This window comes from Peromyscus eremicus, chromosome 14 (assembly GCF_949786415.1).
Source record: "Peromyscus eremicus chromosome 14, PerEre_H2_v1, whole genome shotgun sequence".
In the NCBI taxonomy this organism is placed as follows: Eukaryota; Metazoa; Chordata; class Mammalia; order Rodentia; family Cricetidae; genus Peromyscus; species Peromyscus eremicus.
This window is the reverse complement of record NC_081430.1, coordinates 80,345,775-80,489,953: the sequence shown is the minus strand read 5'-3', so window position 1 is coordinate 80,489,953 and position 144,179 is coordinate 80,345,775. Positions and strand designations below refer to the sequence as shown.

At 45.6% G+C, this 144,179-nt stretch overlaps 1 protein-coding gene and 1 pseudogene across 3 annotated transcripts; one reads left to right on the top strand and one right to left on the bottom strand.

The window, feature by feature from the left end:
- Positions 1 to 26,552: 26,552 nt before the first annotated feature.
- On the bottom strand, positions 26,553 to 138,512 carry Sipa1l1 (signal induced proliferation associated 1 like 1). 3 transcript variants are annotated; one of them, XM_059279675.1, is made up of 20 exons: positions 136,722 to 138,512; positions 120,071 to 120,201; positions 116,760 to 116,948; positions 105,571 to 105,745; positions 95,975 to 96,078; positions 93,073 to 93,230; positions 84,688 to 85,261; positions 83,839 to 84,113; positions 77,903 to 78,172; positions 63,436 to 63,582; positions 58,488 to 58,612; positions 55,461 to 55,579; positions 53,227 to 53,669; positions 40,402 to 40,641; positions 39,538 to 39,703; positions 33,632 to 33,878; positions 30,988 to 31,134; positions 29,884 to 29,998; positions 27,259 to 27,343; positions 26,553 to 26,696 (listed from the first exon to the last, which is right to left on the bottom strand). In XM_059279675.1, the coding sequence occupies exons 1-20, from the start codon at positions 138,217 to 138,219 to the stop codon at positions 26,553 to 26,555; spliced, it is 5,352 nt and encodes a 1,783-aa protein (XP_059135658.1). In that variant the 5' UTR covers positions 138,220 to 138,512. The 3 variants fall into 3 exon arrangements, with proteins under 3 accessions (XP_059135658.1, XP_059135659.1, XP_059135660.1); XM_059279676.1 differs by having other exon boundaries at positions 27,259 to 27,340; XM_059279677.1 differs by lacking the exon at positions 27,259 to 27,343 and having other exon boundaries at positions 26,556 to 26,723; positions 29,872 to 29,998.
- On the top strand, positions 88,122 to 88,727 carry LOC131924545 (large ribosomal subunit protein eL29-like; annotated as a pseudogene).
- Positions 138,513 to 144,179: the final 5,667 nt, after the last annotated feature.

Here is a 144,179-nt window from a genome sequence, read left to right as displayed (position 1 = left end):
TAAAATATTCCTATATCTAAACACTATATTTTTTCCTAATTTAATAGGTAGAAATTGAGAGAGGGGGAAAGAGAGAAATCTAGACAGAGAGAGATACTTGCTGCAGCCTAACTTTTCTATATACAGTTTTTGCTCCCAAAGAATAAAATACCACCACCTTAACCTTAATACAAAACTGGACATGTCCAACTCTTTCCCACAGTACTTCCCTACTCTCACTGATTTCCTCTGCACCCAAGTCCCTAGTTCTGGCATCATCTGTGAGAATCCAGCTTTCACCCTTTAAAGGGTTCCTATGAGGAGGAGAGAGGGATAAGAAACTTTTAGATAGAAAGATAATGAAGAAGAGAAAGACAGAAACACAGGATAGCTTCAGGAGGATCTGGATCAAAACCCAATGGTCCCTTCTGCCTCTTCAAAAGGGCTTCTTATAACAATGCCCAAGGGCAGGGCAAAAGATTCCCCCCTTGCTAGATCAAAGCACATTACACAGCCAAGTGCAGACCCTTCTAAACACCTGGTAACCACACCCATGGTCAAATCATCCCATTATGCAGCCCTGCTGGGTAAAGCAAACTCAGATTCTTGGACTCTGAGTAAGTTTTCTCCTTAGGAAACCTCTGTAGGTCTCTACGCTTGGGAGCTGTTGTTCCCAAGCCCTCTCCCTCTCATACCTCTTTTCCTTGATCCCTTAAAACTTGAGCAGGATGCCAGGCAGTGGTGGCACATGCCTTTAATCCCAGCACACAGGAGGCAGAGGCAGGCAAATCTCTGTGAGTTTGAGGCCAGCCTGGGCTACAGAGTGAGTTCCAGGAAAGACACCAAAGCTACACAGAGAAGCCCTGTCAAAAACAAACAAACAAACAAACAAACAAACCTTGAGCCCTTGAGCAGGATCAGCTTCCAGACAGCTAACTGTGGATGAAGACTGCACTCAAACCTCCTCCAACTAACCACTTCTTCCTCCTTGAGAGTAAAAATGATCAGGAGACTTAGGATACGAACCAGAAGAAATTCAAATATGGTCTACTTCGCTGCAAAGATACTATGTGGTCTCTGGTTTTTCCTTAGGTAGACAAGAAGCTGTGTCCTTAACCACACCATCTATCCTCAGGACTTAGTTCAAAGATAGGATCTTGGAGAGAAACAGGTAGGGTGTCTAATGTTGGCTACAGAGAACTTGAGATGGCTTCATTATGTAAGAGTCTTTACATTTATTTGGTTCTCTGAAATATGTGAACACAGGAAGGTGAGTGTAGACAAACACTGACAGTTACACACCAAATGTCTGACTCTGGACACCCTAAACATCATGTGACAATTCTTGTATTATAAGCCATTATTCAGTGTCAAATAACTATGAGTTAGAGGAACCATTTTAACTCATTCATTTGACTTCTTTCTATCCAACTGAAACCTAGAGGACCTCGGCCTATTTTGACAAAAATTTTCCCACTCTGGAGGGCACATGAGATAGGAATTCCTTCCCAAGACAATCACTAATTCCATAATTCTATCTGAAAATAGTTTTCGTTCAGAGTTCTACAGTGCCCAGGTTACCAGTGATTTGGTTGGGGCTTGGTTGGTTTCATGCATCTAAATGATTGACATCAACCTACTGTCTCCTAGCAACAGGAGAATCATCCCCAACAGACAAAGGGGAAGTCAACTCTAAGAGCACAGCTGGGGTTCCCAGCCTGCTGTGAAAAGCAGCTCTCTGGTTCTAAGAGCTATAGATGTGTGTGTGTGCATTGTGCTCCCTCTATAACTAAAGATTATTAATGAGTAGAAAATTTGCTTGTAAATGACTAAAAGTGTGAGCTAGGGCAAGAGGTGTAACCTCTTGGGTATCTTGGGACAGAATTGGCCCAATGGAAGGCTCTTCCTCACATTGGCCAAGGACAAAAAAAAAAAAAAAAAAAAAAAAAAAAAAATTAATGATTGCATATAAATTACTTGTAATTAATCCAAAACCGAGTCTCTGTGTTAATTCACCTGGCAGACTCTAAGTCAAGGGCATGTTACTGGAACGTCCTCACAATCCTCAGAATTATATAACAGTATTAAAATTTCAACGTGTCTCAAATGGCCATAGCATCAGCAGAATTCCACATTATGTTGAAGGTCTCGGAGAGGTCTCTTTTGTGCAGACATGCAATCACAAGGCCTCTGACACACAATGCAGGAATTGCAGAAGCTTCCATTCAGCAGCACAGGAGCTTGCATGCACTTCCCGTCCCAGTCCTTATGTCTGGTTTTGAGACAGATGAGGAGGTCTCAATGCTCCCTAAGTATTTGGCTGGAATCAAGTGTTGTTACACAAAATTCACTGAAGAAGGTAAATATCATGTTAGATCAAAGATGCATTCTTTATTGTTGTTTTTCTTTTTCCTTAGGGGACTGGGTTGGTGGGTGGGTGAGTGGTGAGTGTATGTGCATGCAGAGGTCAGAAGTTGACATTGTGTTTCTTCCTCCACCATCCTTCACTTTCTTTTTCAAGTCTCCCACTGAACCTGCAGCTCACTGACTGACTGGACTGCAGCAAGTCCCGAGGATCCACCTGTCTACATCCCCACCCCAGCCCCACCTGGGGTTACGGATGCACACCACTGTACCAGCTTTTATGTGGACACTGGGGATCCTAACTCAGGCCCTCCTGCTTGGCATAGCATGCTCTTTACCCTCTGAGCCATCTCCCCAATCCTGTTTTGTTTCCTTTTCCTTTAAATGACAGAGCATGAGCATCTCTGCTCTTTGATGGACATCTCTCAGACCCCTCCCCACCTCCAGTCTCCAGCCCCACAGCAGCTGGTTGCTTGGGAATCGAAGCTACAGCTTCGATTGAGAATCAGTACTTGTTTCCATGGATCCTGAGTCCAACACAGGCAACCACTTCCAAGGTTTCATCAGAGAAGGTGGCAACTGTAATTTCTGCTCTCCCTCTATCCCTAAAACTATGATTCTGTCACTCAACCAGCTCTTAGTAAGCTGAAGGGTTATCATGGTACCAGCTGGGGTTGCTCCAAATACCTCATGGTTGGCTACTTGGGGAACTTAGTTCTGACCATGGCTTCAGTTCCAGAGGCTCTCGCTATAACAGCCGCCACTCAGGGAACTCTGCTTCAGCCAGGACTCTCTGCCACCAACCTGCAAGACCCGGCCCACAGACTTCAAGATGTTTTCAATCGGACCAGAGAGGAACCCTGAAATAGGTAGGCCCGGTGGACCTGTGCAAGCTGGCACAATCAAACACAGAAAGTGCGGTTAGCTGAGATGAGGCTGTGCACGTATACAGCTGGCTGGATAAGCTACCTTCCTCCCATCCTCAGTGGGTCAGTCAGAGATGTCCCTCCGGTGCACTGCCATGCCTGCCTCACAGTGTGACTGCCTCCCACTGTGATCTAGGCCTGGTTAAAGCTTCTCCAGATGGCAGCATTGCTTTAATGGGGTACCCTGGGCTCAGCTACCAACACGAAGAACAGATGACGCACAGGGCTGCCAGGACCAGCAGCAAGACAACAGCTAAAGAGTTCCAGGGAAGCTGGGAAATGACTCAGCAGGTCAAAGCACTTGATGCTCAAGCCTGACAACCCAAGTTCAACCCCCAAAACCCACCTTAGAAGACAGAACAGACTTCATACCAAAAGACGCCCTCTGCTCCGCACGCACACCATGATGCACTGGGTGTTTCTGTCTCTCTGTCTCTCTCCAGTAATAGTAGTAAATAAATTAATACTTATTTTAAAAGAGCTGCAGAGAGCTTCCAGAATCAGAGAGTGTAGGACATTAAAACAGCGAAGGACTGAGGATGTGCTGAGAAGGTGAGAGGGTCTACAGAAAGCCAAGAGGTGGTGGAAAATGATAAACTGGAGAGAGCTGAGAGACTGCAGAAAGCAAAGAGCCGGTGAGGCAGAGAAGGACTTTGGAGGAGGTGGGAAGGACAGCCAGCCCTCGGCACTGGCAAACTTCCACAGAGTCGCTGACAGGTGCGGGGCTGCTGGCACTTAATGCCCCAAGCTGTCACACTAACAGCCAAGAGCCACTGGCACTTAAAGCTCAGAATATGCGACTAAGAGAGCTGCCCTTTGCAACCAGAGAGCCCTGCCAGTCACCTGCGAAGGCGGAGTTCCCTAATGCAGCACGTTCCTGGGCTATAAACGTGCACACTTGTCAGAAACCCTCTCACTCGTGGTGATAATGCTAACAGTCTGCTCACATCTCTGCCTGTTGCCGGTTTTCCACAAAATGATTCCACATTGTGTATGAATAGATCTTAGGTCTAAAAGGTCAGAATGGATCGGCCACATGGATAGTTTAAGAAAGACCTCAATTGTCTTCATATCCTTTGAGACTGAAAGAGTTCTCAGACACAAAGGAGTACAGTTGAGCTCTGTAAGCTTAGTATTGGGCTTGGAGCACCATTTCCTATGGCTTCCTCAGTCCAGATGTGATGATACACACAGAACTCAGCAGCAGAGACCATCCCTGTGACTCAGTGATGTCTACAACCTAAAGCAGGGCACTTGATTGGTGATGCCTACAACCTAAAGCAGGGCACTTGATTGGTGATGTCTACACCCTGAAGCAGGCCACATGATTGGTGATGTCTACACCCTGAAGCAGGGCATTTGATTGGTGATGTCTAAACTCTGTAGGGTACTTGGTCAGTGGTATCTATACCCTGAAGCAAGACACTATCTTCTTCAAAAGAGCTGCCCACTCAGAGTCTTTCTCCTCTGATTAAACATATCTGCACCACTCCCCTAGCAACCTGGGCTCCCAGCCAGTGTAGGACTAGAGCTAATAGGTTGTTGGAGACTAGACCTACTAGACTAGGAGGTTTTGGAGGTAAGTTCCTGTTGTATATGATGAGTATCAGGTAACAGGAAAGGACACAGACAACCCTGCACGTTGTCAACACAAAGGCAAAGACACAGGTCTCAGCAGCCACTCGGGGGTTGGCAGTTACGTAGAAACAGAACTGTAGAAATGGTCCTGACATTTTGACTCTTCAAAAAGATGTATTCATTTCTATTTTAGGTGTATGAGTGTTTGTCTACATGTGTGTACCATGTGCATACCTGGTGCCCAAGGAGGCCTGAAGAGGACATCACATGCCCTGGAACAGGAGTTACAGAAGTTCTGAGCCACCATCTGGGTGTTGGGAACCAGGATCCTCTGCAAGAGCAGCCAGTGCTCTTACTAGCTGAGCCAACCCTCCAGCCCTAGGCTTGAAATTTTAAAAGATGGCATTATGTTCAAGGTATTCCATTTAAAAAAGCAAGTATATTCATACATAAAATTTTAGAGGAGCCAGGGCCATGGCTCAGTAGTAGAGTATTTGTTTTGTATGTACAAGGCTCTGAGTTCTATTCCCAGTATGATATGTGAGTGTGTGTGTGTGTGTGTGTGTGTGTGTGTGTGTGTGTGTGAGAGAGAGAGAGAGAGAGAGAGAGTGTGTGTGTGTGTGTGTGTGTGTGTGTGTGTGTGTGTGTGTGTGTGTGTAAGAAAATGTAGGGTGCTAGAAAGGTGGCCCAGTGTGGTTAAGAACACTTGCTGTTCTTGCAGAGGAACCCATTTGGTTCCCAGCACCCATGTGGGGTGGTTCACAACTGCCTATAACTCCAGCTCCAGGGGACCTGAAGGCACCTGGACTCATCTGCACATATCACACACATATACATAATTTCAAATAAAATAAATCTTAAAAAATAAATTACAGTCTTCAAAATATAATAAAGTTACTTACATGTAAATGAAAATTTGTCTTTCAGACAGGTAAAAAAAATATTAACACTTCCAGGGGAAATTTTTGTCATGTTAAACTCTTCAAACAGCCTATTCCTTGTGGTTCCAAATTAGCAAACATGAACCAGTACAGGAAAAGGCTGAAGAGCCCAGAGCTATTTATGAGCATCTGTGCCTTGGGTAGTGGAATTCTTGAGTTTCCTCCTTAAAGATTTGGGGCTAGGTGGTGGCAGCGCATGCCTCTAATTCCAGCACTTGGGAGGCAGAGACAGGCAGATCTCTGTGAGTTCAAGGCCAGCCTGGTCTACAGAGGGAGTTCCTGGACAGCCAGGACTACACGGAGAAATCCTATCTTGAAAAACAAAACAAACAAAACAATTAGTACCTAGGATGTGCTGAATGCTTTGTTAGCTGGTGTGAGGAAACAAAACCAAACCAGACATGTCCTCAAGAGCCTGGGCCTGGTGAGTGACCTCTAGATTATGAAATCATAAAAGCCACACAGCATGGTGCTACAGTAAAGTCCTTCAGAGCAGTAAGAGAGCAGTTTATCCATGGAAGGAACTAGGGGGAGTCTGAAAAGATGTGTTTTGGGGATGTATCTTAGTGGGGTGACGGGAGATGCACTACCCTCTATTCAGTCTGTTCCAGCAGCTACACCTTGGTCCCCTCCACTGGGAAACTGTCAAACATCAGTCCTGTAGGCTGGGAAGCCCAGCAGACCCACTTGTCTGGTAAAAGGCTGTCCCACATGGGTGACACTTTCTGTGTGTACACAGTAGCGGGGAGGGTACTAACTCCATCTCATGACTGGGGAATCCTTGTGATCTCATGACACCACCACCCCACCCACCCCCCACCCCCTGCCCCAAGGACCCACTTCACAGGACTACCGCATTAGGTTTCAACATACAAATTTGGGAGAAATACAAATTTAAAACACAGCGTCCCTGTAGTCTGAACCAATTCAGGAGATTATGGGATTAAAATTATGTACGTAAAACTGGGGCCTTGATGAGGGTGGGACCTAGAGGTGAGACCTGTCACATTTCTCTCATCTAAGCCTTATGGACAGCTCAGGAAGGGAGTTCATGAGAACAGTGGTGTAGAGGATGGTCACTCCCTCAGCCAGCAGCAAGGGGACTGTGGACTGTGGACTGCCTACCACAGACAGAGCCCAAGGACAGAAGAGACATTTTAATATGCGAGCTTCAGTTAACGGAAATGCAGAGGCTTCCTGCTAAGAGCCGTGCTGCAAATTTTGGCCCTCATATCTCTGATAAAAGGTTTTCAAAATTAACTGGGGGATTTGTACATTTTATTATCTGTTTTTGCATATTTATTAAGGCCGTCTCAAGTATCCTAGGCTGGTCTCAAACTCAAGGCAAAGATGACCTTGAACTTCTGATCCTCCTGCCTCTACCTCCCAAGTGCTGGGATTACAAGCATGTGCCGCCATGCCTATTTCTTGTATAACTGGGAATCGAACCCAGTGCTTTGTGCATGCTAGGCAAGCACTCTATCCAATGAGTTACCTGAGGCAGAGGGAACTGAATAGGAGGCCATAGCTCTCTACAGCCTCTCAAATACCTCTTCACACTTGTAACCCACACCTGCCAGTGGTCCCCAGTGCCTGGCAGACCTCCCTCCCTCCCTCATTCATGCATCCTGCTTGGCCCCTGTGGACACTGAGGATGCTAAGTGAGCAACCCAGGAGCCAGCAATCCAGGACACCCACACAGGTACCCGAGGTCACACCAGCAGGTATGGTAGCTCAGTGACTCATTCTGGAAATCCTCCTTCATTGCTTAGTGTTAACATTAACTAATATTAACATTGATTAATTAGCTTTAAAAAAAAACAGTCTGGTCAGGCGTGGTGGCACGTGCCTTTAATCCCAGCACTTGGAAGGCAGAGGCAGGCAGATCTCTGTGAGTTCGAGTTTGAGGCCAGCCTGGTTCCAGGACAGCCAGGGCTGTTACACAGAGAAACCCTGTCTCAAACAACAACAAAACCCAGTCTGACTATCTAGCTCAGAGTGACACAAAACTTGTGATCCTCCTGCCTCAACCTTCAGAGTGACACTACTTGAATCCACTAGAAAGTAGATCTAGAAAGAAAAAAAAAAAAAAGGCGGCCATGTCCCCCTCCACTGCGCACCCAGTCCTAGCACCAATCAGCCATGTCTGGAGCAAGAGAAACCTGCATGCAGACTTCTGCATTTTCTCTCAGAAGTCATTTAGCCAAACCTAGCCCAGGCCATCCATCGGTACACACACAGAAAGGAAAATGGAAAAGAGTCCTCACACTCTGTAACTTAAAAGAAGACTTTATACCTGTTACTTAAAAAGTAGAAAAAAAACAACAACAAACAAAGACTTAAGGTTTTGAACATATAATAAAGTTCCTACTTTTTTTTTTTTTATTTTACTGTCCTTTGAAAGGCCGCTATCTGTTTTCCTCAGCATGCTAACATGTGCTGGCTCAAAAGCTCTGTGAACCTGGGAAGACTTTTTTCTTTTTCGTTTCATGTTCTTTCTTTGAGAAATAGGAAGGTGATAGGTTGGACCACAAATTGAAACCTAAAAGATACAAGGACCAGAAAATGTTTCTATACTGAATTGACAATGTAAAAATTGACCTAGTTGGTCTATAGCTCTGGATTGGGATTCCAATTAAATGATAAATATTCACAAAGAAAATATACACCATCAAGAAAAGCTTAAATTCCATGTGCCTCAGGCATGTCTGATTTGGAACTTCAAGCAGTGGGATGTTGAGAAATGAAGATCTGGGTCTCTGGGTCCACAGAAGCCCCTTTGGGGCCCATTTGTAAACAGGAAGCCAGCCTGCGTTGTGGGCTGGGGACCCTGTGATACATTCCATCATGTCCTCAGGCTTAACCTAGGGCCTTGCCTCTCCTTATGGCTGGAATGCTAGCCACATAAAGGCAGAGCCTCCAGCCCAGCTAGTGCAATTGGAGGCCTGGAAAAATTAAATGTCTCCCATAAAAACATCTGCTGGGCTGGAGAGATGGCTCAGAGGTTAAGAGCACTGGTTGTTCTGCCAGAGGTCCTGAGTTCATTTCCCAGCAACAACATGGTGGCTCACAACCACTTGTAATGAGATCTGGTGCCCTCTTCTGGAGTGCAGGCATACAATGTAGGCAGAATACTGTATACATAATAAATAAATCTAAAAAAAACCATCTGCTTTAAATTAATGCCTAAAATTGAGAATTATTTTTAGTTATTCACTTAAAAACATTGTTCTCAGTGTTTGTAAAGTGAATTAAAACACCCAGTTCATCCTCACTTATCTGTATTCCTCTGACCGTCAAGGATGTAGATGACAATCAGTATCTGTTATGCAATAGGTCTCTTGTCCTGTGTAGCTAGTTAATTTGGATATATTATCTGTATTATTGTTTTTACTCCGTTAGACATAAGCCAATAATCTTATTCTGAATTTCTCACCCTAGAGAGAGAATATGTCTTTAGTGTTTATACAAGTTTCCTATTTTGGTTGTATTAGTATGAAACTCCAAAATCATTTCTATCAAAGCGTTCAATGACCTATTGCTTCTATAACCATTATGCCGTGACTATGACTGGAGGTCACATTACTCTTGACTGACTAGCGGGCACACAGTGCTCCCTCCCACTGTCTAATCTATTTCCTTATCCTTGCTGGGCACAGTGCATTGCCTGGATCCAGTCTCCCTTTGTCAGCATTAATGACAGCATGAATGCTTTGGGACATGCAAGGCTGCTCGCTTTTAGTGTGTCCAGCTGTTAAAAATGTACACAGTCCATTTCTTTGAATGTTTCCTATTTCTTTGTTCCATCTCTGCTCTTCAGGCCTTCACTGCCACGTTTTCTATGTTTAATCATCATCTTGACTTGGTCTCATATTTCTACGGTTGTAAAAGGAAAATCCTGTGGTTGTATTTATTCCTGTGCATACCTTTCCAATAAATGTAAATTATCCAAAAGAATGTAAATTGTCATAACACAAAAAGAGAAATATCCAAATGGACTGCGTTTTCCACAAAGCTTTCCCCCCATCTGAAACAGACGCTAGCAAGCATTTCTATCGTGTTTTAAAAGGTAAATTTCACAGTAAGTAGCTGGACATAAACTAGGACTATTTACATTTTTTGGAAGAGGAAGGGGACCCGAAGGCACGGAGTGACAAAGAGGGGGGTGAGTGATTAAAATGTACTGTATACACACGCAAAGTTGTCACAGAGTATGTAGCTGGGCCAGCCAACACAGGGAAGTTTGGAAAACTACTAAGAATTTGATGTCTTCCTTGATAGTTCTGACATCTAGAGCCAATCTTCCTAACACTTACATAAAGACTGGACCATGTACCCATTGTCCCTGTAGCTGCCAGGTAGAAGAATCAGCATCCTCACTTCAAACAGTACCTCTAGAGCAATGGTTCTCAACCTGTGGGTCACGATTCCTTTGGGTTCGAATGACCCTTTCACAGGGGTCAAATAAGACCATCAGAAAACACAGATCTTTGCATTATGACTCATAACAGTAGCCAAATTACTGTTATGAAATAGCAACAAAAATAATTTTATGGTTGGGGGTCACCACACATGAAGAACTGTATTAAAGGGTCGCAGCCTGAGGAAGGTTGAAAACCACTGGCCTAGGCCTTTACATATACACATTTAAGAATAATATGATTGCTCAGAATTACAGAAATGTCCCTCAGCCACCGCATACACCTGCTGTAAATGTCCCAGAATCAAAACTGTGACCCGGAGACAGAGAGAGCAAGCCAATGTCACTTCGCGCGCGAGTGGGAAGTAACATTCTATTCTGCACAAAGCCAGCACTTGGATGCTGAGAGGTACTTCACAGGTTAATTTGTCTCGTCCCAGCCTTGGGCACTCACTCCTCACACTCAGATCCTTCTTACCTTCAGAGTGATGGCTGTTTCTGACATGAGCAGCTCACACAGCCATCATCTCTGAAGACACCGTCAAGCCCCCTTTTTTTGTGAAGACAGAGAGCCGCGTTAGTGCAAAGCCTGGCCAGTGTTAGTGAAGAGGTTATCTGTTAGTGTGTGTGGACACTGGGGCCACACGCTGGGTTTCAGAGACACCTGGTGTGTCCTCTCATGTATTGTGACCATGAGTGATCCTTGGGTGGGCCCTGGGAAGCATGCTATCCCTCCTGCCCGGGCTTGGTGGCTGCCACGAGCCTGTGTGTGAGGCCAGGCATGGAGAAGTAACAAGGCCAGAATGAGGTATGAGAGTGTTCCAATCTCAAGAGGGAACTGGCCTTTTCAGGTTCCTGCAGTGGTCCCAGCACTTGGAGGTGGGGGTGGGGGGTATGGTGGTCCCTAGAATAGATCTGGAGAACTGGGCAGTGACTTCATATCTGGAGAACTGGGCACTGACTTTCACGGCCAGGAAAAGAGCAGGGGACTTCTGACTGGGCATCTCCTTCCAGACCCCCTACTTCCTTTGTAGGAGCAGGAAGGCAGGAAACAGCTTCAGTAGCTACCAAATGTTCATCTTAGCTGGACTGGGCTGGCTCTTCAGTGTGACGAAATGGGAGGAAATACGGAGGAAAGTACGGGACATTTCTTAAGACTCATTTTACTCAATACCACGATGATCTACTACATAAACGTAATGAATGCTGGCACTGACCCCTTTCCTCTCCCCCATCATTGGTTTTCGCTGATGTTTGATTTGTTTTGAAATCTAAACCCGGCGTCCTTATGTAGCCCAGGCTGGACTCAAGTCCTAACCTCCTGCCGCAGGCTCCTGAGTGCTGGGATTGTAAGTATGCACCATCATCCCTGCTTCCCTTCAATTCTGGAGTACAGTGAGCTGGAGGGGTCGGCACCAGCTGTTGATGCTTCTGGAACGCCCTCCAAGGAAGGGACGGCATGTGTTTCTGCATCTCAGAGCCTAGCAGTCTCTCAGAGATCACTCCCAGGATTCCTGGTACAGAGTATCTGCCTCCCTCGGCTTGCAGCATCCCAGCGGCCACCTTCAGCAAAGGTGTGGAGAGGTTTACTAGCTGGAAGAGCCTCTGGAGAGAAAAAAAATGGAATCTCTGGGACCCTCTCCACAGAGGTTCTTTCCTTCTTGTCCCACCCCCACCCCGCGCGCAACAAGACCTCTTCCTTGGCTCTGTCCTCTAGTCTTTCAGCCTCCAGAAAACAATCCTTGAAAGGCACTGTACTCAAGGGGTCAGCTGGGTCAGTCCCACTCACTGACATAGACTCTAAAGAGGCTATGGTCCCTCTCGGTTCGAAATACAGTCAGATCCCCAGTGAGGCATGGGCTGGTAGCCATGGCTTTTTTGCGGGTGGCGTGGCCCCGGTATCTGGAGCGTGGGAAGCAGCCCTCCTGGCTTGGATGCCAGTCCAGACGCAGACAGCAGAGGGCGCCCGCAGCCTGCTGTTGAACCTGTGCGCGTGCAAGCAAGGGCACCGTGTCCTGGGACCTACTGGCTCCGCCCACATCGATCCGCCTCTGGGAAATTCAGATTTACTAAAGCGAATGCCCACTCCCACACCCATGGCATCACCTCTTCTTGGCCCCACTGTGATTTTTCTCCCAAACTCACGACCTGTGTCGCTCTCAGATGTCATGCTCTGTGTTTCTGATAAGCAGCCAGGAAGCCAGTTTCAGTGGATCAAAATCCATTTTTCCTGGGTAGATGCAGGAAAATCAAGGAGACTGAACTTCGTTTCTAATTCTGTAGAGTTCTTCTCTCCTACGAAACTTCGCTGCCTCCTCCCTCTGAACTTCTTTGAACTGTTAAGCTGTGGACACAAAGGAGCGTGTTAGCAGGCTGGCTTTCGGGTCGGAAGTCAACGTCTCTAAGCAGCAGCTTTTGAACTATCTAAAGATACCTGATTTTGTTTTTGTTTCTTTCAAACAGGGTCATCCTATGTAGTTCAGGCTGGCCTCAGACTTGAAATCCTCCTGCCTCAGGCTACCACAGAGATGCTGAGTGAGTGGGGGTGGGGAGAGTCATGTAGATATATCTAAAATCAATGCCCAGCTTTGAGTGTCTCCCTGCCCCTCTACCCCTCTCCAAGTGATGTTTAGAGGTTCAGGTGCAAACAGAGCAATGTCTGGGATAAAATGCCTCTTGTAAGATGTGAAGGAAAGGGAGAAGCAGGTGGTCCCGACTCATGTGATGTGAGACACCCAGCTCCCTGCTGGTTCAGCCCACACAGAGGAACTGTTGGTATCTTGTGTTCACTTGACTCCACAGCTTCCCAGGCAGGAGCTTGGGAACTTCTTGGGATCAGCAGTCATGGTTCTTCTCCCTGGGACTTTGAAGAACCCTGCTGTGCTCTTGTTACATGGGTGGGCATCGGTTCTGCCATGGGTCCCCCCCACCCCCACCCCCGACGCTCAGCACATCCACCCTCTTACAGCATCACCATCTCGGCCCCAGGTTTACCATGATGCCACGAACCTCAGTAGCTTGCTGAGGTGGAGGACAGACCTCACCTGGATGATGCTCATCAAGGGAGTCCAGGTGTGTCTCTGCCACTCCCCTCCCAACAGGAAGTCTGGGCTAAAGGAATGGAATGGGGGAAGGAAGTAGTTTTGAAGGGGGAGGGGCGCAAAGAAATGAGAGTGGTCTGGACTAAGTAGATGTCTCGGAACCAGCTGACTGACACTTCCGGAGCCAGGGCATCCTGTTTGACAACAGACTAGTGTCACACCTGGGCGGACCTGTTGTGTAGCCACGGGTCCTGTCCTCGCCTTGTCACATCATATGGTTCTTACTGAGACCTATGGCAGGCCTGGAGAGATGGTGGCTATTTTGCTAGCTAACCTGACGTGAAACCTCTTCCACAGATGAAAACCGTTAGTGAAATCTGAAAACATGAAACTTACCGGGGACAGATGGCGAGTCTCCTTCCAACTCCAAGACACATGTCTCGGGCTTTGGGTGTCTGTGAACTCGGGCCAACACAGCACAGGAGCTGTGCCAGGCAGGTCACAAATAACACCGCAGCCTTAGGCCAGGATGTGGATCCCGCCAAGCCCGTCTCCAAGCCGCCACATCGAGTTCATTTTTGCCTTTGGCCCTTTGAACAGAATCCAGGCAAAAGTAACCGGGAAGCTGAGGGGACAAGAAGCCAAGGGGGGGAGCTCCAGTGAGAAGCTGGAACATGCTTAGTGCTGGAGGAAACATGAAGGAGAAAGAAGCCACCTCTAAAGAGGAAGGGAAGGGTTTTTCCTCGGAGTCTCTGTGGACAGGGTCTGGCTCACTGGTCTGGAGGCCCTATGAGTGCAGAGATTTAGAATACAACTGAACTGGGTATGAACTCAGCGGAGTGAGAGACCGTATCCTTGGCTTCTGAGTTCTGGCTTCCCCGGGCAGGGAAAGCAAGGATGTGCCCTGTGTGAGCTCCCAGAGGGTGGCATTTAGCAGAGCGCTGGCACCATAAGGCCTCTGAGTATGCCCCTGGTACTTCTGGATGGAAGCTGGGGAGAGGCGGAGTTTGGGTTAGTGTAGAACTTCACAACACTCAGGAAGAGAGTGCACTTGGGGCTGGTTGTGACTATGACACTGGGGTGTCTGTAATGCTGAAAAAGTCTCTTCCGAGTACTTCGCTGTGCTGGCTAGATGGATTGCGGGCATTGCCTTGGCCTCTGGGGAGAGTTTAGGGTTCAGCTCTCCCTACCTTTGAGAAAAGGAGAGCTGTGCCTCATGGGATAAGAATCCTCCCACCACTTTACCACAGGATAGTCCAAAGGAGGGACTGAAGTGCCAGGGTAGGCCAAGGTGAGATTGTCCCTGACTTGACACAGCGGTCACCCCTTGACCTTTAAGTGAAGCTCAGCCTTCAACAGCGCAGAAGCTATGGAGACAGAGTGGCTAGACACAGTTAGGCGTTGATAAGCATTCACACAGGAAGGTGCTGTCCCTTCGGCCTTTGAACAACATGTTTCTCAGAGGGTCACAGTGACGCCAGGAGGCACTCACCAAGGCCACCCCGATCTCACTGTCTTTTGTCCTAGCTGAGATTGTTTTCTCAGTTTTATTTCTGGTTGCTCCTCATGACTAGGCTAGTCCTCTGGCAAGCTAAGGATTTGGGTGCAGCTGGAGCGGGATACTCAGGGGAGCTGGAGATGGTTACAGTGACAGATCTCCCACGCTGAGCAGTGCATGCGCGCGCGCGCGCGCGCACACACACACACACACACACACACAGGGTTTCAGGCACAGCCAGGCTGCTCCTCAGTACCACCAGGCTGCAGGTGCAGAGGGTGTCACAGATCTGCCAACTTGAACTCTGCTGCATCACTTCCCCGGCCACAGAAGTGTGGCTGTCACCGATGCTGCAAAGGAGTTCAGGAGTGTAACTTCCCAGTGCCACCTTCTACCTCTGCTAGCCCTTAGGTGGCCTCATGGAGGACATAAGGTATCCTAACTTGGTTTCTTCTTTGTTGCTGTGATAAGAAACACTGACCCAAAGCAACTTGGAGTGGAAAGGGTTTGTTTGGCTTACACTTCCACAGCATAGTCCACCACTGAGGGAAGCTGAGGCAGGAAGTCAAGGCGGGAACTGAAGCTGAGATCACAGAGGAGAGCAGCTTTCTGGCTTGCTTCCCAAGGCTTCCTCAGCCTGCCTGCCTTTTTTTTTTTTTTCGGAGACAGAGTTTCTCTGTGTAACAGCCCTGGCTGTCCTGGAACTTGCTTTGTACACCAAGCTAACCTTGAACTCACAGAAATCCACCTCTGCCTCCTGAGTGCTGGGATCGAAGGCTTGCACCACCACGCCCAGCTCTCAATTAGTTTTCTTATATAACCCTGACTCACCTGTCCAGGAGCAGCACTGCCCACAGTGGGCTGGGTCCTTCCCACATCAATCATTAATCAAGAAAATGGTCCACAGACATGCCTACAGGCCAATCTGATGGAAGCAGTTCCTCAATTGAGGTTCCCTTTTCCCAGGTGTCTCAGTTGGGGTTTCTATTGCTGAGATGAAACACCATGACCAAAAAGCAAGTTGGGGAGGAAAGGGTTTATTTGGCTTACCCTTCCAGTCACTATTCATCACCAAAGGAAGTCAGGAAAGGAACTCAAACAGGGCAGGAACCTGGAGGCAGGAGCTGATGCAGAGGCCATGGAGGGGTGCTGCTTACTGGCTTGCTCCTCATGGCTTGCTCAGTCTGCTTTCTTATAGAACCCAGGACCACCAGTCCTAGAACCACAATGGGCTGTGTCTTCCCCCACCAATCACTAAGTAAAAAAAAAAAAAAAAAAAAATGCTTTAATGCTGGATCCTATGGAGACATTTTCTCAATTGAGGTTCCCTCCTTTCAGATGATCCTAGCTTGTGTCAAGTTCACATAAGATTAGCCAGCACACCAGGAGACTCTAGCTTGTGTCAAGCTGACCAAAGCTAAGCTGCACATAAGGGTCCTCCAAATTCTAGCAAATTGCATTTTTACAAGTGAGGTGAAGGTATTAAGAGCTGATTTTCTTAGTCCCTGGCCTTGGCTGGGCAAGGCCAACCTAGAGATTGCATATCAGGCCTTCTTGGGGTTTGCAATAATAAGCAACCATTGAGATTCCTGGCCTTAGTGGGAAAGGAGACTTGGGCTGAACGTCAACGGCCTTGCCCTCTGTTGGTCTCTCGTGATGGTAAACTAGTGTGGGGACCAGGCTGGTGAGAAGTCTAAGGCATGGCATCTGCCCTTTACTTGACAAGGTATAGGACAATGGCACTCCTACAGTTCCATACCCACTTGTCAAGGGCATGTATCACTTGAGGAGCTATAGACCACTGACCTCCATGAGAAGAGGTAGCAACAGGCCCCACTGGCCAGGCCTGACACTCTGAAAGGCCTTGCCTTGTTCTCATGCCAGCACAGGGATGGGAATAACGGCCCTCCAGTGAAACTACCATTTGCTGTGCTCCTTACGGCTCCAGCCATAATGTCTGCTACTCTTACCCTGATGGGCCATTTAGACTCAGTGAGAGAATGAAGCTGACTCCAGTAGGGGCCTGAGGAGAACGGCAGGGCTGTTCTAAGGCATGGCATCTGTTTCTCCTTTGCTTGACAAGGTACAGCAAAATCGCACTCTTGAAAGTTCAATACCCACTCGTCAAGAAGGCTAGCATTTTCCTCCTAGCCTGTGGGAGCCTTGAGGACTATGTGAAAACCCCGGCGACCCTGCTAGAAAGAGCCCAGGGAAGAGCTTCAAGATTATGCAGTGGGTGAAGGGGCAGTTGAGCCCAGACTTCCACTGCTCCCACCAAAGTGTCAGGAACGGCATGGATGCCATCTTGAACTTTCCAAACCAGCCTGGTTGCATGCCAGTGATGGACAGACCCTGAGTAAGCCTGCATGGAGTAGAAGAATCACCCATCTGAGCCCTGCCCAAATCTCTGACCAGCAGAATGGTCGGTAAAATGGAGGTGGTTTTTTTTTTTTTTTTAACGTGATTAATTATGAAATAGTTTACACTGTCCTAGGTATCCAGAGCACTGGCTAGAGGAAGAGGTCCCCAGGGGAGCCCTGGCTCCCGGTGCCCTTCTGTGGAGTGTTGGCAGGCAGGTAGAAACATCTGGGCTCGTGCTGAGGTTTACTCTTGAGAGCCGGGCTTGCTGTGCTTGCCTTGCTTTGTTGCTTTAGCAAGCAGACTGCAAGGACCCTGGGCATGGTGTTCTGACAGATGGGCTGAGACGTGGAAAGTAGAAACTCTCTTCTTTGTATTTAAAATTGCCGAGAACTGGGACTCACGTTGAAATCGTGGTTCCCACCTGTTCACTGATGATGCAGCAGTGCCAGTAGCGGGATGCTGCAGTTCCACAGATGATGAGACGCGATGAAATCCAAAAATAAAGTTTACACTGTTGTAGTTTGTTCTAAGGACAGAGTATTGTGCACAATAGTCAAAGCTGGGCTGGAAACAAAGATTTTGGTTGGCTCCCACCAAGCATATCTTCCTGGTTAAGAAAAGGGAACGCTGGGCATAGTTTAGGTAGGTGAGGCCGAGAATTACCAGGCACTGAGCAAATGACTGTTCAGGATAGCCCTCTGTCTCATGAGCTAATGGCCAACCATACAGATATCTCAAACCCCACGACACATCACTTCCACCCTTGCCTTAGCATGCTACTGAGTTCGATAGCTTTAAGTCAACTTGACACACAAGAGAGTCGTCAGAGAGGAGGGAGCCTCCAGTAAGAAAATGCTTCTGTAAGATTGAAAGGCAAGCCTGCAGGGCATTTTCTTTATCAGTGATTGATGGGAGAGGGCCCAGCCCATTGTGGGTGATGCTATCCCTAGACTGGTGGTGGTTCTGGGTTTTATAAGAAAGCAGGCTGAGCAAGCCGTGAGGAGCAAGCCAATAAGCAGCACTCCTCCATGGCCTCTGCATCAGCTCCTGCCTCCAGGTTCCTGCCCTGTTTGAGTTCCTGTCCTGGTTTCCTTCAATGATGAACTACAATGTAGAAGTGTAAGCTGGATAAACCCTTTCCTCCTCAAGTTGTTTTGGTTCATGGTGCTTCATATAGCCCTGACTGGAGCTGATCAAAAGCTGGTGAGCTCAGGGCAGACTTCCCAGAACAGAGAGGCTCAGGAGCCACATGTGGCCTTCATTCTGGGGTTTCTGGTTAAAGTGGAGACCTGTGGCTCCAGGCTGGGCCTGTTAATACTGAATCTGAGCCTGGAGTCCAGGAGCAAGAACATGAACAGCCTGTCTGTCACTGTACTCTGGAGTCAGGACTCCTAGGTCACGGGCCTACCTCTTTAAGAGACTGGTCACTGTGAGCAACCAAGTCCCACAGCCTGAAGAAATCAGGCCACACTTCTCCTGTCTCTCTCTCTCTGTCTCTCTCTCTCTCTGTCTCTGTCTGTCTCTCTCTCTCTGAGACAGAGAATTAAGAGACCTCATTGGAATGTGGCTTTACAGCCTCTAATTTATGGCCTCCCTAGACCCTGGCTCTCCTGTCCTCTTTGACACAGGCTACTTTATGTTGAACTAAATCACGTGGTATAGAACTTCCTGCCACGCCCTGAGAGGATCTAAAAGCCAGACATTTGTCTTCATTTGGGTGATCTTTCTCAACACTCTCCTCTGGGCCTCTCCCATCATCTTGTCCAGGCTGGTTCTCTCCTTTACTTTATGGTTCCTCTTAATGAAGCTCCCCCAGACAGGGTTTCTCTGTGTATCTCCAGCTATCCTGGGACTCTCTGTAGACCAGGCTGACCTTAAACTCAGAGATCTTCCTGCCTCGGCCTCCTGAGTGCTGGGATTAAAGATGTGCACCACTGCCGCCTCCCGGCCATCTGCTCCCCCAGGTTTTGAAGAGGAAAGCCTCTCCTTCCCTTTATGGCCCCATCATGTTATCTCTAATATAATGCTCTGCCACTTAGGCCCCAGCATGGCGAGGCCCTTCCTCTCTCCTAATAGAGCTCATTTCTGAACGGTGGTTGTGCGTGGGGGCCTCTCCAAAGCCAACCACCACTCCCTCATTTCTAGCAAGAACCCAAGCCTCCGTGACCTCCAGATTTGTCCTGAAATTGCACAGAAAGGTCTTTCTCTGAAAAGAAATGCATGTGTGGAACACCTGGATGAGAGAGAGTGTGGCAGTACTGTAAATCTCCCACAAGAGGTCACCCCCACCCCCTGATATTTAGGGACATTGTCAACTGTCATCTGTCTCTCCCCCATCACCACCACCACCGTGATCATCCAATGGCACTGATAATGTCTGTTGAGGTTCCCCCACAGGCAGGCTGTGCAGGCGAGCTTTACAGGGAGAACATGGGTTGGCATTGATTCTAGTATCACGCCCCTGGCTTTCTATCTCAGTTCCACATTTATTAGTTATTTTGCTATAAATGATTTGACCTCTCGAGGCCTTGGCTTCTATAAATGAGGACCATTCGCAGACCTCATCCTGTCCAGGACTGCTGTGAGAACTCAATGGAATAATACATGTAAGTGGTTTTATCAGCAATACATGTTTTATAGGATGATTTCAGGACGGGGGAGAACTCAGAAACCACAACGCTCCAGCACGAGTTGGGAAAATTGAGACTTTTTGTTGTGGTGAATAAACAACATTTGGAAGCTCTGCTATTTCCCAGCCTTTGGATGACTGTTGCCTGGGAAGATAAAGTTGGCTTTATGGGTATAACTCGAAGGAATGGACTCACAAAAATGAAAGGGAAGTGGTTTTTTTTTCTTCTCTAAATCAAAAGGACTCAACAAATTAAATTAGAGGCTGTGGAAATGGCCTCTATTTCAATCCCCAGCGTCCATATAAAAAGGCGTGGAGCAGTGAATGTGCCCATAATCCCAGCCTGGGGAGGGGGAGACAAGTCGATTCCAGGGGTGTTTACAGCTTACTTTGTGAGCTCTGAGCCAGTAAGAGACTTGTATCAAAAATGAATGAATGGCCGGGCGGTGGTGGCGCACGCCTTTAATCCCAGCACTCGGGAGGCAGAGCCAGGCGGATCTCTGTAAGTTCGAGGCCAGCCTGGGCTACCAAGTGAGTTCCAGGAAAGGCGCAAAACTACACAGAGAAACCCTGTCTCGAAAAACCAAAAAAAAAAAAAAAAAAATGAATGAATGAATGCATGAATGAATAAATGCATGCATGAATGAATGAATGAACAGATAGATAAATAAATAAAGTGGTGGTCAGCACCCGAGGAATGACACCCAAGGTTAACCTCTGGCCTTCACATTGATGCACAAAGACATGGGCACACACCCACACACACAGTTGAACCTGAACATACATGAATGTGCACACACACACACACACACACACACACACAGTTGAACCTGAACATACATGAATGTGCACACACACACACACACACACACACACACACACACAGTTGAACCTGAACATACATGAATGCACGCACACGCATGTGCACACACACCAAATCAGCAGATAGAATACGCAGCCTCAGGCAGTCAGTACTGGGCTCACATCACTGGACATAGCCCGACACAGGTGCCTGAACCTGGGCCAGGACAGTGATGGAATCGGATGAGGCAGAACAGAGAGACTGGGATGTCTTTCCAGTCCAATTGTGTCCCAGGATTCCAAGGTTTAAGAGACACAGGGTCCATTAAAGATGGGAGAGGAAATGATATCACTTGGCTTCAAGGCTGACCCTTGACCCCAAGCTCAGAGATTCACTGAAAATCCATTGATCTTGGAAATAAAATCTAGCAGGTGTACCTTTAACCCACCGATCCTGAGACTTGCCTCTAAGGTCACAAAGATCAAGGCTGGGCTCTCTTTCCATCTGGAATCCATCAAACACTTGCAGTGAGCAATGAGCCTATGGCCACCCTCTCTTCCCCTCAGTCCACCCTCGGTGCCTGTCCACACAGCCTAGCTCCTACTGCAGCTGCTGTCTCATTTACAGCATCTGCTTAATAGGCATGGCCTCATTAATTTGAAATGTATCTACACTAGGTTTACCTTTGCACCGACAAGAGTGGGGTAAGCGTCTGTATTGTCTAAGATTGCAAAGCAATGGGTAAGCTTCTTACGCAGACTACTCATAAGCACTTTAGAAAAATTACCAGGTCAGTTACAAATGCATTCCAGCTCTTCAGGAAGGCAAGTGACTACAGGACCACCTCCCGACAACTATTGGTAGAGTCTAGCTTGCTATTTGAATTGTAATCCTTCTTAACTGTGTCTCCTCAGAGGGTTTCACTCCCAGGAACTCAGGCCAGGGAAGGTCCGTGTGTACACCCATGCTTCATGTGGTGGCTTGGGACAGAAAACAACTTCCTTGGGTTTGTTAGGGTACATGGACTTGCCAGGCAGGTCCCTTGGATGTGTGTGTGTGTGTGTGTGTGTGTGTGTGTGTGTGTGTGTGTGTGTGTGTGTAGAGTCCTTATAGCACGTCCTTCCTGAGCCACTTAGCAAAGGTCTGATTCTATTGACAGACAGCCACTGTTTGATTCCCTTCTTTGATGCTGAATTAGCAAATGCCTAGGAGAGTTGTGGCTGGGGGTGTGCACTAGAGACTCCAGGTATGCTAACAAGGTCTAAGCTGAATGGGAAGACGGACCCATTGAAAGCACACAGTCCTCTGTAAGGAAAAGGAAACACAGACGCACCAATGGGAGGTGTGGTAAGATCCCCAAAGCAATCTACCTATCGACAGACCCTGAGTATGCTGCCCAGAGCTTTGGGAGGTCACCGGGTTGAACATAGGGCACGAGAAGTCCACACTGAAGGGTAAGATGAGCTACATATGGTTAGAGGCAGGGCTGTGAAGGCTGGCAGAGGTGCCGAAGAGGCATAATGACCAGATTATGCTCCTTGAGAGTAAGTAACAGGAGGAAACCCAAGAGGTTCCTAGGACTGAAAGGTAGTGTGGTAAAGGGCAGAATGAGAGGGCTCATGAGAGGAGGGGAAGGTGGCAAGTTCATTTAGGTCTCAGGTATGCTGACTCAGACACACAAAGACAAGATGGAAAATGTCTGAAAGGAAAGGATGTAGGTCCGGAAGGGCATACCCCAGGTCCAGGAAGGGCAATGCAGAGAGAAGACAACAAAGGACCAGGGCTGTAGGTGATGATGATCCTCTCAGTAGAGACAGGCAGTGTGAAGAGTCTAGGAGCTCAACTTTGCATAGAGGATACAGAGGATACACAGCCCCTTCCTCAACTCTGTCTTCTCTCTGGCCAGAGGCAGAGGAAATGGGCTCTTGTACAGAGTGAACGCTCGGGTAAAGCTTTCTAAATAAGCAGACCAGGTTCAAGGACAGCTGGGAAACTTGATGGGAAATCGTGCTCTTGGAGATCGAGGCGATTAGGGTGGGCTGATTCAGTGGCTTACATGAATTCAATACTCCCAGCCTGGAAGCCAGTCTCCTGGGTTCTACACCTCCCTGTGGCCATCTGCTGGGGTCCTGGGTCAAGAGCTCAACTGCCACCCTGGGTCTTGCTTTCCTCAGCAGTACTGCCATCTGAATTGCCACCCCCCAAGGTCATCAGGGTCACCTCTTACTACGCTGGCAACTGGCCTCATGTAATTAAATGGTGAAGGAATGTCAACCTCATCTGGGAGCAGGGGGTTTCAAATAGTCAAGCGGTAGAAAATCCTAGCAGAGCTAGCTCCAAATAATAGTAAAAAGGGGAAAAGATGGACTTTAAAAAACTCAAATACTAGCTACAAATTTAAAGCAGTTTCGTCCTGTAAGGTGCTGTGGGGCCAGAAAACCCATTACCACAACTCTGCTATCTAGCACGGACAAGTGTCTCTGTACCTAGTGTGTTTCTTTTAATATTGATGCTTCTAACATGATCCCAAATCACCTGGGAACTTGCTGGACATTTTAGTATTATGTATCTATGCCATACTTGTTAAACCATAGCTCCAGGAAGCTGCCAAGTGATGTTATCCCAACTGCCTGGGTGATAAGGAAGCAAGCTCCCGATGAGGTACCACTGAACTCAGATCTACAGAGCAGGAAAAGCACCCGACACTCTAAGCAGAGCGGCCCCACTCATTTTGATTTTCCATTGCACCAGGCTATTGGCATGTCAGGATCCCCTCCTGGAAAACAATGTGCCCACCGTCTGGCAGTGGCCAGCTCCACACACATGGTTCTTGCAATAAGGCTGTAACATTTGACACTCGGCGGCAGTTAGGTGACTTAGGGAAGGCTGCCCATGCTATCTTAACAGACGCGCTTTGAGCCTAAGCCAAGTGCCCTTCTCATTGGAGAACGATGAGTCCCACTGGACAGATCATTAGTAGAGGAATGAGTTTATAGGCAAGTATCACAACATTTCCCTGCCATCCTTGTTTTCTAACCACACAGCTTCTGGCTAACAGTGCCCAAGTCTTGACTGGTTGTGTTTCTAGCCAGATGTGCCACCTGCACCTAAATCCCCATTGCTTCACCCCCGAGAAGCAGAACCTTGCAGATACAGGAACCTTCTACCCAGACCAGAATCTCCTACATGTAGCAAGAAGCAAAGTGCTTATTGGATGGGCCTGTTTCTTTTGTCTTTGGACTATTGAGTAGGATCTCCCTGCTGAGCTCACACTGTTCCTAAACCTCCAGTCCTCCTGCCTGAGCCTCTTGAGTGCTGGGTATGCCACCAATCATCTGCCCTTGACTGTGGTTCCCATCCTCATCTATGGAGAAATCCCACCCACTTATCTGCAACAGGTTCAGCGTTCACCTGGCCTATCTAGATTTCTTCCATCAAGGAAGCCCAGTGGCCCCTGCCCCTGCCAAGGCTTTCAGTAGCAAGGCACAAAGCCAAGCTGTTTTACTGTTTATTGAGACAGGATCTCATATATATCCCAGACTGACCTTGAACTTCTGATCCTCCTGCCTCCACCTCTAGCTAGTGTACTAGCCACTGCACTGGGCAGAGCTGAAGATTAAACACACGGCTTTTGTGTGTTAGGCAAGCACTGTACAGACCGATCTACATTCCCTAGCTTCCCTGACGCCCCGCAAGCTGTGCTTGAACACATCTTTAAGCTTATCGGTCAGTGTCTTGTGGGATCTACTTTTATCCTAGACTTGCAACTCTAGAATTTGTAGAAATTGTTGAATCAACGAGAAGAAACTGTGTCAGCTCTCAAATTAGCTGCCCCACTGGAGAAGGACGGCAATGTGGTGGATTAAAAATAGCATTTTTCTGTTTTTGAGTTTAGGATGCACTCATTTTCTCCAGTGGGCTAACTTCTCTAATTATATTTTGCACAGTCTAATAATATTAACAGGCATTTGTATTCCCTGAGCACACAACATCTGACAATCGGAGTTAAAGGATGGAGTCAGCTTTTCTAACAACAACAACAACAAAGTGCTGGTCTCAGGGAATGACGATGCTGTGATAGGAAATGCACACGGGGATAATGAAGAGGCAACCGGTTACACAATGCTCTGGAAACAATCATGCTCAAAGAGGAGAGGGCAGGAATTCTCTACCGACCTGTGAACAGGGAGCGAAGCAGCCTGTTAAACTCCTAAGACAGACTTCCCAGTGTCCTCTTTAGAGTTAATGGAGCTTAATGAGGAAAATCAGGAAGGGCGGGCCAGCAAATTCCTGGGTGGTCTCTCAAGTAAGAAAACCCAGAGCAATAACAACAACCCATTTTAAAAGAGCATTTGAAATGAATTTTATTGTTCGAATTTTACAAGTAGTCTTTAGAGGCTTCAAACAAGAACTCTGTTGCAAAACTCTAATAAATAGCTTGCCCCAAGTCCCCAAAGAAAAAGGAAAACCAAGTGAAAAGGAACCTCGGAAAGATAAGCAAGACTTCAGGATGCTCAGATGTTAGCAGTTACTTCTCATTTACAGAGAGACGTCAGGCAATGTACAATCTCCTTCACACGTTAAAGAAAGAGTTGACTGTAATCTTTACAAAGCACTCCCAAATCTTCCTATTTCCACGGTAGAAATGTTAACAACAACAACAAAAAACAACCAACAACCCATGGAGAAATCACAATCATTTGTGACTCTATGGCAGAAAGGTCTGGTGTGTGGGGGGGAGGCAGGAGGAGTCCATTTCGTTTCTCAGGGATGGAATCCAGGGCAAGTTGGGTCCACTTAACAGCAGGAACTTACAGCACACAGCCAGTGGCCACTGGCCAGTCCCATATCTGAGCTCTGCAGCAGGAAGAGGAGCCCAGAGCCTGCCTGTGTCACTAGACGGGAGGAACATCGCGGGAGTGATTTCTACAGCAGAGTCCTTTGGGTGGCCTCGGAAGGATGCAGGAAATGCTGTGTGTGAACTCCACAGTGTGGCATGCAGGTTCCAAGAGCCCATTTCGTTACAGGCATTGCCCCAAACAAGCAAGGATTAGACTCACGGTTTAACATTCACTGTTAGCTTTCCTAAATTAAAGACACGGTGAAGTCTTGCTTTGACGAGAAGGATTTATCAATTAATGTAGTCATTTTGAACAAGCTTTAAAAAAGTTCTGCTACATCTTTGAAATCTCAAACAGAAACTATACATATATATATAGACTTTTGACCAAAATGTATTTAAAATGCATACAGGTAAGGTTTTCTTTGGGGAAAATTCAGAAGCCAATTAATGTTAGGGGCCAGGGAGGTGTAACAGGTTGATTCTAATTGAGTGGGTTCACTTAAGCCAAACAAAGAGCCCGAGCTCTGAGGAATGTACTGGGGACCATTTCTCCGGGGAAAGAAGGGACAAGATGCAGGATCAGAAGGGTGAGTGGTGCTAGCCCTGAAAGTCTCTAGCAGACAGGTGCAGAGGAGAGAAGCCTCCCACAGACCACACAGGGGAGGTGGGCCTTTCCTTAAAGTCCCCCTCTTCAGGTATTTTAGGAAAGGAGGCAAGGAAACACCCTTCCCCAACCCCAAACGAACAGTTAAAAACAAATCTTTATTTCCCTAGGAACAAAAACATCTGTCAGGATAACAGGGAGAGCTGGGGTTACCTGAAATAGATCAGCAAGCTGATGAAAGCAGAGGCTGAGGGACCAGGGGGCACTCTGGTCCTGTGCCCAGTTTCTTTGTAATTACATAACAGATAAAGATATTGTGCAAAAAATAAAGACATTCACATTTTAGCAGTTAAACTTTTATTTTACTTTTTAAAATTTTTATTTTTTTGTTTTTCTTTTCTATAAAAGGCAGATAATGATTGTTGATCTGCAATTGTTGTGTTGTGCACTGTCCAACAGGAGCCGAGTGGGAGCTAGGAACGCTGAGAACACTTTCCAAGGCATGAATGGATGCTTTAGGGCACCCACAGAGAGCAGCCTCTCCCCTTCTCTCCCCTCAGCTGCCCCTAGCTCATGTCTATGGTATTGAAGACCCACTCTGTGAACTTCTTCAGCTTGTCCGAGGCATTCTGGGACTCCTCCTGTAGCCGCAGGTTGTCCTCACGCAAGTGCTGAACCTCCGCCTGGAGGTGAGCCTTGTCTTCTTTTTCCTGAAGGAAAAGCCAAGGAGATGTAACCTAGGGGTGCCCACCCACCACGCCCAGCTCTCAGGAGCAGCAGCTCCGACTCTCTTTAGGTGGTCCCTTCCCATTCCCCAGTCTACTAAATTTCCACGAATGTGTCTGGTTCGAGCCCAGGTTCAGCCCCCAGAAAGCTCGGCACTACAGGACTAGCTGGGTGTGCAATTGTACTAATGTGTACTGTACAGCTAGCTTTGAGTTTTAGGCCATTGCTTTGGTGGCTGCTGCCTTGATAAAGTCAACGCCAAAGAAACACAACCTGCAGCTCTCCTGGTCTGAAGACCCAGATAACAAGGATACATGAGAACCCGAGGCCTGGCTGAAGCTTAAGGCTTTCCCTTCAAGGGACCAGGTGTTCTGTATGGGACAATGAAGACCTCTCCCACCATGTGTGCCAAAGGCACCAAGGTCTAAGCTGCCCTACACACACGCACAGAGAAACTGTGCAGGGAAACACCCATGCATGTCTCCCTGGCCAAATTAAGGGCATGTTGTTCTCACAGCCTGGGCAATCTGTTCTGAGAACATTTACCTTCTTCAGATCTTCTCGAAGCATCTTCAGCATCCCTTCCAACTGGTCCACTTTAGAAGCCAGAGTGGGAGAGGACTCCTTACTGCTGGGAGGAGAGACAAAAGGCCGCACTGGCAGACGCCTCCAGGGCTGCTGGGGGTTCTCCCCCCTTTTTTTGTAAAATGTTTTTCAAGGTCAAATTATTCAGCATGGCTAACCAATGTGCATTTTTTTACTTTAAAAAGAGAAAACGGTCATCTTAACAATGATACAGGTTTGAATGACAGCCAGTCAATGGCTTCCTTTGATAAAGACATTACATCTTCTGACAAGAGTTGGTGACAATGAGTGACAATGGTCTCTTTGGTGGCACAGGAGGTACACAGACCCAAGTTACATGGTGCAGTTATTCTCAAGATCTCTTCTAGGGGTTTCAAAGGAGAGCTACCAGTGCGTGCGTGCGTGCGTGCGTGTGTGTGTGTGTGTGTGTGTGTGTGTGTGTGGTGGTACACATATAAATATAGCTAATACAGGATAGGTATCAGGACCACCAACACAGAGCATGCCTCCAGTTCCCAGAAGGCTCTGCCTCTGTGCAGGTCATTGCAGCTACATACAACGCTCACACCTTACCCGTCTAAGTGTCTTTAAACACTGAAGACATGAAGCATTATGTTTCAGAAGCCTGTCAGCCCAAGCTTACCATCTCAAATTCTGTGCCATTAGGGCCAACAGAGCAACCCTGTTAAGTTAAAGTGCTAATCACACCTTGCTGGCGGAGCACCAAGTGTGTATGGGTGTACCTGAGGACCAGGCTGAGGACCAGGCTGAGCACCAGTCAGAGCTTCTCTGTGCCCCTCCCAAATGAATGTGAGCTGCCAACAGTTTCCTGGGGGAGTTCTAACCATGTCACATGACCTTAAGACTCACACACAGAAAGCTGGGCCTTCTGTAGGGAAAATGCAGAGGACTCTGTAGAGCTAGGGATATAACTCTTGGCTGTCTAAGTCATGGAATAAAAAGTACTCTTCAAATACAGTTCAAAAGTCAAAGTTCAAGTTGGAATTGCTGACCAATAATGATCTGTGTTACTGTTCTCTTAATTTTATGTCTGCAACAGGCTTCAAAGGCGAAGCCCACAGTTAACTGAGCACAACAAGGCCACCGATGAGTGATGCTGATCTCCAAACTCCTCAGACATAACAACCAAAGACAGTGACTGGATCGTAAATGTCAACTGTAACCCCCAATGTGGTACCACAGGCTGGTCAGTTCAGGGCTGGGCTGAAGAACACACACGCAGGACAGAAAGGAAGCTGTGCATGGGGAAACACTTGCTTCTCACAAAGCGCTGCAGGGTGCTGGCCTCCAAGGAGCCCTCTGGTGCCTAACTCTTTTCCACAGGTTCTTCTGAATGCTCTGAGTGTACTGACAGTATACTAAGGTCTACGTACTCCACCTGCGTCTGCTGTCCGTCTTCCCTCGTCTTATGGTCCAGAATAATGATCCCTTCCCAGAGAGTCAGACTCACACTTCTCTGTGCAGAGCACATGTCAATGCAGCACAGTCCTTCAGCCGGGTCTTCTTTTCAGCAGTCTGCCACTCTGCTTGCCCTAGCTGTCCCAATGATAAGAGGGACTGCGGCATCTCTCTGTTATACTCATAATTAACAAGAACTAAGCAGACATCCCTGCAGACTTGTTCAGAAGTCCTCAAGCAGGAGCTCCACTTAGAGCAGTGTGGCCACATCAGCCTCACTTTTCCTGTTATTATCTGCTGCTCATCACATCTCATAGATACTTGAATATATATGTAGGTGTGAAATACGTTGGTTTTATTGAAACAGGGTCTCCAAATGTAGCCTGGCTGGTCTCTTGCCCCTGCTGCCTCAGCCTCCCGAGTGTGGAATTACAGACACGCACCACCACACCTGGCTTAGATACTTTGGTACCTTGGTTCCCAACCATCCCCAGGTGGATTTAGGGCAGGAATTTCCAGTTGACGAGACTATTCTACATGGAGGTGTCAGCGTGTGTTCCACAGCTGGCTGCTGGGATGCTAAGAAACACTTCATCTCAGCCCACACCTCAACCACTGGTAACTAAGGAAACAGAAAACTCTGCTCCCACACAGCCCCAGTCTCAAAGTCCATGACTGAAATTCGGGAGCTCTCCTGGTTTCAGTTACTATTGACCTGCCCCAGCTTACAAATGCTCTCAGGCAGCCTGCTGACCTGTGTTAAACACAGGAGAGCGGAGGCAGAATAACAGGAGCTGAGCAGACATGAGTACAGGTGGCAACTCAGAAAACTCAAAAACCAGACTTGGAGACTAACTCCCAAGAGCTCCGGGGCATTTGTGACCAACAGTTTCTCTTACTTTACCTAATAAGCTCCAGGGGCACAGGTGAATTGTGACATTAAATAATGAAGAATATTCATAATTTTCTCCTTAAGCATCAAAACCAGTTTAATTGTATGTACAGTAGTCAGTTATAGAGAGTTCTAACTAAAAAGCCAAGTATCTGGCATTGCAGTCGAGCTTCACTCAGCTCATCCACGGGCCTTCCATCTCCTCTTCGTCACATCTGCCACTACTGGGGGCGACACATGGTGCCCAGTGGTGCCCTCAGCACTGGGTGACCAACCTGCTGTAGGACTTCATCTGGACCAGGGCGTGCTCCTCCAGCTGGTCACTGTTGGAGGCCGCACTCAAGGGACGATGGTTTTCATCACTAGCAGCAAAAAACGAGGCTCTCTGGACTGGAAGAGAAGAGAGAAAGCGTCCAGTACAGGGGCCGATCCTGGGCCTATCTGCAAAGTCTGCCAGAAGTCTACGGGGTGGTCAAGCTTAACCAACACCCAGGGCCACTGAACAGTCTCCAACCCCCACAGGAAGAGACTGTGAGTTTTCAATTGAATGGACAGTAACAGTAAGTGTCCTTGAAAAGAGTTGCTGTAAATGCATTTCTAGCCCCCTTACCTGCTTACCAAAGCAGTGTTCTACTCCAGAAAGAGGCCTGTGCCAAATTCTAGACCAAGGCTTTTCGAAAGATAAAATGCCCCAAAGGCTAAAATCAGGCTTCTTGATACTTTCCATAAGATGCCTGGCCACTCTGGTGGGTTTTAGCATTGTGTCCACACCAACTGCTTAGACAAATCCCAGCTTAAAATTTATATGGAGATTAGTCAGCAAACTGACAAACCAGGTTAGAATCGGGGAGGCTCCATGAGAGAAAGAAGCGGAACACAGTGATGGGTGTCTGCTGGACACGGTGGCTGTGTTTCTGAACTCTGCGGCCTAATAACCCACTGTCACGATAGTCACTTTCAATTCTACTAAGAGCAATAAACAAAAGTTACTCTGCTACTACAACTTTCTAAAGAACATTGTAGCATCAAAAAGGTTTAGAAGGATCTTAGAGCAAAGTCAGTCTTTACTGAAAAAAGGACAGAAGACAGCCTATGTCAACACACATTGCCTTGTGTTTAGTCTCGTTTCTACAGAGCAGAGCATCCTAGGGGCCACTACATTTACGAGCTATAGAGGTCACATGACTTTCTGTATAGAGGGAACATCATGTTCCATCTGATATAAGACACTCCCAGCCCAGCGTCACCCACTAGATCTCAGCACTAGGCTCTGGGCTCCAGCTGTGTGGTGAAGCACTATCAGTGTGCCCAGGGTGGCACACTGGTCAGATCTGCTCACAATCCTGGCACCCCGAGTGTGTTGTTAGCAACCCACTCACCCTCATAGGCTTTGGCGGCATCTACTAGGTTGGACCAGTCCAAGTCCGCGGCAGTGTCAGGCAGGGGCATCAGGCCAGGGTCAGGGATAGGCTGCCTCTGGCTCTCCTGGATGTCGGTGAGGGAGCTGTCCGAGGCAGAGAACTCTCCTACAGAGGGCACAACAGGATAACACTTGTGTCCACAGCAGAAGCACTCAAGAACTTATCCAGTTCCTATTACCACAATAGATGTGCAAGCCATTTGTTGATGGAATCAATTTCTAGTCTAGAAGGCCATTAGTAAAGCAGATCTGGTTTCCTCCAGTGTCTTTCCATATTAAAAATATCTCCCACCATCTCTCTCCCAAGCATGTGAGTCATGAGAAACTTAGTTTCGCACCGAGGCCATACATTGGTCTGCTGTGGAGAAACTGCCTGTCCTCGGTGGGGCAAGGGGGTAGCTCTAGCGATCAGCTTCTCTTAACAGTGTCAAAAGATTCATCTCGGGAGAAGAGGCCTACTCTACTGGAGAACTGGACTGTGGACACAGCCCAGGAATGCTAATACCAACTAGAGGAGCAACAGGGTCGGGAAGGCAGACAAGTGGAAAGCAGAGAGGTAGGGAAAGCAGGAAACCTCGAGGCAGCAGCTGGGATGAAAGCAGCATAGTATGTACTCCATGAGGGCACCCCTCAAATGTGCTGTAGCACCAAAGCCCTGAAACACAGAGCTAAGCAAAGCTCACTGCAAAGCAAGGTGGCTCCAGAAGTCCCTGCTTACAAGGGATGACAGTCATGCCTGTGACAGCAGCCTCGAAAGCCAAGGTACATTTAGTGCATGCTTTCCCTTTCAAACTGCGTAAAGAACTATACGGAAGTGCAGCTGCTGGCTGTTAGTGTGCATCAAAGGAGCAAAATTATGAGTAAACAGAAGTCAGCAAACCCCGGAGACATTCAATACTCAGCTGTGTTTAAACCTGATCCCACCAAGGGTATGTAGGCGGCACAGATAATTGTGTTTGCCACTTATGACCCTTCTGCCCTTCCGTTGCTGATGCTCCAGTTTCCATATATGGGAAAGGGAACAAAACTACCACCTCCGCCGCCGCCGCCGCCCCCCCCCATACATGTCAGTGGTAGATACCAAATGAGGCTGCTGAGGACAGGTGCACCTGGCTTCCCGCAGGAGGTGGGATGCAAAGGTACATGGCGAGGACATGTGTTCCTCCCAGCTCTCTGTGGTCCACTTGGTCTCTATCCACAAGCTGCCTCAGTGGAAGCTGTTTCTCTGGACTACAAGCCTCTAGGAGTCAGACCCATTCTGACTTATGATCATGCATGCCCACACATATGGGTGGCGGGTGGCACGCTACTTTTCATTGCTTGTGAAGGTTGAAGAAAAGTTCAGGGAGAGAAGGAAAGTTTTCAAGGTAGGCAGGATCCTAGGAGTAAAGGGATTCATGAACAGTGACTCTCACATGGGGAGGAAAGGGCAAGGGTGAGAGCATACGAGCCTTCCACAGAGGGGCTTACCCTAGAGCAATGGTTCTCAACCTGTGGGCTGCTACCCCCTTGGCAAATCTCTATCTCCTAAAATGTTTACATTACGATTCACAGCAGTAGCAAAATGACAGTTATGAAGTAGCAACGAAACAACTGTATGGTTGGAGTCCCCACAACATGAGGAGCTGTAATAAAGGGTCGCAGCCTGAGGAAGGGTGAGAACCACTGTGCTGGAGAGAGCTTGTGGCAGGAAGCAGTACTTCAAGGGCTGGCTTTGGTTCACTGGGAGTGACTTTCTGGGGCAAAGCAAATCTAGACTTGAGCTGTAGGTGGGTGGAGGGAGGAGCAGAGGAAGATGCCATGGTCCCTAAGTAGTGAGAGGGAGCCTGGGATGTGCCTGCGCAGGATGGAGATGTGGGAGAAGGTGCATGAGTGTCAGTGAGGGTTCAAGACAGTGCAGAGCAAGAGGAGGGGAAGAACCACGGGCCTGATACACAGGATTGCTGCGGCAGAGTTCGGAGAAGGGGAGAGTCAGAGGGAAATCTAGTTATAATGGTGTGCACAGCCAAGGATCGGCCATGAGGTCCTGTGCTGCGTGTCTGCGGCACTTAGCCATGGCTATCAGGTGAGCCCTGGAGTGGACTTAGGCAGAGACAGAAAGAAAAACACTTACGTCTAAAGTCCCAGAATATGGCTGTTAGTAAAACTGGGATCTAGCTAGGCCACCAAGTGAGCACAGCATATATGACTGTGGACTAGGATACAGAGGTGCCATGACCCCCACCCAGTTCTTTTCCTGGGTGTGGCAGACAGTGAGACAGCGGCTGAGGGAAGCAGGGCACGCATCTCTATGAAATGATTAATCTCACGCTGGCCTTGTTTGCCCAATGCTATCTCAGCAGCTAGGACATCTGCCAAGAACACTGATTCCCAGCTCTTCCTTCAGGTCAAGGCAATCAGCAGGTCTGGGTAGTCTAGCAACCTGTGGTGACCAATGCTGAGATGACCTGTGGTCTGGGATTACAGGAGGAAGGGAAGAACTGAAGGCTGGGGTAGAGGTAGGAACTCCTCCACAGCTATCCCGAGAAAATGAATGACTGCCTGCCATACTGGGCCACGGGCCATGCACAGGACCGCCCGGCTTCAGCTGCAAGCACACTTACCATGCAGTGACTTCATTCCCAACGTGTAAGACGGCCTCCTCAGTGGAAGCGACTTGGGGAGAGACGGGTAGGTGCTGCTGAAGAGGACATCGTTGGGCAGGGCTTGGTCTAGAAGTGAAGCCCTGGAGGCGAAGAAGTGCTCCCTCTGGCCACTGTAAATGCTCTCGTCAGACAGTGTCCTGTGCAAGGCCCGCCGGGAAGTGGGGGTGGGGGGGAACGGACACTGTGGGGAGGACAGCGCGTGGAACTGGAAAACAGAAGACAGGCTGGGGTCAGGGCTAAGGTGGAGCAGGTGAAGCAGTGAGGTGCTACCTCTGGACCAGCCCCATCCAGTCTCAGAGCTCCAATCCTACATCCCAGGGAGAGACAAATTCTACCCACGTTCAGTAGGAAGCTCAGACCCATGATTTATCAATATTAAGTGCTACTGAATAACAAGATGGGTTTTTTTGTTTGTTTTGAAGATGGGAGGGAGGGTCTTACTATGTAACCCTGGCAGGTGTGGAACTCAAGAGGTCCACCTGGCTATTAAAGGTATGCACCAGCACCCTAAGTCTTAAATATAAACTTTATTTCAATCCTATGTCTTTAACCAGATCCTGTAATCTCCCTGGGTTTACACTTCTCAGCTGTCAATGTGAGCCAAGCATCTGCCTGGATTGCCACAACTGCTTGGTAAAATGCTGGCTGATCACTATGACACCTGCCAGGAGGCTAGAAAATGAGTGTGCGGCTCCTGGGAACACAGCCACAGAGTAGGGATGGACAGCCAAGGGACAGGGACAGGGACAGGGAGACTTAGAAGCTGGCCAGATGACAGAGGGTGTAACTGCTGAGCAACCAGGAGATGATCATCAAAACACATGCACTCAAGGCTTGAGAGATGGCTCAGCAGTTAAAAGCACTGGGTGCTCTTCAGAGGACCAGGGTTCGATTCCCAGCACCTACATGGCAGCTCATAACCATCTGTAACTCCAGTTCCAGGGGATCCAACACCCTCTCTGGCATAGGCGTGTATGTGGCGCATAGACAAACATGTAATGAAAACACTACTATACATAAACAACAACAACAACAACATGAACACAGACTAGATATTCATGGAGACTGAACTCAGGTCCTCAGGCTTGCAAGTGTTTTCATCTGCTGGGGCATCTTGCCAACCCAAGATCATTTCAATCAAACAATCAACCCAACACCCCCATCCCTCCAGGGCCACATAAACCATTAATTAGACACACTGTAAATAAGAATAAAGTGTGACCAATGTGGTAACAATCTTGCTCACTTAAAAAATCCAGGATGAGGGACCAGGAGGTGGCTCAGCCGTAAGAGCACTCCTCAAGAGAGCCTGACAACCCAAGTGTGGATCTCTGGGATCCATGTACAAGCTGGACAGAGTGATATGTGTCTGCAATCCAAGCACTCTGTAGTGGTTTAAGTAAGAATGGTGGCATAGGTTCATAGATTTGAATGCTTGGTCACCAGGGAGTGGCACTATTTGAAAGGATTACGAAGTGTGGCCTTGTTGGAGGAAGTGTGTCACTGGGGTGGGCTTTGAAGTTTCAGAAGCCCATTCCAAGCCCAGAATCTCTTTCTTAGCCAGTGGCTCAGGATGTAGCTCTCAGGTCTTTCTCCATCACCATGTCTGCCTGTGTGCCACCATGCTTGCCACCATGCTTCCCACCATGATAATGGACTAAACTGAAACCGCAAACAAGCCCCAATTAAATGCTTTCTTTTATAAGAGTTGCCGCTGGGCGGTGGTGGCGCACGCCTTTAATCCCAGCACTCGGGAGGCAGAGCCAGGAGGATCTCTGTGAGTTCGAGCCAGCCTGGGCTACCAAGTGAGTTCCAGGAAAGGCGCAAAGCTACACAGAGAAACCCTGTCTCGAAAAACCAAAAAAAAAAAAAAAAAAAAAAAAAGAGTTGCCATGGTCACGGGTGTCTCTTCACAGGAACAGAACCCTGACTGAAAATACACTTCTATGGTGAGAAGGGAGGCAGAGGCAGGAGAATCCTCTAGAAGCTTGCAGACCATCTAGCTGGAGCATGCCACCCAGCAATAAACAAGAGAGTCTGCCTCAAACAAGGTGGATGCATGCACCAGGGCAGACACACTCTCTCATATAAACACATTCATACAAAGGCAACACACATATACAAACTGTCTACAAATAACCATCAAACACACAAAAATAAATCAGTAAATGCTCTTTAAAATCATGATGAGTTAAATTCAAGGTATGTAGGAGCTGGTCTAGGAGTAAGCCACTGTGATCAGTCTGTGAGAGAAGTGACAGACGGCTCTTTCACTATCTTATGTAGAGTAGTGGACATGAAGTAGATTTCTAACGAGGTTCTAGAACTATCACACAAGGCTCCTGCCCACCCCATGCAGCTCTCAGATCCCAGGAGTCAACATGCCCCACTGGATCTTTCTTAGCACGTCAGGCTTTAGCAGAGATTTTCATTTCCAATGAGCATCTCTAGCCTAAGGGTTTTACAGGAGAGAAACTCTATACCAACTCCTGTTTCGCCGCTTTATCAGCAGTCCCCTGGACAGCACACTTTACCAGCTGCCATGGAATCCTGACCCACAGGGAAGCAGAGCAGGTGTGGAAGGACACAACCTGAGGTACAGCAGCACCAAGTCTTGATAAACTGTCAGCACACCTCACCTCATCCTTCTTCAACTCCCAGGCTTAAAGGTATACAAACCCACCACGTGCCTGCTGTGGGGGTGGGGCCTAGGGTTCCCCAGGGCTATGGACCAGTGCCACCAGCCCTGGGGAAAGAAGCTCGAAGCTGGGTGTCAGACCCAGATTTCAGAGGGCACACCGACAGGTCCAACAGGGTCTCAAATTAGGCTCCAAGGAGCCCAAAGAGTTTCTTACAGCGCTCACTGCTAGGGAGAGGGTTAGGTGGGATGTCAGCCATCTCTTCTATCACAAATTTGGTTCTACAAATTGAGCTTTGTGCATGATTTTACTTTAAAAATAATTTAAAACTACTGAACCATTTGGAGACCAGTGATTCCCCAATTTGGTCACAGCCCAGCCGAGATGGCTGTTTATTCCATCTGCACTCCTGCCGCAGTGACTCAGACCTCCTTCCCCCCACACTGCCCCTGTTCTGATCATTCCCAATTGCCCTGAATGTCAGCGACACGGAGTCACCAGCACTCCCAGGAAGCTTTTCCTACATACTAGTGTTACGTGGAGTCCCTTGCTCTGGTCCACCTGAGATCACTGGCTGGGACGCAGGACAGTATATTGCCTGTAGCAAACAAGGCAATCCCATTCTGTCAGTGAGGTGAGTGCCACAGTGTCAGCATTCTCAAGCCTGGGGACAGAGCACGGACTAATTCTGCTCTACTGGTAGAAAAGCGAGGACCGACAGCTCATAGGATAGAGAGCCCATCGTGGTATACAAGTAGGCTCCAAGTCTTTAGCCCAGAAATGGCTTTCCTAGGCCCCTTCCTGAAGCTTGCTGTTGGCCTGAGGGCCTTGAGTCAGGACAGGCCTGGGAGGCTTCTCAAGGCGATGCCAGTCTCCCTTTACACCACAGAGCCATGGTCATTCAGAAATCTATACCAGAAGACACACCAAGGCCACTTAGCTCAACTCATCTGAAACCAAACCAGCTCAAGAGGGATAAACTGGAGAGGAAAATCAGCACATGGCCACGGCCGCTCCAGTCTGCTGCAATGGTCAGGGACAGCAGGAGCACTGCCTTTGCAGAGGGTCTCATATTAGTAGAGTTACAACACAGAGAACGTGCACCCTGATTCAAATAGCAATGCTGAAGTATTTCATTTCGGAAACTAAAGTCAGGACCTGGAATAAGGGCAGACAGACATTTGCCTTCAATTATTCCTACTGCATGAGTAAATCTAAGGAACGGAAACTCTGAGCTCACCCTGAGCCAAAAAACCATTCAGGTAAGATTTAGAGGAAAGATTCCTTGCAGGGCAAGTTTTACTATCCTCCAACCTCAAACAGTACATTTGAAATAATTTTTATATTGAAACTGGGACTACAGAGTTTTAATATGTCATCTTGGGTTTTGATGGCTAAGTTGCACGTGCCATCATTCCCAAGGTTGCTAAGGGAACCATTTGTTCCCTGGATGATGAGTCAGAACTGCTAAGTGCTGGCTTCTGAAACAGAAATGACGGAAGTCAGGAATGGCTGTATCCATAAATCATTTAGTCACATAAATCATGTTAATAAACCATTTATTTCTCAGCAAAACTCCAGAGTGGCCCTCGGGATACATTAATTCCTGTAAATGCTGATTTTTCAGTTTAGGGGATGTATCTGATCTATGTAGGTGGTGCATGTATACACACATGCACAGAAAAGCCTGGAGGAGACAGGAGCACGAGGCCACTTCGCCTGGTGCACCACTCACTCTGACTGTAGTGGAGGCTGGTATGTGGAAAGGATTTTCTTGTTGCAGAATATTATTTTAAGATGTGTTACATTGGTTTGTACTGTGGAACATTTGCTTTAATGATGCAAAGATATGCTGCATTCCTTTATGTTGCATTTGTGTAACTCTGTGAAGCTGTGTTACTGTGCCTGTCTAAAACACCTGATGGTCTAATAAAGAACTAAAGAGCCAATAGCAAGGCAAGAAAAGGACAGGCAGGGCTGGCAGGCAGGGAGAGTATACAGAAGGAGAAATCTAGGAGAGGAAGAAGAAAGGAGGAAGAGAACAAGGAGAGGTGGATGCTAGGGGCCAGCCACACAGCCACACAGCCAGCCATGGAATATTACAGAAGAAAGAAAAAGAAAAAAAGCCCAGAGGCCAAAGGTAAATGGAATAATTTAAAGTTAAGAAAAGCTGACAAGAAACAAGCCAAGCTAAGGCCAGGCATTTATGATTAAGAATAAGCTTCCATGTGTGATTTATTTGGGAGCTGTGTGGTGGAACCCCAAAAGATCAAAGAGCAAAAAATCCAAAAGAATAAAAGAGTAGAAAAAACAAACAACAACATTTTGGTGTCCCAATGTGGGGCTGGAATAAAAAGAAGATCTAATAACATTTTCTAGCTTTCATTTCCAACATTTTCTCAATATTCTGAAACTGAGCTTTCTAGTCAGCCTGAACTCTCAGGATGAAGTTCAAGGTTCAGAAGAAATTCAAGGAGAGAAACCCACAAGAGTTCACTGCCATGACCTTCCTGGAGTGGCTTCCCTTCTCCTGGGGCTGCCCAGAACACCTCAGCAGAAATACCTCACTCCTGGGAGAGGAGGAACTCCTCAGGCCCTCACTTTGAGAATACAGATGCAGGGAACCTTCGGAAGCATCCTAGGCCCTGCAACAAGGCAGGCAGAAAAACCTGCCAAGATGTCCACTGACGAGCACACAAACGCTGCATTTGAGCATTTGAGATGGGAGGAGAGGAAGACTTGGCTCTAGGGAAGGCCTGCACAGTCTAGAATTCTGAGGGAGAAATGAGGCTTTGAGTATAGAGAATTATGAGTCTGGCCATGAGGCAGTTCCCTTGATTGATATGTAGAGAGAGTATCAGTGGTGGTCATCAGCATGGGGGCATGGAGATGAGCAGGCAAGCTGGAGACACATGTGAGAAGAGGACCTTAGGGACAGAAGACAGACTGGAGACCACATGGAAAACGTTCTAGCTGACAGGGAGTCACATGTCTTTACAGTCCTGGAAGTGATGACACTTAGGTGCAGACCAAGGAATCATGCACTTAGAATAGGACACACTGCAAGACAGGGCTGGGGAAAGGGCAGTTCCACAGGAACCCACACTAGAGGTGTGGCTGTGGGGACAGAGTGCTCAGCACTGAGGAAGAGGAGTCCAAACACCCTCAGCCCAAGGTCCCTTGACACCTGGCTTTCTGCCGCCATTACCCCAGCCAACCTTCTACCTTGAAATTCTTCTGTGATTCGGGAGTTGGGCTCTCAAGGTCGATGAGTTTCTTTAGATCCTCCTCAATGGTGGACTTGGAGGTGGGCTTAGGGGATGCCCGCAGGTCCCTGGTTGAAGCTCGGAGCCTAGTGTGGGACATCTCATTGCCATCACTCTGATGACGCCTGGGGAAAGAGATGGTGGAAATGGAGTCGACAGGGTTGGCTCAAGGGCATGGGGCGTGAAGGGAGACAGGGGGCGTGGCTCCTGCTTACATAGGATCAAAACCCATGGGGTAAACCCCTCCTCCACAGGAACCCACTTGCCCATTCAGCCAACACCAGCAGCAGACTTGACAGGAGATCAGAGATGGATCCCCAGTGCCACCTGTATTCATCAGAGGCGAACAACAGGACCAATACACGGAAAGATTCTTTATCCTCGGAGCAGTCACTCATTTCTAATATCCTCCCGGCCCCAATGGCCCAGCGGAGAAGCAGTCCACAGAAAGGCTGTGACTGACAGAACGCTGGAGGCTCAATCACCCAGACTGTCTTTCATACAGCTCTTTCTGAGGACAGCTAAAGAGCTCAGATCATAATGTTTCATAGTACATCTTACTCAAGCAATGAGGCAGAGGAATAATTTAGAGAAAAAAATTTACTTAGCAAATAAAATCTCTTGGGGAGAGGAGAGAAGTGTTATCAGAATATATTGTATGAAAAATATTTTTTCATTTAAAAAAAGAAAGAAAAACCCCTCCACTAAGGCAATCCCTCCAACCCCAAGCCTCCAGCCCAGCATCACGGGCCAAGAGGTTGCCCCCAGCTCTTTCTGTACATGGAGAAAATCAACCACTACGTAGAAGGAGAAGAACTCTTACTTCCTTGTATCCATAAATCCCACGGAGTTAATGGTTCCTTCTGGCTTTTTCCATCCAATCAGGTACTTGCTAGTGGCACCCTGGCGGGGGTAGAAAGTTCTAGGCCCAGAGGAGGATGAGGAAGAGGAGGAGAAGGATGGTGCGAGCTGGGAGGACGTGGTGGGATGAAGCTCCTCTTTGGGTGAACTTCTGGCACTGGAGAACACCACTGGGCTGGCAGAGTGTCGGGAGCTCATGGTACTGTGGAGAGGCAGGAAAGAGACAGTGACTCCAGTGTATACTCAGGGTCACCATGTCAGCTGCGGAAGTGGTGTCCAAGGTGGGGATGAAGGCAAGGTTAAAGAAAAATGAAATCTGAATAGAAATAAATGATTAAAAAGAACGGCTACCTGGCCTTCCTGTTCTCTCCCTGAAATTTAGATGTCTGCTCTCAAAGTGATAAATGGACAGTGGGGCCTGGTCTGCATGTAGTTAAAAGTAAAAGCTGAGGAGCCCTCTCAAACACACTGGCCCCGCTGAAGTCCATAAGGGGCAAAGGACAGACAAGGAGCAGAAATTTCAGTGTCTGTCTGTCTTGTCTTTACTTCCTCAGATCTGGGGGTCATGGTGACACTAAGACCAGGCTAAGGACCAGAGGGAGACCAAGTCATGGAGGGACACGGCTCTCCTTGACACCCAAGGCCAAGGGCACACTGAGTGAGGTCTATGTCCCTGGAGATTTGGCATAGTGATTTAAAATGGCTGCTCATCACCAGACAAGTTTTCAGACTGAACAAGGCAGACTTTTCAAGGCTGGGGATGAGAGCTTATCTCAATCACCCACATGCAGGATCCCCGTACTTCCCTTCTGAGGTTCCTGAGGGCCCATATCCATACTATGAGCACTGCTGAGTTCTGCTTAGAAGAAATCTAGCGTCAGGTGACTCCTACAACAGATGTATAGTTGCATTCCTTGGTAGCGCTTTTTGTCAAAAACTAATGGTCCTAACTGAACAAGTATTAAGGTATCAGTAGTGACGTGCCGCTGTGACAAAGGCACCACTCAGCAATGGGAGGAGATGACAAAGGGAAACTGAGTATAGGTGTTGGAATTCCTGGCCACTCCCCCACATGACCACGCATGCGCTGTCCAGTAGCCAGGCAAGATGCTTAGTCATCCCAGAGCCTTGTGCCCTAAGTAATCTGGTGCTGCGTGATCATGTAATCTATGCACATGAGTGGTGTAGCTACATAAGCCCATATGCACATGTGTGTGTATGGGGGGGGACATATAAAAGTGGGTTCCACTCATTCCTTCCCTCTCTTCCTGCATCGTCATTCCATAGGCCTATGCACACCCTTTCTGTTCCCTTCCCTTAATAAACTCTTATAGTGGGTTCTGTTGTGCCTCGTGGCTTCTCTCTCACAGTAAACAGCGCCGCTTAATAAATAACAATAGAGTGTACAGGAACTCTGTCTTGGCAACTTTAATGTGACTGTGAAACTATGAGAATATTGTGAGGAGTCATGGTAGGAAAAGAACTGAGACCCCATAGCCTGAGGCAATGTGTTGATGAAAACAAATCTTGACACTCCGGCCTCAAACCTTACATAAATCAGTCATACCTGGATTGTATATTAAAACAGACCACAGACTCAACTATAACATGGAAGAAAATTTTCATGTTTTTGAATGAGATCATGAAAATACGAAAGCCCATTAAAGTTAAGAAATATCCACGTAGGCCAGATGGTGGTGGCACACACCTTTAACCCCAGCACCTGGAGGGCAGAAGCAAGCAGATCTCTGAGTTGGAGCCAGCCTGGTCTACAGAGTGAGTTCCAGGATATCCAGGGCTACACAGAGAAACCTTTTCTTGAAAACCAAACCAAAACAATAAAGAAATATGCATCCAAAGGGGTAGAAAAAACACACCCAACATTATGTCTCTAGTCAATACATAAACCAAACTCCTAAAATAAACAAGGCAACGGGGTGAACAAATAAAAAGGGCAATGATTTGAACAATAATTTCAAAAGAATTAAATCTAAGACCTGGAAACATCAGCACTCACCATCACCAAGTACCACGAAAATAGAAATTAAACCACAAGGCTTTAAATCACACATCCACCAGAACAGCTAAATTAAAATACCACATGCCAGAGAGGACATGATGCAGCTACAGCTCTTGCTGTAGACAGACTGTTGCTAATGTGTTCCTGTTACAACCTTTGTGGCCAAACAGACCACAGCCTCTACTGAGGCTGAACATACATCCTTCAGATACAACAATCGATTTTCTACCTACCACGTTGAGAGAAAGCACACCTATATGTAAAAAGGCATGTTCAAGACTATATAATACCCTCAGATCAGACACAACCCAAACAGGAACCAGCAAAGGAAACAAACTGAGGTGGCCTGGAACACAGGGACAGACCTCAGCACTGTTGTGTTGATGAAAAAGACACCACACAGAATAACACAGAGGGTGTGAGCCTATCCTTGTAAGTCTAGAATCCTGGGAATTGAGTCTGACTGAAGAAGGAATGGGGTCAGAGCATGATGGAGGAATATCAGTGGTCTAGTTTGCTTTATCTAGTGTTCATGTGGGAAGTACAAGTACTGTTGCTGCCTTCTGCCCTAGGAATGTTAGCCTTCTGTGAAAAAGTCCACAGAAAAGCAAACATCAATAATATGCAGGGAGGGGCCACGTAAGTATTCGAGGATCAGCAACCAGAGCCGGACAGGTATTGGGGGAAGAATCCATCTGGAGAGCTTTCAATATGAATGTGGTCTTATTACTTCAGAACACAGCGAGCCAAATGCTCTATTTTTATAATGATAGAGAAGAACTAGGCCCAATCTTGGAAAAACAGAATAAAAAATGACCAGTCTTACTTTAATACCCAAACATTTTCTTCCCCCAAGCATTTTCCCAGCTAGAGAAGACAGGTGGAACCCCTTCAACATCTCCAAGGACAACATAAATTTAAAAGCAGTAACATGTTACTCCCTGATAAACATTCCACCTGGCTGCTTTTAGAGTTAAGAAGAGGGGCCAGAGAGATGGCTCAGTGGTTAAGAGTATGTACTGCTCTTGCAGAGGACCCGAGTTTGGTTCCCAGTGGCTTACCACAACCTGTAACTCCAGGAGAGCCAATGTCCTCTTCCTGCCTCTGAGGGCAATAAGACATACCCTTGCTGACATACAGATACAGTTAAAAAAGAAAATAATACATCTTAAAAGGGAGGATGCAAAACTATTTCTTAATTGTTGGGTATTGAATCAGTAAGAAGAACACACCAGCAGATCTCTGCTCCAGAAAGAAGACGCAGAGTGTGAAAATGAACTGAAGGAAAAAGGAGAGACTTCAAAGGCTGAAGAGTGAGCACACAGAGAGGCACCAGAGGCACAGCACACATGAGGGGAGGCAGTGCCAGCCAGCCAAGGTGCTTCTGCAGTGCAGGAGGGCGGCCTCAGATCAGCTTTAAACAGCATGGCAGGCGCTCGGGGTGTGTGTGTGTGTGTGTGTGTGTGTGTGTGTGTGTGTGTGTGTGTGTGTGCATTAGTTACCCGGAGACAAGATTCTAGTCTTCGGTTTGCAGATTTTAAAATTTATATTTTGCTTTAGGATCTCTTCACACACACCAAGAACACAGTTAGGAGGTCCCAAGCCTTAGCCCTGGTTGGTATTTGGAGCAGAACTTACACATCTTGGATGTGTAAGTGACCTTGGATAGTCATATGAGCCAGCTCTCAAATAGGAGTATGTTAAAAATGCTGACTATGTCCCCTCTCCAGAGATGCTGATGTAGCAGGTGGGACATGGTTAGCAACATGAGAACTCACACTTCTTTTTTTGTTGCTGTTTGTTTGTTTTTTTGAGACAGGGTTTCTCTGTGTAGCTTTGGAGCCTGTCTTGGAACTCGCTCTGTAGCCCAGGCTGGCCTCGAACTCACAGAGATCCGCCTGCCTCTGCCTCTGGGATTAAAGGCGTGCGCCACCACTGCCCTGCTGAGAACTCACACTTCTAATGTATTCCCAGAGGCTGCTGTGGTCCATGACCCAGCCTCTGCAATCTACTGTACCTGAGGTACACCTGAATTGCCAAATTTTACTTTCAAATACTTTGATATTCTTTCAAAAATTTTAGAACTTTAAAAGGCTAGAGTTGAGTCAAAACAGGAATAATTTGCCAGGAGAATAGAAAATAAATTATACAGCTAATTAATTTACAAACCACTCTGCTATGCTGCACAGATCTATGCCAAGAGGAAGTTAAAGAGGAGGCTGGGAAATGTTCAGAGGAGACAGCAGTGCGCATGTCAATTTAACTGTTATTTTTCCTAACTGGCATTCGGGGAGCGTCTGTACTACAGCACAGACTCTGAAGCGGACTTTATCTCTCCGTGGCCACTACTCCCGGGAACCCAGCAGGCTCTTCCCAAAATACTTGCTGTGTGGTTTCTCCTCAGCATCTGCCCTGTGCGGAGTGCTACATACTCGGTTCTGTTGTCTGTCCTCTGTCTGAATGGGTGGGTGCAAACCCAAGAGGGCTGAGATGGCTTTTTTGCTTTTGTTTTTCCTTGCTTGCTACTGCATGCCTCATGCCTCATGCCTAGGATAGTACCCAGCAACTGTAACCACTCAACATATGATGAAAGGCAAGGCTAAATCAATGGTAAGCTGTAAGTCCACCTCAAATGTGAGATTATGGATGTGCACAGTGCTTTACCCAATTGTACTTAAAACTTGACATTATTTTTATTGTGATAACTAAGCCTACAAATGATGCTTCTGCTTACATCAGATCCTCACTAGTGAGCCACTTAACTAAACCGTTTGATCTATGACTATGATGGCTAATACTCGGTCCCAGGTGTGAAATGCCAGCATATGTCTGTTTATTTGGTTATAAGCAGACAGCCCTGTTTAAGAACTGATTACATCTGGGAACAAAGGCAGAAAGAGAAAAGAATAGAAATTCACTGGCCTGTCTTCCTTCCTTAGTGCATACACCTCCGGCAGCAGAAGCCAGTGCCTTGGAGTTCTAATCCCAGAGATCCACTGAGGCAGAGCAGGATCAGTGCCTGCACGTGGCCAAAACCTCTCTGAGTGTGTACCCAGTTTGAGAACCACCACTTGAGTCCAGTTGAATTGCTCATACTGCTCTAATCTGGTCAAATCCACACTTCATGTCTGCCCAGATTAAAGCCAAGGACACCATGTTTCTGAAATAATACTGTGGTCTCTGCAGGAGTCGATATTGATGAAGAGTTGAGAGCTTGTATAACATTTTCTGGAGTCAAAGAAAGGTATGTACTGAACAGTTCTAAAGGCTTCTCTTATTTCCTAGAACTAAGAACTGCTATCCAAGACTATAAACTTTTCACCTTCCCAAACAGGTCTGTCTTCTCCTTTCCTACATAGTTCCAGCTCAGGCTCTGGGTGGAGCCTCCTGGGGCTGACCCCCTGCGGGCCTATGACCACCTCCAGGTAGTACAGCTATATACTTCACCAAGAGACTCTGGAGGGAGTTTAATTATACCACGGTCAACGCCAAATTGACAGCTCTGAGTTAAAGGGGACCCAGACAGCTGGGCTGTTTTATTACCTGGGGGAACTCTTGTTAATTCAGTATGCTGTGATTCTGTCTAACCTACGGAGCCTTGAGTCCTAAGAACCGTGTAAGGTAATAAGGCAACAATGTGGAACAAAAAGGAAATGACAATGTTGTATCGATTCCTTTCTACTATACGAAAAGCCAGTTTAACTGTGAGCATGGACGGCCAAAGCAGATTACTGAGCATCCTGGCAGGACATCCCTGGACTCTGCATCTTCAATTTTCATCTACACTCTAGGACGCTTTCCCTTTCCTAAGAAATGGAACAGCTCTGGGTTCTTTGGCCATTCTAGGGAAGAAGAAAGGACACACATGTATTACTACACACAAAGGTAAAAGAAAGGGCAACAAGGTAGCCAGGAGCTCAGGCCAGTCTGACCTATCCAGACTTCTCATCTCAACTTACGGCCTGAAGGAAGCCGTGAATAAAGAAAGGTTCAGGAGCCTGGTGACTTCCTGTGTGTCTTAACAGGAGGGGCTGGCCACCTGCAGAAGGCACATTAGTAAGGTGAGTGCTGCTTGCATCTCCTGCCGACCCTACAAAGAAGGAACCAGCAGGAAGGGGGAGCACAGATGTCAGTCAAATTTCCAGGTACCAATCCTGCGTACTTGGGCTGAGGATGCCCTTCTAAATGTCTGCATCACCACGGAGACTATTCTTCCCGGTGCAGCAACAGCTGCTGCCCACTGTCTGCTATGGGGAGTTGCCAGAGAGATGCTTGGAGACATCTGAGAGTGGGGCATGGCACGAGGGCTTGAGTTTCAGTGCTGGCCGGTGAAGGATGGTATTTTCTGAGAGGGAAAGCAGCAATTAGTCACCTGTCAAATGGCTGTGACAAAATCTGGGCAAAGGCTGGATGCTGGCCTATGACCAAAGACAGGGTAGCTGATACAGTTTCCCGGGATTGCTTGTGCAAATAACAAGTCTTTGGGTGACAGATAATGGGGGATAATGATGAAGCAGGACTCCTCCCACCGTGTTCAACACTGGCTAATTCTCTACTACCAGCTCCATCATTCTGGAGGGCTTCAGGAGACACAGTATTAAAGCACTAGGGGAGATGGGCAAGAGAGTCTGGTGGTTAATCTGGCAGGGGGCAGAGTGGACTCAAGAAAGCAAGCTGCTCCTTTGCAAGAAGCAAGTGTCTGGTAAGCAGAAAGCATGCACATTCAGCCTGAGGAATGAGGTGGGCGCAGAAGAGGCCTCATGGATCATTGTAGACCACAAAGTGAGGTAGCCTGCAACACCCAACTACGTAAGAGAAACAGAAAATAAACACCCGCTCACAGTAGGGGTGAGACTGGTCACAGGCCACAGAGCGGGACAGTGGCAGAAAAGACATGGCATTGATTTCAGGCTCAAGTCCATGTTGTTGAGTCTCTCGCTTGCCTTGCCTGTGGTAAAGGGTGTAATGCATTCTTTCCTTTCATGCAGTCATTGACTTATCGAGGCTAAGGCAGATAGAATCAATCGGATCTCCTCTTAACCTTAGAAGTAAAAACAAAACCAAACATTCTCCTTTATGTTTAGAAAGGACTTGGCTGAACAAAACCACTTCTCTCTTAAAAGGGTTTTGGCTGTAGCTGGAGGAATGTGGCAAAATGTTGACAGGGAGGAGACTGTTCCAAGCTGAACTGGCAGAGAGGCCCTGGAACCTCTTCTATGGAGTCCTTTTCTCCTTAATGAAACATATACATGAATTCTTACCCTGAGAGAGCATGCTCAGAGTGGCAAATAATGGACTCTGCTTTGCTGCATTGCTTTGGGCCTCTACTTCATGCATTTGGAAGGCCTGGGCTTGCCACGTCAGCCAAGTGAAGGTTATTCTGAGGGGCAGGGCTGTGGGGCAGCTCTGCATCAGACCCTCAAGCCTTAACAGAGGGCTCTTTGCTGAACATGCACTTTAAATTTCAGCCACAGTGGCTCTATTTCCTATTCCTGCTGGTCACTGAAGTCCACATCCAATAGTAGTTGCTCCTACAGGCTGGAGGAGATCCAGCAAGATGCTTCATCCAGACAGGCTGAAGCCTGCTCGACAAAAGCAGAGCAATGCATCCCTAATGCTCGTTGTATGCAGAGCTCTGCACACAATGAAACTCATTGATGGGGCTCAAACGGAGATGCCTGCAGCTTCCAACCAAAGGTCTGTGTTTTGAATTCCAGACACTGCAGTTTCAAATTCTGAATTAGTATATAATACTTAGAAAAACAGTATTCTCAACCAAGGGAGAAAAATGAAGACTATCAGGCCTGGCTGTGGCAGGAGGATCTCAAGTTCAAGGCCAGTCTGGAAAACTTAGTAAAACTCTGCTCAGAATCAAAAAGTAAAGAGTTGGAGATGCGGCTCAGTGGTACAGCATCTGGCTACCAAATGCAAGGCTGTGGGCTCAGTTCTCAGTACTTGGGAATAGAGGGTGGGGATGGGACGAAGAAGACATGCAATTAACTGTTAACTACTGACTAAATTCCATCCAGAAAAAATTTAGGGCAAAAACCACTGCATATAAACACAATGGGACAATTTTTAAACAAAGCAGGAAGGATTCTCTCTTACATCTGAAAGAGGCTCAGATCTAGAGGACAGGATTTAAACACAGCAGCCGTAGGACAGACACACAGACATAGCCCAGCAGGCCGTGTGAGCTCCACCCATGAAGCCCCCTCACCACTCCCAGGAAAGAGCTTTTCTGGCATGAACAATTCATTAGCTTATGAGGTCAACTAGAAAAGGCCCATTCACAAAACAGTTGTATTACAGGCAGGCAGTTTTCTTGGTCTTGAACCGGCCCCTCTGGTAACTATCAGAATGACCAACTTCTTCCTTGTTTTGTTAAAGTTAAAAAAAAGAAAACCCTTTCACCTAGAAATAACTTTTCAACAGCTCATGCTAGATATACAAGGCCTTAAGTACTAACTAACACACTTAAGTACTAAAACTATCCATGAAAGCAGATGTGTCGGCAGGAAGCTCTGAAACAGAGTGTGCGTCTCTGAAGTCATGAGTTGAGAATTTATGTCATGTTTGAATTCTCCTCGTAGAGACCTTTTCCCATCCAGCAGAAAGCAGGAGCATCAGGACAGAGCATTTCCTGCTTGTCCATCAGGACCCACCTGCTGAAATGCTCAGGTGGTACTTGAGCATACAGGAGCTCAGGGTAGGCCTGCTCGGTGGGAGTCCTCTGAGGTGACGCTAAAGATAATGGGTCCCAACTGCCTAGAGGCTCTCAGGGGCTCCAGGAAGCCAAAAGGAGTTCTGAGGCCAGCAGAATGGCTGACTAACAAGAGTGACTATAGAAAGAAGTGACAGGAGTTCAGTGTGACAGATCCTCCCCAAAGGCTGATGTGCTAAAGGCAGTGGTTCTCCACCTCCCTAATGCTGGGACCCTTTAACACAGCTCCTCATGTGTGGGGACCCAACCATCAAATTATTGTCGTTGCTACTTCATAACTGTCATTTTGCTACTGCTATGAATCATAATGTAAGCAGTTTTTGGAGCTAGAGATTTGCCAAAAGGGTCACGACCCACTTGTTGAGAACTGCTGGCTAAAGGCTTGGTCCCCAGTTGACCAAGTAATGACTAGCTCACAAGGGCTTTGAGCTAATAAAGGAGTGACCCACTGGAGGACTCACAACACAGTGGCATTTTTTTTGGGGGGGTGAAAACTGGAGCTGGGACTCTAGTTGGACAAACAGGTTTCCCAGGGCTGCTCTTGCTGCCTTGTGTGTCTGTCTCTCTGTTTCTAGGCCACCAGGAGGTGGGGCAGGTTCTGCTCATCCCCGCTACCACCACCATGCTGTGTCCTGCCTTAGCCTGGACCCCAGCAATGGACCGAGCACCTCTCAGACTGAAACCCTTGAAACGATGACCCGAAGTAAATCTTCCCTCCAGTGTGCTGTTTGCACCGGGCACTTCGTCAGTGATAGAGCCTGCTAACAAGGATACCATGTGTAAGGATGAGGTGGGCTCTTGAAGCTTTCTGTAGGGTGTGTGCTCAAGGGCAGCAGATCCAGAGCACATTGGGGCTTTACAGCTACTTTCCACTCACTGAGGCATTACCCCATATACTGACCTTGCCCACTGTCATAGCCAGAACTCTTAAGGAAAAACCAACAATTCCAGCTATTAGGAATGTATTAAAAACTGTGAACAAATATATTAAAGTTAGTGTTACCTTCATCTCTCCTATGTTCACCATAAATCTTTTTTTTTTGAATGATACATTTTAAGACCTAAAAGGGAAAGATCAATTATAAAAAGATAAAAATTAAAACCTAGGCTGCATATTCTCTACCCCCACAGCAAGTTATCTGTAGGGATGGCTTCTCTTAATGACTTTCAAATATAACATCCCCATGTAATTATCAACCTGTGTTAATGCAGTTCTCAAGGGTGCCACAAAAAACCTGCGCAGTCATCAACAGGGAGACTGGAGGACAGAGGGGAGGCCAGCCTAGCCAGAAATAGGGAGGGGAACTTAATCACTGTAATTTAAATTTTGTCACCAAGTCCCAGGTACAAGCTCTTTTATGCACTGTCAAGAGATCTCCACATTAATTGCTGCTCCTGTCTTCAGAGGACACAAACACTCTAATTTGCTGTGACTTCAGCTCCCCGGCAATGCACATTTGTGGCTTAGTCCTCTCTTCCTCTACAAAGGGGAGGCTGCTTCAGCTCTGCTTAGGCAGCTCACTCTGCCAAGACCAACAGACCCGAAAAAGTATGCCTGTTTACCAGGAGTCTAGAAAGCAGGGTGACTCAAGCCTCCGGTGGGTGGGAAGCCCTGCCGCCCTTCTGAAAGACCATATTCTTCTCTAGTGAGTTTGGCTTCCAATAGCACAGCTATTTCTAAGCAATGACTTCAATGATTCCACATAGCCCATCTGAAGCAGAAAGTCTAGATAATCCTTCCTGAGGCTTTGGCAGGTCTGGTCAGCACAAGGAAAACCCAGGTGCCTGCTTCCAGAGAGAAAGTGAGTGAGTGAGTGAGTGAGTGAGTGAGTGAGTGAGTGAGTGAGTGAATGAGTGAGTGTGTGTGTGTGTGTGTGTGTGTGTGTGTGTACACACACGTGCAGATCCCTGGGCTTGTCCCAGCACAGCCTCAGTATTTTGTGGTTCGGTACCTGGGTCCAGCTCTTCTCAACCTTGCTCTGTGGTCACACCTTCTAGACCATCCCTCCTCAGCTCACTTTCTGCTGCCTCAGGTTAGACCAAGGATCAGAGTCTCTCTTCAGGTGCATTCCTGTCATTAGGAAAAGGTCCCCTTCTAAAATGAGCAACTGAGAATCAATGAAACCGAAATCTAGGTTTCTAGAAACCACTCAGTTCTGCCCCATGCCGAGGGGCATTAGCAGTCTAACTAATACAACGGAGGGTCACACTAGAAGCAGCCGGCAAGGTGCTATTCTACCAGGTTGTCTGTATTGCTAAGGGCATTTGGGGCCCACCTTTCTGTTCTAACACATCCCTTACTCTTGCTGAGCCAAATACTTTAGCTCCTGAACTATAGGACAATGGGATCCTGAGGCCACTTTCTCAAGGTCACTGCTGCTCGAGGTACATGGAGTTTCCAGAGTACAGTCATTTAAAAATCTCCTGGTAGTATCAGAAGCTACAGCTATATAGTCTCACCAACATGAGCGCCCAAACATGGACTGAACAAGGAGGACACCAGCAGACAGGCCAAACTGCAGGAGGAAAAGCCCATGGGGCCCCAACCCTACACAAAGAACTACAGGTAATTAAGGAGAGCTGGGAGTGGGAGAGGGGTCCTCCCCAGGGAAGAGAGCACCAGCTCCTTGTCAAATGGTCAGCCATGAGAACATACATACAAGTAACACTATATGGAACGAGTAGGTTACATTTAGGAATATATATGTCTATACATATATAATGTATAGACTTAATGACTGTAATACTTAACGAAAAAGAGGTTGTGAATTTGAAGGAAAGTGGGGAGGAGTACATAAGAGAGTTTGGAGAGAGGAAGGGGAAGAAGGGAGAAACCTAACTAAAACACAGTCTCAAAAATAACATCAAGCTGGAATGTAGGGATGACAACCAGAGACACTGCTTGGGAGATGCATCCAGTCACACAGCCTCGACCTTGAAGAGAAGAGAAACTTAAAACTTCCTCAGCAAGCTGGGTGGTGGTGGCGCACGCCTTTAATCCCAGCACTCGGGAGGCAGAGGCAGGCGGATCTCTGTGAGTTTGAGGCCAGCCTGGTCTACAGCGCGAGATCCATGAAAGGCTCCAAAGCTACACAAGAGAAACCCTGTCTTGATAGACCAAAAAAACAAAACAAAACAACAAACAACAACAACAAAAAAACTTCCTCAGCAAGAACAGACCCGATGAGAAAGCTGGGTGCTGCATTGACTCAGTTAAGTACAAATAAAGGGGATGTCTCTTCCCACCAGGGGGATCTGGGGTTTACTAGCCAATTATACACAGGGCTTGTCATTTGGAAAACTCAAAGGCTAAATTAGTCTTCACTGTCAGGAGGGGCAGTGAAAGGCAGAAGGAAAAATGACCGACCGGAGATGTAGAGGTGTAGAGCAGAAATGGAATGCCTCCTCCCTAAGACAGTCCTCTCGCACTATGGATTTGAGGAAATGGAGGACAGCTTTTACTCTGCTTAGTGGAGTGATGAGCAAGGACCCCAGAGAAGTGTGCTTCCGCTGTGGGAAGGGCATGCTGCACTTCAGCTATGCTTTTGTGATGGGCATTTCCACCATCAATGCGTTATTGTCAGGAACCAGCAAGGGAAACATGGGGTAAGCGATGGCCTAGGGCACGAAGCTGGGAGATGATGTGGGCACTAAGGAAAAGCTGCCCATCTTAGGAAAAACCACTTTGTTTCAAAAATATAGTCAAGACATTCAAGTATCTTAAAAAAATCTGTAGCCCTCTATATTCATTATATATCAATGCTGAAAATCAAAATTAGAAAACTCTAATTCTGGAATGTAGTTAGGGAAATTTAAAAAAAAAAAAACAACTTTACAATGAATATATCTGCAAAATTTTCTCCCAATTTGAAATATCGCATTAAGATTGCTGAACTCTTTTGCTGAGAAATAAATGGCATAAAATATAACAGCATATAAAGATATAGTGTTTATAAATAAATGTACCCGACTCCAGTGCCCCTGAGGACATCACTGCACACTAAAGTGGGGAGGGTGGGCAGGCAGGCTCAGAGGGCACCTACCTGGTGTGGGATGCGGCGTCGTTTATGCTGAAGGTGCTGTTCTCCCTGGTTAGTGGGCTCGAGCCACCCTGGCTCTTGCTGTGGATGTCCAGGCTCAGAGAGGACTCTGTTTTCCTGTCCATGCCATGGCCCTCAGTCTCTAAGGTCCGATCTGCCAGGGACAGCACTTCGCTGGAGCTGTGCCACAGGGGTGCCACCTTCTCTTTGCCTGGCCCTGAACGAGGTGACGAAGTGGCGGCCCCCAGGGAGGCCGTGCTGCCATGGCTGAGGCCATAGGAGGTGGTATCGATGCCACTGTCAGCAGAGGTGCCCTGTAGGTAGTTATAGCTGTTGAGTTCAGATTCCGTGCGGTCCCCATCATACCACTTCTCGTCACTGTGGGCACTGGATGCGTTGCTGGAGAGGGTGTTGCTGCTGGAGTGGCTGGAGTAGTGGTTGTCAGACTACAAGAGAAGCCAGAGTTACTTACATGCAGGGGACGGGCCCTGAACACCAAGAAAAGATCACAGGGTGACACTCTGGCATGTGTCTAGTTACACAGCTCCAATAACAAGTCAAAATAAGGTTAAGAGTGACTGGGAACAGCACTCAGACTGATGGACTCTTCTGTGGTACATGGTTCTGGCAGAGACGGTACATGTCCTCTGAGAATCCATTTTCCATTATTTCACTTAGGCCAACGTAACAACACAATGGCATAAAGATGACTTTAACCAGGAAAATATAAGCTGTCATTGACTTCTTTATTATCTTAACAGAGAAAGGAAATGGTATTCCCAAGTGACTCTAGAAGCCATCCTCAGTAGCTAACAGGCAGAATCTGAGATGAACTAAGTCTGAACTCTTGTGCTTTCCCAGTTAGCAACTGCTTAGGAGACAGCTTTCCTACCGAGGCTGAAAGTTAGATCTACACAGAGATGCCAAGATAATTCCACAGGGAGAAACTGGTCTCATTAATAAATGGCGAAGAGACAACTGGATATTCACATGCCAAAAAACCCCAAACCAACCAACCAACCAACCAAACAAACAAACCAAAACCAGAAGTTGTTGAATCCTTACTGCATAGGGAAAAAAAAACAAAAAAACAAAAAAACAAAAAACAAAAACTTAAGAGACCTAAATGTACAAGCTAAACTTTTGAACCCTGAGACAAAGCAGGTGTAAATCTCCATGACCATGGGTTACACCATGGTTTCTTAGCTAGGACAATAGACATGGAAACTGGATTTTATCAAAACTAATGAATTAAAAATGGTGTGACATGTAAACAGTTGCTTCTGCAAAGAAAACACTTAAATAACAACCACGCTGGGCGGTGGCGGCGCACACCTTTAATTCCAGCACTCGGGAGGCAGAGACGGGTGGATCTCTGTGAGTTCGAGGCCAGCCTGGACTACCAAGTGAGTCCCAGGACAGGCTTCAAAGCTACACAGAGAGACCCTGTCTCGAAAACAAAAAAACAAAACAAAACAAAAATCAACAACCACAAGGCAAGGTGCCCAGTGTCGCTGGCCGTAGGGAAATGCAGAGCAAGGAGAGTGAGGACTTTACACACACAAGAATCCCTCCAAACCAAACAGCGGACAGAAGAGGGAGGATTATTAGGAATGAAAACTGGGCAGTAGCCACAGTAAATCGCTGTAATTTCCTTCTTGATGCAGACTCGAGAGAGAAAAATGTATATTCACAAATATAAAAGCATGAGTGTTTGTAGCAGTCATCATAATAGATAAAAGAAGATACAAGCTAAGGGACTACTAACTCATGAAGAGATTAAAAATATTATATATATATATATCCATCCCCATCCATCAATGGAATACTCTTCAGTCCCAAAAAAGGGAATGAACTGCAGGTGCAGCTACAACATGGATAAGAATTTTTGATCTGTGTTTAATAACAGATCACATAACCTGGCCTCACTCACTCACTCCACTCCCAGCTATGCTGAGGGGCAAAACCTCTTTGTTGCACAGTTCTCCTTCTAATATTAGGACTTCTTCTGAATTCTTGAACCTTCCTAAAGACCTGTGGGGATGCAGATACACTCCTCAGAATGTAGTTTACACTAAAGCAACTCAGAATCTGGGCTGTGCAAACCCCAAGTCTAAAATATCTTGCCTTCTGCCACACAGAGTTGGGGTAGAGCAGGTGGGTGTCATTTTCAAATTTCAGGAATCACGATACATTGCTGGAAAGCAGTTATTTCGTTAAGCTTATGGTAAACTTACATGGCCTTGTTTGTTTGGAGACAAGTGAACCACTGGATCCTGCCGAATTAATCTCCCACTGGGACTGTCTCGGAAAGCAGGCAGTACCTTTGATACTGCTGGGAGATGGCATGTAGGCTCTGGAACACAGCACAGGACATTATGGTACAGGCACTAAATAGCGTACAGCTACCACATGGAAACGGCCTGGCACCCCACCTCTCAGAGCTCACTGACCAGCCAATTCTGGGCACCAGCAGCAAGCTTGTCAGGAGTCTACACAAGAGACAGCATGTCAGAAACTAGGTGGCTGAAGGAGAAAGCTTGCAGCTGGTGACAACATGTCACACCATACACATTAGCATAGCCAAGTGCCACCAAACCAAAGGCTATGAACAATGCAGCAAAGTTTGGAACTAACTTGCTTTGGGGGAAGTTCAGAATACATGAGTTAAACTCAGGAATCACTCGCTGCAGGGAGGCTAACCTAGCTCAGCGTCCATTCCCTAGACAAGCATGGATGCAATCACACATTACTTACCGTGATACTCTGGGAACATTTTACCTGTGAATTCATGCTGCTGGAGGACAAAAGAATTGCATCCCTGAGGTCCTCTATAACTGTAAGCTGAGCATGACAGAACAGACACACAGCAGCTAGTTTACTTCAAATGATCACTTCCTTTCAGGCGCCATACTGGCATTCAAGATGGGGGTCCCCGAGACAAGAGGCAGTGATCTACCCTGACCACCTACAGCTAAGAGCAAGAATTCTGGACTTCTCCAACACCCCTCCTAGCCTGCCTAGCAGGTACCAGTTACATCCACAACAAGTGTGGGGAGGTCAACTCTATGCATCACATACTGAGCCAGGAAAAATCTAACTTGTTCTTTGTGTATTTTCCCTAGGATGGCTGCCAGGCATGTCCAAAGGCCCACAGGACACATAAAATTGAGGATGGTTATGAATGCAACCAACAACAACAAAAAATGGTTAACTTACTGGAAACATTATGGGATACACACACACACACATACACACACACACTTTATTTTGCAACAGGGTCTTACTATGTAGCCCTGGCTAGCCAGGTTGGCCTTGAACACATGGAGATCCCCTTGCTTCTGCCTCCTGAGCACTGGGATTGAAGGTGTGTACCACCACATCCAGCCACATCATTATAGGATATTTTCCCCCTTTTCTTTATTTTGTAACCTGACTGTAGCTTTTAAGTGTGATCTTCACAGATGACTAAATCTTATTTCAAAGGCTGGGCAGCCTGGACATCAATCAAGCCCTGGATTCCTTATGATATGCCAATTAGGGAAGGCTGGTTTATTCTCCTGCAATGCTTGGATCCCCAAATTAAAATATGTATTGTAAAGCATTTCGAAACAGGATCTCACTCTGTAGCCTACACTGGTCTGGAACTCACTACGTAGCCCAACAGAGCTTTGAAGTGATGGCATTCTCCTGAATCAGCTAACCCCCATGCCCTTGTTTGGGATTAAAGGTATGATCCACCGTGCCCAGCTAACAGATGTTAAGAGAAGAAAAACCATCAATTTCATTTCACACAGTATAGTGAAGTCTTCCCAGGCCAGCTCTAGGGGCATCTGACTATATCAGTTTGATTTAAAGTTATACTGTACCAGAAGGATGAACCAGTGTGCTCAGGAGTCATCTAAATCCACACTGGCATCGTAAGCTGTGAAGAGTGAGATGTCACTACACTGAAGAAGATGCAGGAGGAAGAAGACTGGAGAGGACTTCATGCGAGGGGAGGAATGTGGGTGGATGATAGACTCTCTAACTATCCTGGTTCTCAGACACCTTCCAGTTCCCCGTGATATGGAAGCACGGCACTGGGCATACAAAGGCTTGCTGCAGCCTTGGTCATAGTCTGCACTGGGAGCCAGAGAAAGCCACTAAGGTAATGCTGCAGAGAAGCCTGTTCATATGTGATGTCACCATCCCAATAGTACCAAAACATTGGGGATTACAGACATTCTGTAAGGAGCAGGAAAGCAGAGAGAATATGCTCAGGTTTTCCGAGTTGGGGGTGGGTGGGATAAGGCTGAGGAGTAACAGATGACTTCAATAACAAAGCACGGTGGAACAAAGCATGCCTTCGGGACCCAGGAATCACACTTCTCTTCCTCAACTTTCATGTATTTACCCGGGCACGGTCATTCACACAGGACAAACCCATCAACCTTCAAGAAACATAAGGTAGGTCTTCTTTGCCTTAAAAGTTGTTTCAGGCATGAAATATGTATCTCTTTATCCCATATGGATGGTAATACTTTCAGAAGAAAGAAAAAGAACTGTGGGATGGAGGCACAGGATGACAAGGCAGCCTGACGGCTCACAACCAGGTCTCTGACGTATGAATTGGGTTGGCATCACATTTCTGGTGTGTCTGATAAATTTCACTGTCAGGAGCAGTATCCACGGTGCCACTGTAGACGGGTGGATTTCTCCTCCACATCCTCCGAGGGCTACGCACTAGAAACCTGAACAAGGGCCCCTACTGAACTCAATCCATCATGCTGTTTCGTTAAGAAATTTTCTCACCTGACAGCCTAAGAGTGGAGGGGAAAGAATTTTTTGAAATGCCCATCAGGCAGGAGAGGGTGCCTAACCAAGAAACAAATGTGACCAAACAAGAATCCAATCTCTTCCCACTTGTACAGAGATGTCTTTCTCCTTAAAAGTCAACATTAACAATAATAAACAATCTTCCCAGGCACAAGGCAAAACCAATGAACTAACCAACCCAAGCAAGTGAGCAAGCAGGGAGAGAGGTACTGAGGATACAGGAGCTTCAGCAGACTGGCCATTAAACATAACCTCTGGTCACTCTGGCTGAAGTCTGGGTCACTGAGAGCCCCTGGTCTTATCTGTTGCCTTCACGCGCACTAGTCTAGCAGAGATCAGTTCTCATGCACACTTGCTAACTAAGGTATCCTTTATAACACCATGCTTTGATGGTATCAGGAGGCCACCTTGCTTTGAAAGCACTTTTATAGAAATCGCTTACTTACCCATCTGGTCGGCAAGGCTGTCCTCACTTCTTTGCCAGCTGGGTGTGGATTTTCCACTGCTACCGATATCTGACTGAGTATTCTGCCTGTCGATGGAGGCTGGGGATCTTCGGCTCACCCCAAACCTGTGGTGATTCCCAAACAAAAGCAAGACACATCAGAATCTTTACCCACAGGTGGAGTCCTGGTTCTGATGACAGGTATTACCAGTTTCTGCTTGCATGTCTGTACACGTAGACACATCTCTCTGCTCAGGAAGGTATGCTTATTATTGAAATCAAGTGTTAACTAGGGCAAGGAGCTTGCTAACAGGAGGCCCAGAGAGTAAGTAACCCAAGTTCACCAGCCACACACTCAAGTTCAGACTGCCATTTACCATCAGCCCACTTAAATCCCTCACATACATCTTCCAAACAGTACATCTACGGGGGGTTGTTTCTCTTAATTCAATGATGCACTAAATCATTAAGTTACTCTTGGATCAATCATTTTCTAAGCAATGTACTCTATGATCTGAAAAACAAAGACAACTACCATTTGTATTATGTGCAAGCCCCTTTCTAATTATATGAATTTGAAATTGCTATTGGGAAGGGCAATTTGGAAGTAGGTAACCTGGCATGTAAAATGTAAATAACTACTTTTGGAAAGAAATGCAGCTATTTAGTGAGCCAGTTTGATTTTCCCCTTGAAAAAAATAAGTAACATTTGTTTTAACTAAATCACATGAAATCCTATGTCTCTATCAATATCAGCACAAATGTTGATACAAATTCTGAGACCAGAAAGGGCCAGAGTATAGAATTCAAGTATTTAATGAGGAAATTTACTGTATTTTCCATGGTTACTATGGTGGTATGAATAAAAATGGCCTGCACAGGCCCATAGGGAGTGGCATTATTAGGATGAATAGTTGGAATAGGTATTGGAGTAGGTGTAGCATTGCTGGAGGGAGTGTGTCACTAGAGGAGGGCTTTGAGGTCTCAGATGCTTGAGCCAGGCCCAGTGTGGCATTCTCTTCCTGAGCCTGCAGATCCGGATGCAGAACTCTTGGCTCCTTCTCTAGCACCATGAATGCTTGCAGGCCTCCATGCTTCCTGCAATGATGATAATGGACTAAATCTCTGAAACTGTAAGCCAGCTCCAATGAAATGTTTTCTTTTATAGGAGTTGTCACGGTCATGGTGTCTCTTACAGCAATAGAAACCCTAACTTAGACAGTTACTAACTAATGAACTTCTGAAGAACTTAATAGATAAGATAGCCCTCTATAGGTTCTGTATCAACTGATGCCTGTGCTTTGCCTGTGATGACTGACATGTGACCAGGACCTGCAAGAGCTATATTGGGAAGGGTGGGACCCTGGGAGTGAGAAAACATGGAGTGGAGTTGAAACTGGTGACCCAGTAGAACTAAACAAAACCCCTGAACTCTGTCTCCTTCTCTTTACACACAGCATGGCAATTCCATTATAGAGCTATAGGTAGCAAAATCTAGGCAAAAGACTTGGAAATTATAGAAGGATACAAAAATATTTGCTGCTGTCAAACATTTAAGAAATTATCTTCCCATTTGCTGTGGCAAATGGTTCTTGGTTAGAAGCCCCTTTGTAAGGCTTTCTGTGAAAAACCATCTTCTATATGGATGCAGTCCAAGCGAGAAAAACCTTGATTTATAAAAATATCAGGGAAGGAGGAGATTCACAAATCTGCTTTCTTTCTCCTAAGTAGTGAGAACACTCACACCAACCTTTCAGCCCCGTACTAAATGTACACTAAAGGAAGGCTTTTCCAAATAGGGTAAGGATGCCAGTTAGACATGGATTCCAATCTCGCTTTCCTTTTTTTTAGCAGAAGAAACCAAAAGGTAACTTTCTCCATCTCTGAATTTAAAGGAGAACCATTTTCTATGTCCATTTAAGTAACTACTAAGACACTTTTAAGTTTTGCCTTGAGAAGCATTTCTCTTCTTACATATGCAATGTGTGTCAAAGAACCCAAGACAAACATCTTGTCCTTGAGGGATTTAGACAAAAGTTGAATCTCACACTTCGCCTCACTTTAGAGGGCCTCATTGGAGAGACACTTGGTGTCAGAGCCACCGGTGGTATCTGAAAGCAGTTTAAAGTGATTACTTGGCTCACACAGGTCACACTCAGTGACTAGGCATGCAGCCACCCAAGCTGCCTACTTCTTACAGGAGGCTGGCACCTCTCAAAGAAACTTCCTTACAATGGGCTGGCACTTGCTCCTAGCTGCCATCACAGACAAGTATAATCCCTCACTAGGGACAACTAGAAAAAAGCTCTCACGGATGGCATCAAAATGCATTTCTAAGACGGGAGAATAGCCTTGATACTGCGTTTGTTTATTGTTGTCGTCTGGCTTTGCTAGGGATTGAATCCAGGGCCTTGTACTTGTTAGCAAAAGCTCTACCACTGAGCTCCACCCCTGGCCCACAGTCTTTAAACTGAGTTGCTTTTTCATTACCTCTGATTCCCATCTGAAGTTTGAATGGTGTCTTTTCTCCCCTACCAAATAGCAGAGGTGCTACGGATCTCCCTACTCAGTTTCACCTCTCAACTGATGAGGATAGTCTCAATGTCCTAGGACCGAAGAACGAACAGGCTCACAGCACCCAGGTGCAGAAACAAGGCCCCCTGAAGTGAGGGGGGACATCAGCATGGCACACTGTCCACGGAGAGCCACTCTATGGTGGTTACTGCTATGACGTCACACAGGCCTAACACTAACAGGTGCCCAGCAGAGCACTAACACTTCACTATCGACTTGGACACAGCTGCTCTTACTGGGTTAGGGTAACTTCAGGATCAAACTTCATTCATGGGCAACAGGAGACACACCAGTGTAGTGATCATGCCTTTAACCTAGCACTTGGAAGGGAGAGACAGGCAGATCCCCGAGTTTGAGGCCAGCCAGGGCTACCCAAAGAAACCATGTTTTGAAAAACAAAACAAAAACAAACAAACATCAAAATAGCAACACTTCATTATTATTATTATTTTTTAAAAGATCATGCCCAGGTGCAAAAGAAATTATGCGGTATCATCAGCAATCCAAGGTGAGCTCACAAAAGGTCGCAAACCCCTCAATACCATCTAGGGTACAGGTTAGCTACTGCATGCCCCAAGAAATAATCACTACTTTGTTAACAAAAATGGAGCACCAAGGACATGGGGCTCATGGTTTGTAGCATCAACTACAACACTAATATCTCCACTTGCTTTGTTGATACACATTTAGAGTATATCACAGACAGGAAAAAAACCCCACCTTTTTAATTGTTAGCTCATTTACATTTTAGTGCTATAATGATGAAGGTATGCTGACTTCATTGCGAAGGCAAATCATACCATTTAAAGTCTAATTTAAATAGGAAATAATTAGTTGGGCTTGTGGTGCAGAACATAAGTGACTCACAATCCCTCTGCAGGGACTGACAAGAAGAGCTAAAATTATTTTCTAGTCATCACTGAAGCAATTACAGTAAGATATGTGCACTTCAAACAGGCCACTGGGGAGACAAGAGGGTGGAGAAGGAGAGTTCTAGAGTGTTTTATCACCTACCTTCTGTTAATATAAACATTTAGCATCACCAACAAATATTCATATTCAATGGTTAGGAAAAACAACAGAAGAACTGGAGGATGACTCAGTGGTTAACAGCACTGGCTGCTCTTCCAGAGGACCTGAGTTTGGTTCCCAGCACCCACATGGCAGCTCACAACCATCCATAACTCTAGTTCCAGGGAATCCAATGCCCTGTTCTGACCTCTAAGGGCAAAAGGCATAAACATAGTACACATACATACATGCAAGTAGAACATGTATGCACACACAAACAAATCTTAATTAAAATAAAATAAAGCCGGGCGGTGGTGGCGCACGCCTTTAATCCCAGCACTCAGGAGGCAGAGCCAGGCAGATCTCTGTGAGTTCGAGGCCAGCCTGGACTACCAAGTGAGTTCTAGGAAAGGCGCAAAGCTACATAGAGAAACCCTGTCTTGAAAAACCAAAAAAAGAAAAAAACAAATAAATAAATAAAACCAGAATACTAGTCATAATGAAAAAACACCCACTATGAGGGTATTATCAGCACCTTGCTAATTTCTGACATGGTGAAATCTCAGGAAAGTAATCAAATCAAGTGCCCATCTGTTAATCAGTCTTTGGGAAAATGTAGACTAGAACCATTTGTCTTTTGAATGGTTCACGTTCTTTCTCAGGTCCACCAGAGAACACGCAGTTTGGTTCTTATTCTGGACAGAGGCAGCTTGTGTGTGCTATGCTGTGCTTCCGTGCCCATTACTTCCAAGCTTCAGGCATTCCAGTGGCTTTCAGAATTGGGTGCAGTGCCCCTCCACCTTTTACTTGAAAGTTTTGTTCTGTTTTCTAGGGCGTCGAGCTAGGATTTAGACAAAAGCTGAATCTCACACTTCGCCTCATTTTAGAGGGCCTCATTGGAGACACACTTGATGTGTGATGTAACAACAAAAAACAAATCAACAAAACTCAGGCACCTTACAAGACAATTTTCAGCTTAGGGTGTGGTTATCATTTTCTCTGTATCAGCAGCAATATGAACTCCAGTGCAAGCAATGTTCTGCCGAGTTCAGTTTGGAGGAAATATTCCAGTGATACTAAATGATATGTGTGATGAAGAAACTGATGCTATTTGACCTCACGGCTGCATCGATTATAGACTAATCATCTTATTCGGAAGTGGTTTGACCTAGCCCTTGGGACATCTTCTCTGCTGGTTGCGTGGAGCTTTACGAGGCCTGTCTGAATGGGTATCTTTTTCCATGTCTGAACACAGAGAAGAGCTTTATGAGGCCTGTCTGAATGGGTATCATTTTCCATATCTGAGCACGGAGAAGAACACTGACCATGGACCACTCTCCAAGGGGGACAAATGGCATACTTACCCTTCGGGCATGGATTTTTGTCTGTAGGTGCCACCCCCAGAGCCAGTCTCACTGGATGAAGACAGGTTGCTGGGGGAGTTACGGCACTGGGATCTTGCCAAGGCCATGGATGAGACTGTCACATAGATGTCCGAACCAGGAGACAGCCTGCAAGTGTGAAGCAAAATACGAAGTCAACAACCCAGAGAGAAAACCCCAAAGCAGTGCATGGCAGAGGATATCATATGAACACCACAAAGGCAGCAGCCTCATGGAGATAGTGGAAATGAAACCAGCTGGAAGCCCACAACAGAAACCTCCTGCTAACACCACTCCTGAGGGAACAGCGGGAAAACTGCCTCGAAGGGTGTGGAACCCCTAAAACATTATAGGGGGAAAGACCTAGAAAACACAAGTGCTTCCAAAAGCTGCCAGGATTCAATCAGGTGAAATGCTATGCAGTGTCCAGGGTGGCAGAGCAGAGGATAAGTGAACCCCAGTGACAATTAGCCAGCAGTTAATTGCAGTTTGTCACACCGCCCTCCCCATGGCCACTGCAAGAGCACATTCTTCATGTGCCTCTTTGTTTTCCTATCTCATTACTCAAAGTTTGCAATCTTCAGGCTCTGACAATTAGTTTTTATAATTTTGGCTGATAGTAGCATTACACTAAGAATTTCCACAGGGAAAAAAAACCTTCCTAGAATTGCATCTGCAGGATTTTCACAGTAACGATGTGTTGTGTCTTGGCCCTGGCATATTGGTCAACTGACTATCTAGGCAGAGGCTGAACTCTGTGGGCAGGACAGACAGATTCTCCCTCAACCTTCTCTACTCCTGTAGGCAACAGGGCAGCCACAGGGATATCTGTGTGTATGCTGACAACTGTGACCAGGCTTGTAACAAAGCGACTTTATTTCAAAAGTGAACGCCTGCAGATGTCTGGACTCCCCCAGTAGGGTGGACTGGTTCCATGGGCTGGCCGAGGAAGTGGGTTCTAAGTCATTCATCCCAGGTCACAACAGGCCGGGTTTCTTGGCTAAGCCTACAGCACTTTGTGTGAGCTGCTGTCCACAGAGAAGGCAGGGATTCCTTCTACTAATGAAACAGTCTGTGTGGGTTTGGCATGGTCAACAGACTTCTAATGTAAAGCCATTCAGTTCCAAGCAGAGTGGAAACCCTGGGCCAGAACCTGGCTGATGGAATAAACCATTCCTACAGTGAGTCTCCAGATGGGGAAGGAGCTTCGCTCAGCAGGTGGCAGAAGGGCTAACAGAACCATAACAAGATCCTTTTCTAGTGGAGACACTGTCAGGACAGCTGCTAGGAGTCTAACTTGAACTTATCTACAAGGCACATCTGAGTTCTCTCGGGCTGTCTTCTAGATGCGGCTCCTTAATCCTCTCCTAATGCAAATCAAGCCTCTTCAAAAGGAACAGTCTTCTCCCTGGGCCACAAACGGAATGGTCCTCCTCTATTTGTTTTATCAAGCTAAGCATCTTGGAACCATGTTTCCCTTTCTCTCTCTGATCTTCCAGATTCAACTGGCCTAATTATGCCGTACACTAGCGTACTACACAAAGACTGTGTCCTAGCACCCTGGGTACTGGTCTTGAAAATACATCCGGGCTCCACATGCCTGCCCTCTGACCTCTTTCACCCAAACAGTCTCTGACTTCCAGGCTCCATCCATGCCATCCCTCCAACAGCTCCTAGCAACGCTCTTCTGCCATGTCAACCTACCGCTAGAGCTTCTCCAAAGACCAAAACCAACCCTGCCACCGTCTTCAAGGCCCGAATCATCTGACCTGATTCCACTCTCACCTCCACGTCCCCGTGTCCTGGGCTCTGATTAGGTTGATTGTGGGCCAGGATGCAGAGTACCACCATACTCACGCCTTCACTCATCTGCTGTCTATCTAGAATGCCTTCCTCTCTTCCAGTATTACATCTGAATGCACAGAGCAGAACCTCTTCACACCCCATAGTACCTATTCTGTGTACCTTCAGAGCATACCACAGTCTTGTGTTTATCTGTCTCCCTACGACACTGTCTTGATGGCACAGGGCGGAACCTTACTATCTTTATTGTACGTGTATAACTATTTTGGCTTTAGAACACTGGTAAACCACTTATATACCTGGTACCTGCAGAGGTCAGAAGAGGATGTTGGATTCCTGGAACTAAGAGTTACAAAGGTTGTGTGCCACTGAATCTATGTCTTTTGTAAGAGCAGCAAATACTATTAATCACTGAGCTACTACCCACCCCTCACTCTTGCCCCAGCCAGGGGTTCTTACTTATGGAAGACCTAGAGTGGCTGAAAAGTGTTGGCTTTTAAAATTTGTAATTTGCTAAAAGCAATTATAACCAAATCAGTATGCTTTCTTAACTGCTGAAACAGGGATGGAGTCACAGGGCTAATATTACAGCAGAAAGTCATTACTGTCACAGATGGAGGAGAGATCTACTGAGGATGCTGATCTAAGTGTGAACTAGGACAAGAAGACTAGTGTCTGGGGACTGTGATGGGAAGCCAGGCCAGGTCACCTCTAAGCAGTTTCCACCACCATCTCAAGCCATGCTCCTGGTGGGTGTCAGCGTCTCATCACCACAGGGTTTTTCATACATACACAGCGTGAAAGCACTGTCCTCACAGGGGTCCCTCAGACACTTGCTCTGTGTTCCACCACTTCAAGAGTAAGACTTGTGCCCCCGTGGCATCTGCCTCTGTCATCACCCGTTCTGGTACACCACACAGACCTTCATGTTAGGGTCCAGGGTGTGTCTGCAGGCAGCTGTGTGCTTAGTGATTAGAGGAACTTAGTTCAACCCTATCTGGGGTACTTTTTTTGTTTTTAGATTCACCTTTATTTTATTTTATGTGTATGAGTGTTTTGCCTGCATGTATGTCTGTGCGCCTTGAGCATGCAGCACCCATAGAGGTTAGAAGAGGGTGCCAGATCCCCTGGAACTGGAGTTACAGACAATTGTGAGCCACCATGTGGGTGCTGGGAGCCAAATTAGGTCCTCTGAAAGAGCACCCAGTGCTCTTAACCACCCTAGGACTGTGTTTTGATAAAAGAATGATCAAGACATAGCTGGGTACCAAGAAATAGATGTTCCTATACTGTGTTCTCCTAGGATTTCTCTCAGATGTCTCATAATCCACTCAGATATAACCAGGGCTGGAATGGAGGAGGAAGGGGAAAGGGAAAGTTGCAAACAAGAAAACTGAGTAAGAATTAGGGAACAGCACAGATCCAAAGGAGCCTGACGCCATTTGCCTTTCTTCCCCCGGAATCTGCCTTCCAAGTGCACCTGACAGACAGACCAGATGGTTTCATTCTGTACAGCTTTGATCCCGTCACTGCAGAGGAAGACATGTTACAGAAGAAAATGGGAGAACCAGGGTGGCAGTGGGTCATGAGCCAGTGAGGGCCAGTGCGACAGCTAGGCAGCTGAGTCATACTGAGGGGCACGCTAACTCACATGGCTCCTTAGGCAAAGCTAAGATAGAATTTTTATCTTTGGCTTTAGAACTTGCTTTATGTAGCCTGTTCTCCAAAACATACATTAAACTAAAACACTTGAATCTCATTCTCAACATTAGCTCTTTTACTTGGCAAATGTATCAGAAAATTCTATTTGGTTACTGGAGTTAGCCCAAAATGAAAAAAAAAAGAAAAAGAAAAAGAAGAAACAGCCTTTTCAGAAGGCTGGCGTTCATTCCACCTCTCTTCTGCATGTATGTAACTCAATGGTGGCTTTGTTTTCTGACTGTTCACACACAGAGGACACACACAGAGCAGCTGAAGGAAAGCCACCTCCGTGTGTTTATGTCTCCAAATACATGAACGCTGGACAAAGAAAATTTAGAATCAGCTTTAACCTTGTGATGTACAACTCTGCTGTTTTCAATACTATGACTCTGGTGCCATCACGCCAATGTCTAAGAGACCTGTTCAGGAGCAGAAGGTGTGACTGTCTGGGTGCCGGCAGTCCAGCTCTGCCGAGTGAGAGGCTAGCTGTTGCTGGGCGTTGTCCTGGGTACTCCCTGGCACTCCCAAGCGGCGCTCTGAAAAGGTAGAAGGCTCTTCTCCCAGGCTCTCCGCACACTGACCTACCTCCCTGACCTGTGCTGGGCCCTCACGGCCTAAGCACATCTGTTGTAGGAACTGCTGTGTTACTGTTACTCCAGTAACTTAGGATAAGATCGGAGCCTTCTCCTCTAAAATAATCCAGCTCTTCCTGCTTTGTTCTGTTTAAAGGAACCCAAAATACTGAATGTTAATAATCACACTGGTTTAGAGAATGAAGATTAACTACCTTTCAATTAATATGAAATCCATAATCTCACGAAGAATAAACAATTATCATGTGTGTGTGTGTGTGTGTGTGTGTGTGTGTGTGTGTGTGTGTGTGTCTGTGTCCGTCTGTCCAGAGCACAATATTGGGTGTTGTTCCTCAAGTACTACCCATATATATATATATTTAGAGACAAGGTCTCTCACTGGTTGCTGGGGTAAAGCCATCAATAGTATTCCAGCTACAAAGTCTGTGAACTGCAATAATGCAAATGTTATTGCGGTAACCAACCACTTTCTGACCGAATTTAAGGCCTGTTCCACAGGAAGAAACACATGCCTGGTACCATAATCTAGCCAAAGACCTAGGGCTGAACCTACTATTATTTTGCTAAATGGACACAGTATCAAACTGCCCTCTAAATTCCTATTCCTCTACCCAAAGATCAATGCAGTTCTCAGACATCAACAGAGAAGTTTCTCTGTGCAGTGGGCAGTGGTTAACACAGAAACTCATAACTGGTCAAAGGGAAGAGAAAGGTGACTGTGGAGTGTTCAGCCACAAATGGGACATCTATATCAAACTCCTTCCTCAAGGCTCAAGGACCACTGCAGAAGAGGCGGTAGAAAGAGTCTAAGAGCCAGAGGTGAAGGAGGAACAGTGCTGTGGGATGGTCTGTATGTCAAGTGTGTTGCTGATTGGTCAGTAAATAAATCACTGATTGGCCATTGGCTAGGCAGGAAGTATAGGCGGGACAAGGAAAAGAATTCTGGGAAGTGGAAGGCTGGGAGAGAGACACTGCCATCCGCCATCAGGACAAGGAAGATGTAAGGTACCAGTAAGCCATGAGCCATGTGGCAAAGTAAAGATTAATAGAAATGGGCTAAATATAAGAGTAAGAGCTAGACAATAACAGGCCTGAGCTAATGGCCAAGCAGTTTAAATAATGTAAGAGTCTGTGTGTTTATTTTATAATTGGGCTCTGGGACTGGTGGGACTTGGTGGCGGGAGCTGGAGAGAAATTCTCCAGCAACAGAACAGAGTGAAACAGTATCTTCTGGACATAACAGGATAGCTGTACTTATGAACTGACAGCAGCTGTGTTGCCTATACAAGACCTGCACAAGATCACGCCAGTCAACATTCTAGCATGGAGGGGGAGAAATTCATAAGCTCCTACTCCTAACCGAGTGTGCTGGTTTGAATGAGAATAACACCCACAGGCTCGTATGTCTAAATACTTGGTCCCCAGTTAGTGAAACTGTTTGGTAAGGATTAGGTGGCCTTGTAGGAGGAGGTGTGTCACTGTAAGTATTCTCTGAGGTTTCAAAAGCCCAAGCCTTTACCAGGTAGTGCTCTCTTCTCTTTCTCCTCTCTTCAACCCCCCTCCCCCCGCTTGTGGATCAGAGGTAAGCTCTCAGCTACTACTCCAGTTCCATGCTTGCCCTCCTTGATGTCATGCTGTCTGCCACGATGAAACTGTAAGCAATCCCTAATCAAATGCTTACTTTTATAAGTTGCCTTCATCATGGTAGCTCTTCACAGCAAAAGAAAAGTAACTAAGACACTGAGGAAACATAGATAGCTGCTGGCTTCTGGGAGAGGGAAAGTCAGTTTTCTCCAAGGGTGTGGTCCCTGGTAGGTGCACCACTCCAGTGGATTGTCTCATGTTGTATAATATTATTTTAAAGCCTGTTATTTCTGTTTATGTTGTATTGGTTTAACTCTGTGAAGCTGTGTTACCTTGCCTGTCTAAAACACGATGGTCTAATGAAGAATTGAACAGCCAATCGTGAGGCAGGAGAAAGGATAGGTGGGGCTGGCAGGCAGAGAGAATAAACAGAAGGAAAAATCTGAGAGGAAAGGAGAAAAGAACAAGGGAACAAGGAGAGCAGGATGCTAGGGGCCAGCCACCCAGCCACATAGCCAGCCACAGAGTAAGAGTAAAAGTAAGGTATACAGAAGTAAGAAAAAGCCCAGAGGCAAAAGGTAGATGGGATAATTTAAAGTTAAGAAAAGCTGGCAAGAAACAAGCCATGCTAAGGCTGGGCATTTATAATTAAGAATAAGCCTCCACAAGTGATTTATTTGGGAGCTGGATTGAGGTCTCTCAAAAGAGCAAAACAACCAACAACAGTTTCACATCCCAAAGTCTATTGGAAGCACAAACTGAACTTAACGGGTTCTTTAAAAATAATAAAAATTTAAAAAAGAGGACATGAAGTTTAAGGGGAGGATCTGGGAGGAGATGGGGATAGGGAAGGGATGACTATGATCAAATACACAGCGTGTGAAATTTTCAAAGGATAAAATTCTACTGAAGAAAACTACCAAACCTAAGTCCCAGATAGATAATAACCCATGCTAGCATTGCCCATGGATCACCACAGGCCTACAGTCAGTGTGCACAATAGTGACTCTTAAGACCTACTGTCCCAGACAGTGACTAATTACAATTTACCAATCCATCAGTAAGGACTTCTCAATGCCTAAGTAGTTAGTGGTACGATGGTTTCCTGAGTGTTTAGGATTAATTACACTTCTATTTCCTTCTTTTTTACTCCAAAGTGACAATACTGCCTAGCTGTATCCACAGAGACAAGGCCCTCTGTCACCCAAGTGCAAGCATGGACTGATGGTAAAAACAACTGAGAGGGTTTCAAACAGCATCTGTGACTGACAAATTAGACACCAGAGTCCATAATTAAGCACAGCATTTTGCCACAACTTAGCAATTAAAATGCTATCTACTCAGGGAAGAGGACCAAGTTATCTGTCCTCATCAGTATACATACCAACCAGGACTTCCAGAATGATGTAAAAAGAATTCTCTAAAGTAATTCAAGGTTATAAAATGACTCTTCTACCCAGTAGCTTCTGCACAGGCTGTGCTCACAGTCAAGCAACCCACCACCCTCTTTCATGCTTTCCTACTGTGTGCTCTGTGAAGAGCAACTGCTGGCCCCAACCTCAGCTCATGAGCTGTTCAGCCACGGTCTGGAAATCTTGCTTGCATGGGCCTCCTACAAGGTTCACTCCAAACAAGACAGAACGCTCAGACACAGCTGTGGGCATTCACAGCTGGACACACGCCATGGGGGCCTCTTGACAAGAATCAATTTCACATCTAAGGGTGATCCCGGAGGAGGGAAAAGAAAAACAAAAGTAACTGTAGACAGGACCAGTCACTTAACTTGTGGGACCCAGCACATAATGAAAACATAGGTTCCCCTGCTCAAACAGTATTCCAAATTTCCAAAGACCATATTCCAAAGACAATAGCAGAGCATGGACTTGGTTTAAGTGTGGGGCCTGCCTGTGTAACTGCACAGGGGCCTGAAGCTGACCTCAACTCCAGTGAATGTGCCTGGAGCCCATTCAGTACATGAACACCAATTCATTTTGCTAATTTCTATTGAGTGGTAGTGGGTTTTACTCATGCAGCATGCTGGCTGAGAAGTAGGCGCTGGAGTTAGAGGGCAATGCCAATCTCAGCTTCACCACTAACCAGCTGTGGCTTTGCAGAACTTCTCTCTGTCACTATGTGCCCTCACCCACAGACAGGATTAAACACAACCAACTGGGCTAATGAGAGGACTAACCAAGAAGACTCATGCAAAGACACAAGTTGTGCAAATGGTCATCTACAGACCTTAGGCAATCCCCAGGTAAGACGTGAGAGTGGAAAGGGAGGCGAGGGTCCCTGAGGCTGACTAACAGTCAGATCTAGTTGGGAGCACCAGGGGACAGGAAGCTTTGATGAAGACAATGCATTTGACATGGGAAGCCAGGTCAGTCATAGAAGTCAGAAGGGCCATGTACATGTGTAAGGGAGCAGTGGCTGCCCTCCAGGATGGCATGCTAGGCTGGGGCACTGGAAGCCACAATGGGAAAGGCTCCGTGATGGATGCCACCTGACAGTTCTTCCCCAAATCCAACCCATCACCTTTAGGCCCATTTAATTTGCCCAGATGGATTCTGCAGCATTTCCCATGACTTCTGCTGGTGCCCAGACCACTAGTTTTCAGCACAGCAGACAACCTGAATTGACCATGACCCTGTCAGTCAAGGCTACACATCATTCCTGGGAACATACTAGCCCCAACACATGGTTACTGAGGTAAGGTGGAGGACAGATCCACCAGCTACACCTCCACAGTGCCCAGTTTGCACAGCAGAACACCTGATAACACAGGTGGCTGTGCAGGGAGGAAGGACTTCTGGGCAGTTCAGGAGCCTGGGCCTGACACCACACAGGTGGCTGTGCAGGGAGGAAGGACTTCTGGGCAGTTCGGGAGCCTGGGCCTGGCACCACACTGGGCCTCTGCCCCTTATTCCCTGGGCTACTCTGGAGAATACAGGAAAGTGGGCTGGGAGGCTTGCCAAGCCCATGCCGCTATGTCATTTTCTGAATGCTTGAATAGCAACCATCTTTGGAATGTCATCTAAGAATGTGGAGCTTCAAATCACATCAGCTCCAGTTCCACAGCACGTGCCAGCACACCCTAGCTCCCATGCAGCAGTGTGGGAGAGAAGCTTGTATCCAGTGCTGGTGAGCCACACCCAGGTCTCTGCTTTTCTACTTTATCTTGAAGACAACCCCAACAGCAGAATTCTGGTTCAATCACATAGGAGAGTCATCAAGAACTTGTATGTCACATGGAGTCAACTTAGACAAGTTTTATCAGAATATATTTTAAAATAAAAGTCTACTAAATGGAACAAAAACAGTCAAAGCAGTTATATTCAAACACAGCCTTAATGCCATAGTTTTAACATACCAACTGGCATTTTTCTTTATCATCTGATTTTTTATAAAAAGACCCTCTTGTTTTCTTCCAAATTAGTGTACATTCTGTTATTCACCAGGAACCCATTAGACGTCTCGGTGTGTGTTGGTTCTTAGACTATCATGACGAACAAGACAGGTTAATATAACAAATTCTGTGAGCAAATCTGATGATCTCAACATTCCTAAAGGGGGCAATTAAGGCAGAAACAGGAAAAAAAAAGTTTTCAAAGTGACTTTTCAGAAGACGGATGGGAGCCAAGCTGTGAGGAACTGAAGGGAACAGGCTGGGCCTGACTGTGTACTGAGGAGACATGATACTTCCAAGGAACAGGGTCACTTACAGGTCAGAGGTGGGAGTGAAGGCAGGAGGGAGACAGAGGGCAAGAGAGAGTATGACAGGGAGAGGGACATAGCAAGGCCCAGCTGACTTTCAGGGTGTCACCAACCAAGGTGGAGAGGCTGACTTCATCTTGAGGACTGTGCAGAAGCCTGAGTGTCAGTAAAGGCTTGGCTCCAGGCACAGCTTCATTTTTATCACATGACTCTGCCAGCAGGAGGCTGCTCGTCAGAACTGGAGGCTTCTGACAACAATTTAGACTTTTAAAAAGTAGCATAAAGCATGAGTTCTCAAGCCAAGAAGGAAGAAGCTGAAACACAAAGGAAGAAATAAAGGGCTGCGGAGCTGGCCCAACAGTAAGGTGCCTGCTTCCCAAGCATGAGGCCCTGAGCTCTATCCCCCACCATGCAACAGTCAGGTGTGGCCGGGAGTGCTGGTGATCCTGGAGGTGGTGGACGTGCAGGGACAGGGGACCCCTAGTGATTGCTGGCCAGCCCGTCTACAGCCGAGTCAGTGAGAGACCCCAGCTCAAAAACCACGTGGAAGGGCAGGTGAGACGGTCAGTGGGTAAAGGTGTTTGCTGCCCTATGACGCAAACCTGACAACCCGAATTTGGTTCTCAGGTGGAAGGAGAAAACAGACTCTACAAAACTGTTCTCTGACTTCCACAGGCAAGCTGTGGAGCTCCTGGCTCTACCCCACTCCCCACCCCCCATCTTTTCTGAGAACTCAAGAGAAGATGGGGTTATCTTGAAGCAGGTTACTGGAGGAGGGCAGAAGTGAGAACATAAGGAAATTGGACGACTCCTAGCCAGGCTGTCGTACTGGAGTACAGGACAAACCATACCATACTTCCTCAAGGTGGGTATGATGGGGAAGGAGGAAGCGGAAACGGGAGGGGCAGGGTGAAGGGTAAGTCAGACTGGACCTTTAGTATGGAGTGCCGGTGCGGACACACGGGTGCAGACTTTCAGCAATCGGAGAGGTGTATGAATATGGAAACTGAAAAGGAGGCCAAGACAAAACCCTTCCATTAGAGACTTCCTGCATACAGTGATGACTGAGCTCCCCGAAGTGGATGTCAACGTAAAGATGCTGCACAGCGTGGGCTTATAGAAATGGGGGGAGGAGGAATTGGGGGCAAAAGGCCAATGATTAAAAACAAAATAAATCAGGTTTAGGAAAATGAGTGGAGTCTTAGCTTCAATTACTACAACAAAGTACCTCAAACAGGCTACTTACAAGAAAAAGCTCCGAGTTCACAGTTTGGGGGTTCAAAATTGTAGGACTGAACCCATTATTAAGTCTCTTGTGAGTGCGGCATGGGATGGCAGGGGTGCGAGTTGGAGAGAATGCTCACACTCTAGACCACGAAACAGAAGGAGCAGGAACAGGTGGAGTACCACAGTCCTTGAGGCTGTGCTCACTGGGTCTCACACGTTAAAGGTTCATGGTACCTCCCAACAGTAGCACCTGGGGACCAACCCTTTGCATGTGGACCTAGGGGGGCACACCCCCAACCATAGCAACATGGAAACATTTTTAAGAGGGATGGCAAATGCTGGCTAATAAGCTAGGTCTGATGGTGTCCCATGGCTGTGAGAACATGGGTGGGAACACGGACCTGGCCAGAGGAGCCCCAAGAAAGCTCCACATTCTGCGATGCGAAGATCCTGTGTCTACTCGAGCAACCGTGATCCAGGGAGAGGGTGTCAGTACATCCATGGCCCAAGGAGAGCGAATCCAGACAGTAAGATTAACAAGCAGAATGAAAAACTCGTTCACATACTAAGATGACTGCTACTTATCCAAAGCCCTTGAAATGATTAGATTTTGAGTACATTAACTCAGATCTAGAGAATTATGACCGATCCTGATATGCTTAAACTCAGCAATGTAGCAAATCTAGGAGCTGTTTTTACTCCAGTCCCACCCTTAAATGCTAGATAAACCTGAAGCCCAAACCACAGTTGTTTCATGTTACCTATTCCTGCTAAATAAATATTACTCTGTTAACAGATACACTCCACAAACACTATAAAATTCTGTAATCAGAAGGACACCTGGGGAGCATAAATTCTCACATTCAAACCAAACAGATCAGACCTCAAATGGCAAATGAACTATAGCCTCTAACACACTGGTTTCTCCCAACAATGTACAAAGAGCCCTATCCAGTTGAAAATTCTTGCTAAGAATCCCAAATACCAATGTATGTTATTGTTACATAGACTATGGCCTTAGTATTAAAAGAAAATAATCCATCCCATAAATTTAAAGAACTATCTTCGAGTCTGTGGTTCTGCAAACCATGAAATAGGTTCTGTAAGTAGTAAATGACTATTTTTATCCAAAAAGGACTGTGCTGGACCCAAGCAAGGCAAGCAGGCTTGTGACGTGCAGGAAAGGACATTGAAGATTGCTGCTGGCTTCTGCTTCAAGAGAACTGGTTTCTCCACAGTTGGTCTAAGCACAACTTTCTGGGGCAGAAGGAACAGACCCAAATGACTGTAAAGCAAGCTCAAGGTTCTGCATCAAAGCATTCGTGTAGACTACATATGACTCCTTAAAGGTCATCTCATATTCATAAATGACCTCACTCCAAATGTAACTGCCATGAGGGTTGGGGCTTGAAGTGAAAGCCTGGGAATTGACAACCATGGTTTATAATAGAATACTACCATACATTCCAAAGTGGAGACAATCCAACCATTCTAATAGACAGAAAATATAGGGGTGAGATTTCACAAGATACCCTAGAATCTGGGATTTTAGTAGGGTTCTCAGAGAACACTACTAAATATGATACATGATACAGAAAGGGCAGTGAGTAGGGTTCAGTATTCCCCAAACCAATGATAGCCTCACTTCTGTCCCTTCCACCCCTATAGTCCAAAGAAGCACAGGCCCCTCCTGTGGTCTTCAGACCTCCCTGGGCTCATGGTCCTGGGTTCTGTAAGAATGCAGGCCGAACAAGTCATGAGGAGCAAACCAGTAAGCAGCACCCCTCCATGGCCTCTGCCTCAGCTCCTGCCTCCAGGTTCCTGCTGACTTCCCTCAGGATGAACTGTGTCCTGAGAGTTTTAAGATAAAATCAACCTTTCATCCCCAAGTTACTCTTGGTCATGGTGTTTGTCACAGCAATAGAACCCAGACTAAGTCATCACTGAAGTATTAGCCACAAATAGTGCTTCTACCTCCTCATGTCAGCTTTCTGAACTCTTACAAGTTTTAGCTTCTGCTGCAGATTCAATTCAACATGGAATCAGAACACATTCTACTATTTCATCATGTGGAATACTGTGAAAGGAAAGGACTCAAATGACCACCTGTGAAAGCCTCTGGGTTGTTCTGCAGAAGAAGAAAAGGGGGCCGGCAGGAGAAAGTGAGCCCTTTAAACAATGACTTCCCGGGTTCATCTTTCAAAACAGGAGCCAAACCATGAATTACATTAACACTCTCCTCAGGAAGAGCCAATTTTCGAGTGAGTAAAACAAAGAATTTATTCAGAGATCTCTTGGAGGCTTTTCCTTCTCAAAGATAATGATAGCAGGAGGAGTCCAGATAGGGTGGAGTGGCTATGGGTGAGGAGCCCTTTACTGGGATAAACAGCAAGGTACTGGACATAAATCGTCAGTAACCAATGAAGGATTTGAAAGAGACCAGTTTTTTGTGTGTGTGCTTTTATAAACCGTTTCTGTGGGGTACTTTAGGATCCCAGGACAGCTAAATGATGATGTTATACAAACTCAAAGCTAGACTATAATGCAGGACTCCACAGACAAGCCTCCACTTTCAAGTGCTCCTGAAGTAGATTGATGACTAGGGGCACTGGCCATGGCACCCTGTCCTTGCAGGAGAAGGCTCTGTCACAGGAACACTTCTACCCACCACAAACAACACCCCAGCTCCAAAGGCTTCCACAGAAACATCAGGGGTGTGGGCATTATGAGCAGTGTGAGAAGAAAATGGCCGTGAATGGGAAGAAAAGAAACTTCTAGCAAGTAGCAGACAGAAACCATCTCCAAGGCATTCATCATCTGCAGAACAATGACTTGAAACTTTAGATCCAATTGTTATTTACATCTGAGAACCTGATGCAGCTTAATACGAGGTTGAGGCTCCAGTCTGAGGTGGTACAGTTCACAGAATGATGGATAAACGCCACAGCTGCTCACCAAGGAAGGCAGACTCAGTTTTTGTGGGGGTCTACTATGACTTTCAGTTCCTCACATTCCAGAACCTCCATCCTTGTCCCTTTGCTTGTTTGCCTAAGTGTTACATCACTGTCTTAGCTCTTCCCGTGTGCTTTCCTCTACCTCCCTAAGTCACAGGAAATCTACTGCACTATTTGAGTTTTGCAGGGATCTGAATGAAAAAGGCCCCCAAAGGCCAATAAGGAGTGGCACTATTAGGAAGTATGGCCTTGTTGGAGGAAGTATGTCACTGGGGGGTGGGCTTTGAGGTTTCCGAAGCTCAAGCCAGGCCCAGTGTAGCTTTCTCTTCCTGCTGCTGATCCAGATGTAGAGCCCTGGGCTCCATGTCTGCCTGCATGCCACCATGACAATAATGGACTAAACCCCTGAATTGTAACCCAGCCTCAATTAAATGTTTTCCTTTATAATGGTTGCTGTGGTCACAGTGTCTCTTCACAGTAATAGGATCCTAACTAAGATGAATTTCTCCTCTCAAAATTCTTTTCAAATAAAATGACAGAAACAAAGATATCCAATCAAAACCTTGCATTCCATTACTTCTATAAGTTGCCTCAAACAATGAAAACTGTTGAAAATAATACAGTCATTGTCACCTCAAGGATCTAAGTGATCTAAGTTTTAATCCAATTGGCCACTACATAGAGGGTGATGATTTCTGTTGATAATCACACAGAAATTAAAGAGCAAAGCACATACAAATCCCACTGCAGGTAGCTGGATCCTCTGTTGGGAAAGCTCCCATGCTTTGGAAGACACTCAAGGACATTTCAGTAACTCTTACGAATTTGGTGTTATTTCAACTAGAGCAAAGTGGCCTTGGAGAGGGCACTCACCTCCTTTCCAGTGGGCGCCCATCACTGGAAATGCTTCTAGGGATGTTGGCAGCTCTTTCTGGAGGGGGCATTTTCCCATCTCCCTTCCCAGTATTCAGCCGTGCTGTCATGGGACTCTGCAGCTGGGATGGAACCTGGGGTGAATGAGCACCCTTGCTGGCATTCCGCTGCCATTTGTTATTATTCCTGAAGGGAAACTTGAACTCATAGGAAACACCTTCATTCATCTTGTACTCCATCACTGGCATGCGGTAGGTTTCTGAGCAGCTCCTGTTAAAAGGAAAGACCAGGAAAAAACAAAACAAAACAATGAATACTGTCTTAACATGTTGGTGAAGACACACTGCATTAACATTCTAGAAACCTGCTGTGGAATGTCACTCTGTATGCTGTGAATGTGTGTTGCTCTGATTGGTTGATAAATGAAGCTGTTTGGCCAATAGTGAGGCAGAATAAGGTTAGGTGGGACATTCCAACTAGAGAGAGAGGAGGAGAAAGACAGCAGAGGAGGTGCTGCTAGCCGCCACCAGGAGAAGCAAGATGTAAAGTACCAGTAAGGCACAAGCCATGTGGCAAAATATAGATTTATAGAAATGGGTTAATTTAAGATGTAAGAGCTAGCTAACGAGAAGCCTGAGCTATTAGGCCATGTAGTTTAAAAATAATATAAGCCTCTGTGTGTTTATTTGGGTCTGAGCGGCTGTGGGCGTGGGTAGGACTGGAGAAAACTTCCAGCTACAGAAACCTCTTTCAATCTTTGGGTCTTGCAATTTTCCTTTTCCAACCTAGGACCCCAGAAGAATCACACAAGCATTTTCCTTTACTTAGTGCCAAGTATGGCGTCTAAGAATGAGGAGTCCATAAGCACCCGGAGCCCAGGTCAGGTGGGAGTATGGAGAACTGAGGAGGAAAGGCAGCTGGAAGGACCCCAGAGCAGGCAGCTCAGGGCAGACAACAAGCAGCTCTGCAAACTTTGCTGGGAAGTGCAACTGGGGACCAAAGAGGGCAGGTCCAAGTGAGGGGGATCCCAAGAGCCAAGAAATTAAGTTGGGAAAGATCCCAAACCCAAGCAGAGAGGCAAATTTAGCTTAGCAGGGAGAAACCAATTACAGAAATGCAACCATTATTAAATCCCTTGGGAAGACCAAGACAATCTGAAACCAGACTTCATTCCTTTCCAAAGGAAGGCATCTCCCTTCCTGGGTGACATCAACAGCCAGAGACACACATCCCGCCACTTCTGCTCTACCTGAAACCTCAGTCCTCAGGAAGCTGGGAACCCACGCTCCATTCTTCATATCTAAGCAATGAGAGGAGATTCTGTCTGTCATTAACCAAGCAGACAAAATCTATCCCTACTGCAATATTAACCCATGCACCAGAATTCACTGTTGAACAGAATGATTTCCTTTTATACAGGGACCACAAGGACTGGGAAACAGGAGGGAAGACTTGGAAGGGAGGGTGAACAGAGCAGCTGTGAAGAGTCACTCATGAGGAACTTTGGAGATACTGTAGCCCAAGGCAAGCGGGGTGAGCTGCATGGGTGAGGCACAGTTAGAAGTTTAATTTTAGAAAGTAAAACAAAATTGGTGCAACTGATTTAAGATGCTTTGTTTTACCCAAAATCATATCATTTTAACATAGAGTTAACACTGAAAAAGTACTGAGGTATTTTATGTTCTTCTGAATCTCATGCAGTTTGCAAGAAACCAAACTGCAGCCACCTGCCATTCCCTACTGCCTTCATGGCAAGGGAACACCTCACTGGCTTTCTGGTCTCTTACCTGTTTCTGCAAACTCTAAGAATGACGGATGAAATCAAGGGTGGGCAGTACTCTGAAGGACAAAGCTAATGGCTGGCTTTAATGCCATGTGTACATAGTCATAAAAAGCTTTCTGTGGTCTCCTCCAGTAAAATGTGGTGGTGACTATAACTATAAGACAGAATACAGGAAGCGGGATGGGTGCTAATTTAGCCAAACTACAGCAACTCCATGATGAAGGTGCTATACTGCACTACCCTAGCATTATGGAGCACAGAGGCCCAGAGAGCTTTGCACAGCCACAGGAGGCAGAACAGGTCTTAATGAACAGAATCAGTGTACCTGCGGGCTCATCTTACTCTAGTTCCTAACTAGAGAACAGCACTCTAACTCCCAGACATCCTCACCCACAATGAATCACATCTCACTCAAAGCACAGCCTATGACAAAAAGGAGCAGCATCTTTTGTAAACCCCACGGGAGCTGTCAGCAGGCATTACTGTTTCATGGCTAAATGTGACCAAAAGGGCCAACTGAAACCTAATTTTAAAAAGCCTAATGTTTGTAAACAGCTTGGTCCCTAGAAGCTGTGACTTTGGCTCCAAAGAAACAGGCAACTCCTTTCAATGGGAGCTCATTTAGAGGATGAGATTTGGAGCAGACAAGTTCTAGCTCAAAGGCAGCATGCTCTCACTTTCAAAGCAAGAAAACACTTTGCAACCCATTCCTATTTAAAAGATAATTTGACTCTCAAATCTCCCACAAGAAAAATAATAGTACTAAAGATAATTTGGTCTTTTTATGTAACTGTCTTTAGCTCTTGAATGGCCCCTGATTGCAGAGTAGCACCCTGTAGAATCAAGCTGCACTCCCGGAACACCTCATCTAACCTGCTAGCCAGCTACTCTTTATCAAGTGGACGAGCTGGGTCTCAGCGGTCACAGACACTGGAGATGTGACGGAAGTGAGGGGCCTTTTCACCAGTGGGAGTGGGGATGGATGAAGATACTCAGGAAGGGTCTCTGACAGGCCCTCAGAACTGCTCTCACTGTGCGGTCCTCTTGGCTATCTGGTTTCTCTGTGGGTAGCACCCACACCTCTCATCCATCTCACCATTTTATTAAAAGATGAAGGAGCCATAAGAACACTGAAGAAATGAAACAAAACCCTGCAGGCACATAGCAGGAGCTCAGAAATTTGGCTTTGCTTTATGTCCCTTCTCTTAAACAAACTGCAGTTTGGAAGCAGTTCATGGAGAGGTCTGCCTGTTTTCTAATAAAGAAAGGGCCCTTAATTTTATATTTGTTGCTTAAACATAACTTCCATTTTTGAAAAGCTGCCCTTCACAATGAATGTGCTCACACACTCAAGGTCTGCCTGACATATGGTCACTGCATGGCTGCTGCTGATGTTTTCAAGGTCCTGGCGACCACAAGACCAAACAGCAGTGGGTAGCGAGCTTTCAGGAGGACTGTCCTACCTCACCCTAGAACCCTAACAAGAAGGCTGACCAAGAGGAGTAGAGGGACTGCTCAGAGTACAGAGGAGTTAGTTGCTAGGAAAACAGCAGTGGGAGTGAGAAGCGCGGAGGAGAAGAGAGAAGCCAGCAAGGTGTTAATGCTTCACTGTTCCCTTGGAAGCCACTTCTGCAGAAGTGAGCAGTTCTGCAGGCCTCCGACGGCATCTGCACAGTGCACAATTTCCCATCTGCACAGAGGGGTGGTGAGGGCTATGGCTTAGCGCTTAGCCCTCACCCAGCTTCCTGGCTCAGCACCTGACAACATGTGTGGGCAGCAGTGTGAGCTTCAAGAGGATGGGGGGTGTGTCTTCCACTGGAAGACAGATGTGGCTCCTTCACTCGGGTGTGTGGGAGTCGCCTGCACTGATTTCAGAACACGCTGTCCCATCTAGCCCAACTCTGCCTTTACAGGTATCATGGTGGTAGCTTCAAAGAGGCCAGTGGGAAACGTGATACCACTAACCAGGAACTGCACACATTCACCAGAACATCCATGACTTATACTAACATACAGGGCAAGGGTCAGTGCCAACCTACAGAGCAGCGCTTACACCCTGGATCCTGATGCCAGAGGAGCTTGAGAAGTTCCTTAGTGACTTTTTTTGGTAAGACTACCATTTCTTTGATTGTTTATGTACTATGGGGTATGTCACTGTGCATGTTTGTCAAGGTGGGATCTCTTTCCACCACGTGGGACCCAGGGATCAACCTGAGGTCATCAGACTAGGTGGGAAGTGATTGGCCTCACAAGCCATCACACTGACCCTATTTGGTTTCTTAAAAACATGAATAATGGTCATAGGTTTGCTAAAAGAATTAAATGCATTAATTCATGTCACAGTGTCGTGTGTCCCGTCCCCCCCCCCCCAAGGCCTGGAACACTGAAGTAAAAATTCAGCCAATGATATTTCCTGACACTCCAAGGATGATAAGCCCAGTCTAGAAGAGCACTGCCAGTACACCATCCCTCACCACAGGCCCGTCTCCCTAGTAATGGTTACTCAGTTTCGGTGCAGTGAGGCAGCTCCATTATCTCCACCCTCCTTACATCCACTATTTCCTCTCAATTCCCCAATCAAACCTGGAGCCTAGATAAAAGAGCAGAACCAGCATGTCCGTGAATCAAAGAGCCTGGTTTCCTGCTTACACATACTATCTCCTGTTTAGGGAGATCAAAGGACAGCAGAGCAGTGTAGGGCATTTATAGAATGTTCTAGATAAGAGCCCAACTGCCCTCTGAGTCTCCATGTGTCCTGCTGTACCAGCTCAGCAGAATGTTTAACATACATGACAGGGGACTTGGAGAATTCAGAATGACGGACAGGGTTCAGCAATCTGTGCTATCCAGGACAGGGAATGTATGTAGGATGATTTCAGAGCCCCCCCCCCCCCCCCGCACCCCCTTGCTGAACTAACAAGTTATGCAGATACATACTTTGGTTTCTTGGGAAATTCAGACAGCTAGGAGACAGTGCTTCTTAACTGTTCAGACCAAAGGGCTCCATTATAAGTGGATACAGGCACACAGTCCCCTAGCTGCCTAACTGTTATGTGGCATAAAGAAAGACTATTCTGAGCAAAGACCGATTTTAACTGAAGTCCACTTAGTCTTTAAGGAGCACAAATAACCCATTGTAATAGTTTATATGCTACCATCTGCCAATCATAAATCCATGAGAGCTCAGACACAGGACTGGTCATTTTAGGGGGTAAATAAGAGCTATGTTTTGCCATATTTATTTAATTATTTTGCTATCTATTTTTTTTTTTTTTCAAGACAGGGTTTCTCTACATAGCCCTAGGTGTTCTGGAACTCCCTCTGTAGACCAGGCTGGGCTCAAACTCACAGAGATCTGTCTGCCTCTGCCTCCTGAGTGCTGAGGTTAAAGGTGTGCACCATGATGTCAGGCTTATATTTTGGCTTTAAAAGGTCTAAGAATTAACTGCCAAATCTTAGGAGAAGTTCTTAGAAAATGGTGGCTAAAAATAAATAACAGATTATGTTTCTAAACTAACAAAAATAACATGTACGAGCCTGAAGGAGAAAAACAGTTGATCAAATTATCCCATGGAGCAGCTTCCCCAGAAGCAAAGCAGGCAAGTTTTCGACAGTGTCGCGGGCTTGGTTGGCAGGGTGGAGCAGGCAGGCGCTCCCGGGTCCTCCCTCTAGAAGGCTGCAGACAAGCCGCTAAAGCATCAAGTGGAGGGCTGATTCATCCGAAGCCCGTTCCTGGCCCCACAGATGCTGCCAGGAAAGAGCCTGGAAGTTGAGTTCAGCTCTCTAGGTCCAGACTGGAGGGCTTAAAACAACAGCTGAACTTTGGACAGCAATGGGATAAATGGGAGTGAGGACAGTGTGATCGCCATGGACATGCAAGAAAAAAGTCTGATGTGCTCCGTGTTTCCTGACTACAGACATTTTGTCTGGAGCAGCAATTTTCGTAGCTCAGAGATGCACATCCTAGACTGGCACCAGCTAGTCACTCTAGTTGCTACTGCCACTTGCTGAAACGGAGCTGCGTCCTGTGTTAGATTTCCATGTAGAAACAGTCAGCCTCACAAGAGGTCAACTTCTCTCTGGCTACCCTGCCTATCAAGAGACGTTCTACGTGGCACAGCAACCCTGACCTCAGATGCCAACTCAGACCTACCTCCTTGGGGTGCAGTCGTCATGGGGAGGGATGATGACAACTTTCACTGTGACGGATGTTCTCAAGAGATCAATCATCTGCTCATGGCTCAGGGTGGCCACCGCCACCTTGCAGATCTCCACCAGGCGGCTGCCCTGCCTCAGACCTGCTTGCCAGGCATAGCCGTAGGGCTCTACATCCGCCACGATGCCCTCATAGTTGACATGGAAGCCAAGCTGTCCTAGCCCATTTCTTCGCAGAGTCATTTCCACCGATTCACAACCTTTTGAAACAAACTAGACAGGAAATGAGAGTGACTGGAGTTAAGTGCTGTAGACTCAGAACTGGGAAAATGCTGCCTTGGGTTATTCTTGAACACCCTCTAGGCACCCGAAGGGTGGGCTAGCTATTCCCCTTCACTAGTCTCTAGTCAGTAGGCAAAATCAACACACTGGCTGCCCCTGAAGGGCTCAATGGCTTTCCTAAAGTTACAGGGAAACCTCGGAGAGACTCGGAGAGAGCTGGCAGCAAAGAGAGTCTATACTCTGCATTCAACTATTCATAAAAAAAAATCCAAGACAGCAGATACGCAAACAGCTTTCTCCTAGCTACAGCAACACCAGTCACCAGCACAGTGAGATCTGGTCACGTGAGGTGAGTTCCCTTCATAAACCCCTAGCCAATGTGTCCTCTCTCCTGGTGCTGCTACTTTTTTCAACAAATGATGGAAAGCATGAGCGTCAGATAAATAGTGTTGCTTCACACATCATCAAGGGATTGCCAGAGTAGCCAACACAAGGTTCCATGCCCTGGCTTTCCTGTCCTGGAAACTTCAGGAGTGAGAATTGAAACAGAAGAAGAAAGTCTCACCTGCAGCCTTTTGACAATTTCTTTAATATCTTCACTGCTAATGAAGCTCTCCACTGACACACACTCTCCCCGCTCATAGAAGATTTTGAGGCTGGTGTCGCTGGATGTCCACCCTATCACATCTCTGCAGGAACAATTGAAAGCCACGCTCTTTGTTTCCTGCTCGATGAGGACGATGAACTCGTTGGAGATGCCAAGGAGGCAGTCGAATTCCATGGCCTTGTTGTAGTCTTTGGCCCGGACTGCCCACACAATGGCCCCCATGCTACTGAGCTCAGCTCCTGGATAAGGCTTGGACTTTTCCTTCTTCTTGGAGGCCAGAGAAATGAACGGGAACTTGCCGGAAGGGTCGATAGGTGTGTTGGTGACATTCTTTTCTGCCAAATCTTTCAGGTATTCCTGGCGGGTCCTTGTTGCCATGGCCCGGAACTTTTCTGATTTATGAGCAGCATTTTCTGCATTAATCACTTTGGCCAAAAGGAAGTCCCTGAACACGTTTGACTTGGGGAAAGTGACCCCTTTAGGGATGGGAGGTCCAAAAGAAGGCACATCTCTGGACCTGGTGACGGCCACACTGACAGACAAAGCAGAGAACAAAGGATGAGATGTGTGTCAGTATGTCTGTCTTCTATTATAACAAGGGGATAAAATGTGCTGTGACGAAGGGCTGGGGGACGTAGCTCCGTAGAAAAACACCAGTCTAGCATGTACATGCAAGGCTCTGGGTTTGGTCCCCAGTACTAAGTAAAAGGGAGAAACATATGCTAAAGGCAAAACAATCACTCATTTTGTGCAAGAAAGAACACAAATTTCTGCTTAATGAGTCAACTTTCTTCATTTAGGCTTTAGAGAATGTAAGTCCATTCCCGTGCTGTCTCCCCCCCCCCCCCCAGATGCTTTCTGTCTAAAAGCTTAGGAGTTAAAACTTCACTTCTTTAGCAGATAGGAAACTAACCACACATCATGAGGGCGGGGCTGGCGGCTTACTGTAATGTTCCATATAAGAGAATAAAAGCTATTTTAAATACCTACAGACTATTTCCAATGGAGGCTGTGATAATCACACAACCTTTCAGAAAGAAATTGTCAGAACACAAATGTGTCCTCCACTTCAGATAGGATGCCTTCAGGCAAGATAGTTTATCAGGGAAATGTCAGAAGATATATGACATGAGAAATGAGTGATTTCTCATTTCTATTTCTAATAATACAGCAAATGCTATCTGTTGGCCATGTGTGAGGCATCATGAGACCATATAAAGTATAACTTTAAAATAAAACCATCAATAGCAAAGATTTTTAGAGAATTGCCACAGTACTTGAAAATCGTGTTTTTCAGCTGAGCTATTCTTTGGTCCAAATGTTCTACTTTTGGTCTGTGATTCTTTAAGAAACACATTTCCCTTTCTCTGTTAAGTCAGACTGAGCTTAGAAAGCTTGTTTCCATCATTCCTTTTGTATACACAGAGCTAAAAGTTAGGATCATGAAAAATGGCCATAAATGTATGTGCTGATCTACTAATTTTAATCTCAAAAAGAAAAATATTAAAAGTTTCCCAAAACAACAGAAGTTGGGTAGAAATAGAGGGGCTGTATATCTTATATCAGTTTTCAAGATCATATATGATATCCTCAGCCAAGCTCGACAGGACTAAAAATAATGACCCCACTTTCCACGTGATTTAAAAGTGAGTCAGCCATGAAACTGTGCACTACAAAACGTTTTATCAGAATTCTCAAGAGAAAGGATACACCTCAAGAGTGTGCTTTCAAAGTAAACTGAAGAACTCTACCTCATATTTTCTTGACTTTAAAGTCTTGTCATATTCACACCTATAACTCCAGCAATCGGGGGCTGAGGCAAGAGAGAGGACTGCTCTGAGTCTGAGGCTATCCTGGGATACACAGAGAGTTTCCTAACAGCCTACAGCATGAGACTCTGTCTCACCCTCCCCTAAATGGGGTAGGGAGTCTAACTCTCAAAAATTCAGCTACTTTTAGAAAATTTTCTGTATCTTATAGAAATGGGACAGATAAATCCACAAATGAAGATCCCATACTTAGAAATTATACTTAGGTGAAATGGAAAAGCCACACGGTCGGGAGACACCTCGGACAGGATCTATGCTTTTCACAAGCTTATCTTTAACAAACAGACTACCAGTCTCACTTCATGACAAAGAGAGGTGTCAGCCAATACCCGTGTTCTAAATGCAGAAGTGAAGCCTCAGACTCCCCTGTGCATGCATTAGGGCCTTATTACACACCACCACCACAAAGGCAATTGTTCTTGTCAATGTGAACTGTCTGCCTTGAATGCTGACAGTTGTGTGATTTTAATTCGATCACGTTAGCTTCCCCCACCCCCCGAAGCTGAGCAGAAAATGCTGAAATCCAGAGTTGTTAAGATTTTCTACAAGGAATCCTGTGAGGATGTTTAATATCTTTCATTTTAAAATTGGCAATTTCTGTTCTTGCTAATTTCATCAGAGCATTATTCTTCCTCAGGAAACAGCTGTGCTTTTAACTGAGGAGAGGCACACAGCAGGGGTGTGATCGTGAGCACGTCTACTTGCCCCCGAGCCCACAAGAGTACATAGATCTATTTATTAAGTGACAGAACTTTAGACAAACACACACTGGCAACCTACCAATAATTAAGAGCTTCTAGAACGAACTGTGAGGGAGAGAACTGAGTCTTTACCATGTAATTATCTGTGATTCACCACAGATGGGAGTAAGTGATATAGACAGTAATCAGGTCTGCAATATTAGAAACAGAATCCTCGGGAAGGCGGAGAGGAAGATGGTAGCTGGGGGGGGGGGGGGTGCCTTTCCAACAGTTTTGTCTTAGACCGTGTCTAACTTTCACGGTCTTGCAAGGTTAAGAGGTTCACTGACAGACACAGATGCCATGCCACAGGTGCTAAACTCACTACAGTAAGGCCTCGTTTAAGCTAATTAGAACACTTTGCCTCAATTCAAAAAGAAGTTTGTCGAGAATTTCTAAATACAAGTACCTAAGACTACATATAAATGGTTCTTCTTTTTTAAGGTGGATTCCACAGGGTCTCTTGTCAGCCACACTTACCTTACAGCGCTGTATGCTGGCAATGACCCACCCACTGTAAGCCCGCTTACCTGCCAGCATGGAGAAATGGGGCCAGCTACCCAGGTGGGTTAGGGGACAAGTTGAGCTTAGAGACTGAAGCAGTCAGAAGGTCAGCACTGAAGGGGACTTTACAGAGGTCACTGGCCCTCGAACTTCCATAAAATCATGAGCTGCACCTCAAACTTGACTTCAATTTTTAAGTTTTTTAAATATATGGATATACTCTCCAAAGTCCTTGAAAACAACAGGGAGACCCAGAATGTGCCTAGTGTTTATCTCTAGGTACAGTGGCTACAAATTCTTCACTTTGCAGGAAACCACAATGATCTACACGGCTGGTGGGAAGTGCCAGGGCTAGAGTCAAGCTCCCTACACTGGGAGCCTCGGGTTCAGATGTGGCCCAGTCCAAGAATCCCACCACACACAAACAATCCCAAAATGACACCAAAGTGGCACTAAAAAACACCCACTCCCACCCCCACCGCCCCAGTCACAAAGATACGAATCTCTTAAGGGGGTCAACCCCAAGTTCCCGAGGAACATGCACTTTGCCAGGAAGCACAAGAAAGGCCTCAGGAAGACGCAGGCCAGCCACGTGAAGGCGGTGAGTGCGTGTGCAGAGGCCATCAAGGCCCCTGTGAAGCCCAAGGTGGTTAAGCCCAAGACGCCAACAGGCCCCGGCCACAAATTCAGACCCTTTGCTTTCATGGCTCACCCCAAGCTTGGGAAGTAGATTAGAAGCTACATGACCAAAGATGACAGACCCTGGCAACCAAAGCCCAAGGTTCAAACCAAGACAGAGGCCTCAGCTCCAGCTCAGGTTCCCAAAGGCGCCCAGGACCCGGAAGGTCCCACAGAAAAGGTTCCTGTCTGCCAATGTGAAGACAGATGGACTGGTGTGACACACCTACACACTATTTGCATATGATCAGTGCCCTATGCTGATTACAAATAAACTTGGGGCAAGATCTGATGAGGATACTGCTCAGGGGTAGAGTGTGTGCACAGCATGTGCCGGGCCTCCGGGCTCAGTCCTCAGGACTGCAGGAGCATCAGAATAAAAGAAGGTAACACAGAACAACCCAGAGGTAGAGTAGTTCCTTCTTTGAGCTAGAGTCAAAAAGAACAATGCTGGAGGAACTTTGCAAGCAGCAGACTTGGGTCCAGGACATGAACACACTCATGTACAGCCTATCTGTCTAGGAGCTGTGGGATTCCAATAGTGCTCACTTCCCCAGTAATGTTCACGGAGCTCCAACATGCTAAGGCTCCTGGCTACTCTTGAGGGTCAAGGGTGAAATGCAAGTCTGGTTTGAGTTCTCTGCTAGAGACAGCAGGGTGCCAGGGGCCAGATTCAGTAAAGGCTCTGTAGCTCCAGGGAGGCCCAGGATGCCCTCCCAGAGGAAACCAAAGCCATCAGAGGTGTGTGTGTGTGTGTGTGTGTGTGTGTGTGTGTGTGTGTAGAATATGGTCTCAATATGATACATTCCACACATTCCAATTAATTATTTGGGAGGGACAATATTGGAGATTGATCCTGGGGTCTTATGAATGCTACCCTGAAATTAATTAATCTTTACTAATTTTTCATCCTGTAGAGTCCTGTCTCCTTCTCCTATGCTTTTCTTTCTTGCAATGCATCCTCTGAAGAAACTGGACTGTTGGTTGCTCAGAGAGTGAGTCCTGTCGAGTATAAACCTGCTCCCTGGTCTCACATCTCCTTTAAAGTGCCTTTAGGAAAAGGTTTGACCACAGTCAAATTTAATCTGAGAAAGGGACAGGGTGAGTGGAGCTCTGCCATTGTGAGGCACATATTTGTCTCTTTTTTGGTGTTTGTGGCCTTTGATGGCCAATGCTAGATCCACCAATTCATTACCGGAAATGGTGAAGCCCCATGGTGCCCTGAAATGAGATGGACCCCAGGCTGCTCTGCTCTGCTTACTGAATCTGTACCTGTGATGTGAACGGCTTTTCTATACCTCCGCTAACGATAATCACATACTGATAGTTTCCGGTGCAGTTTTACTTTAACGAAGCTCCTTCGTCTTTTGGATTTGTCACTTCCAATGTGGTCTATCAGCTGGAACCATGGAATTCGGCTCCCTGTAATGATACAACTAACAACCGAGGTTGGCAGGCACTCTGATTGGCCACAGGGTAAACTTCAGTACACATCCTCTGGGTCCATAGTAGGACATTTTCTTTGTTCTCTCCGGTACATACATGGCAGGTTCAGAACTAAAGGAACAGATTTAAGCAGACTGCAGCCTTTAAACTTCTTCATATAAATTACCTTCCATGGACACACTGAGCTGACTACTTCCCCAGGGTTACTCCCTACCCCTACGGTCCCTGTCTTTATGCTACACACCCACCCACCATTCCTGAACGGGCTCCTCTGCTTCCTGCTGAATTCCATATATCTGTGTTTTAAAACACACACTATGCTAAATCCTGTTTTCGTGGTTAAATATCTTTGTAATTAAATATCCTTAAGCCGACCCTGTTCTCCGATCATTACAGCAAGACGCTTGATAAAATAAAGGTTCCATGTTCTAGATGTCAGATGCCCAACAGGCATCAACAAAACAAAACAAAACAAAACAAAACAAAACAACGAAGGAGTGTTTCTAACGGAAAAGCTGGGCCAAGGACTGCGTGGCTGTGGCGCTGGGGCTGGAACCCAGGGCCTTACGTTTGACAGACAAACTGAGCTCCAGCTCTGCCTAAGTGGTTTTAAATGCTCAAAGGAAATGAGAGCTGGGATCTAGCTCAGTGCTAGATCACTTGCCTGTCACGCATAAACCCCTGGGTTCCCTCCTAACCTCTGGAGAAAAAGCACTTGATAGTTTAAATGAACAACAGGGCTGGAAGTCAACCCCCAGTAGTCTGAGGGGCAGCTAGAGTATGGGAAAACTCACAAGGACCCCGAAAGGCCACTGTACAATCAACACAAACTTTCCATTCGGCCTCGGGATACATTAATTGTCATGAGAACATAAGCTCCCTCTGCCCTCTTCACCAGCACTTAAGACTGTAAGAGCAGAGCCACCTGGGTGCCCTCAGCCTCCAGACACCTCAGCATCCCATATAACCCAGAAAACACGCCTACTCTACATGGGAGGGCCCAGAACAACCCCATGTCTTAAGTTTACAGTAGAAAAGGAAGTCACTAAGGACTAAGGAATTTTCTGACTTCTTTTGGTGAGATTAGAAGCTGACATGTTCTCTTGGATTTACCAATGGCTCAATATTCACACTGATGAACAATGCACTAGGCCTTCAGTCACGGCTGTCAACTAGGAAATTCCAAGCACACCCACGTCATGTCATGAACAAGGATGTCCTACTCCCAGCACAGACCCCATGAGCATAACATGGCTGGGTTAAAAAGATGGGTCCCCAGGGGCTGGAGAGATGGCTCAGTGTTTAGGAGCACTGGCTCCTCAAGAGGACCCACATTCAATTCCCAGGACCCAATGGCAGTTTACAACCATCCCTAACTCCAGCTTCAGGGGATCAATGCCCTCTTCTAGCCTCTACTGGCACTGGGCACACACATGGTGCACAGATACAAATGTAATCGAAACACTCATTCACAAAAACATAAAACTGAATTAAAAAAGAAACAATGGGCTCCTGACGCAAGAATTTCAAAGAGTGACAGAGAGAAAATCACCATTTTCAGTACTGTATGTATCTGTGTGTGAGATGTAAAGAAAGGAACCGCGGAGGGCAGCCAAGACACACCGGTCCTCTTGGTGCTGTCCACCAGTGGCTAGCAGTCAAGAGTAGCCACTGAGCACCTGAAACATGGCTAATATGAATGAAGAACATTAAATCAGACTGAAATTTAGTGAAGAGAAAATGTGAAAACTGAGCCAGATGGTGGCATATGCCTTTAATCCCAGCACCTGGGAAGCAGAGGCAAGCGGATCTCTGTGAGTTCAAGACCAGCCTGGTCTACAGAGTGAGTTCCTGGACAGCCAGGGCTACACAGAGAAATCCTATCTTCCTGTCTTGGAGAAAAAAAAAATTGAAAACTGTTCATTCAGACAGAGCTTTTACAAAATGTTCTGGAACAATCTGGGCATGTAATTATATTTTTCAATTGTAAGTATTATGAATTCCTAAAGATGATCAAGTCATTCAATGAAAATTTAGTATCCTACTCAAGGTATCTAGTTAAAAGGCATTCAACTTAGTCCAAAGAGAGGTCACAATCAGCTGGGCATAGTGGTACACACCTTTAATTCCATAATCCCAGCACATGGGAGGTTGAGGCAGGTGGATCTCTATGAATTCAAGGCTAGCCTGATCTACATAGCAAGTTCAAGTTCCAGAGTTACACAGTGAGACCTTGTCTCAGAAACAAGAGGGTAGGGTCACAATCAATATCAAGATTTTAAATTAGAGTTTATTATATAGAAATAATAATACTTAGCTATATTTAGTAAACAAAACACTGGGTCAAAAACAGTGTCAAAATGACTTTCACCTAAGATTTCTTTAGAAAAAAATCTGGCTACTTAGTGAAAAAAAGAGGCCATGAATTTGAAGGAGAGCAAGGATGGGTATGCAGAAGGGTTTGAGGGGAGGAAAGAGGAGAAATGTAAATCTCAAAATTTCAAAATCTTGCTATTAAAATTAGCATGTGGCTTGCACTGTTTCCATTGGACAGTACTTATTCAGACAAAGGCTTAAAAGAAAAGTTTCCTTTAAAATAGGCTGTGTGGCAGTTCACCGGCCACACTTCCAGTGCTATTTAGTATGAAATCCTTTGCACAAATCCAGTAGACAGCATGTGGGAAATGCTAGGAGTATTTAAAACAACTACAACAAATGTCTAATAAAATACAGAAAAGCCTTTAAGAGCATACTTAGAAATGTTAGAGTAAAGGGCTTTTTTAATAGCAACAATTTTTAAAAAACGACTTCTATTTATTATGAACACTCTGCTCTCGCCATGCCGAAAGAAATATATAATTAGCAGTGTGAGTAATTAGCTAGCTGGTGACCAGATGGCATGGATGAAGGACAGCACCTAAGGAGGAGGTGCGAATGGCAACGGCAGGTGTCTAACCAACAAGCCTGGGAATGCCAACACCACCAGTTACATCATCATGTGAATTCAGCCAACTGCACACACAACGCAGAGATAAAAAATGAAAGTAACAGACTGCCCACTGTACTCCAGAAAGCAGAGCTGGGGAGGGGGACCCTGTGCACAGCCATCACCCGCCACCCCTCAGCCCCTGCAGCGCAAGGCCTACCTGTAACAAACACTCTCAGTGCAGGGGTTGTGAGCCCGGACAACGACAAACACGTGCTGAAAGTGAGAGCGGATGGTTTTCGGGCTGAACGGTTGTGCTCCAGGCTCTTGGAAAACTATCGTCACAATGTCATTTCCAATGTGCCGCTTCCTCAGGAGCTACAAGAAAACAAGCAAGAACCAACCTAAGTGCCGGCACTTGGAGACCCCCTCCACCACCCTATACTGCAGGCATCTATTCCATCAGCATGTACCAGTGCAGGCCTTTCTGAGCCTGTCTTAGCATCCTCTCCAAGGAGGAACGTGGAAATGAATAGTCTAAAATTTGTATGAAGGATACAGCCATTCAAACAGATATTCAAACTAATATCTGGCATGTCCAAATCCTCAGTTTCTATAGCAACAGCTGTGTTCCGTTTTCAGATAAGAAACTTGCCATTAGGGAAGATTTTTAGAGATGAGGAATGGCTGAAGTAATTACAACACAATCACATCATGGTCCTTTACAGAAAATGTGGTGAAGGGGTTTCCTGGTAGACAGTTTGTGTCCCAAGTTGGGGACATAGAATTAGTACTATTCCACAAATAGTAACAATTTAAGGGCAGGTTTGGTTTCCGGTTGAACAGGTTCCTTAATTATAGAGAGCCCCTTTAAACCACCTTCTGATTCATGCTATACACACTCTGTGATGGTTGCCAAATTCAGGAACCTCAAGCCAGTCCAGGGCCTTCTGAGGGGCGTCTAAGAGGGTGTGATTATCTCTGGGAGGTTTGTGCTTCTCATCCTTGCTTTATGGAACTTTCAAAGAGTAAAACAATTAAATATGGTACCAACTAACTGTGCTACACACAAATCTGAGCTCATGCAACTTACTTTTTTATTTAAATTCTCCAGGGACATTAAAGCATGTAAATTACATAAAACCAATAACTGTGTGCTGGCTGCCAGCTGGGGGATAGCAGTCTTTTAGATTCAAGTTAGAAATATAGAGAAAAATGTACTTTTTAAGAAAAATGTGCATTATTTTATTTTTGGTATGTGTGTTCTGCCTGCAAAGGTCAGCAGGGGGTGTTGGATGCCCTAGACCTGAAGTTACAGATCATTGTAAGCCACCAAGTAGGTGTTTGGAACTGAACCTGGATCCCCTGGCAGGGCAACAAGTTGCCGAGACAATTCTCAAGCCCTGGGAAGCACACTTTTAATCTAAGGAATTTGAAAGCATCCTGAACTATCTTCCACTGAGGCAGGTGGCTTCATTTCTAAGCATCAGACACTATAAAAAGAAAGCCTGATTTGAATTGATTGCTATACAGAATATAGCAATCAAAGTTTATTAATACAGTGAGATCATGAATAAAAAACAAACAGCACCTCTCTATTTCTACACAGATGTCATTATCTCTTTTTCTGCAAAATCATTCTTCAGTATGTCTCGATATATGGAATCCATGTTTTAATAAAGGACTCAAATCCATTTGCCTTATGGTAAACGTAAAAAATTGTATTTTCATGTTTAAATACATGTTAACTATTTTGAAAAGATATGTTCTTTAAATTTATTTCTAAGTACAAAGTTATCGACATATAAGGAAACATTAATTAGCTATAGAAAGAAAAATTCTTAGTATGTAGCAGTAAGATTACTTTCCCATTTTAATTTGGAATTATTTGTCCACGGAAATGTTAACTTACTCTACCCAGCACTTCAACAACTAAACCTGGTACTGAATATGGTACCCTGACAAATCTCATGGTTTTCTTCAAAGTGACCAGATAGTACAGGTCTTTATCTCCTCAAAGATTATTCATGAATGTTCTGCTGATTAGTCAGAATGAGTTTACTTTCTCTCTTAGAATGGTGATTTCCACCTAGAAGTCTACACACTGTCCACAGGCTGAATCAGAGCTCACCATCAGATGGGCTTACTGCAGATTTATGGCTGCTTATCGTTTTGTTTTCTAGTTTTGAGTACTTTGGTGCTTGAGAAAGTGCTGGTACTTGGGCTTGTGACTGACCCCCCAAGCGGTGGCAAGCAGTGGGGTGGGAGGTAGCTGAGTGATGGGCTGGTATCTGTGAAGGACACTGATTCATTCTGCAGCTAGCCCTGCTCTCAGCACAGTGGAGAAAATAGGAAAATATCCACACCCCTGCAAAGTCAGAAGTGACACTGGACCAGTTTGCAATAGGCACAGAAGGAGAGACTGTCCACTCTTGGCTTCCCAATTTGAGTCTGGCACCATTTACTTTGAAATACCTTCCCAAACTGTAACTGCCAATACTGTCCAGACCACTGTTAGTTTCCATTTCCTCCATGGACATCTGTGGCGTCCTTGCTTCTCCACTTCTCTTTCTCACCGTCTGGGGGCTGGTGTTGTGCCCCGACCTCTGCAAGACTTTGCACTTGGCATTACTGATGCTATTCCTTGCCGTTTCCTGATGAAGAAGGAACATGGCTCTGGACCCCACTGACACTTTCTCTGCCATTTCTCCCTGTTGCGTTCAATTCTCCTTGGACCCAGATGAAACATTAGTACTTTCCTGTTTTAAGCACTGGCCTGTGAGGAGAATCTTCACCCACTTGTGTAGATCCTCTGCAACCCTGCAGAGTCATCCAATCACCGTGATTTCAACTTCTCTTCAGAGTGCATGAAAAGCTCAATGCCCGGTGTGCAAAGCAAATGATTAATTCACAAAGCTATCCAGCTGCCTGTGAACCTAGAATCTGCGTCTCTTCGTTGGTTTGCAGCTCACCTGCTATTCCTTGCTTCCATAAAGCACAAAGCTCCCTGCTGCTGTGACAGGTGCAACACTCAATTCTGCCTGCAGAGTCTGTAAAGCTGGCCCTTAGGCTTCACAGGACTGCAGTAAGAGAAACACAGAGGACAGAGCATCTCTTCTTACCTGTTGCTTGTTGTTAGGTGTGTATGGCAGCATGGTGGAGACATGGAACATTATTTCGTAGTCTTTGTAGGTTGTGTACAGAGAGTGGGTTCCAGTGGAGTCAGCTACAGTTTAAGAAAAATAACACACAGCTGATGAGATGACTACCAAGGCAGGAAAAGAGTTCCTTCAGAGGACAGCACTGGAAAATGACATGGAAATTAAAGAGCCTGGATAAGGCCGAGGGCAGGCGGTTCCACTCATTTTTAAATACCCAGTTCTCTCCTGCGGTCCTAGGAAGTCTATAGACTAGACATTTTCTCAGAGTAGATGTTTTCTTAGAATATTTGTGAATCCAGAACTATTCTCAAACAAACAAACAAACTGGGGCAGGGACATGGCTCAGTGGATAAAGTGCTTGACCCACAAGAAGAGGATCCCCAGTGGTAGCCTGCTGTGTAATTCTAGCACTCAGAATGAGGAGATGGGGATCACCAGAGCAAGTAGAATAGCAAGCTCTGGGGTCAATAAAAGACCCAGACTCAACATATAAAGTGGAGAAGGAGCAAGAAAGGCCACCTAATGTCAACCACTGGCCTCCACACTCACACACATTCATGTTCGGGCATGCCTGCATTCATTCACGCATGTGTGTATGTATAAATATGCATGCAAAAAGCTATTAAATAATTTAAAATATGATGTTGCCAGGAATGGTGGTGTACCCCTCTAATCCTTGTACTCAAGAGGCTGAGACAACAGCATCACAAGCATCACAATGGCCACTCTGGGGTACACTGATATTGCAAAGGGGAGCCGTCATGAGCATAAGAAATATTATTGTCAGGCTGGAGAGATGGCTCAGAGGTTAAGAGCACTGGCTGCTCTTCCAGAGGTCCTGAGTTCATTTCCCAGCAACCACATGGTGGCTCACAACCATCTATAATGAGATCTGGTACCCTCTTCTGGAATGCAGGCATACATGCAGGCAGTATGCATAACTAATAAATAAAAAAAAAATATTGTCAACAGATACAGTATCAAATATCTGTTTTCTGTTGGCAATAAAGCCAGGCGACTGATTGTTTATGTTTAAAACTGAGGGAAATGCTAAATTCAATCTAGGGCCAGTAAAAACAAACCAAAAATTTCCATTCACCTTCACAGATATTGAAAACCAATTTCTTAATATTTCCAATTCAATCAAGAGCAGTAGGGGACTAACACTGATCAGCAAGGTTGCAGGAGTGCCCTCAAATTTTAAAGGGTTGAAAACATGCTGTACCCTCACTTCCCCTAAGAAAAAAAAACACCTCTAATGCCTAAATACAAATGATTTTCCAATCAGTGTGCCCACAAACACCTATAATCAGAGGAAAAAAAAAAATACCCAGCCAGCTGAAAGGGACTGCTGAGACTCAGAAGTCCTGGATTTATGGGTTGTCCAGAGAACCTGAGAGCATTCACTCTGGGTAAATTGAAGCCACCAACCAGTTTTGAGGACTAAAGACCTGATTGCCCTTTAGTGAGTGGTGCCTTTTGTGTTTTAGCGAACGACATAGCAAGACAAAGTCACCGGCATGCATAAGAGGTGGCCATTCTCAAAATCAGCAAGCATCAGTGGGGGAGCCACTTTAGAAGCAAAATCCCAGGCCATACTCAGCGATGCTGCACAGTGGGTACCAGGCCTCAGAAAGGAGTCTGGGTAACTCTGATGTGGGAGTTCCCACTGCTCCGAGGTACTGCTCCAAGCAGACTAAGATGAGACTCACGGACAGATTTAGAAACATGATCTAGAGCCCAGAGCGTTAGGCTGTAGCTTACTGGAGGATCTTTATTTTGAAGCTCATGAAAAATGCAAAGAAATAAGCTAGATATAGAACAAAGCAAAGATGACTTTTCAAAATTGCAAAATACATAACAACATGTAAGTACTCCAGAAAATAAAAACCTCCTAAATGTTAATGTGCACCACCACAGAAGACCATTGAGAAGTGTCCTTCTCAACTGTTCAAGGCTGGTCTTAATAAGAAGAACTTATCTATAGTTAGGAACCTGCTATAAATAGCTGCAGATCAACTTGCTATAAATATCCTGCAAGACTTTTGAGGTGAATGTGGCAGCTCTGATGTGCTCTAGCCTGACTTTAAGCAAAATCAATGAACTAGAAAAAATACTGCCACTGACATTTACTAAATGCATTTGCCTTAGAGGCATGACTACCAGAAAGCAAAAATTCTATGGATAACAATTTGCTTTTCTACTTTTAGCCATTTCTTTCTCTGAACACCTCATTTTTTGTGATAGATGCTGCCATACGAGCAATCCCACAGTTTGCTAATATTTTGAACAATTTGGAAATGGTTTCATGAGGTTAGAGATGAGATTAAGGTCAAACCAATGACAACTTCCTTTCTAAGAAGAAAGCAACTCCCCAGTCTCGAGGTTAGCACGAACACAAGAACAAAGGAGAAGAGAAAAGAATGTTTGCAGACCTTCCAAGACTACAATACTAAATGTTCTTACTATGCTTCCAGTGACTCAGAAACCATCCACGTCTTAAGATGATGACGATCTTCGAAATGGTAACAGAGTTGTTTTTTTAAAATCAGGTTACAGATAATACATAGTGAGCAGCTGCTAAGTGAAAATGTGCTGGAGGAGGAGATCATGAAAGCCACTACTGCTCCATAGCATAGTTGGAAACCCACCCAGACACTGCTCGGGCCATCGGACAGTCAAATGACCCATCTCCAACTCACACCATCTGTGAGCTAGCTGCACACAGTCATGAACACTACCACAGTCAACAATCATGTCACAAAAAGGAAATCCTTTAAGAGAGTACAGTAGGAAACACCTATAATCCAGGAACTCAGAAGACGGAGAAGGAGGCTCTCACGGCAGAGGACAGTTTTGACTACATGGAGATCTTGTCTCAAAATCTCAAAACAAGACTTTTATTATTCAAAGCAGATGGTACTAAGATAGGGAATAACCAAGGGATGATAAGAACAGAACGTCGTTCACTATACAAGACCATAACAAAGCAGTAAGGCACGGCCACACGTTGGGAAAGTGTGGAAGACAGTGGTACACAGCAGCATTTCTCCTTGAAGGTGCTTTAAGTCTGTGGAAGCAGTTTCAAGGTACAGCCAATGCCACTGATCTCCTTGACTTCTGACGTAACTCGGGCTTTTTAGTAGTCAGAGGCTTGGAGGATAATGGGGTGAGTGAATCTGAATGAGGAAAAAGTAACCACTCATTCCTACAACTTTTTCTTGAACACTGACAGTAGGTCAAGACAAAGATGGCAGGGACACAGCCTACTTGATTTTTGGAAACTGTCTAGCTTCAAATATCTGCTGAGTCTGGAGGTGTAGCTGAGTCAGAGAGCGCTTGTCTGGCATGTGAAGCTCTGGGTTTGAGCCCCAGTATCCTGATATGTGAATAAAATGAATATCCATCGTGGTGATTTGAAAGAGAATGGCTCCCAGGGACTCATATGGTTGAATGCTTATTCTTCTTCGGGAAGAATAAGGATGTGCTGGACCTGGCCATGATTCTTATCTAGTCTGAAATACCACACTAGTTAAGTAACTGTTTGTCTAAAATCTCTATGCTAGAGTCAAGAGTTCACATGCATGTAACCTTCCCTCAGGATCTTGAGATGCTGAAGTCAATGCTCAGAGGCACACTGGGAATTGAGTATGCTCTTCTGGAGCAACGGCATGTTTCTGAGACAGGGCAAGTTTTGGATCCTGGGTTGTATTTCACTCATCAATAAAGTGGTCATTTCTCTGTTGTTTGAATTCTCACTGTTGTAAGGGCTAGGTGAAATAAAGTATGGGAAAGTGCTAGCCCAGAAGATCCTCAGTAAATGTCTTGGTTGGATTTAAATTTTAGGTCCAACAAAATGATTCAGCAGCTAAAAATACTTTACACATATTCCTGACAACCCCAGCTCAATTCTTAGAACCCACATAAAAAAGCCCAGATGCAAGAGCACACATCTGCAATCCCAGGACTCCAGGCAAGGTGGGAGGTGGAGACAGGAGACCCACCTAGAGTACACAGCACAGCAGAACCAGTGAGAATGCTCTTAACAGATGAGAGAAGAGAAATGACTCCCTAACGTTGTCCCCTGACCTCCACAAAGTACTGTCACTTATGCATATGTGTTCTCTCTCCCCCCCCCCAGAATAATATTAAATTTAAATTTTGTTCAGTTAAGAGTTAAAAATGTAGTTACCTTAAAAAGCACACTTCTCTTTGTATAGTTTTCACTCAGTGTCTAGAACTCTGAATGGCTCTGTGTGTACTTTATACCTTTCTCCATTACAGCTTATTCCCAATAAAGAAGGATTTTTTTGTTTTTTAAAGATTTATTATTTTATTACGACTGTATTGCCTGCATGTAAGTATACCACGTATGTATCTGTGGCCCTGAAATGCAAGAGGGCATTGGATCTCCTGGAACTAGGGTTTCAGAGGTTGGGAGCTGCCATGTGGGTCTTGGGAACTGAACCCGGATATTCAGGAAGAGCGGCATATCCTCTTAACCACTGTGCTCTCTCTTCAACCCCCAAGGTTCTATTCTCTTTATAAAGCCCAAGGAAGTCTAGTCTAAACCATCTCAGCTGCCCTTTAGACAGGTGAGATGCTCAGGGTGGCACAGGACACCGCAGACTTAGAGGGCGGGCTCTGGGGAATGCCTCACCACGGGTTTCAGAGCCCCTGTGTGCTGACTTGACAGCCAAGCTTCAGTCAGGAATAACTTCCCACATAACCATCCACGAGTACAGCTTAAAATGAGGATGGACTCCAGCTTTCAAATAAGCGGCGTGGTGGGAAGTTTTCTCTTTAGTGTGTGTGGAATTATCCAGAGGTTTTGCCAACCAAATCCGAGAACAAACAGGAGGCCAAAAGATTCACTGCTAAACATTCCTTCAGAGGGCTGCTCCAGCCAACAACATAGTCATCTGAAGCCTATTTGTTTGCTGAAAGTCTTTAATTCTGAGATGAGAAAATGGACTTTGTATGATGAGTGTGAAAGAGAAGAAACAGCTCCACTGTTTTCCCAGGCTTTCCTGTCCTGACTCTCTTGGGTCACAGCAAAAACAAAAAATCAAACCAGTTAACACATGAGGTGTAGAACTGTCTCACCAGACAACGTGGGTGTGCAAAGTTCAAGGGCACCAGGGAGGGAAGGACAGAGACTGAAGGCCAAGCCCTGGGTTTGTGGCCATGCCTTCTCTAAATACTTTATTAACCAACCATACCACCAGTCTGGCAAATTTCCCTAATGCTTATTAGCTACCCAGCCATGGCATGTGAATGTATCCAAAGCCAATTTAGCTAGCAGTTTGCTAAGATGGCATGCATTCACAGACAGACAGACAGACAGACAGACAGGCAAACAGAATGAATGAGTATGAGAATGAATCAGGAACTTCTGTCTCAGCCATAATTCTCACTATAAATTAGAAAATTTGAGAAAACATCTGAACCAACTGGTTTCAAACATTTCCCAACAGACAGCAATAGATGGTTAGTGGTCCCTGGGGGTGGGAGATGGTACTAAGGAAGTAAGGTGCACTCTATAATGTCCCCAATTCTCTACCCAGGTGGATTGTCAGGACAGTGGCACAGGACAGGCCTCTGAAGGGAAAGCTACTAGAAAGTGGAGTTCAGGAAGTCTGAGGAGATTGATGCTCGCAGAGTACCCAAGAGGAGAAAACCTCACAGCAGCTAGGCTGAGCGCCTGAACAAGGTGCCCTTGAGTACTGCATATGCACAGGGTTACTTCCCGAAAGCTAAACAAGGAAAATAATTAGGGCAAGAGCTATCAGCTAATTACACACCAAGCAGTGTTCACAGTACAGAGTCGGAAGGCACATGAATTCCCAAAAGACACACTGGAGACACCCTGTTCAACAGGATGGTAGTCAGGACACGACACACCACGTCTCAGGAATACCACAGGCTACTATAGGTAGCAGTAGCCAAGCTTAAGCAAGACTCAGGAAAACCAAGTGGTCCTTTTGGGGAGTTCACTGACACCCACACAAAACCCAACACTTCAAGGACAACAAAATCTAGATGCTCGGTGATGACAGTCACAAAACGCAGCACTTCATAAATAACAGCCAGGTGAAGTAGTAAGGCGTAACTCAAACCAGGAAAAATCTAGCAAGAGGAGGAAACCCAGTAAGACAGAAACAGAAGACTTTAACTGTCATAAAAAACGTTCAAAGATTTAAAGGACAAAGTGTCCCTAATGAGGCTTGGAGAACGGAAGATATAAAAAAAATTACCAAATGCAACTTCTGGTCCTGGTAATTACCATATTTTATCCGAAGTGTTACTGGGTCAAATTAATGTGGACTAAGACACTATAAAGAAAGAGAGGAAAAGAAAAGGGAGTTTGAAGATGTGCTAACAGGAATGATCAGAACTGGAGCACAATGCTGTGGGAAAAAGTGACCTAACAAAGCCAGAACTTCATCAGCTTTAGTACATTAGTGACACACACAGCCTGTGTGTGACTGAAACCCCAGAGGCCAACCACACATAAAAACAACACACAAGATTTCAATTTAGGAAAAGCTGCAAGTCCACAGATTGGCCTGTGCTCTACTGCAGAAAAGAGTCTTTATGTACTTTGGGGACAGGATCTTACACAGTGAGGCTGGCCTCAAACTCCCTGCGTAGCCAAGGACAACACTGAACTTCTAACCTTCCTGCCTCTACCTCCTGAGCTCCAGGATTACAGACACGTGCCACCATGGCATTTTTTTTTTCCTTCTAAAAATTATATTGAAAAAGTTTCTTGACATAATAGAAAAAGATGGCCGAGAGTATGAACGCACACAGAGCTGCATCCTGTCTCTAGGTGTATCACAGCTGGCAAGGGGCTGCTCAGCTCAGCATGCCGACTGTCTATTTGGGGCTTATTACTCTTTAACATGGGCTTAAATATGAGGCCTACACCCTGCTGACCTGTGATACAAGAGCTAATTCTGTACACTCTTCTTTGGAGCTTCTGAATGAAACACTTTCTGACCCTTTAGGAAACTTTAGGAAACACAGAGCTCTGCTGTGGTCTGGGTGTGGTTTGAATGTGGGCACTCCCCAATATGGCAGCAGTAAGAGGCTGCGGAGTCTTTTAAAGGTGGACCCAGCAAGTTGTTAGGACATTGTGAGCAAGTACTCAGGAGTGGGCTGCTGTAACAAGATGGAGATCAACCCCTCCCAGCTGCCTGGTTTCCTGCCTTAGGTGTGCCCTCCTCCACCTGTGCCCTTGACACTGTGAGGCTTTCACAAGAGCCCAGCAAATGCCAGCACCATGGTCTCATACCTCCAGAGCTAAGCCAGCCATTTTCTTTACAAGTTACCTAGTCTTGGGTATTTTGACACAGCAAAGAAAAGTGGATGAAGGCATACTCTGTAAAAGCAAAGACGTAAACCATTTCTGGACCCTCCTCAGTGAGAAGAACACTTTTGTGGAATGTATTACATAAACTGTACAATCAGAGGCAGTCTGCCAATCCAGGCCCACCTTCCTCTAGTTAGGATTTGGGACCAAATACACACCAAGTGCTTATCTCAGTGGTTCGACTGCTCTGTTAGGCACCAGAGTGCATGCCTGTCACTTCAGAGACGCCTTTATCACATCATCCCACAACTTGCAGTGGTGACTAGAAACAGGCAGATTAATGAACAGCACACAATCTTACGGGCTCCAGTCTGACCATACATTTTCAGAAGCAGAGCACTTATTTCAGGAGTTCTCTGTGGTGACAATCTGTAGAGCTGGACAAATAGTGACATGCACGATTCCTGCGAGGAAGAGACTAGAATATCTGGACAAAAAGAGCTGAAAGGGTACCGAACGATTTTAGAGCTTGTGCAGCTGTAAGCAGGGCCGAACATTAACACATTATTTAAGAGGCAAGGCTATTTATGGCTTTTCATATTCTCCTGCATGTCGTCTCCAAGCTGGCAACAGTAAAACTATGGCAACAGGAAATCCTCCCTACAGTGGAGTTTATGAATGCTTTTCTGTTTTCATGAGTCAATGCCTTATTTAATTTCCTGTACAGAAAACCAGAGAGATTGCTACAGACTGCAAAACATACGTACTAATCCAAGACCATCTCAAAGAAAAACAGGCCACCACAGGTGTCTAAGGACAGTTTCTGAGACCAAACTTCAATGAGTCTCCACACAGGGTGCAGCAGAAGCCAACGCACTGCCTGTCACCCAAGCCACCAATTGGGCGCTTAACTATCCTCCTGTGGGCTTTTGGGGGATGGGGCAGACAACCTCGCAGGTCTCATCCTGGGCCTTTAACCAACACACTGAGCCAAACTGACAAGCCTATTTTCGTAGGGATTCCCATAATAAACAAGCAGAAGGGACACTATCTGGGGGAGGAAGAAACCAGTAAGCGCAAGGAAGAAGAGACAGGAAGTGGGGGAAATACAAGCAAAGTGCAATTGGATACGGCACGAAAGCGGCATAGTAACATCTAAGATAAACTGAGGCTGGAGAGATGGCTCACTGGTAAAGTTCTTGCCATGCAAGCATGAGGGCCTGAATCTGACTCCTTGGAAGCCATATTGATAAAGCTGAATGTGCTGGCACAAGCTTGTGATGGAGAACTGAGGGGGCGGAACCAGGCCAATCCCTGGGGCTCACTGCCCAGCCAGTCTAGTTTACATGGTGAACTTCAGGTCAATGAGATCCTGTCTCAAAACACAGGATGGATGCCTCCTGAGGAAGATCCATGATTGACCAATGGCATCGACATGCAACACACATGTGCAAACACATGCATCACCCCCTTAAAATAACCATAGAAACAAAAACAAAGCAACATAAACAAAGAACTCCCAGACATTAAAGAATACAGATGGGGGTAGCAAGATGGCCCAGAGGGTAGAGATGTTTGCCATACAAGCCTGGTGACCTGAGTTTGAACCCACATAAAGGTAGAAGGAAGCTGGGTGTAATGATACAAGCATTGAGGAGGCAGAAAAGTCTTTGTGAGTTCCAGGTCAGCCTGGTCTACATAGTGAGTTCCAGGTCAGCCAAAGATACATAATGAGATGCTGACTAAACAAGAGAGAGAGAATAGACTCCACATCCACCATGCACAAACACATGTACACACAATAGTATTAAGAAAGAATATAAAAATAAACAAGAAAGCTATGTAAAGGCTGGCTATGCAGCAGAGTACAAGGATTATATAACAAACCAATAAAAGTAAAGATGTCCAGGTCTTTACTTTCCAAATCAGATTAGGTTTCTAGAGCCTTAAATCCCCCAACATTCAGCTGCACGTGGTGAAATCTCTGCAGTTGTGCACTATCTGTGTCCGTGCCCTGACCCATCCACAGCTCTGATGGCACCAATGCATCCCAGTCCCATCCCAGCCATTCGGATTATGGTCTCTGACAGTCCTAGCGCTCCATCTCCCAGCCCGTTTCCCCTCCCTCGCCAGCAGCTTTCTGCAGGAAGTGGCAGCGCTGTTTACAGATGATTTAGCAGCTGCACATCAGCAGGGCAAGGGAAATCAAGCATAGCGGGAAGGTGTAAGTATTTCTTACTTTTGGTGTCAAGCTGTGCACGATACTTCTCAAAGCCTTTTAGCCGAACTCGTTCTCCCAGAAGCTGAAGGAATTCCTCAAAGGCTGGACCTGCAGACTCGTTATTGTACATCTCTTCTTCAGTGCTCTGGCCTGCTTTGCAGTACATGATGCCCACTTTCTGCTGATAGTTCAGCTGTGGAGACAGGGCACACAGGGACATTAAGGAGCGGCCAGCATACTCTACCCTCCAGCGTTAACAAGTCCTGCAGGGCACATGTCCGGCACACAGCTAGCACCCTTCTCAGGAAATCATTTGAATTCTTCTGTCCGAGATCCAAAAACTACAGTGGAACAAACCTCTAACCCTCCTGAGCTAAAAGAAAAGGACAAAGAAGTGAACTGGAATTCTTGCATGTCAATACAGCATCAGACCAGATGGCGGGGTTTCAGGAAACTTCTCTTCAGCATTTACAAACTATGAAAGGTTGATGAACAGCCTGACCAAAACTGCCAATTAATCCTCAATGATCTTTCCCTTTACAAATCTGAGGCCTTTGCACATTTAAAAGCTGAGGTCTATTTATCAAAACGTACTTTAAAATAAATGGTATTGAACTAAAAGACCCATTAATAAACTTGGTATTTGAGCAGAATTTGAGCAGACTTGCACAGCACCATTTGAACAGTGCATTAAACTGTGATCCTAACGTAGAGCTTGGGTAGAGTCCAGTGTCACCAGCACACAGCTAGAGAAACTTCTCTTCCAAACCGTGCTCAAAGGCAAGAGCCTGAGAGGGATTCTGGGGGCACTTCTTAACGGCAGATCAGCTGGGGGCAAACACTCTTTTTCCACTGCACTCAGAGTGAAGCAGTCCCAAGTTTCAAATATGAACTAACAGTAATCGAGACACCTTTTCATCACTGAAAAGCTTGGTCATCCTACAAACAACTTCCAAAAAGATATGAACTCTCAATAAGAAGCAAGTTTGCAACTTAAAAATGTAGACGCTGTGTGGTGGTATTGTGTTCCCCAAAATATTGTGCACCCTAATTAACTTATCTGGGGTCAGAGACAGAACAGCCACTAGATACAAAGGCTAGAAAATGGTGGCACTCACACCTTTAATCCTAGCACTCCAGAGGTAGAAATCCCTCTGGATCTCTGTGAGTTCAAGGCCACACTGGAAACAGCCAGGCATGGTGACACATGCCTTTAATCCCAGAAAGCAGCCTTTAATCCCAGGGAGTGGTGGTAGAAAGCAGAAAGGTTTATAAGGCATGAGGACCAGAAACTAGAAGCATTTGGCTGGTTAAGCATTCAGGCTTTTGAGCAGCACAGTTCAGCTGAGACCCATTCTGGATGAGGACTCAGAGGCTTCCAGTCTGAGGAAACAAGACCAGCTGAGGATCCGGCGAGGTGAGGTAGCTGTGGCTTGTTCTGGTTCTCTGATCTTCCAGTTCACCCCAATACCTGGCTCCGGTTTGACTTTATTAATAAGAACTTTTAAGATTCCTGCTACAACGCTGAGATCCAGTGTGGCCAGTGCTGAGCTCTTAACGCTCTTCCCTAGGGTGCTGCAGGCACCAATGTGAGAACGTTATCTAAGAACAACAACAGGAGAGCCCAGGCTGCCACTTGGTGCTATGTGTTTGCTTAGCGTTCACCGGATTCCGACGGAGCACAGATAAAGGCTGGTCCCACATTCCTGAGGTCAAACAGCCCTCCTACTTCTGCTCCTGAGCCGCTGTGACTACAGGTGCAGCCCCCATGCCTGGTAAGGTGAAGTGTTAGTAACCAGCATATACTGAATACCGGCTACCTGCCAAATACCACATACAATACCCAACGCAAACTTATCATCCGGTCTCCACAGCAGCTTACCAGCTTGACCTTGATCTTACTCATCTGACAGAAATTGGAATGGAAGGAAAGGAATTTGTGCAATGGGGAGTTTTGCCCCCCCCCCCCCGCCTTTTGTTGAAAAACAAAACAGAACAACAACAACAACAAAAACAGGGTCTCTCTGTGTAGCCCTGGCTGGCCTGGAACTCCCTATGTAAACCAGGCTGGTCTTGATCTTGCAAGAGACCAGCTCTCTACCTCCCAAGTGCTGAGGTTAAAGGGGTGTGCCTCTAAGCCTGCATGTTTTATTCTGTATCTGTCATTCAACACATGGGTCCAAAGCCATTTATTTGTAATTCTCAAGCTGAAAAATAAATCAATTTAAGCAAACACACTTGGCAGCAAAAACTGATAAAGGACTGACATCCTAACTTTTAATTTATTCTTCTTCGCATGAATATTCATATATCCTCTGCATAAATATTCATGTGTTTGACTGTGGGATGCTCTCCCATATCACACTGGGAATATTAGCACGTTGTGCATGTATTTTATTATCCTTCTACAATCTGAAAATTTCTCAATTCTGGAAACATATTCAGACCCTGCCATTTGAGGCCTTGGGCCTTTATCAACATTGGGAATCACACGGTTCAGAACGAAATCCTTTGCTTGCTTCTCCTTTCACCCTGCTTAGGTGAAAGAGTTCAACAGCCCCAGACACGGGCTCAACTGCCCAGGGGCACTCTGCTCACCGGTCCCTACACTTACAGTGACAAAGTAAAGCCACAGGCATGAGCCTTGCAAGTAGACGAACTACTACTGGACTGTGGGAAAAATAGCATTTAACATGGCAGTATCCTTACTTCACTTTAATTGGTAACAGGCATACATGTGGCTGGCTGGTTTGTTTTGTATATCACACTTAGGGGAAAAGCAAACAAAATACCGAAGTAAAATCACTGACATTTCAAGCTCTCTCTCTACTCAGCTGGCTGCTCCAATCATCCGAATGTGGCTAATGCTGGGGGAACCCCCAGGAGGAGAGGTCTCATCCTGGCTTTAGAACTGAGCCCTTTGGGTCTTTGAGAGTAAGTCCAGAATGGCAGGCTCTCTGTCCATTACAAAGGCAGTCTTTATCACAGCCAGCTCCCAGGACTGGGTTTGAGTGGCAGCATCTCCTCCCTGCAGGGAGAACCATCAGAGATAGTGATCTGGAGACAGGAGGGAGCTTTGAGTTCCCCTGTCTGGCTGTGCCTCAGAGATCAGCCTGCACAGGCCACAAATACAAAACAGAAGTCAGCCTGCTCAGTGGGAAACATTTTATCACTCTGGGTTTGTAGGTGATTTTAAAGAACTTCTTACAGGCCTACGGTTTCACTGAAAATTCAACAGGATTCATTTATCATGTTAAAAAGCATCCATGCCGAGTAAGATAAGTCAGGCATCTGAAAGCACCAGCCAGCCAGACTCCAGGAAAGGACACAATGTGCCCTTCTACACAGTCACGGGATACTGGGGTCAGTTCCCCCCACAGACAACCAGCTGGTTTCTGGTTTCACTGGTTTGAAAGGAAGAGTGCTTTATAAGAGGATTAGAAAATCTGCTGGATTGTCACATTTTCTTCACTTTACAACTGTGCCAGATGCCACCTGCTCTGTTCTCCTAAACTGACAATATGACTATACACTTGATTTCTGCTCCAATTAAATCAAACGTAGGTGGCATTCTCTGAACTCAAGACTCCTCAAATCCTTCACTAGTGAATGCCAGTTTCCTGCTGGCATTTGCGGCACTGTGCAGGGGTTACGCAAGTGTAACACAAACATGTCCAGAGAAGGGGCAGGTGCCAGTGACACCCGGGTCAGGGTCAACGGCTTGAGCACCATGGGACTGCTATCAGTGTTCAATGGAATAGATCTGTCTTCTTTCAGAGGCAAAAATATATCTGTGTGGGCTATGAATGGGAATATACAATATTTAAATATAAAATGCAAAACAGTAACAATGAACTGAGAATTACCCTGGAAACAGGGTGGGTCTATGCAGTGTACATTTTGTTGGTGAGTATGTCTGGGCTTTTCAGTAATGCAATACAGCTCTGTGTCTCAGACACGCTGCTCCTCTGGGGCCCTGCAGGATCCAAGTGTCTGGTCACACAGCAAATATCTATTTTTTTTTCCTTGTTTGTTTGTATTTTGAGACAAGGTTACTATCCAGTGCTAGCCTAGAATTTACTCTGTAGACCAGTCTGGCCTCATACTCAAAGAGGTTCCACCTGCGTGTCTCCTGAGTGTTGATATTAAAGGGGTGCATTACCAGGCCTGGCAGTAGGCATTTATGTCTATAAAAATTGATGTTGGTCAGTCCAACAGGACAAAAGCTGAATCTCAGCAAAGTGAAGCCATTTTCAACCTGTATCAGAGGTGATGCGTGCACCCATTGATCTGAACCAACAGTACCAATCTGGTTCCTTTCACACAGCACCAACAGATAGATACAATGTTAGCATTCTTGAATTTTGATATAGGGATGCTCAATCAGTAGTCTACTGAACTATTCCAATATCCAAAAAGACTGCCACTCTCTGAAAGGGTTTGTTTCTAGGCACTGTGGTGAAGCAGAACAACCCGACTCACAAGTTCCTGCAATCCTGGGAAGAGGGCAGAGCCAGTCAAGCTCAGGACCAGCTGACTGTATCTTAGTACTAAGGTACTCGGGCACATCTTAGGGAGTCTTCTGTTGCAGGAACACTGGGTGACCAGCACTACAATGAATGACAACCTTGTCTGTATAAACCTTTAGGATTAAACGTCCAATCTAGATGTTTATGAAGTGTGAAATAGTAAAAAGATCTTTCACTGTGCCACTGTTCTTAAAGCATGGGACATAAGTTCTCCAGGGTCTCTAGACTCTTGTCTTCCTCTCCCTGAGAGCCAATGCCCACATCACATCAGTGGCACCAAACCCTACCAGTACTCAGGGTATACAGCAAATGTTGGGAGAGTTACAAGAAGAACCAGCTGCTTTATCCACCCAAGACTGTGGATGACAGACAGGCCCTCTCTTTGAGGACAAAGAGAGCCACTGTTGGACAGGGGACATCCCAGCAGCCTACTAGGCCTCCAAATAATGCTACTGGGGCTGGGCAGGGAGGCCAGCATCATTCCTGTCCTCCATGTGGCTTCACAGAAATGTACATAAGCCTTAAAGAGACCACTGAAGTACCCAGTGTCTGATGCCACCCTGTGGGAAACAAGATCCATAGAGTCAAGAATCCAACCCACCTGTTCCCTCCAGCAGTGACCCCCAAGTGCGGGGAGGCTATTCAAACATCTTCTGTTGATGGTTTTATTTTTTAATCTATAAAATCTTTGAGAAGTTTTGTCTGTGCTTATCAGGACTCAAAAGTGTTAGGCTTCTTCCCATTCCAAACTGGGAGTCAGAAAGAAAAGCCACAACCTTCTTCACTGTGCCATCCACAGACCCCAAGATCCTCAGCCAATCTACCTCCTGAGCCTCAGCCATTTTCATTATATGTTATGTCCAGGATTGTTGGCTGGAATGAGCGAAAAGAGTGGGAGGCATTCTTCCGTCTTTTCAGAAGCAAGAGCTTGTTTTTAAAATGTTCTTCCATTGAGTTCCCTGGTTAGTCGGGGGTTGGGGTAATGGGGGCTGGTCTACAAGGAGCTCCTCTGCCTGCTGGGAACAGGGATTCACAGACAGTGTTCACTTTGGTTTGGTCTCCATAAACATAACTCTCTCAACCTCTTCCTACAGATGAGTCTCTTTATTGTCTTCCAACAAGAATGGCAGAGACTGGGAAAACATCAGTACTGGAAACGTTTAAAATGCTGGCTTGAAATTATGTCCTCATTGGGTATACAAACAAAAATCCAATGCAAAAGAAATAAAGGGAAGAAGGGAGGGAGGGAGGGAGGGAGGGAGGGAAGGAGAAAAAACATAGATGTTGGGTAGGGAAGGTTTTTTATGGCATATATTTTCAAAATTATGTACACTTGCACAGATTATATGCTAATCTATTTTTATCTTTGGCATAATGCAAATAAACTATTCCACACACGTAATCTAATCTTATTCTAAGATATATTGTGAAAAAGTTCTCCAAAAATAAAAAGCTTCATCTGATGGTATTAAGCTGATAATATATCTAACTTGACACTGAGATGAATTTCAATTACATAGGAAAAAGTCTTCATTAAAGCAGATTCTGTGAAAGACTGAGATCAACCACATGGATCATAAAAAGAGAAACTGAAATTATTAATTCATCAATGGTAGAGCACACAATAGAGTATTAACCAGAGTATAAATGACTAGACCTTTGCATACATACAAAGGTCTATAAAACATACTAAGTAAGCAGGAAGTGTCCAAGGAAACAGGGAAATAAAACTCCACGTGTAAAATCTAAGAAATTTAAATTCTAGGGATGTCACTATTCTGTCAAAGTGTCATTCACAGAAAATTGGTTTTAGACAGAATGTTTCCCCTATGGGTCATTTTTTCAAAACAGGCTGCCTGAATACAGAGGACAGTGGCTGGTCAAACTCATTTAGCCTCACAATACAATAACGCACTGTGGCAGTGAACAGGCCAAGTCAGCAGAGTTCCATTCACACCCTATCAAAGGATCAGCCTATCCACTATGAAAAAGGCACCGCCCTTTTCCAGACGGCCATTCTTAGCATGTGCTGCAGGTGTACAGTAAAATGACTACACTTCCTCCTTCACTTCTACAATCTGAAAAGCAATTGTTTTCAAAATTGAGAAACACATTCTCATTTTGAGTTATTTTTAATGAACAACTTTTAAAATGGATGCTCATTAGGCAAAATCACAACTGGGTATACATGACTTGACATTCCTAAGGAAGGCAGGACTGTTGATTCCTTCTACCACTAACTAGCAAGCATGATTTTGACATTTGTAAGTCAGTCCTATCCTGTTTTCTTTGGGTTTAACACGTTACACTTCACACTGGCTACTGAAGCCTCATCAGTGAGACTCAGATTCATCATTCCAGGCTCTTCCCCACTCAAGAGAAGGAGTAGAATGGGGCATATAGTATAGGGGTCAGGAATGTGGGCTATGAAGTCTGTGAGCCTGGATAATTCATGTAAATTATTTCTGACAGTACCTGGCTTTGTCAGTGCTCATCAAAGCTCTCTATTTTTACTCCCCCTGTGTTGGAACACATTTGGGCTTTTCCCAGCAGGTCTGCATAGAGAGGATAATTGGATCACGGGCCTGAGTGCAGGTGTCTGAGATGGTCTGCACTTGGCTGTGCTGGGGGAGGTCTTTTGCTCCACCCCTTGGCATTCCTTTAAATACCCTAGGGCAGGGCCAGTCAGAGACGATGGATTAGGATTCAGGTGCTCCCGAGTCTATCTTGTATTTTCTATCTGTTTCTCTCCCCTCTAGCTTTCTAACTAATATTTCCTGCTGCTCCTACTCAAGAGTACTCTGGGGGAAATGTGGGTGTGAGGGATGCTCAGTGGGCCTGCTTACTGCTCCACGAACACACTGAGCCTTCCCCCTACTTTGTTCCTACTGACTTGGGTCTGGAGCACCAGATCATTTACTCAGCCTACTGCAAGCCTCTTCCCCTTCAAGAGGCACCTTGTTCTGATCCACATCTCTCTTTGTCTGCAGGTATATGTTAAGCCTGACCTCTGTTACAGCCTATCTATTTTCCACAGTCCTTAGCAATCCCAAGGAGTGCTATGTGGGATGCACCAGCTGCACTTACTTTTGAAGCACAGTATTTTATTTTTAATAGAAGTGCTCTCCTAGGAGGTTTGCAGAGATTAAATGAGATGATGCATGTAAAAGGTGACTAACACGGGATCATTTTAGAGACATCAGTAACAGCTAAGATTCCCTGAGTCTTGTTCAAGTGCCCAGTGTTGTACTGAGTGTTAGACATTTCTCAACTCCTGCAAACAGGTCATGACACAGTCTCTCATTCCTCATGCACAAAACAGATGGGATATAGGCAGTTTTCAGTGACTGTTGGAGATAAGATTCTGACATAATTTAAAAGTACCTGAACTGGCCGTACAACTTAAAAGTTCATGGAATACATAGTGAAATTCCTAGCATTTCACATTCAGGACAAGAAAAAAGTAAAGGCAAACTTGCAATTTTTAGAAAGGCAGTATTATGCAGATCTGTAGCCAGTGCCCAGCCTCAGCAAGGGCTGAGAGGGCAGAAAATGCCCCAAGCTTCTGGGGCCTCAGTTGCCTTGAACATACAACAGGCCAATGACCGGAAGGAACTGCTCTGGACACTGTGAGAACAGAATCAGATAATGCCAGGAAAGTGATCAGAACGTAGTAAGAGTGCAACGCACACCTATGCAGTCTGCTTCACCCCACAGATGCTCTCAATTAGGTAACAGAGACCTGACAGTAAGGCAGGTAAATGAAATCCAAAAGTTCAAACAAATGTTCTGAGCCCCAATAAATAGCAGGCAGTTTGAAACCTTGCCAACTAAGTTACGGCTTCTCATTTCGCATAACAACAGAATTAAAGTGACCATTCAAAAAGAGTAAATAAAAGCCTCCAAAATACAGCAAGGGGAATGGGAACGCTGGCTAAGCCACAGAGCATACATTCATGTCTCAAAATGAATTTCTTCAGGTGTCAGAAGGCCTCCTCCCACTCCTGAACGCATGACTCCACCAGCCAAATACAAACAACTAGAGGTCTGTGCAGTGTTTTGTTGTATACCTCACAAAAACAAGTTTTCCTTGGTTCATTTTTGCTTTATGTACTTGAAAAGACAGAATCAAGCACAAACCATTTGAAAGACAAAACACCACAATATAGTGAACAAGTCTGTGTTTTCTTTTTCCAAGCATATTTATATTAGCAGTTTAATAAGGGCAAAAAGGATAATACAGTGAGATTTAAAAGATTCTTTTTGTGAGTCCAGTTTCCTGGTATCACACTGAGGGTCTAATACAAGGAGATACAGAGAGCCTGAATTAAGATGACAGATGGGACAGAAGTGCTGTGTAATGGTTTGTGTGCTGTGCGCTGCACTTGCCTTTTGTTTGGTTGGCTGGTTGGTTGGTTTAGTTTTTTGAGACAGAGTTTCTCTGTATAGCCTTGCCTGTCCTGGATTTTGCTCTGTAGCCCAGGCTGGCCTGGAACTCACTGAGATCCGCCTGCCTCTGCCTCCCGAGAGCTGGCATTAAAGGCGTGTGCCGCCACCACCCAGTGCATTTCTTTTTAAAGTACGTATCTCTAAAGGCACCTAAAGAATCGACTTCTCAAAGTGGCTCCTGGGCATTCACAACTGCCTTGTGAAGTGTGCACCAGCAGGACCCCTGGCTGGAAGGCTCTGCAGGGGACAAACAAGACAGAACCAGAGTGGAAGAGGGAAGTACAGCTAGCTGGGCACTCACCACACAGACCACCATGCTTTACTTGCTAGATCCCACTGTCTGTCGGAAATGGCTGCCTAACGGTAAGACCCCATTTTATAGGATAACATATTTAAGACACCTTTTTCAGAATAAAACCAGGGAGATCCACTGATGGCCATATTATAATGTTTAACTAAAGAAAACAATTACCATATATTATAATTAATAATTTATGAAGGAGGAAATATCTTAGTAACCAAGGAAAGGAAAGTGGTAATTAAAGAATAATGGCCAATTCTGTGAATTAAATAAATGTAACTGAGTGAAACTCATTATGGCATTCCTATTACACTTCCTGTGCTGGAGGGACCATGAAATGCTCATGGCAGAGCAGCACCATCTGCGGCCCAACACGCCGCAATCACTAAGAGGACACAGAATGTGCCAGACGTCCCATAAAAATCCACAACTGGAGCATGAAATTTTAAATTTAATATGTTTAAAACAAGGAAAATGGTAATAAAGCACCTTCTTTATATGAAGTAATCTGTCCTGTAGAGATTGAGAATGTTAAGTAGATGACTATGTTATCAATGCCTGAGTGGGTTTCTCCCTCCTGGGTAAGTGCAGTAATTTGAACTAACTGAACTAATAAAGCTGAAGCAGCCATCCAGTCCCTCCTCTTTATTAATGTCCAGGATATGTGCTGGGAGACAGTCCTCTGAGTACTCCAGCTCATGCAGCAGCCACCCTCTGAAGCATTCAATGTGCTCCCAAGTTAAATGCTACAAAGACGAACACTCACAAGATTCTGTGTGTCTTCACCAGAAAGGACATTAGCTACAATGCATTGTGTGAAGCCTGAGAGAGAAAGGAGGATTCAGAAAGCTCCATCAACTTATTTTATATGCTCAATGAATGGATGGAGAGATTTAAAATACCTTGAAATTGTGTGTTCAATTTTAGTTTCATAAAATCAGAATTTTTGATTAAGGAAATGTAGACAAAACTTGTTCACAGAATACTATTCAATACCTGGTCAAAATTTATATGCAAGGTCAAGCTACTTTTACCTACTAGTAGGGTACAATGAGACTAAAATGCTAACAGTTAGAAGTAAGATTAGCTGTGCGTTCAAATTCCTCCAAGCAGAACGTGGTCCACACTGTTGGATAGTAAAGGTTTCAAGTCACAGCATCTTTTCCTTTCTGCAGTCTCTACACAGGTCATCTAATCACGTAAACACCTTGACCAAAGGACATCATGACTGGGGACAGAAAAATGGAGCCAGCAACCTTGAGAATTTAAAGATGCTACACCATAGTTTTAAATTTCTACACTTAAAACTCCTGGGTAAAATGCATCTTTGGCAGTACGGAAAAGTAGACTTTCTAAAACCTAAGCTTTTAGGAATGGCATGGTTAATAGCTAACAGCACATGCTTGGAGATGACTGTGTTTGAATCCTGGTTCTCTAACTTATAAACAGTGTGAAATTGAATTTATTATGTAATCTCTCCATGGCTCAGATTCCTCATCTCTAAAATGGGGATGGTAAGGGATGGTAACAGTACCATTCTCTTAAGGTTGGAAGGTAAAATGGGATAACATACTTTAAACACCCAGGACAGAACCTGGTGAACACATCCGGTAGTGCTCGCCATCATCATTCTAATTATTAGTAATGTAATATCACTATACTTTATGTTACTGTTAATACCGCCATGACTTTTCCACACATACTCAGAAACCCATCACATGTGGGTGACCATGAAAGAGCTGAGCACGGCTAAAGCCCTCCCTCTACCAGCTTAGACAGAGAAATCAGATGAGAAGTGGACAGATGAACAACCCAAGAGTATCCTTTATAACACATAGTTCTCCCCACCTAAGAAACATAACGGGCTGTTCTGGAAACCCAGCAGGGAACCCCAGCGCAAGGATGAGCTCCTGCAGGGCCACACGTACCCCTTGCTCATCCAGTTTCATGAGCTGCTCCGTGACTTTGGGCGTGTTGAAGGCCAGACGCAGGCACTGCACGTTGAGTTCTGGGATCACGTGTTCCAGCACCTCCTTCAGAGGCAGTCCTCTGGCGGTTGAGTGCTTGGCTGTGGAGGGAATGGCATCCTCCAGGACAGACCCTCTCAGCGTCATGAGCTACAAAAGAGATAAGGACTATGGTGAGGCTTCACTATAGCATGAGATACTGAATATGCCGTGGTTCTGAAGGCCTAGACAGTAGCTCTCTCTCAAGCTATGAAATGGCTGGTGGTTGGCCAAGTTAGTGAGGTGGAGGGAGAGAGAGAATACAGAATATTCTAGGCATGGAAATGAGGCCAACACTTCTAAGAACCTCTGCACAAGTTCAAAAGAACTCATGATATATTTATTATAGTACTGAGTTGTTCACTTAAGTGACCAAAGTAGCCTGCCCTTACAGGGATCAGTAAGACAAGGTCTCTGCATTACTGTACAGTATCAGGAAGCACACCAAGGATGGGGAAGCCTTCCTGAGAGACACTGTAAGAATTCTCAGTGTCTGTGGTATACGTTTTAAATGAGAAAAGGTAGGAAGGAGAATCATGCTTGACATTCCCCAACATGTGGCTGAGCATAAGCTGCTCATATCTTATAACAGCAATAATTGCACTGGAAATGCCTTCTTCAAGTATTTCTGGCTATTATCAAACAATCTCAAGCAATGACACCCTCTATTAATAGTGATTTGTTAAAGAAATATAAACCCAGGCATGAGGCCTAAAGTGGTCCTGATTTTCAAAGTGTCATATGGCAAAACTGTTTGTGAATTTAACTGATGTTTGATGGTCTAAGAAATAAAATAGGAAGTAGATTTCCACTAAATAGGGAGGTTGTAAGGCGACAGCTGACAGAGTACATGTATGGGGATGTGTGTGGCATTGAACAGGGAGAGACGCGAGAAATACCCATACGTAATTGAGGGAAGACTGTTCCCTGAAGAAAACAAGACAATCTAAAGGCAGAGAAAAAGTGACAGCAGCTCAGGCCACTGGGAAAAACTTCAGGTGACATTAGAAATCGGTTACAGGAAAAGAGAGAAAAAGAAAAGAAGGAAGCGAGTTAAAGAATAAAGGAACATTTCTATAGGAAGAAAGTGGCCAAGGAAACATGAGCAAAGGTGCAGAAAAAGGAAAAGTCAGCGTCTGAATGGGAAAGGATGTCAGCTGAGCTGAATCTGAGACAGGACAGGCAAAGCTGGACACTGGAGCTGGGGACAGAGGACAGAGGCACCGCAGCTCAGGGAGGGCTTTATACCCCTCGCCCCCACTCCAGTGTGCAGTCATGCCAGGTGTTCCAAAGAAATGACGTGCACCGCTGGAGAAATTAAATTAAGAATAAGATGGAATTCATGAATCGGAAGGTCTACTCTACCCTTCACACTGCCAAGGGGCTGCTTCACAGTACAGTAATACACAAAGAGTGTGCATCCTCATGGGGCTACACTCTGGTGGGGAAACAGAACAAACAGGAACACTATGCAAGCCTGTGTTACGTCTTAACGGAAGGGCATGGCATCAGATCCCAAATGGGAGAGAGCAGAAAATTCAGATCCATGAACCACCACAGGGCCCTGTGGCTGATGAGCATGTCAGAGTGAGAACGTTGTGCCCTGGGCACACTCGAGGAGGCTGAAGCCACTGGAGGAGCAAAGCCCTGAAGTCCTTAGAGCCCAGTGGGAAGAACCCAAGTCCACGGAGAGGACAGAGCAGGGGAGTTACGGGAAAGGGTTGGGGAGATTCAGGCATACCGGCTCCTAGGCAGACAAGTACTTGAGCGCTATTTAGAAGGATGAAGAAAGCTAAAGAACTCTGAAGAGATTCCGATTACATTTCATAGAGATTCCTTACTGGTGAAAGGATGCAGAAGCAGGCCTGAGCTGTGGGGATGCAAGTGGTTGAATTCTAGACATACAGGATCTGAAGACAAGATTGCAAAGGTTGCTGACAGACTAAACTGGGGGCAGGAACAAGAAGAGAGGGGTCAGGTATGACATCAGGATTTCTGGCCCAAACAAACAGAATTACAAAAGTGGCCAGGGACTGAAGGTTATTCATGGGACCCTAAATGACAAGTGCAATGGTTTTCTGAACAGCATGTCACTTGGAACTTTCAGTTAAGGGCCAAGAGAAAGGACTCGCCTGGTGAGGCCTCTAGGAAGAGGGTCAGGCCTGTGACTGGAAGACCAGAGGCGGGGAACAGAGCCTGGACAGAGTTACAGCACGGGAGAAAGAGCCTAAGGGAAAAGTGGGAGCCAGTGGGGTTCAGGCAGGGACCTCTATACTGCACAGGCGCAGGGCAGAAGTTACCCCTGGACAGGAAGCTGGCATGCCAGGCAAGAATAGGGGTATCAGGGCAGGGCCTGAGAACAAAGGCCTACAGAGAAGATTCTATCTCAACTTTTCACATAGGTAGGGCAGCGACAAGATCATGGTAAAGGCCAAACCACACCACAAAAAAGGGGAGCTAGGCTGGAGCTTCAACGGGGGGGGAGGGGGTGCCGCCACACACTGTGGGGGAGAGGCTTGCTAGAGAGTGGAAAAAGACAGCAACAGACAAACCACTTGGAAATAGGATATGGGTGATTAAGAAGTCTAGTGGATCTGGGAAGATAGAAAAGGGCTGACGGAGCCATCATCCGCTCTGACACAGGAAGCCCATGAACACAGGCTGGCTCTTCACTCCTCCCTGGCCACTACAAACAACACATTAGATACAAAGGCCTTAACTTTAAACCCCTATTTTTAATTTCCCCAGAGTTCAAGCTCAGAAACAATTAGGAAGTGAAGCCAACCCCTGAAACTTGCCCTGTGTTCAATGAAGGAAACAAAGCCAAACGCTCTATTTACAATAATTTCAAAAACACTATTTTCTTGATACCACAGGGGTATTAGGGCCCTGATACATACGAACAATCTAAAGTGAATTAGGAGCTGAGGCAATCCAGTGATAACTGGAATAATTATACACGTGCTCAGAAAGAAACGGCAAAAAGAACCTCAAAGCCCCCAACGTGTCCACACGAATTTCTGGTTTAAATGCTTTGTAAGCTATTTTATTTTCTCCTTCTTAAAAGAGAGGTCCCAGCAAGCACTTTAACAGCTCAATTACTTCCCAATCCTGGGTCTTCTTTGTTCCAAGAAACTGTGACCTTGTCCTACTGAATATAATCCCTAGCTCCCACTTCTGCTCCATTTTCCCCTGCTGGATTAAGTCTCAAACCTTGCTCACCTGCAACTTACCTCACTAGTTCTAAAAATGATGCGATAGTTATACGGAGATCCATTTTCTTTCATTTCTTCTGGTTTTTCCCTTCGAATGCTCACAGCCACCGGACCAAGATTCTCATCAGCCCCAAAATAGTTCCAGTGTTCTTAGGTAAAATAAGGTAAAACAATGTTAGAAAACGAATCTAACACTGGAAATCATCACGTTCCATTTGGATTCAAGATCACCTCCCAGGAATTATCAGTAAGTTTTAAGCATGTTTAGTAAACATTATCATCCTTCACTGAGTTATAAACACTAAGGCTATCTAGGGCTTGTTCTAGAGGAGATAGTACGGAGGCCTGCTGGGTCCTTACTACACCACACTCACTATTCTAAAGTTCTTCATGTGCTTTCTCCCATGTCCCACCATTTTCATAGGCTACAGTTTATATGCACCGTGTGTTAGGGCTTTTTACATTTTATTTAGACATACAATAGAGTTTGAGGAGAGGAGCTTCTCCTGGGTTAAAGTGATATCCCTGCATTGGAAGGAAGAGCCACTTGGGCTCTATGCTCCCAGGCAGCCTATGCCAGGTAAAGGAGCTCAGAAGAACAGGCCTCACTGTGCTCTGGGAGGTAAGAACCCAGGGTTCTTGGCCTTATCAACAATTCCCATGGAATGAGACAAACTGTGGTCACATAACCTAGAGGGTACAGTGGACTGGGAGAACAAGCATCTCCTAGCCAACCAGTGTGCCCTGTGACTCATATGATTCTTGATGCTCTCAACTGTTCAAGGACCCAAGCCTCAGCATGGCCTTGGTAGGGGTGGGGTAGAATACTGGGAAAGTTTCCATCTAACAAGAAGGAGGTGGAAGTCAAAGCTGAGATAACTGGGAGTGAGGAGTGCAGATCAGTGATGGAGTGTTTGCCTAGTGTACATGAGGGCCTAGATCCAATCCTTAGCACTGAAAACAACTATTGATAGAAAATAACAAACTGATACTTACTGGCACTGGAAGATATACCTCTAAAAATTAAAACTGTTGATATGTACATGAAATGTTCACAGATGAGGAAATCCATACAACACAAAAGTATGTGACAAGCAGAGCATATAACTTAGTTTTCAAACTCCCAAAACATTTGCTTTATGTTGTTCTATGTCATCCACACGTGACATGACTAAGTAAGTCAAGACATGGTACATTACTGGCATACAAAATGCATATTTCAAACATGTTATTTTCATACAAAATACATACGTATTTGAAAATCCATGAGAATAATAAGAAATAATTTAGCATATTTAGTCGTACGGTTTTAAAATTTAGGAAATGCTCATGAAAATACTCTGCAAATAAATACTAATGTATAATTATACAAGATAGAGTCATAAACCTGTAGGCTCTAAAAATATTATAATCCATGGAAATTCAAAATAAGAAAACACAATGGGAATACAGGCAACAAGCATTTCATACATGGACAACTGAGAAACAATCCAATAAACACCACAAATTGTTTTCAAACACTCACGTACACCCTCAAAGCACAGCACATGAGAATCACACTCACAGATTTTTACTCTTACTTTGCACACAATTCTAACAAGCGTGGTTGTCTGGTCTTCCAGCCCACAGCTCTATCCCGGTGTTGACAAAGTCCAGGGTCAGGGCATGCAGACAGCAATGCGATAGGACAACTGACGACGGAAAAACAGGAAGTGGGGAGACAGGAAGAGTGTGAACAAGTCGACAAGAACTTAGAGGAAACAAGACAGCATCGGGAGGGACCATTTACTGAAGAGCAACTAGGAAACCCTCCGCGATCTCAATCCTGCAGTGCAGAACAATGGTGGGTCTGTCAAAGGGGCCTGTGGGCCACACACACTGTACTTCCTAGTTCATACACAGTTCACATGTCAGGTGGGTGGGATTGCTGCTTCAACTGCTGGGAAAATTCACAAAGACACAGCACTCCAGATTCGTCATCCGTAACCTCAACCTTGAGGCTTTCTCCTTTAGCCTGCCCTGGTCAGCTCTCTGCTTCTGCAGGGCTGATGTTTCCAACAGTGCCTGCCCCTCACTCCTTCCACGCAGCGAGCACTAATGATGTCAACAGGAAAGCAGGGAAGCAAAGGAGTTCGGAAGCAAATGCACCGCCCGCCACCCTGATGAACATGGATTTACTTTCAGCCAGACTCTCATCCCCCTCCATCCTGGCCTCCGCTCACTCTGCACTTCCAAGAACACACACATGTGCCTCCATTACCACCTGTTTATCTGTAACTGATTCCTCTCTAGCTGCTCTTTTCCAGTACTCCATCTCTAGTCACCCTTTAAAACTAAACAATCCTTTCCTCTTTCTCCCCCCGGAAACTACTATTTAGATCTTCACTTTAGATCCTGCTAGCTCACTTCCACTACATGGCTGCCTCAGAGTGAGAACAATCAGAGCTTTTATTTTTCACTTTGTTCAAACTCTGGAACATCTAGTACAGATGGTCATTTTTTTTTTTAAGAACACTCTTACTCACTGACTAATATGAAATCACCTTCTTCTGATTATTCTTCAACCACTTTGGCTGTTTTTGCTTGACTTTATTTCCTATTCTTGAATAACCCATTCACTCCAAGGTTTTCAATTGCTAGTTCCATGTGAACCTTCCCATGGGAACTAGACAGCACTCCTAGCTACCCCTGTTCCAGCACCCACCACATTCACCCAGGTGCCTGCACGCCCTTTGAACTCGATCCCCAACCATCTCTCAACTGTCTACTGTCTTGCCCATGCTCACTGTACTCATGTTTGTCTTATTTGCTCTCCTCCAAGTTCACAGGGCAGCTAGACACTCCTTTTCAAATGCAATTCTGGCCAGTAACCATGAAGCTTTAAATCCACGCACGGGTTCTCAGAGGCCTTGGATATTTTTCATGGCCTCCTAAAAGGTCTTTATGACCTGTCACTAGTTGGAGCCGTTCTAGACCCAGACTTCTCACAGCTGAGGGCCATTTAAACCTCTTCAGGTGTCCAAACTCCCATGACCATACTTCATTTGACTTTATTTTGACATCCCTTCATTCGGTCTCACTTGGAATGCCCCTGAGGCATCTTCTAAAAGAAGAGTGGAAAAGTGGAGGGCACTGGAGGAATTTACAAAGTAAAACTAGTACTTTGAAAGTATTAAGAATTCCCAACAGATTAGTGAAAACAAATATTTCATATATCTCAGAGATAAAGGTGTAGAAGCATTATAAAACAAAAAGCACAAATTTAAACATCTTTAGTATTAATTGGGAGATAAAGGTATTATTTTAAGAACAAACTAAACCCTATATAAAATAAACTATAATAAAACTAGAGACTAAAAATGAAAATTACATTTCTTGGCATCACCATCAAAACCTAACATATATTTGTGCGTGTTTTCCCATCTATTTCTGAGTCGTACTTGGGGAATGGGCTAATCATCAACGAACTTCAAACACTATCTTCAAACACACCCATCTCTGGTCGGATAAGGCCAGAGAGATCTCTTCGAACTTCCATGCCTCTTTATACAGACACATGATTTTTAAAACGGAAACAAGGAATTCTAGCTATTATTTCTACAGCGGTGTCTTGGTCAGTCTCCATCTCTGTCAGTTCCACTGATACAGACAGAGGTTCTGGTGTTGTTCCCAGAGGATCAGACTCTGCAAGTTCAAAAGGTCTCATGCCGTGTAAGAAGTACACAATAAAAGCCATGTCGGTACACAGCCCCTCTTTTTGCCTATGGAATTATGGGAACAGAAGTAAACCTCTCCTGCAAACAAACACCAGTTCCCTCAGTTCACATCCTAACGTGATGCACTGTCCCCAGGAGAGAAGAGTTTAGTTCACCAAGCCAGTATAAACTGAATTTTAGATTTCAGATTCTGATCTCAAGACAAATGTGCCAGATTCTACCTGGTCAGTCTAGCCTCTGGCTATGTCTGGCTCTGTCCATCCACTTCAGTATCTTCCTCTCAGCATCCCAGCCTCAGCTCCAAAATGCATAAATTATAATAACTAAAATTTCTTCCCTTCTTATCAGCCATCTCCCTCCACTCTTGTCAAGAACAGACAGGGAGCCTTTCCAGGCAGATGCACAGTTGGCTCTGCCTTTCTTCTGGGATGGGAAGATGAGAGAGGAAGGAAAACAAGGGAGGACACTGGACAGGGAATTCAGGGTAAAGAAAGTTAGAGGAAGAGCAGAGAGCATGGGGAGCTGCAGACCTGAGTGGAAATGCTGCTGGCGGATGACTTAACCCGGGCACTACATCACCAACCACAGCGGTACTGTAGAGTCAGCACAACGACATGCTAAGACCCAGCACACCATCGCCGTACTTTTAGAGGCATGGCAACGGGAGTTTCTGGACAGGCACAAGCACAAACCGCAGCACCACAATCCCGCATATCCACCAATGACATCAAAGCTCATTTTCTTACCAATTATAACTGTACTGTCTTCCCAGAAGTCTCCAAAATCTTATAAACAGCAAAGAGTTAAACACATTTGGTGGCCAGAGGGACGTGCTATTCACTTAGAGCACATGTTCTGCTTACTCCCGATTTGCAAAGTTTGTGTGTGTGTGTGTGTGTGTGTGTGTGTGTGTGTGTGTGAGACATGAGACATATTAGTGTCATCCCATAACATTGATTCCTCCCAATCTTCACTGCTCATAATGAACATTCTAATAGATGTTTATCTTCAAGGTTTTTTTGTTTGTGTATGTGTGTGGTGTACATGTGTGGAGGTATGATCACATGTATATGGGCACATGTGCTCATGTGTGTACATGTATGTAAAAGCCCAAGGTTGATGCTGGGTATCTTCCAAGATGGCACACCACCCAAGTATTGAAGCAATGTCTTTTGCTGTACCAAGAGCTGGCTATTTGGCTGTATAGCTAGCCAACTTGCCCTGGGGATTCCCAGGCTCCACCCACCTCTGTGGACTGGGATTATAGGCGGGCCGCCAAGCCCACTGATGCTTTACATGGTTTCTGGGGAGCCACACTCAGCAGCCAACACACCAATTACAAAGCCATGTCTGGAGCCCCTAAAGTTTTCTTATGGATTATGAAGTCTAACAAGATGGTACACGGAACACTCAGGAATTCTACTGTTTCTGGGGCATTCCACATAAAGAGATTTATTTATGGTCAGCACATTCACAATTATAATGAGTATTTGACATTCTTAAAGAGAAGAAAGGTGAATAGTTGAAGACTCTAGCAACTGCATCAAACACAGGCACTCCATTTGCCCCTAAGCTTTGTGCACACACATATGCAGTCAAAAAGCCAGGCCTGGCATTTTAACTGTAAAGGAGAAAAGGAAAGCTGAGCCACAAGAGTGAGCCTTCTACCACAGTTTCTGGATTGTTCATACTGGTTTCATTTGTTGTCTGTTTATTAGTATTATTTCAGTTAAACAGTTCCTTAGGGACATTGTACTCGCAACTGAGAATTATGAACAGTTAAGATATACCTTAATTTTTACTCAGTGATTTATAAAATTATAATTTGTGGCCTAATATTTACATATAATCATCAACTTAAGATTTTAAATGGGGAAATTAAACAGTGAAAACACAAGTTAAGACAAACCGGATTAAATGGCTGTCTTCTGCCTAGCACAGCTGGAAACTCTTCTGAAATGAAAAACGAACAATACAAAGAAGCCCCTGCTAGAGCTGGGACTCACACGTGTGGCAGCAGTGTGGACAACCCCAAACATTTCAAAAGCCAGCATGGCAACACACAGTGAAGCCATAAAAATACTCACATTCTAATCTTAGGGTTCCCTCCTGACTACACAGAAGGACCCCCCCATTTTCTCTAGAAAAGACAGTGGCATAGGGATGGAGTGAGGGCTGCAAACGCCATCAGTAAGCTGAAGAGATGAGCTCCACTCTCTACTGGAGACAGAGGACCAGGGGCCACCGTACAGGTGAAGAGATGAGCTCCACTCTCTACTGGAGACAGAGGACCAGGGGCCACTGTATAGGTGAAGAGATGAGCTCCACTCTCTACTGGAGACAGAGGACCAGGGGCCACCGTACAGGTGAAGAGATGAGCTCCACTCTCTACTGGAGACAGAGGACCAGGGGCCACTGTACAGGTGAAGAGATGAGCTCCACTCTCTACTGGAGACAGAGGACCAGGGGCCACCGTACAGGTGAAGAGATGAGCTCCACTCTCTACTGGAGACAGAGGACCAGGGGCCACCGTACAGGTGAAGAGATAAGCTCCACTCTCTACTGGAGACAGAGGACCAGGGGCCACTGTACAAGCCCAAACTGGAATCATCTCACCGTTGCTCATATCTAACATTTTATTTTGGGTTCCTAGTTATGCTGCTGTCATTTTAGGTTCCCTCTATGAACTTTGACCTTTAATATTTTCATTCACTTGAGAATCTGAACGAAACTAGGAAGGCGCCTGAATAGAACACAGGTTTCTCTGAAGCTCTTCATTTCTGCCTGGGTTGGGTCCAATCAGTTCCTGTTTTGTTTTCTTACTATGAATATTAACGTTGGGGAAGATAAAGCTAAAAGAACTAAATACTGTTAATATCAGCAGCAGAAATGAAAGTGGGAAGCAGCCTGCCTTTAAAACGAAAGCTACGTTGGCAGAAGAGGAGGTAAGAACAGGCCAGCTGTTTAAAGAAACTTCTTGAGAAGTGTGCCACTTCAGAGTCTCACTGTCACAGCCCCCAGGGCTTATTTTAATTGTAAGGGCAGAGCTTCCATGAGAACTAAGTGCCCAGGACTGGACACCACAGTTTAAAGGTCAGGGAACTGATGGGGACATCTGCACAGACAGGGCTGGCCGCACGCCAGGGTTCTGTCCTGAAGCACTGCACTGAGCCTGTGATTACTGATGTGCACAGTGAGTGCCCACACTTAGGAAACGCTTGGGACTCTGAGGTTCCAAGTCTTCTCTCCACAGGTAACTCCTGAAAATGGAGTGGTAGACATGGTACTATTCTCCACAATCCCCACACCTGGGCACATGCGACAGGAGGATCAATGGTTGAGACAATGAAACCTTGTCTGGAAAGAAGGGAGGGTGGGGGGGGGGAGGGAAGAGGAGGGGAGGATGGAGAGAAAGTGGAATAGAGTCTTGCTGCTTAAAACAGCAACAGAGATCTATCTCAGTGGGTAGAGTGTCTGACTAGCAATCTGAAATGTCTGGGTTCAATCCCTAGAACTACAAAAATCAATCCATTAATCAACCAACCAACCAAAACAAAACAGTATTTGCTTAAGCAGGCCCCAATAGTCTCCTTACTTGCTAAAAAAAATGGTAAATTTTATTATTAAGTTATGTTGACCTTAATAAACTCCATCAAAATGATCATAGCAAAAATATAAAGAAAACTATTTAAATAAAGGGCAAATGAATAACAAAATCATGAGTGTTCTATTGACTTCCATCAGCCTATGGCAAAAGTCTAACAATTATCTTTCAAAAAAAAAGTGTATCAGTTCAAAGTAGCTAGAGAATGCTAGAGTTCAGATGCAGAGAATCCATTGAATCCATTTGCATGTGTATGCAAGTCCGCAATAGTGAAAAATCAGACTTAGTGAGGATGCCTATGCCTACAGACGTCAATTGGTAGTTGGTCCACTCCCACAAAACCACCATAACCACGCAGTTACTTGAGGTCTCATTTCTTGAAGAGAAAAGGAACTTCACACACCGAGGGTCTGGAGAATAATAGCAAAAGGCCACATGCACAGGGGACTCTCAGCCGTCATACCCAATGCTATGAGTCGCTCAGCTCATACTACACAGTAGCACCAAACATTCACTTCGAAGACATTTCCCAAACAACCTAACCTGTGGTCCTGATCGGTGAGGTGCATTTGGACTGCTGTGGTTCAATACATCCCCAAGGTGTCCCACAGAAACAAGAGGACCACGGTGACTCAATGAGCTCTGGGCGAGGGCCTGGGCCTTGGACAGACAGTCAAGGCTCCTTGACGGGCAGGACAGGAGGGAAATGCTGCAGTAGGGGCTGGTAGGAGGAAGGAGGCACACTCTCGGTTACAAGTGAGGGTTTCTACTCTGCACCCCGCTTGCTGCCCTTTCACCCCTCAATGACACGTCCTGGTGGAGTGGTCACAACACTTCCCCAGTAGTAGCCCTCAGCCTTTGTGTGTTAGGGAGGCTACCGGGGGCCAGTGCCCCTCAGAGCTACAAGGGAAGAACGCATAAAATAGGTTCTAAATAGTTTATGAACAACCGAGTAAGAAAATAAATGAACATGCACTTATTTCTCTATTTAACATCAGTGCAAAAGTGTCTGGGGTAGTCCTGTGAATAGAAATAAACTTTATTTTCTGTATTCCCATACTATTTCCTGCAACAAGCAAGCCTATTTATGCTTTGAAGGGAGTTGTTTTTTATTTCTGTTTTGAGACAGGATCTCTCTATATAGCCCTGGCTGTCATGGAACTCACTATGTAGACCAGGCTAGCCTGGAACTTAGACCTGCCCCTGCCTCTGCCGGGTGCTGGATTAAAGGTGTGGACCACCGTATCCAGCACTAGTTATGCTTTGGTCCGAATCTTGTTTTAAGTTGGCTCTTTTCTGGGTAGAATGAAGCCTCTATGCGGGCCTCAAACTCCTCCATCTCCTCTATCTGCAACAGCCATTGAGATGCAACACTGATTTCCCTTTAGGAAGAACTTGCCATTGGTTCAGCCTGCAGGAAAAGCAATTAGCTGGTCTCTGGCCTCTGGATCTGTGGCAGTTAGACAGCTGAGCCAGAGTCTGCCAAAGCAGCCCTTAGTTGGTACCTGAGCATGAGGGCTAGGGGTGTGGCAGGAAGTGACATGGCCAGGCATTTGTCCCCCTGTTGGGGACTTTCCTGATGTTATTTCTCCATTACATTGGCTAAGATGTTTGTTAATATGAACCCTGTCGGAAGTTCTTCTGGCCTAATTCTGCCTCCATTCCCCTTTTCTCTTATGCTGCCTCACCGGCTGAAAGGTTTCTCCACATGCTCTGCTTCCTTTCCCTCTCAGACTCTACAGGTGTCATCACCAGGCCCCCAGCCTGTCTGTTCCTTTCTCATCATCTGCTTATCAGACAACCTGACTGGCTAAACGAAAGATGGTCCTGGCAAAGGCTGGGTTCTGAACAGGGAAGATAGTGTATAGCTGGAAAGACTCAAAAATCTATTGCTATAATTCCAACCATAGGCAGACAAGGAGGACCTGCAACTATGCATAGGGGTGGTAATGGGGCATAAAGAGCCTTAGTTACAATCTACTGAGACTCTAGTCGCCTTCCAAAATGATTGGAGGTTGAGAACAATGGACTTACAACAGTGGAGGTATTTACAGAAGGAGGACAATGCCAAAAAAGGTCTCAACTTCTGTGGCGTGTCAGGCAGGGCAACTCAAAGCCATTCCAGTGCAGGCAGGCAAGAGCCACTAAGACTCATCAAGAACTGAGAAAGCCTGGAAGTAGAGGTATATGATATGGATAATCAATGCAATTCAATATAGTTTTTGGAAAGGTTTTTGAGGCTACTGATAACTGGGGCATATGGAAAAATCACACTAATGAGGCAGAATAGGAAAACAGAAGCTGAATGTATAAGCAAATGCATTTGTTATATTGAAGGTTGAATACGTGAATACTAAAATTGGTTATGAGTTTTCAGATAATAAGTTAGAATGCATTAAACAAGATATGCACAAATATACCTGCCATCAAAAGGTAGACATTTGATAAAGTCTGAAAAGAACTTCTGGCATCAAATTCTAAAATAAATCTCTCCTATGGGACTTTCTACATAGGATATGGGCAGTATTTTCACCTCCAATTTTATTGCCAAATAAACTGCATTTTTATATGAATGGATCTGAAAGGATGGCTTTGAATAAAGCCCTGTGTCTGAGCTGGTGGGGTCTTCTGATGGCCCATTTGATCTATAAGAAAATGGAGGAGAGTGAGTGCATGCCCTTTCTGCACCCCATAACCTCTGAGCTCAATCACTTTGTGGGTAAGAGAGAAGCTCTGAATAATGAGGGTCAAGAGGCTGGGGAATCACAGCCAAGGAAGGAGAGAATGCTTGTTTCCAAAGAAGCAATGTGTAATACTTTACTTAGTGTGTGATGGCCTGGAAGCCTTAAGCAGATAGAAAGATGGCAGCCAGTGGGTACAGGGACACCTGCCTGTATTTCCAGCTACTTAGGAGGCTGAGATAGAAAAGTTGGACCTAAGAGTTCTGGGCTAGCTCAGGCAACACAGTGAAGTATCACCTCAAATCAAAGAGGTTAGCAAAACATGTACCTAGCCAAGCTTCTCAATAACAAATTCATGCCCCACATTGTAGTAGAATATTTCAAGTTGTGTTATTTTTGTTCATGTTGCATTTGTTTAACTCTGTGAAGCTGTGTTACTTTGCCTGTGTAAAACACCTGATGGTCTAATAAAGAACTGGCCAATAGCAAGGCAGGAGAAAGGATAGGTGGGGCTGGCAGGCAGAGAGAATATATTGGAGAAGACTGAGAGGAATGCAAGATCTAGCAGCCAGAGAAGGAGGACAACTGCAGAGGTCAGCCACCTAGCTACACAGCAAGCCACGGAGTAAGAGTAAGATTTGCAGCAGCAGTTAGAGAAAAGGAAAAGTCCAGAGGTAAAAGGTAGTCATGATAATTTAAGATACGGAAAGCTAGAAACTAAGCCAAGCTAAGGCCGGGCATTCATAAGTAATAATAAGCCTTTGAGCCGGGCGGTGGTGGCGCACGCCTTTAATCTCAGCACTCGAGAGGCAGAGCCAGGCGGATCTCTGTGAGTTCGAGGCCAGCCTGGGCTACCAAGTGAGCTCCAGGAAAAGGCGCAAAGCTACACAGAGAAACCCTGTCTCGAAAAACCAAAAAAAAATAAATAAAAAAATAAAAAAATAAGCCTTTGTGTGTGGTTTATTTGGGAGTTGAGTGGTGGGCCCCCCAAAGACCAAAGACCAACCTACAACAAAAAAATTGGCGCCCAACATGGGGCTAAAATAAATAAAAACCAACCAATAATACCACATTTCTGTGAGGGAACATACACTTACACACTTACTTTCAAATGAAGGGGACAACTGGCGTAATCTTAATAAAAACAAATTATAATACCCATGGAAGGTGAAGTTAACTGTTACCTTTAAGAGCACAGTATGCTTGGGAGCACAGTCTTATTGACTGTACCTGAAGATTAAATGATCTACCTCAGAAAATTAAAACAAACACAAATAAGTACCCGGGAAGAACCCTTAACACTAAGGAACTCCCACAGGACTTTTCTCAACAACATAAGCAGCCTTAGGGATATTTTGTGTTTGTTCCTCGTGCTCTCCTTTCTTTCTGATCCAAGGCCCAGCCTCCTCTATGAGAGCTAACTTCTCTAAGGTGCTTGCTCTTGCCCACACAGAAACAAGTCTCAGAGTTTAAATGCTGAACTGGGGACTAACCAATAACTGGGGTTCTCAATCTATTAAAATAGGCTACATGGCCTCCACCTTCCTCAAATCCCGGTTAGGTCTGCTCACATTAGGCAGTGAATGCAGGCATGCCTGTCCTCCACAACCTCAAAGGTCTTTGTTCACATCTCTTCTAGAAACAATAGAAGATCTAACCGCACAGAGAAATAGACCAGCCATCTGCCAGTTGTTAGCATATACAAAGGCTACATACAGAGAGGGTACCACGTAGTCAGGGCAAGACAGTTAATTCTGAAAAACATCAGATAAGCAGATGACCTGCCTTACCCATAAAGTGTACACGAACACAGAAGAACTCTTGAGAATAGGGGAATACTACGTATTTTAGCGTAACTTATTCGTTAACAGTGTGTGTTCAGCTATCTGTGACTAGGGAGTTTAGCTGGAAGTTGTGGAGCTGGTCTGGGTCTTTGGCTCTCAGTGCCCTCTTTCCCTCCGCTAATGACCTAATGACACTCATTTAATAGACTGGGACATAAAACACAGCTCTTGATAGCAAAACAGAATACATCAATGCAGAAGCTGTCACTTTTGTACAAATAATGGTGTGTGCCATGTTCTAGAGAGCAGCTGTTAAAGATGGCTGACTACAAGATGAAAAGAAAGAGAACTGGCAACCAGTCTGTTGTTTGAATCTTAGACGGTCTTTTAATAAAAAATCCAGTCAGGTATCAGGGTGAATGCTGAAAGATCAGAGAAGCAGAGCAGCAGCCACTAGTTCTTACCTCTACAAAATCCTCAGCCTAAAGAGACTGAGTTCCCGTTTCCTCACGCCTTATATGCCTTTCTCTGCACTGCCATATTACTTCCTGGGATTAAAGGCATGCGTGCTTCCCAAGCAAAGGCATGAGATCTCAATTGCTGAGATTAAAGGTGTGTGCCACCACTGTCTAGCCTCTATGTCTAATCTAGTGGTTGGCTCTGTCCTCTGATCCTCAGGCAAGTTTATTAGGGCACATAGTATATCACCACACCAGCCTTTATAGGAACAACTGAAATCTAAATTTTCTCCTCAAAATGACTATCACAGGGCCCAGCATACTCAACTGTGTACTTGTGCATGCACACGTGTGTTGCATAAAAAGGAAGGTAAGAACAATAAAATCACTGGCTTAGAGCTGTTGGTTTTATTATTTGTTTTCCATGAGATGGCCTACAATGGCAGTCTCTCCTGGCCATGAAGCAACAAGAAACCTGCCTTACCAGAGCACCTTTATAACCTGACACCAAGCAATGCCCCATCCCTGCCCCCCTCTCTCTCACACACACACTTTTAATCACTGTCTCAATAAATAATACCATCAAAGCAACCCACACACACCTCTCTTCCATTAGTGGAATTCCAGAATACACTGCCTGAATAGTCTACCCCAAGAAAACCTGAAACACACTGTGGGACCGCCTGATGACACAGCTACCAGCTGGGACAGAGTCCCTTCCTACATGCCATGCTAGCTACAGGCAACACTGGAGTTAGCTACTCCACCTTAGTATCTGCCATCTATAAATCTCCTTGGCACTTTGATGTTGGTGACCAAAGAAAGACTGAACACGAAACTGAATGTTCTCGAAGGAAAACAAGTGATATTAAACGACTGCCACCCCTCTGCCCAGCATATGGTGCCATCATCTGAACCACAATGACAGGTTCACGGCAGTGCCAAAAGCATTAGGTGAGGAGACCACATAAAGCACGAGGCAGAAACACAGCAAAGCAACTACATCCTCACTGCCATCTCATGCTGGATGAAAAGCCCAACAGGAGAGGACAAGAGAAAGCAGCAGAAAGAAGAGTATGGATGGCTGATGCTAATCCAAGGGGAAGCGCGGGGCTCCTCTTGTGGTCCAGCATCAAGAGGCCTCTTAAGTTTAAATTTACAAAATAATAATGCTTATAAAAACAAAGTAATATTAAAGTAATCAAGGCTTCATCAGCTGAACATGATTGAACATTACACATGATGCTGACCGAGGGAAACAACAATAATAATAGAGTATATTTATTATCTAACATATAAATATAATAATAATAATAATTACTAATAATAATTTTCCCTGGAAACAGCCACAGTGGAGTCAGGGACACATAAACAGGTGACTGAAAGAGGAGCTGAAGGGTGAGGCGACAAGACACACTAGGGAGCTGTAGCCTTGCTGCCAGGGGGAAGTCCTCCTGACTATGCTACTCTCTCCACAAAAAGACTGGGGGAAAGAGGTAAGAGGCAGGCACAGACCTCACTGAGCCAAAGCTGCATGTAAGAAATGTAAGAATTATTTTAATTATATTTTATTATATTGATACAATATTATATTATTGCCATCACAGTAATTTTACATGTGGTTATAATTTTAAGGAGTTTAATTTCTGTTTCGGGTTATCACTGTCATCATTTGTAGGACATTATCAATAATGTAATGAACGGCTCAGAAATTCCAAGGTGTACAGCCAAACAGTGCTCGAAGACACTCGGACTTCCCTTGGATGGACGGACCTCTTGAATCAGCCACTCCCTCACTGTCCCTGACACCAGGCTGACAGGTGCCAGTGGCATGAGCTGGCCACCTCTTGTACTCACACAAGCTTCCCGCTCCCACCAGCTGGACTTCATGCTGGAAGCAGAATTCATTGCATCTTCCTAGAGCTGCTGAGGCCAGCTGACTTATTCTAATTATGAAGCTTAATTATGGAAGCTGACTAAATGAGCATAAAAGATAAATACAGTTTCTATGAAAGCTACACTGATGGCTTTGAGAAAGACTTTCCAGAGGCAAGTCACTAAGGAGAAAGCTGTGGGTCAGATGTGGCACATCAGCTGAAAAACGAGAGGGAATTACAAACAGATTCGGTGCTAGAGGACATCACTAGCTTGTGCCGTTAATAAGAGGTAGCGTGCAAAGCAGAAGCAGTATCAGCAAGGTACCTGGACCCACAGGAGCAACGTCTATTTATGTCATAAATCCCTCTGGTATATTTTTAACAATTCCCTGATTTAACGAGAATTAATTTAATTTTCAATTAAGCAGTAGCACTTCCACTGGTTGGAATCAGGGTATTTTCTATGCTCCAACCCACCAACTGCTGGATTGGGGCTTCTGAGTTTAGAAGGTTCTATGAATCAGTAAGAGGACTCACTTTGGATTCTAGGTATTCAAGTTCTGATTCCACACCTTTGAAAGATAAAAATACTTAAAAGAAGGTTCCCCTTTTCTTTCCTCTCGCATAACAGAGGTGAGGGAAGAGTGGTGAAGAACATGCTGTCCCTCACAGAACAAAGGAGTTCAAGGACAGCCTAAGCCCCAGTACTCTCCTCTGGAAACCATGATTAACAACATCATCTCCCTCAAGGGCATTAAGAGTTAGAAATCAAAACTGTCCTATGAAAAGCTTAGCACAGTGCCTGGTCACAAGTGCTGAAATCTGTTCATGTCAAATATTATTACACTATCCAGTGAGAAACAAAAAACAAAAAACTAGTGCACAAATAAGATAAAGTACACTCACTTATATGTTAGACTCTAAGTCAGTGTCGATGACAGGTGGACCAAGATGGCTTCTCAGAGACATAGGAACACCTCAAAAAAGCTTAGAAGAATTCCAAGGCAATATAGAGTAGGAGTTCTTAGTTAGAGGTAATTTACCACCAAAGCAACATTTGGCAATACTGGATATATTGTAGTCTGTGTTCACTGGTGGGGAGGGGCAAAGAGAAAATCTACTGGCATCTATGAAGTAGTGGCCAAGGATGCTAACCTTACAGGGTACAGGGCAGTGTCCACCTTTACAAAGAACTCTTAGTCCCTGAACACCAAGTTGGTGAGTCTGAGAAACCCTCTGCCCTCACATGCAAAAGAAAGATCACTTCTAAAACTGAACTTCAGAAAGTCATTTTGAAAATAAAACTGGGATATACATTATATTGATTCCAGAAGCCATGTTGTAGATACTTAGGAATAAGAGAGATTGGTGTTTAGTGATGAGACACAAGTCTTTTACCAGTAAACCTTCATTAGTGTCTCTCCTACAATAATCTTAAAGACACTTAGAGTCTAGAGTGAGCAATTCAATAAGCTAGAAGGAATTCTGCATCTGAGAGCAAACTTCACTCAGGAGAATGAAGCTAAGTAACATTTCAAACCCTCTAACAGTAGTCGGCAATCACAACCTCACTGGAGAAGCTGAAAAGCAAGAAGCCCCCAGCACAGCCTCTTCATCCAGCTGCAGAGAAAGCTGACTAGTCAGAGGGCACCAGTGTACAACGACCATCATGCTGCTAGTTTGGGTGCCTGGGTGACACACATAGTCCTCAATTTTAACGCCATTCAAAAACACTAGGGAATTGATAAAGAGTCCATTTACACTACTTTTCAAAAATCATCCTGCTTTTCTTAAAAGTACAAAATAAGACTATATGATCTCAGATGCACAAGCATGCATGCACGCACGCGCGCGCACACACACACACACACACACACACACACACACACACACACACTTTTAGCCTACCATCTCCAAAAAAGACAAGAAAACAAACCACCAACACATTGAGGGTTAAGGGCACATCTCCACCTTTAGTGCATTTCTACTCAAATTAAAGGCCTACACTCAAGTCTTGCCTGAGAGTCTCATTGGCTCTGAGACTTTAATCACAATGAATTTTATTTTTTATCAGAGGTCCTGTGAAAGGGATAGAAATATACTGTAAATCTGATTTAAAAAAAAACCTCAGGAGGTCAAAAAGTGCTAAAAAATGGAGGAGAGTATTAAAATTGCTTTGTAATTTAAAAAAAGTTGTATCTAACAGAGTTTCATATATATATAGATAGATACAGATATAGATATAGCTATCTCCCTAAAGATGACATAGCAAGTCAACAAAACAGAATTATACTCATTAAATCAATGAGTTTTAACTTAAAAAACCCTAATATTTAATTTATGACATTTCAATATCCAAAGGCAAAGAACTACCCCCAAAAGGCAAAGAAATAAATCACAACAAAAAGCTTTTGAAACATTTTAGCCATCAAGACAAAGAATCCACACACGTCTCACATCACACTGCTAAAACTGTCGGTATACGTATTCTGTCTTTTTTTCTATGAGTAGAGCAAAATGAAAAAAAACTGAAATAAACATCAACTCACCCTTCTGGTAGAAGAACTTCCTATAATAGTATGCGCCAAGATCCACGTGTTCCACGGTGTACCTTTTCCCCCTGTCTAGGTGCAGCATCAAGCTTTCCTTGGGCACTTCGAGAACCGCCACTCCTGCGTTCGTACAATGAGAGCTGAGGCTGGACTCAAAGGAGGCACTTTCACACCCACTGAAGGAGCCAGAGTTTGACTTGGACAGGCTGATCTTCCTCTCGCCTTCTCCGCCAATCTCGTTCCGAAAGTACGGACAGCTCATGACCAGCTCATTGCTCTTGTCGTCTCCTTGGTCCATGCCAAGGCTTCCTTTGGAATTCAGGTCCTCCGTGCTGCCCATAGGAGAGCTGAAGCTGGCGGAGTGAGACAGAGGGCCAGAGACTAAGGAAGCCACAGCAGCCGCTGAAGCTCCTGTGGTAGTGTTCCTCCTCTTGATCACATTGTGCCTGTTCAAAATGGCTTCATTCAAGTCAAACAATATGCTCTGGACATCATAGTGGGCAAAGCACTTGGGGCATGTCCAGGGCCTCACAGAGTCTTCTGATCTGTTGTCTTCAAGGTCCGACGACTTCCCGAGTTCTTCACCTTTGGCATTGCGTAATTTACGGAAAATGGATGAGTCTCCAGTTTCAGACTTAGAGCGCCGCTTGAGTGGTTTTTCCCTTTCCTTGAAGAGCCTGAGGTTCTCTCTCTGTGAGATGGGCCCATCGATCACATCCAAGGAGAAACCAGATCCCTTGCCCCCACCAGTGATGAGGAAGTCACTGAGTTTGGTTGGAGTTGGACCTCGGTCAGATCTGTCATCTTTGTAGCCCTTTAACAAATCGAAGAAACTTTCTCCGGATGTTCCCTGCTTGTCGATTGAAGATGTGCTACCATATTCCCTGTGCAATGACGGCCCTGACCTGTAGGTGGGGGAGGTACATTCATCAAAGCTATCCACATCAAGCTCACTTATGGTGATATCACTGTTGCTGCGCTGCCGGATTCTGCGCAGGGCTTTCCTGGGGGAACTGGGGTAGGCTTCGGGCATGAGGAATCTGGAGTCCATGTTCTCCGCTGGCCCTGTCTTGTTCTTCAGGGTGTTCTGTATGCTCTTCAGCATGGCTGAGTCATTGGAATTGAGGCTAACAGAACTCCCCTGACTCACAGGACTGCCTTTGGAGGACAGGCTCTCAAGGCAACTTGAGGTTTCTATTTCCTGGCTTGAACGGCTAGATTCTTTTACGTTTTCCTTTCTTGGAGGCCAATCTGCAATTCTTGCCCTAACCCCCATCTTGGGGACCCCGGGGGTTGAGGTTATATGGTGAGGACCTTCACTTCGAGGGGGCCCTACTGCAGCCATGACTGATGATCCTAAGCTGCCATTTTGGGACCGGAAGCGACGCATGTAGAAATCATCAGTGTGAACTTTGGGGGTGCCATCTGTGCTGATAACAGAGGCTCTGTCAGCAGTGACAGGCCTTTCCGTCTGCGACCGCTTCAAGCTGGTCATGGTGTAAAAAGCAATCACTTAAATTCCTGCAGAAAGGATCACCATGTTGTGTTTCAAATGTGCACTTCTGCTTTAGAGAATGGCTTCCAGGAAATATAGCAGTCGTGTTGAGATCTTAAACCTTTTCATTTAAGAGGTTAAATGAAGCCTTGTTTTCAGACCACTGAGAATCCAGATCTTCCAAACATTGTAATCCACAATAGTTCCTGTGCTTCACTCTAACAGAAGGCTTCCTTCAGAAAAGACTGAACAGAACTTGCATCACCGGGACTCTGTGGTCGCCATAATCCCATGCTCCCCCTAAAGAGAGGAAGACAACCTGAATTAACACTTGGCTAACACATTAGAATAAACATGCAACTGCAGGAATCAGACACTCGGACAAAAGACCCAATGCTGGAATGTGGTGCACAGTTCCAAAATCCACATTTTTAATAAAGCAGATATAAAAAGAAAAAAGTAAAAACAGTTAATAAAACCCATCAATGACACTGAAAGAAGGGCTATGAATACTTCAGGTTAGCTGAACTGTTTCATAAAGCTCGGAGGGTACCAGGTTGTTCTAGGGCATCGCGGCTCCTAATTGCAAGCAGAGACTTTCGCTTCCATGACCTCTAATAATGTAGACATCATGCCACTGGGCTCACCAGAAGTTTGAGACAAAGCCAACCTAACCAGATAATTAGAGCAATGCAAGACAGCCTTCTGAGAACTAAAAATTCAACATGATTTTTATTGATTATGCTGCAACTCACTTTTTAAATTCCTTTCATATTTCAAATCGATACTTATTTCCCTACAAAAGCTTACCATAGCCGGCGAGAGCAAATACACACACACAGCACAGAGAAAACAAGCAGCGTTTCCTGGAGCCATCATATCCACCAACATGCTGCTGTATTTTCCTCCACTTTCTTACTTACCCACATGAAGAATATTGCAGAAGCAGCCCGGCACTCACCTCCACCCTTGCCCAGGCTCTCCTTACTTTCATCTACTCTCGGAGCTGGAAGTCTTCCGCTAATTCACAAAATGCCTGCACTTCCTTAAGCAGCGCAGCCTCCTCCACCCCATCAGTGCTAATTTATGACGATGACAGAAACCAAATGCTGCTCTGGGCAGCCTGCTCCATGTCCTCCACCAGATTACAGAGAACTGTTGCCATCCTTCCAGGTGATGGGCAGGAAGACGAACTTCCTCATGAGCTCGTCAGGCTGGGGACAGCAGGCACAGAGTCTGAGCACAGACTCCTGCATGGGTGCATACATCCTGAAGAGAGGCAGAGGATCCTTTTCCAGCATTCCGCAAATTACACAAGAGGTGGCCTTTAAATTCTTGCCAGATACATGTTTGGAAAGATGCTGCTGAACCAGCACCGAGCTGACAGGGTGGCATTGTCTACAAATCACGCTCTGACACCGAGGAGGACCGCACACTGCATGCTGCACTCAATGGTAACAAGCACTTACTTCCACGATAATTAAGCATCTCGATAGTCAGCTTCCTGCCTCCAAGGCAGCCGGCTTTCATTCCTCCAGCAGCACGCAGAATCAGTTTAGGAGACTCATTGCTATTTAAAGCTGGAACATTTAGGGGTGTTTCAAAAATGCTCCCTGCCTGCAGACTGCAGGGCTCTTGCAGGGTAGGTCTGGTTAGCTGGTCAGATAAATGCCCATTGTTTCCATTCACACTCCTCTTACCATGTTTTATAAAAGGGAGAATGGTTTTGTACTGCCATCTAATTAAACCTGGCTTTTAAGCTTTCTAGATACTTCTACAGCCAGACCGTTATAATTTCCTTTACATTCCAGAACTTTACATGCTGCTCTTTCATTGCTAACCTTTAAGTAGAACAACGTGCTAACTGTTGCTTATAGCAGCAGCCAGGGCCAGCACGAGTGCCCACAGCTGTGGTTCAAGAAGTATCCCTTCTAAAATGGAGGGGCAACCAACCAACTGGACCAATGAGAGCGCCTGCCTTGCTTACACAACAACAAAGAGGGAATTCAAGAAAGTAGCTCTCAAGTTATACTAGCATAAAATAATTCTTAAGAGTGGGTGTTTTCAGTATTCTCACAGACTTACAAAACCCAAATAAGTCATCTTCCATTCCATTTCTACAACATCCAGCCCCTAAAATGCCAGTTTCATGAAGATCGAAGCTCATTCTTGCCACATTTCAGTTCTTCTTAGAAAATGGCTTACCACAGAACCGACCCCTCCCCCACTCTTCCTTTTGAGGCAGGGTCTCTCTCAGTAGTCCTGGCTGACCTTGAACTCACCAGGCCCTTCCTGCCTCAGCTTTCCAGGTGCTTAGATTACAGGCGCATGCCACCAAACCCCGCTTGGAAAACTGACGTTTTAAAGACAGGTGAAGTCATATCCATTATAGGAATAAACTAAACGCTGGAACAGACACACAAGACATAAAACCAACATGGGAGTGCTGAACCTCCACCATCAATAGTTTCTTCTTCTGTATCATTTCACTTCTTAGTTTTTAAAGATTTATCATTTGTACAAATGAATTTTTTGCCTGCATATGTGTGTGTACTTTGTGAGTCCCAGGAAAGCAACACATTCCTTGGAACTAGAGTTACAGAGAGCTGTGAACATCCATGTGGGTGCTGGGAATCAAATCCAGGTCCTCCTCTGCAAGAACTGAAAGTATTCTTAACCACTAAGCTATCTCTCCAGCCCCACTTGCTACGGTTTAATACACTTTTAATATGAAATTTTTTTAGCAATTTAGTGTTATTACAACTTTTTATTTCAAAATGTAGGTGGAGCACATAGGGGACGGGGGCATGGTTTGATAACCCATCAAACTGAAGAGGTAAACAACTAGGTAACAAAATTGTCTCCAGTTGTGAAGACCCCGACCCATCCCAGCTCTGCTCTTTCCTGCCCCTTCTCCCCTTCCCTTCCTTCTCCCCTTCCTTATTTATTTGCAACATTAACTTCCTTTCAGCTACAATAGAAATTCTGGCAGCAGGGGACCAATACAGAAATAAAGATGCTCATTAAGCCACCAGTTGACAGTCAGGATTGCTCTCCCCGCAGATCAATAACACTCTGCACCTACTCCTCAAGAGGAGACTGAGACAGCAAGCATGCTGGCCACCACTAACAATCGAAGCAAACATCAACAGAGCCGCCTAGACATTGTTAGATACAGTAAGAAGCAGGAGAATTAAACAAAGGAGCAATATGACTTCACAGCACACCATCTGCACCACAAGACATTTCCTTATCACATGCTTAATTTCACAGCTCTCTATACTATGCACTTCCTGTGAATCCATTTAGTTAGATTCCTAATCCCATAGACAGGAACTTCAGTCAGTCCGGCTCAGCTCTACTAATGGAAAGTCTTTTCATCACCAGAGATCTATACAATCACCGCCCTCTGCTGATCAACACGTCTCTTCCAGAAGAGATGTTCCATCATCTCCTAAACCATTCCCAACATGCCCACATTCTCTTCTAAGCATGGCCGTATACCTGGTACTAGGAATACTTGAGGAAATGATTCTTTCCTTCAAGTGAAGTTCAGGTCTAGATGGGAAGGCAGATGGTAAAGAGATAAAGTGTGATACAGGTCATGACAAGGTATACATAGGCCGTGTCTCCTTCCTGTACTTTCCATTCTAACTGTGAAGTCTTTCATAACTAGACTGTTTCCTGGTGGATTAACTGAACCCCAGCAAGTCAGCCATTCAGAATATTAAGTCCCTAGTAGTGATGAAAGTGTTACCCGGGGGCTAAAAAGCTGTCCTCCTGCCTTTGGCTCTGAGAGGCATTTGCACTTTGATTCTTCTCCTCCCTCTTGATCTCAGGGATAACCACCTGCTCACGCCTCTCTCTCTCCTCTCTCCTCTCTCCTCTCCTCTCTCTCTCTCTCTCTCTCTCTCTCTCTCTCTCTCTCTCTCTCTCTCTCTCTCTCTGCCCACCATTCACTAATTTTTTTTTTTTTTGCTTGTGCATGCATGTGGTGTGGACGTATTCATGTGTGAGTGGATGCACATGTGCAGGCACACACGGACATGTGTGCCTGTGCAGGCCAGAGGATGAGAGGCTTCCTCAACTGCTCCCCACCAATTATTCTTTAAGACAGGGTCTCTCAATTGAAGCAGAGCTTGCCAGATTTTGCTAGCTTGGAATCCTGGTTCTATTCTCTACATGCTGGAACTCTAAGTGGGCTGCCATGCTCACTGGGCATTTACAGGGGTTCTAGGAATCCGAGCTCCAGTCTTCAGATTCGTGCGGCAGGGACTTCATCCACCGAGCCACCTCCCCAGCACCTAGTGGGCATCATTTAAGAGTTAGTGAACTCAGGGCAGTGTCCTCGATTTACTTTTCTTACCACTCTCACACTGCTGGAGGAGGCTGCCAGGGTGTTACTAGCAAGATGAGCAGTGAGTGCTTCCGGATGAGCAGCAGGCACAGGTGCAACACAATAAAAATATGACCCAGGAATGCAGGCGCTGGGTTGGCTGGCTCTTGCTGTGGTAGCCCATCTGTACCGTACAAGTACTCAGGCAATACCGTAGCACACAGGGTATCCAGCTGAGCTGGGCTTTAACTACCTCTCTGTGCTGTTAGCTCTAAACTTCTGGTCCTGACACAGCTTTCGTCCGTCTCTATCATTTCTGAAATAAATTACCAAGCAGAAAGGCGAGCAAATGGTGAAGAAGTCCTCAAGGAACTAAAGGAAAGAGCAAAAGGGGAATGTTCTCGGCTCCTAGGGATGAAGATAAGCTTAAAGGTTCCCTAAGAAACCATAGACCGGCTGGGGTAATGAAGCCTGCATCAGACCAGGAACTAAAGAAGTGCTTTCAATACTCTAATTCTTACCAGTGCTACAAATTGACAGGGGATGGGCAAACACGACCCAGCATTGGACAACTCATCACAGAGTACAATCTCAGGAAGAGTGTGAGAAATGACGGGGTGGGGCAGCCCTCAGATGTCAGGGCAGGTACTCAGCAGGAAAGGAAATTCTTGTCCAGTTTTTCTAAACTGTGCTCAAGTCCAGTTTTGTAGAGGGTATTTGAACTGCCCATGACCTTGGGCTAGCTGGCCCAAGGTCTAATTAAAATACTACTTTAATTAGGGTATGTTTCAACTTCGTATTCATTTGTAATAGCTCTGTTTAGAAAAATCAGATATGTGGCTTATGAAACTAGTAAGTGATGTGTAACGTCAAGTGACTTGGAGATGCGAAATGGACAGCACCTTTGGTTTTATAATATTGGCTTTTAATAAGCAGGCTCAAGTCTAGTGGAACAGTCAGTTTAACTTTTTAACAGATCTTATTTTTTTTTTTATTTTCAGCGCCACTGTTAATGTGTTTTAAAGAGGTGGGGAAAGGGTCCAAAGCAGTCTGGAGACACTTACATATCTCTTGTTGGTCCCCCAGAGTCTAGGGCGACTGTAGGGTAAGCAGGCCATTTGACACTTCTGAAGTACTTAGTGTTTTACACAGGAGGCAAAAAGTCCATTCTCCCTCCCACCATTTGGAAAGAGGAGAAATACCTTTCAGGAAGGGTGATTAGATAGTCACCATGTGACAGTCACATGGGCAAGCGATGGGGAATTTTTTATTGTTTTCTGTAGTGCTATTTTGACATACATTTCCTTTCAAAATGTGCCTTCATTTACCAAAATTTAGCAAGAGATCAGGAAGCCTTCCATGTCCAAGACAGCTCTCGACCCCTTTTAAGACAGCTCTCTTTCCTTTTAAGAGGTCACATAGGCAGGCAAGAAGCACTGCCTCTATTGGGCCAGCTAGCCCAAGGTCATGAGTGGAGTGAATATCCACTACACAGTTTTTTATCCACAGAAAAGTTCCATAACCAAGCAAGACAGGGATGTACTAAGACATCTCTTAGGAGGTCATGATCCATAATCCTTCCTGAAACCTACAGATTTTCAGATTAAAAATCACCACCACTGAC

Bases quoted from the DNA above. Each gene is read 5' to 3' on its own strand.
- Sipa1l1 (XM_059279675.1), bottom strand. From the start codon at position 138,219: ATGACCAGCTTGAAGCGGTCGCAGACGGAAAGGCCTGTCACTGCTGAC. The intron at 33,879-39,537 runs GTAGAAGGTTGG...TCTGTTTTCCAG, and splicing joins AATCACAGAAGAATTTCAAG to TTCCACGCGCTGTCCTCCCC. The intron at 29,999-30,987 runs GTGAGTGGGTTG...CTTCTCTTCCAG, and splicing joins TGCCGCCAAAGCCTATGAGG to TCCAGAGAGCCTCGTTTTTT.